The sequence below is a fragment of the Amia ocellicauda genome, chromosome 10 (genome assembly GCF_036373705.1).
Source record: "Amia ocellicauda isolate fAmiCal2 chromosome 10, fAmiCal2.hap1, whole genome shotgun sequence".
Classification (NCBI taxonomy): domain Eukaryota; kingdom Metazoa; phylum Chordata; class Actinopteri; order Amiiformes; family Amiidae; genus Amia; species Amia ocellicauda.
The window spans coordinates 10,258,579-10,384,468 of NC_089859.1; the positions used below are offsets into that span (position 1 = coordinate 10,258,579).

Below are 125,890 nucleotides of genomic sequence, written 5' to 3' on the forward strand. Positions count from 1 at the left end.
ATTTTCATGATGACCAATCAGTTAATCAGACAGTTTCATAGAGACAACACTCCAGCTAATTAAAGGCAGGTTATCTACTTATTCTTCCAAAATGTGAATAAATAAGATGAAAAGAAGGAGAAGAAGAAACATGTCTGTTTGAAGAAAATGTAAGCTCATTTAACTTCCATCAGCAGGGATGATACATTTCTCTATATGCCTATTATTTTCATATATCATGTATAGCCCGCATTGAATACAGTCTAATACCAATTGTTGAAAGCTTGCCATGTTGGTTTTAGAAAACTACGTAATACAGAATGACCACATCCCTGTAAGATTCAAACTCTAAAGGTGACAAGTAATAGTTTTGTTATGAAGAATATTGATTTCTGGCTTCATTCAACCGTCATTATTGCTGCTATGACCATTCATGTCTGTTCATAAATACAGGAAAGGGCAGCACTTACACGCCTACGACTGTCTTATTGTTAACAGTTTAGCTGCACTGTAACCTTAGGTAAAGTTGCCAAGTTTAGTTTGCAGCCTACATTATTTTTGTTCTTAATTAGGGTTTTATCCTAACGAAAAAGTTTCAGAGGTAGCCTACATTTTCTACAGGCTATATCTCACAGGCATTTCAAGGTTCCTTCCATGTCATTGTTCATTATGCTGTTGTGGTGATTACGGTGATACACAGAGGAGACCTTGGCTTCTCTTGAAAAACTTTCTTTTCCATTTCCCACATAAATGTGAGCTATTTTCTTCTCTTGACATTGGTTTTCCCACTTTCAGTTGGGAAACATGGCAGTAGACAGACTCTTTCTTGATGCTTCTCAGTTGCGGTTCAGCTTTGTCCCCAGATGATGGTAGAATATGCTTCCGTGGTTAATTACTGTTGGAAAAATTAAATCAATCTCTGTTAACACTTCTTCCATAAATTCATATTTTAAGGCTGTCTAGTAAAAAATATTTCTGCATTCATGACATCTTCCATATATCCCATCCTGTAATGTGTCTGTTTCATAGGAGCCATTTGGGTCCAGACACATGCTGAAGGGCCTAGTCAACAACTCACATCAATTAGGCCTACAGACTCTGCTTGCATTTGTAAAATATATAAAATGTACTCAATTGGTTCTCCATGTTCATCCTAAGTTTAAACAAAACAACAGATTAAATGAATAAATAACAAATTCAGGTCAGACATTAAAAAGAGTGAATTGATCACCAGCTTATATTTCTGTGTCAATGTCACCATAAGTGTTCTGTTACTTTCTGGTGTTCTATCTGATAGTAATAAGCATCATGCCTTTCCTTTTGCTTAAGAGTGAAGCTCATTTTTCTTTAATCCCCATAACATTGCTGACAGCAGTGCAGAGAGATTTACACCTCGCTGACTGTCTCCGTGATTGAAAAGAACAACCAGGCAAGGTGGGTTTCCGCTGAGAAATCCATGTCTTCACTTTTGCTGTTGCCTCCGGTCATAACCACATCAATATTTCTGAACATAACATATGAATTCAGCATAGATTGTGGGTCTTTATGCATAAGTAGGTCTGCTTTGAATAAACATGGTGTAGCTAGGCCTGGCCAGGGAAGCAAGGCACAAAGCCGAGACTTTGACTCGTGAGGGGGCTTACACTGCCTCACTGGTGTATATTTATCAGGGTCTGTAGTCCCATAGGACTTTTATTTGCTGCTGGCTGCATCAAGATTAGAATCTGTGGTTTTACTACAGCTTTCAGTGCTTGACAATGATGTCAGGCCAAACAGAGGAAAGCACGCCATATTAACTTGGGAATAGAGCTTCACATGATTTGGTGTTTTACTTCATACTTTTAAGCAACAATGTGGACCTCACTGTTACCATAGACTTGTTGATAAGAAAGTCTAAAGAGCGTTATCAATGTAAGATGTATAAGATTGATGTTTGGATAATGTAAAACAAATTCTGAATTTCAACCTGGTAAAAGTAACCTGCCACAGGAAGACTAGCCTTTTAAAATCAGCATGGGTTATTGACAGAAAATAAGTGCAACAAGCAAGCACGGAACCACTATGTTCTTTAATTAATAAATACAAATGCCATGCAGTGTAATGCACTTTCCTCTGGGACTGATGATACTGACCAGAAATACATTAATAGTGTTCAATTTTGTAATGTTAACTAGTGTAAACAAATTAAAATTAAAAACAAACAAACAAAAAAAAACACAATTTATCAGCATTTTTAATAAAATAGGGGGATGTTAAATAACATTCTGTGTGAAGTATGAATAGCCTTATATCTAATGCCAGATACTCTTGTCTGTGCTTTGATGACATTAAAGGAGAAACCTTGAATGGGAATATGTGTACAGAACTCTGTTTAGGACCCTGCAAGGATGCTGTGTGTTTAAGGCAGCAGTGCATCTTTTCAGTGGGTGGGGATTTAGTTAAATATGTATATTCTCTTGAACTGGTATTTAAATTAGCCACACCAAAATAATAAAAGCAAAAATAAATGCAGCACTAACTTCATGTAAAATAATCCTACACCACAAGGTTGTTAAACCAGAGGTGTGTGGGGATGTTGTGCCTGAATGAATGCATTTCAAACAATGTTGCACAGCACCAGTATGAATGAAAAATCAGGCATCCTCACTGTTGTTCAATACCATGTTCGCAATAACAAGAAAGAAAACTATTTTTAAACGAATGGGGCTCTGAGTATTTAGGTCCCAAAATATGTATTTGAAATGCGTTTCAATATGTATATAAAATATTTAATCAAACTTAAATTAAGCTACTCAGTTTAAACATTGTACTTGTTAACGGTAAAAATAACTATTTTAAATATAATATTAATATTAGTAACCATTATATTATTTTTCTATGAAGTCTAGTGCTATTTTCAGAAGCACCAAAGATTTATCCATGCAACATTTGTTTCAAAATACATAGACATTATTTCCAAGTTTTTTATTTGCTGACATGCTGAGGTCAGAACTTTTCCAATTCCTAATATGCTAAAATACATAAATTAAATAATGACATATTCCTAGTTAAATATTTAAAACCTGTGTTGCAATGGCCTTACCCAAGAACTGAGGTTGTCTGCAGTAATTGCAAAACTAAAACAGCTGAAGTAAATTGCATTCGAAAACGTATTTTTTCCTCCAAATACGTTGTTTCAGAGGTGTTTGTCCTAATAACGGTAATATAATAATATACCATTAGTATTATTACAAGAAGAGACAGAAAAACAATACTTGGATCTGAGAACAATGCAACATAATTGAAAGAGTGAAATTGTTCAAATGGCAATGGGCTGAAGACATTGCAAGAACAAACCTCAGATAGTCAAAAACAGCTATAGAATGGATCCCAAAAAGTTTAAAGCAATACATGGAAGACTGCATAAAAGATGAAAAGATGAAATAAGATTTGATGGTGTGATCTGAAAAGAGACAAGTGGAAATATTTCCAAAAGACAAAACAAATTATTTTGTACAGATTGTATTGGATTAAAAAAGTTTAACTTGAGGACACATTTGTTTCTGAAAATGACACACTTAACACATTCCTGTGTGTTGTTTGCCTGTTCATACAAATCATTGCATGTGAGTGGGGTGAGTCCAATGATGCAAATATTGGCATGCACTGTAATCAAAGTGATTGCAGATTTTTTCCTCACTTCGAATGTGGGATTGTTTACTTGTACAAACAATCCCCACTGTGCATTAATCTCTTCCGTTGTTGGAAAGGAGAAAAGAATAACTCCGACTTCACTGTTTTTACATCCATGGACACAACAACACGTTGTCTAAAGAAACTATTATTACTGTTACTATCAAGCAGTAGCAGTTCTGAAACGCTAACACTTGACATAAATAGAAGTGAATTGGTGAATGAAAAATCTTTCTATTGTAAGAAAAACAACTCTATCTCTGCAACATTTGGTCTGTTTTCTCCTTGACTGAGGCCTTGTTTAAGACGAGTGTTTACTCATAATGACCTAGACAGTCAGTTATTGTTTCCTTGCTGTAAGCCCATTTGCTATTATCACCTGCTGTGACTTATCTCACATTCAAAATGTACATTCTGTCACCTCTTCCCTGAGCAAAACTAGCTAGAACATCCCGTTTCAGTTCTCTACGTCGTACAAGGTTGTCCTTTCATTGCGGGGGTAGAAGGTGCTTTAACATGGCTCTGGGGCGAATGAAAATGAAAAGGCGCAATTTCAAATGGTTTTCATATTGCTCTGAGTGGCGAGAGGAAAACAGGCATTTTTCTACTCTAGGTCATTTCAGTACACAATGCAGTCCACTGGACAATATTCAGGTGGTCTTTTGTTCTTCCACTTTCAATTATTTTCTCATTTAAGCCTGGATTAAATCAGAATTTCAACCCATCTGCTAATTGCAAATTGTAAACCTGGTACCGAAGGGCACCTTCATTTTTACCACAGACTTCTTGCTCTATCTAATTGAAACCTGCCACCCAGTACCGTGAATGTAATTTGCAATTGACTGATTGGTCATATTGTTTTTTTTTATTATTCTTTTAGTCTTTTTGTAAAACACAATTAAAAAATAGCAACACTTTAACTGTAATGTGGGAAAAGATGTGTGCTTATACATATTTAGAGCATCTGTATCTCACCTTAGCATCTGCTACAGATCATCTATGGGGTAGACAATATCTTGAAGAATGTGATGCATTTGTTAACATTAGTAAAACAGAATCTGTCTCCTTGATTTCAATTTATGCACACAATGTGACCCTCACTCTTCACAGGTCAACCTAGCTTGCCAGATCTGCTTACCCTCAAGATGATTCCTAATATGCCCAGAAAATGTCTTCAGGCTTCATTTTGCAAGCATGGCTGTGCTCCAAAAGGGTGATATGTAGAGGAATCGGGGGAGGGGAGGTAGACACTGAATGAGAGAGAGGGCTGTGACACATTCAGACATATATTGCTATCAAAAAAACACCCAGAGTGAGGATTTCAGTTGGAAATTCACTTAATCTGCCACCTATATAGACACAGAAGCATGGCAAAATAGGAGATGACAATGAGGCACAGATCAGGCACAAATTGTTAATGGTAGGGTTGTGCGACTCCGTGTTGGATAAATCTGTGTCTTTACATACCAATATAGTGAGATGACAGGGGAGAAAACAAAAGGGCAGGTTCATAACTAACCTTGTCAGAATTAGGACAGGACTGGATCACATTCAGTGTCATTTGCTGACAAGCTTATTTGCAGGTTAGATGCACCTCTACAAGACACAAGCAAAGCAATCACTTAGGTTTCATATCCTACCTTTAGCTTTTTTTGTGCTAGACTGAAGCCTTAGTTTTCTGTGGGACCAGTTCAGAGACTCAAGACAGCTACTGGGTTTGTAAGCATTACATTTGGTGGCATTTAGAAGTCCAAGTGGCTTTCTCCCTGGATTGCCATGTTTTCCCTTTCATTAGCCAAGGCTTGAGGCACATACGATTTCTGGAACCTATTGTAGGTTTTGTTCCAAGTCTAGAATAATTTTGCAGCCATTTCAAATAATGAATTTAAAGAAGAAAAACATAAAATCAAAGAGTTCTATGCCCATATTTATTACATCAGATTGGTTTGCCTTGTATTAATGCAATAAAGTCTACCACAGTTACTAAACATCTCTTTAGAAAAGAGAGTCCATATAGCCCAGCTTTGACAGTACAAGTAGCATTGTGGAGGCTATGCTATTGTGTGTATATATACACTCACCTAAAGGATTATTAGGAACACCATACTAATACTGTGTTTGACCCCCTTTCGCCTTCAGAACTGCCTTAATTCTACGTGGCATTGATTCAACAAGGTGCTGAAAGCATTCTTTAGAAATGTTGGCCCATATTGATAGGATACCATCTTGCAGTTGATGGAGATTTGTGGGATGCACATCCAGGGCACGAAGCTCCCATTCCACCACATCCCAAAGATGCTCTATTGGGTTGAGATCTGGTGACTGTGGGGGCCAGTTTAGTACAGTGAACTCATTGTCATGTTCAAGAAACCAATTTGAAATGATTCGACCTTTGTGACATGGTGCATTATCCTGCTGGAAGTAGCCATCAGAGGATGGGTACATGGTGGTCATAAAGGGATGGACATGGTCAGCAACAATGCTCAGGTAGGCCGTGGCATTTAAACGATGCCCAATTGGCACTAAGGGGCCTAAAGTGTGCCAAGAAAACATCCCCCACACCATTACACCACCACCACCAGCCTGCACAGTGGTAACAAGGCATGATGGATCCATGTTCTCATTCTGTTTACGCCAAATTCTGACTCTACCATCTGAATGTCTCAAGAGAAATGGAGACTCATCAGACCAGGCAACATTTTTCCAGTCTTCAACTGTCCAATTTTGGTGAGCTTGTGCAAATTGTAGCCTCTTTTTCCTATTTGTAGTGGAGATGAGTGGTACCCGGTGGGGTCTTCTGCTGTTGTAGCCCATCCGCCTCAAGGTTGTACGTGTTGTGGCTTCACAAATGCTTTGCTGCATACCTCGGTTGTAACGAGTGGTTATTTCAGTCAAAGTTGCTCTTCTATCAGCTTGAATCAGTCGGCCCATTCTCCTCTGACCTCTAGCATCAACAAGGCATTTTCGCCCACAGGACTGCCGCATACTGGATGTTTTTCCCTTTTCACACCATTCTTTGTAAACCCTAGAAATGGTTGTGCGTGAAAATCCCAGTAACTGAGCAGATTGTGAAATACTCAGACCGGCCCGTCTGGCACCAACAACCATGCCACGCTCAAAATTGCTTAAATCACCTTTCTTTCCCATTCAGACATTCAGTTTGGAGTTCAGGAGATTGTCTTGACCAGGACCACACCCCTAAATGCATTGAAGCAACTGCCATGTGATTGGTTGGTTAGATAATTGCATTAATGAGAAATTGAACAGGTGTTCCTAATAATCCTTTAGGTGAGTGTATATATATATATATATATATATATATATATATATATATATATATATATATATATATATAGTGACCTGCAAGATGAGAAAACCAGCAGAAAAACGAACCTAAAAATATATTTTTGAATTACCATGATTGTGATACCTTTACGAATCAAACATGTTCCTTTAAATCAAATGAAACTGTGCGTTTGTGTTATTTGTGCTACAGAAATACTGCAAATTGATTTCTCACAGCATGTTCAATATTATAGTAGATAAATGGCCTCTGTAAAAAATACGCATTGTGTAGCATTGTTCATCTTCAAAAAAGACATAGTAATAAGGACTAGTACCAGGCTTTTAACTAACATCATTTGGTTACATATAACTCAAGCATTGCTCCCCCACCTATCCGGGCTTTTTGTAAGTGCTCAAATTGAATCTAGTGGTACTCTTATTTGCCAAATATGTGGCAATTGAAATAAGTTTCAGAATAATTGTTAAACATTTACAATTAGCTAAATCACTACATCTTCAACTTGTGATTTGAAAGTTAAAGCCTACTTTTGGAGGAAAATATGTACGGATCCTCTCTGACACCATATATCATTAGGGATACTGTAATACATTAATATGACCATATTTATTGTCATTGTATTAAAACACTTTCTTCAGTCACTTACTAGGAAAAAAAAATCTACAAAAACATAACAGGCCTCCAGGTATCATAATGTATTTGATAAATGTTTATTTTCATCATCACTGATCTGATATTTTTCTTTGCCATTCATATAGTTCTTGTGTATAGTTCTTTTAAATTCAAGCAGAATTCCCATTTAAATATACATTCCTAGATCAATTTGGATACAATAGCAGTGGATAAGGATGCAAATATTTTGAAAGCATTAACTTTATCTAAGAGTTGTGTTTTTCATGACTGAAATGTAGTTGAAAAAATAATTAATTTTAAATCAAGAGGTGAAATAATTATGAGTTGAGACACTGATAAAAGTATCAGTAGAGGATTGATGGACTGCAGTTTTCCTTGTGTACATTTTTCAACAGTAGCGATTACATGACAGTCCTAGTATGACCATGTGATTAGCTCTAGATTCATAGCCACATCCATCCACAAGTCAATGAAAACTAGCTGTAGTCACTAACAGTGCATGCTGGTTCATCCAGGGTGTGCAGCATTAAGCTCTTTAAAAGCTTCAATTGTGATGAAATCATTTAAAGCCATGCTCCACTGTGGTAATCCAACTATGATGTGTCAAAATGGCTCCATTTGTGACCAGAGAAATATGATGTTTCACTGCTCTACTGAGGAAAATCGAATTCTCTACATCCCAATGCTGCCAATGCCATCTTTTGTACTTTTCATCTGGTCAAATACTTTGCGTTTCTATTTCTGATCTCCCATCTCAGCAAATGTGGCAAGGTTAGAAGCCTGCTGCGGTGGAAAACAGCACTGAGGCCCTAATTAATACTCAGTCTATTCTTGAACCGACTGCAGCAGCTTTTGCTTCACTGCCTTCCAAATGTCAACATATTACAGGTGACTTCATTTTAAATGTAGAGTTTATATAACTATTTTAAAAATGCTTATTACTTCCATTAGAGACTCATTTAGCTTGTAATTCATGAATTTCCTGTAAGTGCCTAAACTTATCTATGGTTTTGTAAGGCAATTTATTGTGGAAACCTGTTGACTAAGTTGTTGACTTTTACAGGTGTAACAAATTAAATAAAAACAAATCCCAAATTAAATCACAATTCCACTAGGACAGTCAAAATAAAAAACACAAAAACAAAACCCCTCAGAAATCCTACCACTCTTTGATAAAACACAAATAAAAAGAAAACAACTCAGGAAGAATGTAAATGAAGTAAAAAGTGGGCTTCCTGACCGTAGATAAAAAAAATTCTTACACAAAACTGACTAAGAAAAACACATTCAAAGGTGTCCAACACACTACTGTTCAGTGGGCCCATGTGCAAGTTCATGGTGGTGTCATTTAGGTGTTTTTTAATTTAGTTATTCTGGGTAATTGTTGTTTGGGGTAGTAATTAGCTGGATAGCTCTATCAGTCACCTTTTTGAAACAGTTTGCACTTTGCAGTTAACTATGAAACAGCATTACATACAATTAAAAACTTTTTTTAATCAAATAAAATGAGATCTGGGATCTCCCTAATGGTTTTCCAGGTAAAAGCTTTTACCCAAACTGCTAGATTAATCCTGTAGCCAATAGACCGTGAATGTACCAGAGTCACTCAGTGGTTGTGCTGAACTTACCCGAGAGCCTTGGTCTTGGGTGGGGCGAGGTTAGGGGCTTCTCTGATGATTCTCTGATGATTAGCACTACAGGATCAGGCAGTGCTTGTGAAAATTGCATTGCTTTCAGATCCAGTCTTGATTCATTTAATTTTAGTTTGTAATGTGAAAAAAGACGTGCTTGACCTGGTACAATTTCTGTTCTCCTAAATTAGTACAGGACAGGAATGGTGACACATTTTGATATTCTAAATGGGAACATAAATGGGGAAACACAATTAAATACAATATTAAATACATTGAAGTCCACTGCCAGGATTTTTTTGTATTTCAATACATTTAACAAAAAACAAAAACAAAAGATTGTGCACAGTTCTGAAGGCAGCGTTCAAAAGCTCATTTTTATTTTTATATTTATTCCATAAACATTATTACAAAACTCAGCAAGTTACCAATATTACAGTATCACCATACAGGCTTGATCACAAATATTTAAAACCTTTGCAACAATTACAACAAAAACAAAATAATACTAGAATAATTTACATGAAAATCTATAAAACAGCAAAGAGTTCACAAATGTTTTTTTTTTTTCCTTTTTTCTTTTTTTTTTTCTTGTACACGGTAGCACTACACTCTCACAACAAGATCGGTCTTATTACAAAACTTCCAACAAAAAGTTTTAAGTTTTTTTTCTTTTTTTTTGTCATTTGTATTTTGGTTTTTAAAACCAGAAACTTGTCATTATACATCCTTTTACTGCACCCCGGGGTGCAAAAAAGGGTACCCACACGCACACACAAATACTTCACAGCACTTTCTAAGAAAAATATACACTTACAAAATATGTTACAAATTGGCACACTGAAAAATATACAAGATTTTGTAAGATGTCAAGAGTTCATTAAGAATCCCTCTGGAAACAACTCTAGACAATATTTATAAAGCTCAATATTTTTTTTTAATTATTTTTTTAACGAAAAAGGCAAAAAGTAATTCCCAATTAATGTCAAAACCATGGTACATCAAACATAACATAACATTATATTTTACATTCTTAAAAAGGGCACAGAGAGTGTTTGTTTAGATATTTTTTTTGTCTCTGGGAAATGTGGTTTTCTTTAGCACCATTAAGAAGCAGCAGCTCAACAGTGGTACCTTTTAAAAAAAGTTCACATCGGAAAAGTACATTCAATTCACAATAGGCAGGAGTCTAAAAGGCAGCCCATGGTCAGCGATGCAGGCAGGTCCCTGCTGCAACGCCTTTTGATTTTCGCCCGGTCTCAGTTAAACAAGCTGGAATAGTACAGAAGAAGATGCAGACAGAGTAGGGGAAATAGAAGAAGGAGAAGAATAATAAGATAAACAAAAATCTAAAATATGCATTTCCGTTGACACAACACACAAGGGCTTTAAGAATTCCTTTCTATGGAATATTTACACATCCTGTAGCAGTTGCATCCAGGAGTTAAAAACACAGTCTGAGGAATAATCTCACCTGCCTCATCTTAAAAGGGGGGGGGGTGGAGTACTATTTTAAAACAGTAAATTACCAAACAAAAGATCAGTAGTTTTGGTTATAATACAGTCATGTTTTAGAAAGGTGTGTTTATGCACTGCTTTGGTTGTCTATTGTGCTGGTTGGTCATGCGTTTCAGAGATTAGAGATGTAGAGTTGTGCTTTACCTGCATGGCTTTGATTTGATACATATCATGATACAAGCCTGGTGATATGTATCAGATGCATTTACCTGCTTATGCAGCAATATAAAACGCATCCATATACAGGTGTAATCATAACTCGACTTAGGTGGACAGCAGCTTGTGAAGAATGGTAAAAGCTGAAGAGTGGCTACTAAACATCGCTGTGCCACATTTGATTACAAATACATTTGTTGGTATTGATTAGTAATGTACCAATATCTCATTCAATAATGGCTGAGATTAATGGAAAGACTGGAAAAATAAGTAACCTGTAAATAAAATGCATTTCATTCAAATTCTCAACCAATCTGCCAATTAGACGAATCTTAAAGAGGAACAAAACATTGGAAAAGAAAAAATCTTCCCAAGTGTTCATCTGACATTTTTGTCACATAAGAACTAACTCAATATTAGTTGGCATAATAAGTCACATCCCGAGTCTCTACGAACAATGAGGTCAAAACTAAATGATAGATTAAATATGTGGTGTCACTTGTTATTTAACTACGTTGCAAATAATCTGTATACTTTAAAAAACACTGAAGGATGATCACATTCAAATGTTCAGCTATCCATTCCTCACATAATTCAATATTAGTTAACACAGAAGAGTCTAATTCGGATTGCCTCACAATGGCCTGCAGACAAGTGAAACCAGACCTGGGAGAAAAATGATTTGCAGCTTGTGCCTTACCACACCCCCTAGCTGAAAATTAAAACTGTCTAATGTACACCCCTCTGTGTCTTCTTGCTTATTTGACATGCACAAAGATTGTAAATAACTGTACCCCCAACCCCTTTTATATAACCAATACAAATTAAAATGCGTCTTGAAAACCCTTTATAATGTCTAGTATATTGTTATTATAACATGGATTTCAAATGGATGAGGGTATTTAAATTAGCAACTGTGTATGGTTTTTGGGACATTTACTTACTAAAATGCGTGAAGGCAAAAGGGTGAACAATAGCTGCATACAGACCAGTGGCACAGTAAATTATATGATAGGGTGGGGATTATAATATTTTAGAATTGATGAAAGACCTGGAAATTAAATCTCCTTCAATGAGAAATAAAAACTAGCCAGAAGAACTATTTTATAATAAGCTTTTTAACATTTGTTTCCAATACAAAGCATGACCACCCTGATGTTTTGTCAGACTTGTGGTGCAAATGGTATCCTATAATATAAGAAGGCTGAACAGAGATGCATTTCTGTGTCTTTCAACGAGTTTAAATGCGTATTTTCATGAAGGAAGTCCCAAGATGTGATCAAGGTCTGTTATATGAAGAGATTGAAGCTCCCCCACCCCCCCAATTCCCATATTAAACAGAATGGAGGTGGCTGCCTGGGTAGTAATGTTTAATGGAAACATCTATCTAGCAATTAACTTTAGAGCCTTGAACACAGCTGCTAAACAAGAGTTCTCTGAAGAACAATGAACCTCTGAAATATCCCCCTCAGAATTTCTCCCTTTGCATCAGTAACGTAGATGGACTGTAGAATGCTGTTTGGAGTTTCCACAAAGTCAGTTCTGTATAATGTAAGAGGGATCTGTAGAGACTGAATACTGCATATAAACACAACCTATTTTCATTATCACTCTAAGACAACTACTTAATGTCTTGAATTCACATCTGCTGCACTAATTATACACTCACAAACAACGTACAGGTAATCCGCAGTGTACCATATATGTAAAATGTTCCTTCCATTGGGGAACACCATATCTTCCTAAATAGAAACCCTCAGTTTCAGCAAGGAACAACCATGGGACAACACATGGTGGAATATTGTGATACGATATTTAATTTGTAATCATGGAATATGCAATGAAACAACAACCCAGTGATAAAACTGTTCTTACTCCAGAAAGGTGCAGTAATTAAAGTAATACATTAACATTTAAAATAAGATTCAGTTTTTTTTCCCCCCAAAGTCATGTGGGAATTGAGTAGACCCACACTTTTCAAAGTTTTTCATATGCAGCATCTACAGAACCAATTAAGGAAACTCATGACAATTAAACATATTTAACTTTTTTGTGCAGCAAATCAAAATGTAATGAAAAGGCTTAACTTAACTGTGACTTAACTAAAATGAGACTCTGTGAAATGTACTCTGATGGTAGAAAATGTATATTCCAGATACTACAAGTCAAGGCAACATGAAGGAATATGAAAAATGGAATAAGTCAATGCATTTTCACAAATGCATGAAATAGATAATAATTGACTGATTTATTTTTAAAATGTTATCATAATTGATAAACGGTGATTAAAGTTAATCTACAAACTGGAGCATGCCTACACAGCTACCATTCACAGCACAGTATTTGAAATCTACTCTATACAATTCTAACAAGCTTGATTCATTCTCTCTTACAGTCAATGAGTAAAGTAAATCCTCTTATTCTAGGTGGTTAAGCAGTGTTCCTTTCAACATCTAGTAATAAAACCAACCAACAACACAGACTTGTGGTCAGGTGCATTTCTATTGGTCTTCAAATGCTTTTCCCATATTCATCCAGGTGAGCCCTTCAAATCAAATTTCTCTTGATTCAATCAAAACCATATCACGATTCTTCTCTTCCCCACCTTGGCAGGTGACAGGCCTGAAGTGGCTGAAAAGATAATTACCAGGTGAATCTGAATGGAGTTTGAGGGAGGGTTATTGGTAGGGGAGTGATAAATAGCGCTTACCTTGATGAATAGGGGTGAATAGAAGTATTTTAACAGCATTGCAAATGCATTTGAGCACAAGTCCCCACAAAATTTATCAAGATCGAACACACAATTAGCCATTGTTAAACAACACAAACCAAAGATCTTATATATGTGATAGGAAAATAAATTCGATTATATTTAAAATATGTCCCACGGGGTCAGATTAGGCTTATGCTATTCCAAAGACTCTGACTGCTTTGAATAAGGTACCTTATTAGGCTATATTGAAAGAACAGAACCATCAAGTCTTAATACTTCAGTAGATTAAACTTGTACTTATTTTTTCTTTTGCTTGTGTGGTTGTTGATTGTTTGATCAAAAATAAAAATGAAAAACAGCTAAATCCAGCAGCCACCTACAAATGTATTTACAACAAGATTTTCAAACAGAGTTCCTTTAATGTCACTGAATCTCACTCATTTTATTCGCTTTTGTATTTTTCACTTTATACAGCTTGCTTCACTGCAGGTGAACTTACGATCTTGACAAAAGCAGGATGAAAAAGTTACTTTACAAGTCCTCTTTCCTGAAGCCAGCACATTACTGAAGTCAATAGGATGGATCCTAAGAAAAGGTTGTCACAAGAGTTTCCAATTAGGTAAATTGCTTTGAAGCGCCCTGAACTTAACAAGATATGACTGATCAGTACGAACATGCCTTCCATACAAATGGATTTATACTAGCAACTAGTTGCTCTGCTGGCAATAATTGCCAGTAGGCAACTTGCTACTGAATTGCACATTGTAACAGTAAGCAAGATTGCTTGCAATATTGCCAAGAGACACATAGGCAGGCAATACTGCCAGCAGTGTTTTTAAATGAAACACTATTTTCCATGTCATTGCAAGGTGGCAGTGACCAAGGATACATGCCAAATGTAAATTAGAAAAATTGCTGCCAATCAACATCTCGCAATTACTGCAGGAAGTATTGCTTGAAATATTTGCCAAGTATAAAAATCACCCTAAGGAAGGTAAGACAGATCTATATTAGCTTGCAGAGGAAAACCTAATTAGCTTGCAGAGGGGGAAAAAAAAGTAGAGATTAAAACTATTAGAAAAGTGAGCACTGAACACATCAAGGGAAGCTAGTTATTATTAAATTCTATCTTACTGTATTATATAAAATGCTAAACATATTATTTAAAAAATATCAGATGATAAAAATATAAATAATGAGCACTCTTTACATTTTCACGTAACCATCAACTCTTTACAGCTAATGTGAATGTGCAATTTAATTTTCAAATTAAGATATATATATATATATATATATATAGATTGTTGAAAATTGAACTTGTCTAACCAATTTATTAATAACAGACTTCATGACTTACAATATGTATGCAATTCCCTGTTAGTTGACTTTCAACCCTGTGCCTAAGAATGTAAGAATGACACGCAGTAATACCATGACAACCACACAGATTAACACCTGTTGCTGCTACGTACGTTAGATCCTCCGACTTGGCTAGATCATTTTGTGTGAGAAAACTAACTATGTGCAGGTCTGCTGTTCTCTGCTGCTTGGACTGTCATTTTCCATACAAAAGAGAATTTAAGGTTTGAGAGGAAATTATGTGGATAAAGTAACATTGTAAAGCCATAATGTTTAACCAGTCCTAATGGCATCATAATGCACTGTTCATCTCCAAATTTCACGAACGTAAATGTGGAGAGCCCTAATCAAAGTCCAGTTTTATGTTTTTCTTTTTGGAAAGGTGTTCATACAAAATAACTTTGACCTACTATAAAAGGTATTACATAAAATAGTTTTTAAAATGTTCAACCTATCTGCTTTTTCTTCATAAACAAGTAAACAAAGAATTGTAAAAAAAAAAAAAAAAAGTAAACACTATCAACTGCTCTCTACACAGCAACCTTAAAAGATTCAAGTAATGTAATAGTGATTCGTAATACTGTATGCAAAATATTTCTCAAACAATTTCTGAGATCACTAGCATTCAGGGTATAGGATTTTTACTTTATGAAAATGTACTATGAGAGGCTCAATGAATACTACACAGCTTTTTTCAAAAATGGAAATACTTGTACAGCTGCATTGTTGGAGAAACAACAAAACAAAGAAAGCATATTGATTGAGAAAATATGCTTTTGAAATATTTTTCTTTCTTTAAATATTTTTTCCAGTGTGAAAAATTGGTGCAAGTCCTTACAAAAGCACTGAGGCATAAAAGGGATGCAAATTACATCAAACACCATAATTATCAAAAACAGTCGAGGAGAATGGTAATGCAGACATGGTGACGTTTCAAATATTTCCTCTCGTGAACAATTGGTTGATTTTGAACTTAATACTGTGAATGTCATACAACACATACATTTTATACAATGATAAATCAGAGATAATCTTTATATCACACATCATACTTGAAAAATCCCTATGTTGCTCTTCACATCTATTTTATCTTATTTATGTATACATTTATTAAGATATATATATATATATATATATATATATATATATATATACACACAGTGGGGGGAAAAAGTATTTGATCCCCTGCTGATTTTGTACGTTTGCCCACTGACAAAGAAATGATCAGTCTATAATTTTAATGGTAGGTGTATTTTAACAGTGAGAGACAGAATAACAACAAAAAAATCCAGAAAAACGCATATCAAAAAATGTATCAATTGATTTGCATGTTAATGAGGGAAATAAGTATTTGACCCCTTCGACTTAGTACTTGGTGGCAAAACCCTTGTTGGCAATCACAGAGGTCAGACGTTTCTTGTAGTTGGCCACCAGGTTTGCACACATCTCAGGAGGGATTTTGTCCCACTCCTCTTTGCAGATCCTCTCCAAGTCATTAAGGTTTCGAGGCTGACGTTTGGCAACTCGAACCTTCAGCTCCCTCCACAGATTTTCTATGGGATTAAGGTCTGGAGACTGGCTAGGCCACTCCAGGACCTTAATGTGCTTCTTCTTGAGCCACTCCTTTGTTGCCTTGGCTGTGTGTTTTGGGTCATTGTCATGCTGGAATACCCATCCACGACCCATTTTCAATGCCCTGGCTGAGGGAAGGAGGTTCTCACCCAAGATTTGACGGTACATGGCCCCGTCCACCGTCCCTTTGATGCGGTGCAGTTGTCCTGTCCCCTTAGCAGAAAAACACCCCAAAGCATAATGTTTCCACCTCCATGTTTGACGGTGGGGATGGTGTTCTTGGGGTCATTCCTCCTCCTCCAAACACGGCGAGTTGAGTTGATGCCAAAGAGCTCGATTTTGGTCTCATCTGACCACAACACTTTCACCCAGTTCTCCTCTGAATCATTCAGATGTTGGCAAACTTCAGACGGGCCTGTACATGTGCTTTCTTGAGCAGGGGGACCTTGCGGGCGCTGCAGGATTTCAGTCCTTCACGGCGTAGTGTGTTACCAATTGTTTTCTTGGTGACTATGGTCCCAGCTGCCTTGAGATCATTAACAAGATCCTCCCGTGTAGTTCTGGGCTGATTCCTCACCGTTCTCATGATCATTGAAACTCCACGGGGTGAGATCTTGCATGGAGCCCCAGACCGAGGGAGACTGACAGTTATTTTGTGTTTCTTCCATTTGCGAATAATCGCACCAACTGTTGTCACCTTCTCACCAAGCTGCTTGGCGATGGTCTTGTAGCCCATTCCAGCCTTGTGTAGGTCTACAATCTTGTCCCTGACATCCTTGGACAGCTCTTTGGTCTTGGCCATGGTGGAGAGTTTGGAATCTGATTGATTGATTGCTTCTGTGGACAGGTGTCTTTTATACAGGTAACGAGCTGAGATTAGGAGCACTCTCTTAAAGGGAGTGCTCCTAATCTCAGCTCGTTACCTGTATAAAAGACACCTGGGAGCCAGAAATCTTGCCGATTGATAGGGGATCAAATACTTATTTCCCTCATTAACATGCAAATCAATTTATAACTTTTTTGAAATGCGTCTTTCTGGATTTTTTTGCTGTTATTCTGTCTCTCACTGTTAAAATACACCTACCATTAAAATTATAGACTGATCATTTCTTTGTCAGTGGGCAAACATACAAAATCAGCAGGGGATCAAATACTTTTTTCCCTCACTGTATATACACTCACCTAAAGGATTATTAGGAACACCATACTAATACTGTGTTTGACCCCCTTTCGCCTTCAGAACTGCCTTAATTCTACGTGGCATTGATTCAACAAGGTGCTGAAAGCATTCTTTAGAAATGTTGGCCCATATTGATAGGATAGCATCTTGCAGTTGATGGAGATTTGTGGCACGAAGCTCCCGTTCCACCACATCCCAAAGATGCTCTATTGGGTTGAGATCTGGTGACTGTGGGGGCCAGTTTAGTACAGTGAACTCATTGTCATGTTCAAGAAACCAATTTGAAATGATTCGACCTTTGTGACATGGTGCATTATCCTGCTGGAAGTAGCCATCAGAGGATGGGTACATGGTGGTCATAAAGGGATGGACATGGTCAGAAACAATGCTCAGGTAGGCCGTGGCATTTAAACGATGCCCAATTGGTACTAAGGGGCCTAAAGTGTGCCAAGAAAACATCCCCCACACCATTACACCACCACCACCAGCCTGCACAGTGGTAACAAGGCATGATGGATCCATGTTCTCATTCTGTTTACGCCAAATTCTGACTCTACCATCTGAATGTCTCAACAGAAATCGAGACTCATCAGACCAGGCAACATTTTTCCAGTCTTCAACTGTCCAATTTTGGTGAGCTTGTGCAAATTGTAGCCTCTTTTTCCTATTTGTAGTGGAGATGAGTGGTACCCGGTGGGGTCTTCTGCTGTTGTAGCCCATCCGCCTCAAGGTTGTACATGTTGTGGCTTCACAAATGCTTTGCTGCATACCTCGGTTGTAACGAGTGGTTATTTCAGTCAAAGTTGCTCTTCTATCAGCTTGAATCAGTCGGCCCATTCTCCTCTGACCTCTAGCATCAACAAGGCATTTTCGCCCACAGGACTGCCGCATACTGGATGTTTTTCCCTTTTCACACCATTCTTTGTAAACCCTAGAAATGGTTGTGCGTGAAAATCCCAGTAACTGAGCAGATTGTGAAATACTCAGACCGGCCCGTCTGGCACCAACAACCATGCCACGCTCTAAATTGCTTAAATCACCTTTCTATCCCATTCAGACATTCAGTTTGGAGTTCAGGAGATTGTCTTGACCAGGACCACACCCCTAAATGCATTGAAGCAACTGCCATGTGATTGGTTGGTTAGATAATTGCATTAATGAGAAATTGAACAGGTGTTCCTAATAATCCTTTAGGTGAGTGTATACACACATACATATACACACACATTTATAAATGTTTATTTCTGTACTTTGCTTTGCATTATGATCTATTCCAAAGTCTATTTTCTATAAAAATGCTTTAATATACCTAAAGTATAACTGAACTGAAAATAAAATATTTAAATGTATGACCTGGTACATTGAACTGTGCATTTTCACACATAATTAGGCCTCGTCCACAGGGGGCTACAATGTGTACTGTACTTCACCAATTACACTTTGAAATCAGTTCTCTCTGGACAAAAGTATTGCAACCAATGCAGGATGTCAATGCTAATTCTAGGCTGAAAGAAACAACTCTTTTCAGTGTTCACACCCTCAGAGAGTTTAGAAAATGAGAAAAAAGGGATTCATTTTCACCATCTTGAGACATAATTAAGGCTTGAATTATGGCTTTAATATCCGTCCGGGTGTGGTTACTTTCAGTCTTACTTGGGAATAAAAAGCTCTTTGTATTGGCTGACTAATAACTGAAATCTCCAGTGCTTCATGTTGCAGGGGTAGGTGTATATACAAGGGGACTATTACAATTGTAAAATCATTAACACATTTTCAATATTATGTGCAGACAACTTTTAAAATTAGTTGACGTCAACATCTTGAGCAATTGGGGGGGGGGGGGGGGGGGTGTCATTATTGAATGCAACAACACATTTTTTAAAAGCTTAGCAATACATGCAACACATGCTTACCCTCTGATGCCGTACAGACGTCCTTGAGAATCCAGCAAAATCTCTTAATGCACATCCCATTGTGTCATTCTGTAATAAGGACTATTTTTAATAGCTTTCAACAGGGTTCTTCTTTTTTTAAGCTTCACAATGCCGGGTGATGCTGAGGTAAGTTGAATTTGGCAACCAAAAAGAAAATTATTCAAAATGAAAAGTCTTTAGAGTTGGTAAAATGTGTTGATCTGTACCACTGTCGGCTGCAGGTGCTTATCAACGGGGTGTGGTCCAAAATATAACATCTCTGGAATGTTCGCTATCCATCAACAGTCCCAAAAGAAAACATGAAATGTTCATATAGATATAAAATTGTCTGTACAGTCACTTGTTCATAGTTTGGCACATTAATTATTATTTTCTTTTTATTATTTTTTAAATTATTTTCTTTTTTGCAAATAGTGCATATGTTTCTGTACAACGGCTTTAACAAAAAAATTCCACTTCTGAAAGAATTTAAAAGCATATTTAAAACATATTCCAGGCTCGTTAAGAAATTAATGTCAGGGGCATCCATTTCCTTAAAGGCTCCCAAAGCTTTTTTTTGACAACGAACAATAACAAATAATGCCATTCCAAAAAACAAAAACAAAAAAACCCCCAAAAAAAAGTTTTTTCATCGAATGTATACTTAATAAAAAAAACGTTCCTTTTTGCTTTAAGAAAACAGAAGTCTGGCTCCCTGCAGAAACACAAGACAATTTTTCCACAATCTTAGGATGACTTTAGGTATATCAACACCGGCGTTATGATTCTCTAAAGGAAGTTGTAGTTCTCCCTCATGACACGAGTCAGGCTGTTAAAGGCAGACTGAGATATGGAAGGCGTCCATATTCTGTATACAAAAGACAGGATGCTTATATTTTCAGTTAAAGCATTTGTATAGAGCTATATATTTATAGACAGAGAAAGAGTGATATTGTTGGAAATGGGCAGCAAGTTTCACGAAAAAATAACATTTCACAAAAAGGCTCAGGATTATTATTTTTTTTTCTCTCAAGGCTTTTAAAAACGGAACGAAAAAAATAATAATAATTAGGAAAAAAAAAAAAAAAACGATAACTGAAGCAGCAACATAGCAGAAAATCGCAGCCATGGTAGTTTAAAAAAAACCCAGTCAAGCTGGAAACAATTACTCAATAGGTAGTTTTGCAAGTACAATAATTTCTCATGCAAGTTATTCATTTTCTCTCCAGAAAAAAAAGGGGGGGCAGGGGTAATGTCTTTGCCATGCAACTCTTGCGTTGAGTCAACAGGGAAAATAAGGGGGACAGAGGGCTGAGCAGGTAGGAGGAAAGTGAGAAGGGATGCACTGCAGCCACGGTTACGAAATATTACCTCAGTTTTTCAAAAGAGGCCATCAATGATAAGTCCTTATTCGGGTCACGCTCGCCTCGTTTTCCCTTACTGTTTTCATCCCTTGGAAATTTCGCACTTGTTTTATGACGGTACATCTTTTTATGTGCAGGCCCATTAGTGCCTGGAGTACTCGGATTAGGACCACTTTTATCAAACACGCATCGAGGTGGGGCTGCGTTACAGTCCAGCGCTATCTGAGGGAACGAGCTGTGGGCCGAACTGAGCTGTGCCTGGTTTTTACTGTTGGCTCCCTTATTGGTTGACTTCCTGCTTTTAGTTGCACCAAGGGCTACAGCGCCGCCTCCTTTCTTTTTGGAGTCAGATGGTGTTCCAGCTAGAATTTTGAGGGTTTTTAATTTCAGGCTGTTGGCTTCGGGAGGCAGGCAGACTCCAGATGCAGGGCCCCACAACGGCTCGATTGAAGCCATCATGAACCGCTGGACCTCAGCCATTCCAGAAGCGATGTTGGACAGGATGTTAGAGGGCTCTTCAAACTCTCGCTGATCATCGTCCAGGAGATTGCTGCCTGGTGCCAGGGTGTTCTCGGACCAACTGTTTGACTCCTTTATAAGAGGCCAGTCACTGTTCACCCCAGATACACCATTGGTTGGGTTTTGTATCACAATGGTATCTTTCAGTGACTGGGCAGAGGGAATCAAGTTATTTCTGAATTTGGTGGCTGATTTGCAGCCTCCTCCCTGCCCTTTGTTATTCTTCCCTTCTGAAGGATTTTTAACTTTTTTGGATGAGCGTGAGTTTTGACGAGGGTTTTTGCTTTTCTCTGCTTTACTGGATTTGGGAGTTTTTGTTTTCTTTGTGCCCTTCTGGTCTGGGCCGGTGTTCTGACCAGCATTCTGCTTGGTCGTTTTCTTTTTCGGCTTTGAGGCTTTCGCTCCGCTACCATTATGATTTGCCTGTTTGCCAAACGTTTCTACGCAGGGGTTTTTCTCAACCACACCCACAGCATCGTCGTCATTAAACGTGTGGAACTGAAACTGATGACTGTTCACTATAAACGGACTGCTGTGATGATCCTGTTGCTGGACAATATTGCAGTTCCATTTCATATCCTGTGGGCTTCCTAGAACAACTTCGTTTGAATCCTGGAAATCCTTTGTTTTCCCTGCTGACTTGATTTCTGGCCCTATCACTTGCGGAGACAAATTTGGCGTGTCTGGTGGAGACATCTCTGACAAGGACGAGTGTCGGAATTTATCAGGAGTAAAGTTAGATATATCCAGCAGGTCTGTTGATTCTTTCAAGGGAATGATTTCATCAACACTCTGCTGGATCACTAGTTTTGGACTGCAGTGGGCTAAGAAGTTATCATTCATGTCATCTTCGCCATCCTTATCACAAGACTTTAAACTTAAAGAGCTATAATTGCTCGAAGTAGCTGACAACGAACCCACTGAATCAAAACTGATGAGTCTGCCATTGTCTGTGTTCAGAGAGCCGCGCTGAAACTGGAAATGTCCCTCTCCGCACGGTACCTGGCATGACTGATAATCAGTGTCGGGCTGCAGGGGCTGCTCATGCAAATAATTCTTCTGATACAGCAGTCTGTTGCTGTCCAAGTTTAGCTGACTGTATCCTGAGACCGACAAGTTGTCTGCCATTGGCACAGGGACTGGGCCAGAAAAGCTGTTAGTCATGATGGGAGATTCTGGAATGTCAGGCGGGAATGGTGGCTGGTTGGTGCTGGCTTGTGCATGCCATATTTGAGTAAAATTTGGCTCGATCTGGTTTGTGCAGGTCTGGGGAGATTGCTGTAGTTCTGATTCAGAGGGAGGAGAGAGAACGCAGCTCTGTGCAAGCTGCAGAGAAGTGAACTGTGTCTCGGCTGGAGAAACACCAGCCGTGTACTGCCCAGAGGGGTGCTGAGAGAAGTAAGAGATTCCAGTGCTATTTGATGAATCTGATGCATCTAGCAATGTCTGCAGATACCCTCCAGGGACCACTGGTACACTTGTAGCCACGTTCGCAGATGGTGCAGGTTTGTCAGAAGAGCAGGTGGCTGATATAAAAGTAGATTTTTCAACAGCATCAGTGGTGTGGTTTTCAGATAAATGGGGGCTGCTTGCAGCAGAGTCAATAGCAGCATCCTTCATGCTGCCTACAGAGTCCTGATTTTCTAAAACAGGGCAAATCCCTGCTACGTTTGTTATGCTTTTGCTATCCTCTTGCATGGCTTTAATTTTTCTGCTCTTCAATCTGGCTTCACTTTTAAATTTTTTTATTCTTACAATTTTATTTCCAATTCTCTTATCTTCCCTTTCTTGTGATCTGCTATTTACTGTTCCAGTATGTGTGATGTCATTTGAGTCTAATCTGTTTGCTCGGTTGGGGGCTGCTATTGTTAATGGCATGCCTGTAAGGGCTGCGTCGTCTTTAGTGCCGCCTTCCTGCCTCTGATCACAAGAAGAGGAGCCCTGCTTGTTTGGTGATTGTTCCACAGTTTGAATTCTTTGAATCCTGAGTCTGTTTGCAATCTTATATTTTCTTTTGGGGGGACTAGAACTAAAGGAACGGTTTGAGCCATTCAAATGAAAATTATGTTTATCACCTGAAGCCAGCTTTCGTGAATCCCTTCTCTTGAGCTGTCTTTTTTGCCAGTAGTCCTTTAAAGGGGCCAATTTTTCATATTTTTGTAGCGCATCAGAATTTAAGTTAACTGTTGTGGGAGTTGGATCTATTTTGCCAAGTTTAACTAACATGTGCTTTTCTCCTTTGAACCTGTTAATGATGATATATTTGATAATTACCGGAGGCTCCTTACGGGATGATTTTCGCCTTTTCTTTGGGCACCAGTCATCGTCATCTTCCTCTTTTGGACCAAAAGGCTGCTTTTCGCGTTTCTCTGCATTCTTTTCACTCTCAATGGAGTCCACATCATACAGATAGTCCTCACTGTATCTCACTTTTCTTTTTGCTCTCAATCCATAATTCAGCTGACTGGAGGAGCTGGAGTTCTCTCTGGACAAAAAGCGGTTACATTCTTTAGCCTCCCGGAAGGTGTCATAAGATGAGCCGGTACAGGAGCTATCATCGCTATATTCACCTGAATCTTCAGTTGAGTTGTTGGAGTCAAAAAAATAGTTCCTTTTCGGGGTCAGGTACTGCGTTCCATCCGCAGGGCTACCATTTTTATTTAGGTCCGGTTTCTCTTCATTCCCCCAAAGACTGATCTCATCTGCCTTGAACTGCAGAGTGTCCATGTTCTTCTTAATGGTTCCGTTCTCCTTTTTGGTACAATTCACAAGGACGCTTGGGAAAAAGTTGAACTGGGTCTCCTCCTGGAGGGCGTTGGTCTTTTCCCTCACGTTATCCTGGAAGGACTCATAGCGAATTTTTAAAGAACACACATCGCTGCTGAGGGTGGAGTCATCGTCGTCAAACATGTAGTTGTCCACATCCTCCTCAGAGAACAGGTTGACTGAAAGTTCGTTTTTAGAGCACAGGTCGAGCAGCTCCATTTTGCTCTCACTGATGAAAGACTCGAAATAGCCCCAGTCCTGATTTGGATTGGATAGCAGGGCCTCTTCTCCATTGCATTTGTCCAGGAGCAGCCCTTCATAATAATTTTTGGGGGTAGGGTCTTCTGAATCGCTGTCGGATTTCTCCACATCTCTTTTGTCCGCTGTCCTTGATTTATGCAGGGGGAAACTTAAGAGCTGATCGGAAAGCAGTTGATCTCCATAACGGGCGCTCTCTCCGGTGCTCATACACTGAATCCCTATATCCGAGATAGAGCAGGAATCGTAATCCCGGTTTATATCCCCCATTTTCAGACTGATGCCAGGCTCTGGGTCGACACTGTCCTTTGATTCAATGAAGCAGCCCAGGCAGGTTCGGCTCTGCTGCATCAGACAGTCTCCAGTCAGTGTTGATATGCCACCTGGCTCCATGATTGTGAAGGGGGTCCGGTCACAGTCCTCAGGGAGGGACCAGGGACTCACCCCCTTGGTTACACAGGATGTCAGGGAGATGGCGTGTGTGGAGGAATCATCTGACGCGTGTTCAGGAGCATCGGTGAGCCTCAGAGGAGATGGAGGACTCAGGACACACGGCTCCTTCAAAGTCAAAGACGGCAGCGCTCTGTGGGAGTCTGGACTTCCTTTCTGTGCATTCGCTGCTGTAGCCAAGGATGGAAACGGAACTGCAGCATCTGCAGCGACATACGGCTTCAGATTATTCCCCTGGTCATGTGATCCTAGGAAAAAGGAAAGATCATAAACAAAATAAGGAGCAACCAGTGACTGTCTTTACTAGTATGAAACATATCTGCCGTTAACATGGGTAGGCCCCTTATTAACACATTGGAGGAAGAAATTTGTTCCTCAGGCAATTTAAAAAAAATATATATATATTTTCTTTCCACTCACTAAGGGTTATTCATAATAATGAGGATAATAACACAGATCCATCCTGTGATTGCATCACTTTCTTTTGTCAGCTATAGGAAATGTATAATTAAACAACAACAACGGAAGCTGCTGTACAAGTAGTATTAGATTTGTTTGGCTTGGATAATTAGTCAACTGCAGCTAATGCAGGTATATGCACAAGGGAAAGACATCTTTACGCACTGGGGGCAATGTAACTAATAACTACTATCCCTGCTTATACCTTTCCCCCGAAGCACTGCATTTAAAAATAGACTGAAATAACAGTGCACAAACATAGCTTGGCGTGTCTGAATATTAACCATAGGAGATTCTGTCATTGTCAAAGGATACAGCATCAACAGGATTTAAAATTGCATAAGACCACGTCACCTCGCCAAAGGAGATACTCAAGATGGATTCGGACGCGCAAGAGCTTGCCTCTCAGCTGTGTTTCGGATCGCTTGCTGAATGAGTTTTTTCATTCAGCAAAAAATGCAATTAATAAATGTAATGCAGGCCACAGGATAATGTTAGACTTCCAGAATGCATTTAAGAAAGTTGGACATGAAAGGATGATTTCTCACAGTGACACCACTGTAATGTGGAATAGGAATCCAAAATAAAAGGTTAGTGAAAGTAAAGAAACATCAATGTGGGGCAAAGACACTAATGCGGTATCACTGCTAATACAGCACTGAAGGGAATTCAAACCAATCTACAATAACATCAGTAAGAAGCAGGCAGGTGCAACAAAATAAATTCAGTGTAAACAAGCAGGAGGTAATACATGCAGGTAGAAATACTTATATCAAATGCATTGCACTTGAAAAGGACTCATGCTGACTTATCAATGTAATATTCTAACCAAGACAATGGAGGGAAGAGAAAAAAGAAAGACAACAGAATGCTTCTATATGAGGTGAATTTAGAGATGGAAACACTCAAGGGAGCTAATGCTAAACTTACACAATGCATATTTAAAACCTTATTTACAATATGTTCCTCAGATTGACTCACTGTGCTACAAAAAAAAACCTACACCGTTGGGCAAGCCAGGGTTCATTTGAAATTAAACTATATTTTTGTAACCCAACCCTGCTCCCCTGACCAAAATTAAACAAAAAATATCAAAAACCTGCAGAAGCGACTCATGTCCCTCTGGATGTGAAGAATACAGACATAGAAACTGGCTGCATGGAAGTCCAGTGAACGCCTACTAGTCACACACCATACTGCTAGTGGTTAATGAAATCAGTCCCTAGTGAAAGTGTGGTTAATTTTTCTATAAATAAAATATAAAAATTCTCACTGTCACAGCAGTTTTTTCTGTAGCCACCTACAGAAATCTGAAAAAAATATAATTGCCAAGCATTCATTAACAACTATAGAATTTACTGAAGCGTCTGTGATCATTGAAAATTAATCTGCTGCTGTGCCAGACCCCCCTTGTTAGGAAATATATGAGGAAATAACGTATGCATTTTGATTAATATATATATATATATATATATATATATATATATATATACATTTAATTTACATTTGTCGGTTACAATTCTGTAATATAATTTGTATAATTAATGACAGATGACAAATCATTGAGAATATCGTGTACAAAGTGTTTTTCCAGAAAAGGAAAAAAGTTTACAATATACACTCACAATATAGCAATAGTTCACCTTCGTTAGCTTTCCAACACCAGATATGCACAAGTATTGTAAAGGTACAAAGGCAAAAATGTGGGAAGAGGTTATATCCATATGATTTAAATTTTTCCTTACTGGCAATTATGTTTCTTCAGTTACGGTTTTGGGAAAATTAACTGACGTTTACAAATTGCGTACTTGAACAGCTCATGTTTGTGTGTGTATAAAACCATCTGCACCTATAATGCTCCACAAAAAGTGCAAAACAATGTCTTTTGATGAAAACAAAGCAATGTGAACTCCCCAAATACAGTACAGTTTGTATAGCCAGCTTCTGTGAGACACAAATTAAAAATACAGCCAAAATAAACGTAACCCTTGTTTATGAAATTAATTCAAGCTGATTTGTGCAACGATTTTAGCAGCTTCATTTAACCCTCAGTTGTTACAGGTTATGTAGCTATTTCAACTATGTTAAGATTATAAATAAAGTCCAGGAGTTGAAGATGGTATTTATTGGGTTTCAAGTATGTAATGAGGAGTTACAATTTTAGTTTTGTAATGCTGTACTCTGCTATTCCTCTCAACAATACCAAGAACAAGAAAACACAAAAAGATTATATATTTATTTTCAATGGCCCTTGTTCTGCTACAAGAGCTTGTTAATGTTCAGTCCTAGCATTAATTAATCTGCAAGTTAATGTGAACCACATTTGCTGTCATAAAGTAACTTAGTTCAATGTAATGTTTTCCACAGCACATGTTCTCGTTGTAAGGTGGGGATCTTAGGCTTATGCTTGTTTATAAACATGAACATCGGCCCTGGCAGTAACCCTGTGCCAAACTGCACTGGCCTTCTTTTATCGATCACAGCCCACCATTGAGAGCGGATAAGAGCTACATGTTTTTTTTTTTTTTCTTTTTCAAAGGACCTAGAGAAAATAAGAAATAAGAAAATAAGGTTAATGCAACATCATTATAGACCTTTTTTTTAATTGTATTTATATATATATATATATATATATATGGAATAAAGACAGATCACACCTGTTTTTAGTTTATTGTTTATTTTTTTGTGTTTTTTTTCCCAGGAATTCCAACATTAGTACCATTGGGAAAGCTAGGTGTGCGTCTCTGCTAATTAGGTTTTTTCTTTTTCTTTCTTTTTTTTTGGGGGGGGGGGTCTTTCTGCCAGCTCCATCTGCCTTTAAAACTAATTACCACAGTTAAATGCTCTCTGCTCCTTATTTAAATGACAGATAAATGATAAAGACAAAAGGAGCTCAAATATGTTTCTAGCTACACACAGTTAACTGTTTTATTACTTAATGAACTTAATGAAGGATGGAGTTTCTGTATATATCTGCTTCATACAGCAAAGATATTCAGTCTCGATACACAAAACAACATGCACAATTAATAAAGCATTAATTGAGATTATTAAATGTGTTTAAACTGTGATCGGGGATGTAGAGGTATCAACTAAGTCGGTCACTAGTAATTCAGGTATTCTCTTTAGCCACCCAATCCCTTGTATTTAAAGAGCAAAGAATGCATTTAAAATGACTGGAAGACAATACAAGCAAGTCAACACAGGTTATTTATTTGCTCTTCCTAAATTATCCTTACAACTTGTAAACAAGAGGTAACATGTTTGCTTGTTTGTTTTAACAAGAGAAAGGGCATTAAAGTAATAATCAAATTTGCTTCATATTTATGGCTCCTTTCCCCTTTTAAATGAGGCAACTTTGATTTAGAATAGCTCTAGGGGTCACTACAATTCCAGGGGGCTTGAGCACATCCACGAAACAGCATTCTCTGCCTGACATTTTATATTTTTAAATTATATTTTAAAGATGCCGTGCATATCTCAAATGTATTTTAAAGTGCAAGAGAAAGATGTAAGAGAACGAGAACACAAAGTACAAGGTAGAGGAGAAGAATGAAGATGACAGACTACTGTAAATCACTAAAAAGGTAAAGTTGCAGGTGTATAACAAAGTGTTAACCTTAGATTTTCATTAAATTACTAACATTTTCATGTAAAAATCCTAATAAATTCATCAACTGGAATAGGTGTCATTGGAGAAGGAGGGTTGCTGGTTTATAAGATTAAAAAATAAAATAAATGAAATATAACTAACTTCCACACAAAGTAATAAAGAAATACTACCCAGCTGTATAAAACTATTTCTTTCAAGGACTATCTTTTTTATCTCAATGCTTTTTTTTTTCTCAGGCCTTACTTTGCTGTCCATGTAACATATCATATTGAATGCATTCAACCATTTATCAGCCATTGTAGTACTAACCCTGAGTTATTATTGATCTTTGAAAAAATAAAATAATCACTTTTAGTACCTTATCTGAAAGACTTGAGGACTAAATGGACATCTACAAAAATAATTATATTTCTTATCAGATGCCCTCATCCGGGGTGAATTACAATTGTTACAATATAATCACATTCATTTTTACATAGAATTACCCATTTATACAGCTGTGTTTTTTCTGGAGCAATCTAGGTGGACTACCTTGCTCAAGGGCACAACAGCAGTGTCCCCCACCTGGGATTGGACTCATGACCCTGCGCTTCAGAGTCCAGAGCTCTGACCGCTACTCCGGACTGCCAGGATCTTGTATTAGAGATTATTTTCTTTGCAATGTCAACCTAATATTTTAATATATGGTATATTATGTCACACATGCAGGTTTTCATAGTCTCCAGTATCTTCAATTCTGTGCAATATAGAGCAGATTACTACAAAACCATTATCCATCCTTTACTATATAACCACTAACAAGTACTTGTTTATAGGCAGTAAATAATTCCTTAAGTATACACACAGCAATGATGTAAACACATATTTTTCCCACAACTTGCAAAACAAACTTATTTATATGTATAATTATGCTGCTGTGGTACTGGTGCCCTAGAAGAAGAGGGATTATAGCTGTAAGCATTTCTGTTTTTTTTTTTTTTTTTTGGTATTAATTAACAAATATTTATTTAATATAACCATATAGACCTCAATACTTTTTTGGTTTAATACCAAGAGAATGTGACCACTCCCATGACATTGCTGTGAGAAGCTCAGTTTGCATCGCCAATCTTTTAAAACCACAAAAGTTTAGCAGTGTGAGAATGATCCGAGTTAATACTGCAAATGCTTCGGTGTATGATTTGCGTATGATCCAGAAATCAATGGACTGGCAATCAATTAAATTTGTTCAATCAACTGGAATCTTTCGTTTTTTTTTTCCTAGACTCAATCAGTGTTCAACACTCTTTAAAAAGTTATATTTGACAAGTAAGTATAGTTTAAGGGACAATATTTATTAAACTAAAGGATGTGACTTCTTTCAACTACAACTGTGTTATCAGGTGACAATTAGGACTGAATAAGCAAACATTGACAGTGAAACACTAATACATTTGTATGCAGCTGTGATGGATAATGAGGAGATATGTTGCCAGTAAAACATCCTCTGCTGCATTTTCTATTTGAGAATGATAATAAATTCCGATGTAAACCTATTTAAACCAACAGTTTATGCTGATTCTTCCTTTATGAGAATTATTTACAGGTGTACCCATAGCTTGACCAACAATATATGTCAAATAGAAGTATAGAAGAATGCTGGGTCAGGTTTCAGGGTACTCTGGTATACAATGGAGGTGTTCTGTTAAACTAATTTCAGAACATCCCGACAGCGGTTGGAAAACTACATTTTACATAGCATTACCATGTTTATGAGAGAAAGATAGTCTCTTGGTCACACTGAATGTGTAACCCACCAAACAAATATCAAGATTATTTTCTGTAGATCAGAAAACTACAAATGCTCTAGTCATATGAAAGTCAGAAGGATGTTTTAAAGCTAAAAAAAAAACTGCCAGAAGCTAAGAGAGGAAAATCTGTTTATTCCTTCTGGTTCAGTGTAGCTGATATATTTTCCTGTAACCACATTTTTGGTAATTATGGTAGAGAATTAAAAGAAAAGAAATGACCAGACATAATAGCACAAGTAAACATTCAAACTCAATGGCATTGATTTTATATCAGTCAGCCGAGGTTCCTGATTGTGGTTGGTGCTTAAATGTCACTATAACTAAAGTAGGTTTAGGGAGGATCTAGAACAAACTGTCGTAAAATATAATTATAAAATCAATACATTATTTTCACAGTTAAGCAAGTAAGGCAACTACATGAGCAGATGAGGGACTTACAAGATGTGTGAGTAGTGAATAAATCTGTGATAAATCCTTTTAAGAGTGATCAATAAGAGGTAATGAGTGAGATGTACACGGTTCACTCCAAAGCTAAGGGAAGAAGCCCTTAAAAAAGCTTGGTGGGTTAGAATCAAGATTACAGTCAACGAATGATTAGCAGCAATTTGATAATCAGATCAGCCTATAAATACAAATACAGCGATTACTATGGGGGTAACCTAAATCTGTGTCAATTTACATTGATGGCTTACAGAACTAAAACAGGAATTTATGGGGTATCTTTTTTTAATGGAGGATTTATATGTGAGGATCAGGGTTCAGATGCCTACAGTTTGTATCGCAGAGTACCAAATCACTGCAAAACAGTTCATTTCTATGTTAATCAAATGCAAGAAAACTGGATCTTCTGAGGTTTCCGACTGCCACATACAAGGCTAAAGCTTTCTGTAATCTGAACCAGCTGTCGGCGAGGAACTGTGGACAGTCGTCATACAAATGGTCACTGCTGCCATGCCTGCTGCTGCCTCAGCATGCCAAGATGTGTAAAGAAGTGTGTGTATGTGCTGCTGTTAATGCTAACTTATGAATGGTGACGTTCCAGCTTGCTTTGGGGGGGGTGGGGATGTGGGGAAACATAACCGGAGGGGTTAATTATACTGCAAGTCCTACTCTGACCAAGCTATTGGCACATTGAGGTTGAGCATCTCCAGAGCCGGTCCCTGGCCTTCATGCAGTGCACTGTACCAAAACCACAGGCTGCAAAGGTGTCCATAGTAGGAAATCTGCAATCCATTTTTTTATTGCTACTATTATTTTTATGTTGTAACTACTACACCTTAATAATAATAATAATAATAATAATAATAATAATAATAATAATAATAATAAAGGTGCTGCATTGTTGGATACAAATTATTTTTCACAAGGGTCTAAATACAATCTGGAATTCATTTTTTTCCAATAATAATAATATGCTTTAAACTGCTGACCTGTTGTTAGATGCATCATATTAGAAATTACTTAAGCACTCTCTGACCAAATAACGTTTAATTGAACCATCTTTCGGCCGGATTAAATCAAAACTTTGACCCACCCGCTAATAGAAAACTACACAACTGTACTCAGTTGCATCTTCATTTTTAGTAAGATGCCACTTTCTTCTAATCATAAATGTAATCGCTATGATGTACAGGTTTGTACTTTGCTATAAGCAGGTGGGTCAAAGTTTTGGCCCTTTGTCTGGATTGAACAACAGATGACTTGATGGCTTATTCTAATTTTCTTTCTACAAGTGCGAAAAGTCAGGGTAGATCCCAGATGTGGTAAAGAATTTGTGAGGGTGGTGGTGCAGGAGTTAAAAAAAAAAACAACAACAAAAATCTGTTAATGTAACAAAAAATAACTGGCACAATAATGACAGATAGAGTAGCAAGTGATTTTTAAATTGGATTTGTCAGTGAAATAAAATCTGACCCACAAATGTGTTGCAGAGTGAATTTCACAGTAAATAAAAAATATTTTAAAATGTCATAGCCCACAAACATACTTCTAATCTTAACAACCACATAAGGGTCATTTACTCATGAAAACACATGCTAGAGTATTTATGGAAATGACTACTATATCAGGAGCCTGCTTAAAGCAGTGAAAATGAGGGAAAAGTAAAGTGTAACAGTGAAAAAACTACCCATTACAAAATATATGAATGTGAATAAAATAATTCTGATAACAGCATCTCTTACAGCTCTATGACAATTATTCAGGCATGACCAATTTAGTATGTTTTTATATTTTGTTATCATTAATTAAAAAAAAAAAAAAACTCTACTTATTTATATTTAGTATATATTCAGGCAACTTATTACTGCAGTTCAAACCTATTATCATGTAATTACTATTTTTTTGTAATTAACTAATCTGTTCTAATTTCTATTTTTACTGTTCACTGATTTTTCCATAACTACAGTAATGTCATTAATATATACTGTTCACTTTTTATATTTGAAATTCATGCACGAACCATTTTTTTCATGCATTATTACAATCATATTATTAAAAATATTAAAAATCAAACAAAAAGGATTATTTATTTTAGACAAATAATACTTGCGATATGCTTTAATTAAAGATAAATGTGCAGACTCAAACTCCCAATCTTGAAATTAGCTCCCCCAGCTGTAAAACACACACACATATATGCACATACACACAGTGTCCATAGGAAGTATTTGGACTTTCATATTTGAAACTGGACATTTTGATTTAAATTTGCCAACATATACATGATATAGATATAAATGTATACACACAGTGGTTATAGGAAGTATTCAGCAGTCTTGGACTGTAATTTTGATGCATTGCAGTGGGATTTTCCCCCTTTGATTTACACATCCTACTCCTGTGATAAAAAATGTGATAAAACAAATCAATTCAAAATACAAACCTACAAGTCTAAAATAGATATGTAATTGAGTAGGTTGTATAAATCAAAGGGGGAAATCCCATTGAAATGCATCACAATTACAGTCCAAGAGGGGTGAATACTTCCTATAGCCACTGTGTGTGTATATATATTTATATCTACATCATGCATATGTTGGCAAATAAATTTTATATAATCATTTATGTAAATATATCGAAAATCCATGTGTGATTTCCTTTTTAAGTATGGTTTTTATAATTTATTTAAAAAGTAAAATGTAAAACACTTTCATTTTATTTATTTATTTACAGACAGTCGCTTGGTAACCATAATTTCAAAAATAAACTTTGTAGTGCCATACTAATTGAATTTGTTAATTATATATTATATTTTTCCATGTGTAAATTAAGCTCAACGAAACAGTAACAAGAAGCATTTCTAATTAAGAGATGGTTTTGTAAATCAACATTTTCAGAAGTCACATTAGCACGCCTGACAATGAGAAACCCAGTAGGACATTTTAAAACATGCAAAGCAGAGTGCTATAACAGTGTGTTCATTAACACTGCTATCATAAAGAAATGTTTTGACCATATTCATATTTATACAAAAATCACCCCCACATGTATGGGGTATGGTGAGAATTGCCTATGTTCAAGGGTTCAATAAGAAAAATACTTAAATCATTCATAATTACACAAAACCACATGATATATTATGTATATCAGATGTGTGTGTGTGTGTGTGTGCGTGCGTGTGTATATATAAGTGACAACTTTGGTGATATGCAGAAAGCTAAAGATATAAGGTCTGGAATTAGTTTAGTACTTTTGTTGGTCTGATATTGTAAATGCTTATTTTATTGTATTTTGCCATAATAGAAGAAATCATATTTAAATAATACATTCATTGTACATAAGGAATAAGGAATAGCTAGATAAAGGATAGATACAACTCAAGTTTACCATATCAGCTTTATTGTAAAAGTAAAGTGCAGCTGGGTCTAAAAGTAGTGGCCTCTAATCAATTAAGAAAAACTAAAGAGTGTTTCATCAGAACCTAGAAAATCATCTGGATCTCATGGTACACAACAAATAGTACTTGGAGAGAAAATGAGATATTGTTTTAACACATAAAGAAGGGATATGCCAACGACTGGAAAATTGCAGATATAATACCTTAACACATGAAGGCAATTATAACAGCACTGTGGGGATCAGCATTAGGAGTGCTATCTTCCTAATATTTTTCCACAACCTCAAATGTAATCTCATTTGCAAACTTAACCAATTTCTGGATGAAACAAAATTAGTGGTTTAGTGTTCACCATGGCAGCAATGGGGATTAAAAATTATTCAAATCCCCTATAAAACATTACAAATTACATTTAAAGTACGTAAATCAAAGTATTGTATGTAGGTAATTCAATGTACATTACACGTTATATGGAGGAACTGAACTATAAAAGACAACAATAAATAAATAAACCAGTATATTTAAAAGCTGATTTACAGAGATGTTCTGGAATCAATAAGCTGCTGCAAATGAAAAACTGAATTGATACCCTTGCTATGTTCTGACATATTGGATATATCACAGCTTTTGGAATTTAATGACAGTGTGCCAAAAGTGTTACAAAAGAGGATACCCTCATCACTAATCTTTAATCTAAACACAAAAAACATAAAAGCAATTGATTCACTTATAACTTAACCATCACGTGATGAATGCATGAATCAAATAGTCAGAGCAAACATGGTTATCTTCCACCCAACTGAATTTGCCTACTGCAATTTTTGGGAGCTTCACTTCTCATTCATCCCTGTGAAGACTTGCATTAAATAATGTCAAATAGCACTAAAGTGACTGTAACAAGACTGCTGACAATAGCATTGCAGGAACCTACACCTATACGTTGTTATCTTTTAAGTCGGAAGCACTGCGCACTTCCATAGGAATCCGTCACTGGCCATTGGTCCCTGCGCTCGTCACTCAGAAGAGGTCCCTTCCCACTTCCTGTTCTATAAAATGTGATGTATGTGCAGGTTCATCCTTTTTTGCCATTTCGCTGGACCCGAGAACGTGAGCTTTGTGTCTGTGTGTTGCATTAGACCTTAAGACCTGTGTCCGTCCGCACACCGGAGCTCCGGCTGCACTTTCATTTTCAATTTCGGTTCACAAATAGAGAACTTAAAAATAATAATCATGTTAATATAGAGTCATATATTATCCGATTGCTTGCGGTGTTGTTTTTTTTGTCCACAGGGCTTTTTCCTCCACAGCAGGAGTGCTAGCAGCAGCAGTAAAATCTGAGGCCCAGCCGCCTGGCTTAAGCCTTGGGCTTTCATAAGAGATCTCGCACGACAGAGGTGGTGCTCCTCCGCCGTCTTGCACCCGCACTACAGCCCGCGATCACATCTGTGCCCTCCTGTCTGCGCAGGCTGCACAAACTGCAGCCCAGTCCCTGACCCCCCCACATCTCAAGTCTCCACCGCTGGCCCATGTGCTACTGGACTCTGAGGGGAGCCTCTCTGCCCTGTTCATGGACAAGGGCAGCAGACAGGTAATCTGGGAGGAGGACCGCCTACTGCTCAGCCTGCACATGGGCTTGACGTCGTAGACGCAGCTCATGGATGGGGAACCGGCCTCGCCCCCATCCACTCGACTGAGCAACATCACTCCCCCTGCTCCTGTAAGTCAGGACTGGGAGTTTTGGGCAGTGATAGTGATCCAGAGGGTCGTGGACTGCTTGCAGATCCCCTGGCCCTCTGACCCACGCTCCAGATCCGAGACTGAGCACTGGCCGCAGCAGCCCACAAGGGCTCTCCCGCTGCTGCTGGACCTCCTGAACGACCCGAGATCCACCTGGGACTGTCCGGCAACGGCCCCCACCCAAACACAGGCAGGGGAGGCCTATGCCAGAACCCAGGGTGCGGCTGAAGCGGGCCTGGTGTCCACGGAGTCACGTGACTTGGCCTGTCCTGACAAAGAGACCTGCTGGTCTAGTGGAGCAAGTGGGCAATGCTCCCATGTTATGTGAAGAGTGCCTGAACGGTTTTCCTGCACACCACAATGTTTATGGTTTGATTGTCATGGTAGAGCATGCTGTTGTCCTGCATTAGCTGCGCTAATAGGTGACAACTGCTCCCGTGTTACATGGTAGTGCATGATCTGCTTCCCGCACCCCGTGATGTGTATAGTTGTTATGACAGCACAGTGGAGCTGGCCGCTCTGTACCATTCAGTGAACGTGATTTCTTCTGTGCTGCGCGGAGGCAGCATGAATGTTCCTGCTGCCACGTTGTATATACTGTTATGTCCAGCTGTGGCTATTCAGTTGACTAGCCAGCAGTGTGTTATTCTGTGGGTCTGTGGCCCCACTCCTGCAGGAACAGGGGTTCACTGCCATGTTAATGCACGAAGGGCGCACAACTTGCTTGTTTATATACAATATATTGTGCAATTAGATATACAGCAATTAGATATAATTGTAGATGCAATTGTACAGCAGCCGGCCTTGCTATTGTAAGCAGAGGGCGTAAGAGTTTACCTCTGTAGCCCCGCTTTGTATATGCTGATTGCAGACAGTTTGCGGTAGAGTGTGACTATGGTCCTCGCTCAGGTGTGGGCCCCAAGGGTCCTCTGTGGCGCCTGTCTGGGGTTGTGTTGCTGAGGCCCCTAGCAGTCGCCTTGGGTCAGGCTCCCTTATCAGCTTGCTGCCTCGTCCTTTGTGATGGTTTTGTTATACAGTAACCCTCCCCCTTGGGCAGGGCTTCCGACTTGAAAGATAATGATAGGTTGCAAATGCAACCCCGGTTATCTGAAAAAGGAAGCACTGCCCAATGGTTGCAAGGTCGAGCGGGAGTCCTGCTACCGGCAAAAGAAGATGAACCTGCGCAGACGTCACGTCACAGGAAGTGGGATGGGGCCTGTTTTCAATATGGTTCCCTCCGGAAGTGCTCAGAAACCCCTCCCCCTTGGGCAGTGCATCCTTTTTCAGATAATCATTTTATCATATGAGCAGAAAGTGATCCTGAACTCTTCAGTCCGTAGCACTCGTTAAATGTGGAAAGGGATCAATTGTGTTTCACTAGATGTTTGTGTTGAAATGTGTGTGACTAATGTTATGACTCACTTCTATTAACTATTCAACAAGTCCTTTTTCCCAACCAGCGGTATATATGATTATTTTTATAACAGAAGCAAACATCTCTCAATGATTAAAAAAAAAAATTGCAATAGTTCTAGAGTTATTTTAAATAATATTCCAATAAATCTGCAACACTAGCAGTACTAACCCCTGACACATGCTACAATAGTATGGCTGACCTACAAGACCAATATTACAATGGGAGAAGAAATACACATACCATAAATTACAGTTGTTTCAATCTCATTCTCAAAAGCTGCAGTACTGTAGGTTTTAAAGACCTCAGATCATCCCTAGCCAAGAACCCGATAAAAAATACTGTATCCAAGTACAATTGGAGAAGCAATTCTACAAACTAAAAAGAGATATCTGTGTACTAAATGTATATTTATTCACGCAGTGAATCGCAGCAGCTCAAGTCATGAAGTGTGTGGCTGCAAAATGCATTATTTTGAACACTTCATTGTCATTTTGATATAGCTTAGTAATCAATGTACTTCATCACAATAGCAGTAATGTAAGAAACACATTTAACTAACCTAACAAAGAAACCCTGTTTACAGTTGAGGGGTGGAGCTGCAGAGCAGTTCACACTGCAAGCACATTTTCTGCAAACTGTGGGAGATGTGAGAGAAAAATAAACAGCCAGATAGATTTGATTATCATAGGCACAAGGTATCTTGACTAATTATTATTATAAGCTATGCATTTATGTGTTTGTTTATTGAATTAATTAATCTTCTTTCAACAAATGAAGACTTCATATAGCCTGTTTTTCTTTGTGCAGACAATGCCTGAAAGGCTGTTAGGCTTTAGCTGTCATCTCATTGTCATATTTGTCCATTTGGTTCTGTTGTGATTAAATATTATCAGTTGCAGATGTTTACAGGAGTTTCATATAGATTGGCAATTGTGTTCTAGCTAAGGAACAGCTTTAATTTGCCTTACATATTCAATGATTTACGACTCTGCATAGTTGAGCAACAATAGATTTGTATATATTCACAGATTCACAAGAAATTCAAATGCTGAGGAGTTTCATCAGTCCACTACTGTTTAAAGTAAAGAATAACAGTACAGCACACAACTTAATTGATTTTGATTCAGCAAGCTTCCACAATATAAAATATTTATTAAAATGTAAAGGTGTTTGTAACATATGTGGATCATATATAAATATGATCAGATCAGCAGGAACAAAGGTTTGTAAATGTACGTGTGACTGGGCCAACGAGGAGTAGGATTACATTACTAACAGTATGGATCAGTAGTTTCTAATCTGTTGGAAAGACACAGATATAGTAAGGCAACTTGCTAAATTAGATGCTGAAAATATCTGTGACTAGAAGTTCTAGAACAGCAGTAATTTTGTTCTTAAAGGGTCTAGAGGGCATCTGAAAATGGGCAGACTAAATTTAATGTTAATGAGTGCAAGGTTCTCTACCAATGCAACACACACAGGTTTGAAGATCTCAATTATCTAGCCTGAAACAGAGAATTGTGTACATAAGAGTCAGATATTAACAATCCTGAAAGGGAGGAAGAGTTACCTAAACACCTACTTTAGCCTCATTAAGGAAACTGGGACCAGAGGCACACAAATAGAAGCAAAGTGCGTTAAGGACAGAAGAGACTTTTTTTTCTCTCATAAATGTGGGTGTATGGCACACCCCCCCCAAAGCAAGCTGTGGAAGGTGACTATATATATATATATATATATAAAATAGATGAACTGAGGTAACATTAACAGATGCCTGTCTATAATCATCATATGCTTGCTCATAGATTACTGAACCTTTTATATATTTTTTTTAGAATTCACAGTGTTTAATAACAACACAAAATCAGAGTGATAAAGAGAATGATGTTTTAATTCAAAACATTATCCATAATTCACACAGTTCTGCCCCATTATGCTCAAAGCTAGAAAAATCAGGCTGTAATTTTATGTGCCGGGCAAACTACATTTTGATGATTTCGATGACGTAGATGGAAAATCTGTAACTAAACTCTTGCACTTGTCAAATAAATGCTAGTTTCAAAATGCGCCAAAGACCTTAACTTCGTTACGGATGGTAAAAGTTATGTGAACAGTTGGGGGAAAATGTCTGCGCAGTGCATGGGGTCAGACTACACCTGGAGGAAGTGACACAGAGTAAGGAGCCATGAGAGAGGGCTTCTGTCTCTATCCACCTGCGCTCCAAATGAAAAGGATGCTTACTAAATTACAAAGTCAAGTCACAGCTTTCCAAAATGACAAGTCTGATCTCACCACCACGAAATACAAAATGGAAAATGTCATCGCAGTCACTTACCATATCTGCATGCAGTGGTGGGGTTTGTAAGTGAAATTTAGTAAGAGAAAATCTTCCTTGTAGTTATTAACTATTTTGATTTTTTTTTATTTTTTTTTAAGATATTATAGTATGGTCTTCCTGTTAAAGAAGGAAAACTGTTTGGGCAACATGAAAATGTATTTTACATTAAAAATACTGTGCTTGTTTTGCACTAGCACTTGTAGCCACATATCTGTATTACCTTGGGTTCCAAGGACAACCCAGTCCCAGTCCTGTTTGCTTTTCAAATGCTGTACAAATCTGTCCAACACAATACACTCACCTAAAGGATTATTAGGAACACCATACTAATACTGTGTTTGACCCCCTTTCGCCTTCAGAACTGCCTTAATTCTACGTGGCATTGATTCAACAAGGTGCTGAAAGCATTCTTTAGAAATGTTGGCCCATATTGATAGGATAGCATCTTGCGGTTGATGGAGATTTGTGGGATGCACATCCAGGGCACGAAGCTCCCGTTCCACCACATCCCAAAGATGCTCTATTGGGTTGAGATCTGGTGACTGTGGGGGCCAGTTTAGTACAGTGAACTCATTGTCATGTTCAAGAAACCAATTTGAAATGATTCGACCTTTGTGACATGGTGCTTTATCCTGCTGGAAGTAGCCATCAGAGGATGGGTACATGGTGGTCATAAAGGGATGGACATGGTCAGAAACAATGCTCAGGTAGGCCGTGGCATTTAAACGATGCCCAACTGGCACTAAGGGGCCTAAAGTGTGCCAAGAAAACATCCCCCACACCATTACACCACCACCACCAGCCTGCACAGTGGTAACAAGGCATGATGGATCCATGTTCTCATTCTGTTTACGCCAAATTCTGACTCTACCATCTGAATGTCTCAACAGAAATCGAGACTCATCAGACCAGGCAACATTTTTCCAGTCTTCAACTGTCCAAATTTGGTGAGCTTGTGCAAATTGTAGCCTCTTTTTCCTATTTGTAGTGGAGATGAGTGGTACCCGGTGGGGTCTTCTGCTATTGTAGCCCATCCGCCTCAAGGTTGTACGTGTTGTGGCTTCACAAATGCTTTGCTGCATACCTCGGTTGTAACGAGTGGTTATTTCAGTCAAAGTTGCTCTTCTATCAGCTTGAATCAGTCGGCCCATTCTCCTCTGACCTCTAGCATCAACAAGGCATTTTCGCCCACAGGACTGCCGCATACTGGATGTTTTTCCCTTTTCACACCATTCTTTGTAAACCCTAGAAATGGTTGTGCGTGAAAATCCCAGTAACTGAGCAGATTGTGAAATACTCAGACCGGCCCGTCTGGCACCAACAACCATGCCACGCTCAAAATTGCTTAAATCACCTTTCTTTCCCATTCAGACATTCAGTTTGGAGTTCAGGAGATTGTCTTGACCAGGACCACACCCCTAAATGCATTGAAGCAACTGCCATGTGATTGGTTGGTTAGATAATTGCATTAATGAGAAATTGAACAGGTGTTCCTAATAATCCTTTAGGTGAGTGTATATGACTGATGGATGTCTTTTGACTTGGCCACAGTTCATTGGACTAAGCCCCTGGCTAAGAGAGTGTTACTAACAACTTCAGTGCTACAGGTATATTTTTAAAGATCATACTAAAGGGAACAGGAGCAGCTGGTCGACTGTTGAATTCAAGCTGGTGTATACAGTGAGACAGAGCTCATAGATGTGTGAGTGATAATTTTGCCAATCTACTGCAGTCTTTAAAAATGTTTTAATGAAAATTTCTGTGAAGGCTGACAGTTGTTTGGCTTTGTTTGGTCAATTTACTTTCATTTACTAGATATTAGTATCAATAATTTAGTCCCCATTGTTTCGGGACATTTAGAGAAAGGTGACGTCCAGCATCTCCTATATTTATTGATGTGTGTAAAACCAAACAATTATGCTTTTTTCACCCCTTCCCAAATACTTTCAGTTTAATCTTCTCTTCATTAGCAAATGCCAACAGACTTGATTTCAGATTCCCTACATATTGACAAACTAAGCTAGATGATGAAAACACAGTGTTAGGTTAATCAACACTTTTCTGACCACCTTTGAATATAAAAGCTATACAAATCAGTTTAGACAAATCAGACCCTCTATACTAATAAATTGCCAGAAGAAAATCCCAAGATTAAGTCCACATTATGATGTTTTTAATGGTAAAGAACGTCTTACCATTTTCATTCACCCCATTAGTCTGTGTCGGGTTTTGGGCCTGCGCAGTGAGGTTGTTATCTTGTAGAACATCCATCAATTTTGCCTGGTTCTGTTCCTTCCGTGCATCATTACCTCTATCCAACCTGCAAACACACACAGAGAGACGGGAAGTTACATATCAGTCATGTATTTGTGATTTAAACACTACACTTTATTAGAAAGTTGTCTAAGAAAGGCACTTCTCCTTCAGAGGTTTCGTAGCTTAAATTCCCTCCTTCCGATGGGCAAAACAGTTATAATGACCTTTATTATTTTCTTTCCTGATTTATACCTGTTAATGATGTCCTTGATATTTAACCAGAGACAATGGTGTGGAACATAATATAGCTTTGGTTTTCTCTGCCATCCTGACAGTCGTGTCTCCACAGTGGAGGTTTGACGCAGCAGTCTATTGAAGAATTAAGTATTAAATAGAAGACTGAAGATCTGGACTCTGCGGCCTTGGCCAGAGCCTCCGAGAGATTTGGATTCCTTAGGGAGCTCAGTACAGTGTCAGATCCCAACTGCTTTCATGTCAGAATTCTCCGTGGAGGCTTTCAAGAAGGAACTACTCTGCTTTTGGATCAAGAGCTCTGCTTGCTTGCACCCAAATTCAAACCAAGCATCAGAACTACCCTCAAAGTTCATTAACATCAGACTACAGAGCTGGAAAAGCAGGCAGCTCCAGAAACTGAGCCCATTGACTATAAAGTGAAGAAAGTTCATATAGGCCCTTACTTCAGCTTGAAGAGAATCAAAGCAGCATGTTGCTTTTAAACAAAAAGGTCGACATGGGACTGAAGTAAAACACAGCCTGCTGCACCTGTTTACCTTTTGATTATATATGTTTGTGCATGACAGACGTTTGCCTGACCTCAGGAGAGCAAGTGGTTCCACAAGAGCATAGATGTCCCGATGCAAGGCCAATTTGGTTGCTTGTGAAGTCAATTGAGGAAACCTACCCACTGAAACCAATATCATATTCACAACTTTATTTCTCTTTTTATTTGTGCTATAATTCAGAAAAAAATACTATTCTAACAAATCATAACTATTGCACTGAGTTTAAAGATTTCAGTAAAGGTAGCGTAACAAGAGTTTCTTTTGTCATTGTATCATGTATCTTTCCTCCTTCCGTGCCTATTATTTACTTAAAGTAACTTAAGCTTAAAGTGATGTTAAGAGGGTTTCTCATGAAGTGCGCAAATCCTCTGTTCTGCACCAGTATATTATGCATAAATGTGAAGGTGAACATCAGACCTATGAAGCAAGCATTAAGTAAAAATAAAGAAACCGCACCACAGTTACAATTGCCATGGCAACAAAATGCAAGCCTATGCTATTTTGAAGATCCATTTATCATTTTATTACTGATATTAACCCTTTGGGACCAGAAGTCAGATGTAGAGTTCCACTGAAGTATAAAGGTGCCAGCAGAGGTGCATTTTTTAATGAGCTTTTAATATTTCTGCCACAAGTACAGGCATCACTCTGTTCTTTTTTATTTTGAGTGGGGGTAAGGGTGTTTATTCTCAATTTAGTGTGATGGCTTCGGCGATCAGCCAGCTGCAGAATGCCCTTTTACATTAAAGTGTAATGTGGATATTTTCAGAACAGTCCCTCGGGTGTTCACAGCTGGTTATGGCACTTTTAACAATTTTTTTAATCAAATGGTATTGGCTGTATTGATAATGAATGAGAGAGGGGGCACTGAGGAGCACTGACAGGACTTTAAACATGGTTACAATTCACAACGGCCTTAATACAATATCTGTGTTAAAGGCCTTGTCTTCTCCGTAATTGGTACCGTATGTACCGTAAAAGTATGGCCGCTAACAACTCTTTTCAAATCTTTCATTGTAAATACCACAATGTTTTGTGATTATGATCCAGTAATCCATGTATGAGTTGTCCTATTCTCATGCTAATTTTACAACGGATTCATGTGCTTTTTTCCTTGTTTGTTTGCTTCTGCACTGTAATGCTCTTAAGTTATATTCCTCGAAAATTGAAAATATACATGTTAGTGGCAAAGCCATATATCGACTTTACAGATCAGGGCTAGAAACCTGAAAAAGTTTACAAAAGTTGATTTATTTAGTTAAATAATAAAAGCATAATCGTGTAATGGAAGTAACCGAAGAAAGAGAACCTCAGGAATATGGAGCCATGCAGGAGACTCTAAAAGTGCACATTGCACCCAAAATGACAAGATTATATGGGAATCTGTACAGACAGGCAGACTCCGCTTCAGGCTGGAAGTGACATTTTCCACTTCGCCTCCTGAGTCATCCCAGAGATATACATATACTGTATAAAGACACCTTATCAGTGTATCCCTGATTATGGGAAGAAAAATGTACACACACATATACATATGTATATAAATATGTAGAGCGGCAGCCAAAATGATGGAGTAACATTGACAACCTGACAAAGTACTTTCCTATATTTCTTCCCTTATTTCTTTTTCATACAATTTATCCATGATTTAATATTAATACTGATCTACCAGTTAACATGGAAGCATAGTCAAGTGTTATATTGCCTCCTTTTCCGTGTGAAATAAATGCTGCCTTAAAAGATTACCATGGATAATTTGGCATGAATACGGCAGCTTGTCCATTATGGATCACCTTGATACCAGAGAGTGTACAGAAAATTGCAAATAAAATGCATTTCTGCTGTGTGCGCCATGTTATTAACAAGGACACAAATCGTCTAGGCCTCAAACAATCTCAGGCAGAGCGCATAACACATGGACAGAATTACAAATGTGAATGGTTACGACTCATGAATGCTTACTGATCACATTTCAAACATTAGAAATCCAAAACTGATTATCACGCATTGATGGCAAAGGCCATTTTCTGGGAAACATGCAACATTCCTCATCAGAACAATTACAAATGAAATGATCACGTTATTAAATATTTATAAGAGCTTTTTACCTCACAACTCTGAAGGGCATGACATTTCTCTATTTATTTATCAATAAGGTTAATGTACTTCATTTGTGAAATGTTCTCCAGCATAATGTGATACACATACATACACATTCACACATACACAGATACATTTATTTCTGAATGAACATGGTATACACACACCACACGTACACCCATTTTGAGAGGGAAAAATGTATTGATGTTCTTTACTACATAAAATTAAAAATGAATTAGCTGAATATAGCCAACATACAGGTAATTATGTTCCCTGTATGCTCTACAGGGAGCATACTGCTCTAGAGGCAGTTCAGAGGAGAGCAATCAGACTTATTCCAGGTCTGAAGGGAAAGTCCTACTGAGAGACTGAGGGACCTGAACCTTTTCACCCTGGAACAGAGGAGACTACGTGGGGACTTGATTCAAGTCTTCAAAATCATGAAGGACATCGACCACATCAAACCAGAGGAGCTTTTCCAGATCAGCAGGGACACACGCACCCGGGGACACAAATGGAAATTGGGCTTCAAGGTATTCAAGACAGAAAACAGGAGACACTTCTTCACACAGAGAGTTGTCACAATCTGAACAAACTCCCCAGTGATGTGGCTGAAGCTGAACATTTGGGAACATTTAAAGTCAGACTGGATAGGATCCTTGGATCACTCAGTTATTAATGGACACCAAACGAGCACGATGGGTCAAATGGCCTCCTCTCGATTGTAAACGTTCTTATGTTCTAATTAAACGTTTTAATGCATTTTCAACCTTTCCCCTGAACCTGATACATTTAATGGAATTTTTCTGGCAACATATAATCTCTGCCTTTCTGTAATATGTATTATTTATTCAATTCTCTCTCTGACTCTCTTTTGCAGTTCTTTTTAATATTTAACATTTTATATCTCAAATATATGTTAATATAGGCAGGATAAAAATACATATTAAAAAAAAAAAAAAAAAAAAAAAAAAAAAAAAAAAAACAGCAATATAACCAGAGCTGCTTAAATGTAACATATAAATCTTCATTCCCCTGAGCCACCTAAATCAGGTTTGAGCGAAAACCTTATCCACATTAGTTATGAAATCCTGCAGGTTTTGAAAAAGGAGACAATTACACAGTGAGGGCCCTTGATCTGCAGACACTACTGAGCAACTGATTTCAGAGGGGAAATCTGCAGTTCAGTAGGTTTCTACTTGGCTGCACTTTGCGACATCTCAGTAAGGGTCACCACATTGGTATGAGGAGAATAAAGTCCAGATAATTTTCTTTCCCTGGACCACAGGAGCACTAACTATGGCTCTCTATAAACCAAAGGTCCGAAACCAACAAGACCAAAACATCTCCATCATGAAAAACAAACTGTTAACCTTCTCTCTGGGTCCAGAGGGATAAAGGTATACAGGCAAAAAAGACAAACAAAAACACAAACTTTTCATGCATCTCAGCTTCCTTTATGGTTAACAGTTTAATTATATGGAAAAATAAAATGATGTTCCTATTTTGCTCATGCACTTTACCTGCTAATGGAGAACATTAAACAGAACACTGACTGTACACATATGTGAATGTATCAGTTGCCACACATGGGACACATCTAAACAACTACACAACCTTGAGCAACATTCGTGCCTGCCATTGTTCAACAAAACTATGAGGTGACGACATTTATATGAACCCAAGGCTGTTTATACCTATGAAAATTCTGTGGGATGTCTAGAGAGGGGATTTTTACATTGATCATTCACAATTGTTTCTTATACCATTAGGCAAAATGTATTCAGTGTGGAACAATTAAGAAAACCGAGAGGCAAGTAAAGTCTTGTTTTTCTTAAGATGGCCTGTGGCCGAATTATATGAATTAAACTGTTCTATAAAAATAAATAAATAGGTGCAGACTCATGTGTTTTTCAGGATTAAACTAATGTCCTTGCAGAGTTTCCATTTCCTTTCTTTCCGACAAACTCCACTTATTCTCACTAGTTTCCTGCCACCCGCTTTCTTTTTCTTTTTCCTCTTTTTTCACGTATCCCCTCGCAGCATGATTAGACACCTGTTAATACCAATTTCCTTGGCTGCAGCAGAGACGTGGGTCTCCTCCTTTGAGAATTAGTACTTCCCTAAGGTCCCTGATTGCTGTCAGCAGAATTCAGTCACTTTCTGAGGCGAAGCCAGCCAGAAGGAAAAGCTAACGGATCTGATCCTGTTGTCATGTACACTTTCATTGTATTCGGTGATTAATGTGCTCCGCTTTGCAAAACTAGAGACTCCTTTGCTAATGGGAAACGATACTAAGCTACTACCATTAGTCAGCTGGGGAGAGAATGTGGCTTGTTCGAAAGGCTCACAACCTGAATTTAAATACCTTGAAGAGCTAAAGTAAATACCTAAATTATACAAAATACAAAGGGAAGGGTATTTTTGGACTTCAATGTACAGTAACAAAACTATCCAAAAAACTGTTTAAGCCTATACATGTATAGATTCTTACAGGAAGGATACCTTTAAACTAAATAATTATATATAAACTAATTAAATCATACAAATGGGATAAGAGTCTTGATTAATTACTTCACATAATATAAAGGACACAAGTACAGATTAATGGATATAAATTAAAACGATGTATAGTGGGACGATAGTGATAATGTTCAATCTTAGGGTCAGTAATATTTTGGCACCACTGCACATTGAAACGGTCTTTTCTTTAGAATGATACCAAAACAAATAAAATCTCTGTCCCACAGACATCATAGCATCCCAACACATAGGCCTATGTGTTTTTGTGAGCTGTAGAACTGGGAAGGACATGGGCATTTTTGGATTAAATCACCTGCAAGCTAAATATGCCGGTTACTCTGAACAGATAGAGGTTTCCTTTTGAGGAGTGGCGTACAGGATTCCTTTGGCAATCTATCAGAAAACTACAGAGGCATCTCACACATGAATGTATTACTATCATTATTAACCCTGAGAAGAGAGTGCCAGAGAGGGCCAGAAGAGTCCAGTAACGGGAGTGACCACAGCCCACAGCTGGCATCTAGTGATGTATTATGTCAGCTAGTCTATGCAATTAGTGACCAAAATAAAATACTGCTTTGTGTGGCACTGGGGCCTTTTAAAATATACGTGATAAATATGTGATGCGAGGTGTGAAATAACGTATACACAGACCGGGATTTCCACATGTTCCAGCATTTATTTATGACCAGATTCAGGTTGATTTCACAATTAGAGCACTCATTTAAATTCAAAATTAAGTGCCAGAGTGATGTGAGTACCCTAGATATGTACATCTAGTTATCTAGTAACTTAATGAGTCTTCGTGAATACTTCCAGCAATGTCTGAGAGTCCACAACATGACTTGGCACTTTGTTCCTTTCAACATTTTCGGCATTTCAAGATCATTAAAACATGTAATACATGAAAAATTGCTCCATGGCAAGAGAGATATACCAGGGTGGACCTCATGAGTTCCTTGAAGACATGGGGTAAAATCCAAAATTAAATAGATGGGGGCTAGAAAAGCAGTTGAAATTCTTTCAGTGATCACAATTTCAGTTTAGTGTGTTAATAGGCTGATTCGGGCTCATGTGTGCCAAAAATAAACAGCTGCAGTATGTGCTTGGTAGATATCTGTGCAATCAATGGTATCAATGCCATTTTATGTATGTTTGACAGAAAGACAAAGCAGGAATGATTGTGGTTTTTATACAGATACATTAATTCTCTAATTGCAAAAAATAAAGACAATATATTCAAAGAATACAAATATATTTTTTTTTGGTCTTTAGATTATCCCCAATTCCTGTTTTGACCTTCTCTACAAAATTAATCACTTTCTTAATCCAAGGCCATGCTAGGTTTTAGTGAACAAATGCCTGCAGTAGGCCTCCAGATCTGTTTTTGTTGCTGTTGTTTTTCCTTCTTTAATCTGCTACCTACCAAGATTAAGGTTTCACCACGTATCTGTTCTTTATCTATAATGCGGAATACGCATTTGCTGTAAAATGGCAGAAAAAGGAGCTGCTTTCCGAGTGAGTCACAAAAACAAAAAAACAGCAAGAATCTTCATCCAGCTGTTTTTTTTTTTCATCCCCCCCCCCCCCCACCCCCACCCCCACCCCCAAAGAAGGTAAATAATCGGCACTGCTATTAAACTAAATAGCAGGGCATAGCTAATGTAACACCAGCTGTCTTCTTGACCGCTTATGCCATATTCACAAGGGTTGCAGAACAAAGCGCTATTCCACTCCATCCTGGATAGATTCACGTTACTAACTGTGAAGTGCATTAGTTGCAACCCTGCAAGCAAAAGAAGCCAGGCAGGGAACACAGCGCTGTTCTCAGCTGGCATTCTCCCCACACTGTGTAGCACAGTAATGACGCGTCGTGCACTGCATAGCCAGCGTGATACAGCGGTCTTATCAGCTGGACGCAGACACCAGCTCTCTTTTTCCAGGGTTGACTGTTCGAAATGTCTGAGGAGGAGCTATGGGAGGAGGACTTAAAAACATGGCCTCACATCCATGGACTTAGGCAAGGCAAACTCCGCTTTGAAGGTCTCTGGCACATTTGTCTAGAAGGGCAACACTCTGCTGACATGTAGCAGATTAGATTTCATTTTTCATAAGACAGTGTTATGATTTATGATTCTCAGCTGCTTCCTGGTACAATAGCCAGTGAGGATCAGAAAGGGAAGTGATTATAATAATGAAGACGGACATGCTGTAATAGGGTTGCATACATTTGCACTATCCAACAAGCGTGTCCAATTTTACACAATATTAAGCCTACTTGTCTGCTTACTGCATCCATTGAAAGTTTTGTGCACTCAGAAATCAGACCTTATTATATGTCAATTGCGGTGAAAGCCTCAGGTTGACTAAATTAAAATGGCTTTGTGAACCATGACCACTTCCTCAAGACAATGGCTCTAAAATGAAAAACATAAATGTAGGGGGGTTACAAAATGGTACAGTATACATCAGTTTATAAAAAATATTTGTAAAATAAAATTATCTAAAATCTTCTAAATGTTGTGCTTTTGGAGATATCTAATTACTTCTCAATTTATAACTGATACAAAAAACTGTAATGGATTGCAATATGTTTTGGGTGTGGGGTAGCTTTAAGCTTACATGCAATGTAATCCTACCAATCTTTACGTCACTACCTGAGCTTGACCAATTTCTCACTTTTGCTTTCATAACAAAAGTGAACACATCCCTTAGAGGGGTTTTTGTAGTAGAACTTGTTATTTTATTTCTCACTGATCCTGTTGTGTGTGCGCTGCATGATTTAGACTTGCTGTTACAGGAAAGGTTGTTTATCATGCTAACTTTGGAGGGTGGTTGGAGAACTTGTGATCCTAATACAGAATGAAACTCCAGAGACCGGTGTTGTTGCGGCGGCTGCGTACAGGCCATGTTGAGAATACTAAAACTGTCGACAGCTTAGTTATGCTTGTTGATTTTTTACATTCAGAAATGGACGCCCTGAGTTAACATTGCTTTTCTGTATGCTAGACTTAGGCCCTTTCCAGCCACTCTCATAACATACTATTTCACAAAAAGTAAAGCTTCTGTGCAAATCAGGTCACAACTGGGCACAATAGAAATAGAACACTATGCTGATGCTGCTTTTAATGATTTACTAAATTGTTCCAGATCATACATAAATGAGAACACAGTGGGAGAAGAAAACAATGTTTCATAGGGGGGGTTAAAACACCAGCTAAACGAGATATAACCTCCCTTTACACATAGTTGTGTCTGATTTGTGACTTATTAAGTGGACAAAACAATGCTTTATATTTTTGATTAAGACATTCCCAAATATAGCCCCGCATGTTCATTAGAGAGCTTGGTAATTTCAGCATCAGCAACAGCTTCGATATGAAATGATTTCTGTTTTCCACTACACAGAGATTGAAAGCCTTTCTCATAAGAGATGTGTTATGAAATCACATGAAGGTTAGATTTTTATTATAGGTGTAATGCTTAATTTAAAAAAAAAATGAAATAAAATAAAATCACTGCTCAATTTCAAGGAAGTGGACAACAAGCAGTATTCCCAGAAGCTCTTGGTTCATTATATCCAAAGGAAAATAATGTTTTCATTGACTGAACGGACACACTCTTTAAGAGCTCTGGACTGCTGGGAATCAAAGCATTTTATTCTCCTGAGGTTTTTTACAGTAATATTTAATGTGGTAATTTTTAATAATCTTATTTAAGAATACTGAAAATTACAAACAGTTTACCTAAACTGGACAATCTATTTATTAAAGTTTAATCTAGATTCCATTAGTGCTTTTCACCAAATTTTACAAAGAAAGAAAAATCCTTGTTCCATGATAAAAAAAAAAAAACTATTTTGAACATCAACGTCACAGTTTAGAACAGAACACTAAAACCAAAAGGATAAAACAAAACAATAATTAATGTTGGTTAATGGGACATTTAACAGAAGAACAAGCTGGGTCTCCATTAAACATGCTACATCCTGGGTTTTTCCTATTAAGAGCTGGCATCTCATTATGAAATAATATAACATATGTATCTTGTGTGATCAAAAAACATAATACAGTTTTGAACACAGCAAAAAGTTTCATGACATTGCATTTTTCCTACATCTAGGAAAGCTAGAAATACTGTATTAGTACAACCCTTTAACAATTTATAAAGTTTCTCTGAGGATTCTGCCTGAAAACAGTGCCTCAGATCTCTGCTTTCTCCAGGGGGTGGGGGGGCTCAGTAAAGTGGGCGTATAACAATGCAGGAAGAAGCTGGCAGAGGATGACCGAAATAAGTCACCTGGGGATTTAAAAAAAAAAAAACTTACACTTACGGCCAACATGATCCAAGTAACAGTATTTCAATCTAACATGTTGAAATATGCTATAATAATATTCACTGTTCTGGGGGGATTTAATTAGGTACTCCTTCTACGGTACATACTGTTCACAGAAAGGCCAGGTCGGCACACTCTCAAGATTAACAAAAAGGTACCATGATATCCATTTTTAGTGATATAGCCTACAAAACAGATGCGCTCAGGATAAAAAGATAGAACTTGGCTGTAAACAGACAGATGGCCAAATAAGTAATTCAGGTTTCTAATATTTATTTTCCCTGTACCAAAATATCCTTTAAATTCATGTAAAATAGTCGGAAGCGTTCACATGAAGGGGGAAAAGGTTCCCTTTATACATCATATGAATAGTGAAGCGTTTGTTACCTCAGTAAGATCCTTTTAGTTTTCCAGCGACTTGATGATTGAGTGTTTGAAGTTATGGAAGAATTTAATAGCTACCCTGCATAAGAAGCTTCTGTTGCCGCCGCAGTGTTTCCCGGGAGAGCAGGAACAAGTCCCTGCCTCATCTTTCGCGGATCACTTCTCCTTTTCTGAACCATCCACAAAGAAATGACTGCTGTTGTGCTTCTGCAATGACTGCAGTGTAATGGGGAATGAGGAAAGGAAACGGCAATTAGGATTTTTGTTTTTTCTCAACCCCATGCTAAATTCTTAATAGATCAATGCTGATGGTATAAAAAAAAAAAACCTTTTCATAGCACTGCTATTCTGACTCGTTGACAATCTGTTAGGCCTAGCCAATCAACACTTTTTATTGTAATCCTTCTTATCAAATCCTTATTGTAAAAACAAATATTACTGAGAAAAAACCCCCACAAAAAACAAAACACCATCACCATCATCATCATCATCATCATCATCATCATCATCAAAAAACACTGCACAGATGTATGTGTTTCTAAGAGAGAATTCTGATTCCTAAAGTACCACTTGCTAGGTCAGACTACACAGGGCAATCACATTTATAGACTAATCAGCACCCCTCTATGAATGCTTCTGTACAGCACCCTGTCTGTGGCTTCACGGTTGGAAGTAAATAAATTAAAATGACATTACTGTGTTGTACACCCACAGTGGATTCTCTTCATTCATCATCCTTTTCTTTCTGCTATGCTGGGTATAATCTTACATTTTGGCAGATGTGACACTGCTGCTGCCACAGGCATTGTAGATTCTCTCTAATTAAACAATTATACCAGTCAGTAGGTAATGTGCCTGGAAAAGCATCTCTATGCAAACAGATAAGTCACTTGCCATTGGCAAAATGGTCAAAGAGTGTTTTCCTTGAATGTGTTCAGGACTGTTTGTTTTTAAAGTCTCAGTACACCTTTCCTCCTGTTCAATAAATCGTCTCTGCCCGATATATTTATGTAACATTGTTTGTTAGAGATGAGTCTCTTTGCGGTCGACATTTACAGGAACAATCACAGAAAAAAGGTTAAACCATAATGGTAACTTTCTTCTGGGGGGAAATGTCCTGTTCACATTGAGCTTCCTTCAATGGAGGGTTAATCACAGACGAAGTGATGATGTGGATACACATTTGGGGGAAAAGCTCAAGTGTCTGTTCTTCCACCTCTCCATGGAAACACTATTAAGTCTAGTGTAAATATGTATTTGTTCCAGCTTATAAGATCCAAGCACAAAGTTTTTACCACTGCATATATGCAATCCCCACAACAGTAACATTACAAAAATACCACAGCCTCCTTCACTGACAACACATTAAATTGGACACATTCAACAGCAGGTATAAAGAGGCTATGTGATTTATATTTTTGATAGCTGAAGTTAACTGCCTCTGTATGCCATGCTTTTCCTTGAATGAACAGATGACAGCCATTTCAGACTCAAACTATTATTTTTCTGCCTACTGGGAAAGGAATTTAAAATGTATTGCAATTATTAGATTTCTTACCAAATCCAGTTTTTTTGCAGGAGACACACTTAATGGTATTAAACTTATGATATTATCTTCACTATACTGAATACCTTTTTTAAATGTATATGTTTGTTTTGTTTCCCCAGTCTATGTTTTCATTTCAGAACATGAAATACTAAAATTGTTACACTGCACTGTATGAGACGAGCTAATCAAATTGTAAATTGCAGTTAAAAATTAAAACCCTAAGATTTCAGCATCAGCAATGCCAGATAGTTTAATGAGATCTACAGCTTTAAAGTGTCACTTTGGGATGTTTTAGAATGGATACATAATACCACCCGCATATTCAATATACATGCTATAAGCAGCCCTCCATGCAATCTTAGAATGAAACATTCAACTGAAAAAACCCAAATCAGAATGGAAAACAACAGACAACCTGCAATCTTAAACCTCTAAGGATCAGTGTCCCAAATAAACTGGGTCTGTGCTACAAAATCCTAATTGCATTACTACACTAAAATTGTGCATCTGTATATCTTGCATAAATTAAAATGTTATCTCATCCTCTGGGTATTTCAAAGCTGTGAAGATGAATGATGTAACACTTGGGGAAAGTGTTTAAAACACAGCCTATAGCCTGGGTTAATCTGAGAGACCTGAAGCTCACATTTGTTACAAACTGAATTTAAAAAACCTGGTTACTGGGTTCATTAAATCTGTCGGTATTAAGATTTAGCCCTCTTGGAAAATTCCTTGGGAAGCTTCTAAATCCCATAAAAAATTGAACAATTATTTTTCTTCTTGATTTCCCCCCCACACTGTTGTTCTGAAAATGTTAAATAGTGCAAACAATTTAAAACATATAATAGCACATTCAGAGGTGAAAATAAATAAATATATTGGACCAAGAATGTCAGTAGAAGAACATCCTGAACCGAGATGTAGGTGATTATAATGCATAGAGAGCTTTTCACCATGTCAGGCTCCACTGAAAGCAGAACACAATGATGTTTAAACCATTTAAGCATGGAGATGAAAAAAGATTTTGAATTACAGCTCTCAAATGGACCAAAGTATTTTGTTTGTGTGCATTAGATTCATGGCAACAGGAGCCAATTAGTGATGGAAAAAGCTTTTCCTTTTATATCTTGAGCCCTGTCATCGGCAGTGTGTTGTTCATGTGGAGATGACTTTATGCACTGGCATTACCCACCCGCACATCTGGTGTTCTCTCTGCCTTGATTTGCACGTGCTACTCCATCTACTACGGCTTGCATACAATTCAAGACTTTGACGCTTACCTACCATTGTCTTGGCCAGACTGCACCCTTTAGACTCATCTCTTTTTCGCACTCCCTTCAGACCTCTCTGTTCCTCCTGTGCCACAAGACTAACTATTCCCCTCTCTCCACCACAGGCACCTTTTCCACCCTCGGGCCGTGACCACCATCTGGCGATGTTGCCCAGAGTGTACCTGTAAAACAGCAGCCTATCCTCCAGTATCATCATGTAACTATGCTTCTATGCTGATTATACTACTGCACTACTGTAATGCTTAAATTGTGTTTTGTATTGACTGTATTACTGCATTTTTGTAATTCTTATCGTGTAAACTAAGTTGCACTGGATAAGAGCATCTGCTAAAAAATAAATAAAAATTATAATTGTTTAGTATGGATACCTTTCAGTGTAAGTACTGGAGCTGAACCTTTAGAGACAAGTATCCCAGTATGTTTAGTTGTATGTCACCTGTAATATTCTCACAGGGAATGGATTCATACCTGGCAGGTGGGAGATGCAAAATAATTGAAGATGCAACACGAGATAATTTGGCCAATTATCTTCTGCTTCCAGACACAGATTATCTGTTAATTCAAAACTGCAGCAAATTATTATAGCTGCCTTAAGCGTCATTATGTATTTTCATGTTCAAAGCAAAATGAAGAGCCTGGGGAGAAGAACAATCTTGTTGAGCAAAGGTGCTAGTTAGATAGCAAGATAACATTTTATTTGCTTGTGTAATTTACTGCTTGGACTAATTGAGATGCTTAAGATGTCTGCCATGGCCTTATCATCGAATATCAGTCTTGCCACTTCCGCACAAGCCACCCAGCAGCATCCTGCTTCAGTCTGGCCCCAGAGCAGTTTACAGACACTTCAGTCAAAGGCATAGCAGGCCAATACCTAATAAAATTATGCAAAACCAGCCCTTTTTCATGGTTAGAGAAAGAGCCTAATTTCATTAAGAGTGCTTTTTTCCCCAGTTGTAACATCATTAGCAGCTCAATACAACTTAGTAGAATCTGAGCATTCAAGCCATATAAAATTGCCTTTTTGACACACTAAAATATGAGAGTAAGACAGGCGTGGCAAGCAATGTAGAGCTAAATTATAACATTTTGGGCATAAAAGGGAAGTCCAAGTGAATATATTTCAATTTTATTAAACTACTAGATTATACTTAGATATAAAGCTTTAATCCGTACTTATGTGGGACATGATGTATATTGAAAGTTTGACAACTTGAAGGATAATTTTACATTTTTAAAACATGACAACTGTGGCAACTGAGGGTAATCTATTCTCATTTAAGCCATGCAATCCTTTTTCCTTAGCTATCATAGCATTCTGCAGCCATCTCAAACAGTGAGATACCTTTCCAAAGACCATTTAGACATATTGCTGATCATGTGAAGCTATTCCGATTACACATTGCACCCTTTAAACCTCTAGTGTTAATAGCCTTAAGGACGAAGAAAAAGATATGGAGATTCAACTGACAAAGATGTGATCTCATTAGAATCTAATTATTTAACCTCCCACGGTAGGCATCAAGATCACACGAAAGGAACGATCAATTAAATACCATACTGTAGAACTGTAAGTATGAAAATAAAATCTGCATGCTGATGGACCCAACTATTCTCTTAATTTGGTATTAAGAAGAGATTTTATCTAACTAACAACCAAAAACACATAATATCTCATAATTCTCTGGCTCTTTACATCTGAAGAAGGAATACTGAACTTCACTGTTCTGTTTATGATAGATTTTTTATTAAAACCTTTCCTGCTTTCTTTCCATTGTCTGATGGTATTATGTGCATTTGAAGTCTCAAAAATATACAAAGATCACCTTCTTACCTTATTAAAACAAGTCATTGGACTTAGGATAACAATCGACACAATGCGCTCTTCATTTTATCCTTGTTGACCTGTAGATACCCAATAAACTGTCCAAACCTACCCAGTCTTGTAACCATAAATGTGTTTATAATTACAGGTTATAAGTGAAGCCGCAATTTAGATCAAATCTACCAAGATATGCAAAGTCTAATTGAGTCTATCTATACAAGTATGTATTTTACCAGGTTATAAGCAATCACAATATCAATGTTGGAATTTATGGCTTTCATTCCACTTTAAAAAGTACCCAGAGATTTTTATTTCCAGACCGCCAGTTTTATAAGTGTTTGTTTGAATTTGCTGACCTGAAAAAATAAATAACAATTACTTGGGATTTTCTGATGTTTACCTTAGGATGGCAGTCTGTAAAAGCTCTGTGCAGGTTTTACTGCCCATTTCCTTTAGGCATTGACTTTGATTGGCTGAATATCACGTTTGCTTAGCAACCATGGCAACTTGTAGTCACCAAGGAAATGTGGTTTCAGGCAACTGATATGAAAATCAGATTGATTTTCCCATTAAATACTGTACAAACATTAAATAATTCTGCTCAATTTAATAAGATAAACCTTCATCGTCAACTCTGCTAAATACAACAGTTCATGACCCATTGCAGCTAGGAAGTTCTGACATGTTTTCATTTTAAGGGCTCTGAATTAACTTACAATTACATTTTCAGTTTCCAAAAAGTGGAGTAGTTAAAAATGTAACCAAGAACCCTTGAATATAAATAAAAGATTTTCCTAAAATCAATGTCCTGCCCATTTGAAATACTCTTTACAGTATTCTTATCAGGTTTGCTTTATTAACGATCACTGTCAAAGCATTTTATTTTTTTAAAGGCGCACCATGGGAAGAATTTTTCAAACCAGCCAACAGGTAATAAACACATACTTGTATAGATGAGCTGTCTAAGTGAAAATGACAGGCATTTTACTGAAGGTATTCATATATTATAATTTTTTTAACTTTTCAAATGGAGAGAAACAAACAAGCACCAAATAAATTGAATGCCTTCCAAAGCATGAATGACGGCTAACGATTAAAGGTATATGACATCATACACGATCTATGGGATTGTGGGTACGGTGCAATGTTTCCTGCCACTTGCCACAGTGTCTTGTCAATTTCTTTAAATTGTTGATTTCCCTCTTTTGTTTTCTTTGATTTCTCTCTAGCATGTGAGTCTTATTTTTGGTATTTTCAAATGTATTCTTCTAATTTGTAATTATTTTCTTCACTGCTACTGATTTTAAAAGCACTCTTCAACTGCATCTAAACACAATAAACTTGGGAACTTTTCTATTGATCTAGGGGGATTGTCACATTAAACCACGGTCTTAAATCCTCTGGGGTGACACATATATGTACGTGACATGGGAGGAAGTCTCTTAACACACATGAAGTACACTACATATATATGGGGCTGGAATGTGTTGCAGCTGCTTCCTAATATGAAGCTGCAAAAATGGTCCTGAGCTACTTGTTTGAAGGCCCCATACATTTCCACCTGGTTAAGCATAATTGACGATAATTACCGTATTAGGCGTCAGATAGAAATTATCAGGTGTTATGAATAAAACGAGTGAAGATTAGTTGCCCAGGTACAAGGGAATATGAAATAACAGAACTCCTAATATTTTTTTTCAAAAGGCAAACTTGTTTTTCCAGATGATTCTGGTTCCCTTTCAAATCGAAAGACAGCCATTACCAAATGGGAAGAACCTACTGACCTGCCAATTAGTGAAAACATGTACCAAAGCTGCCCAATAGGGGCCCTGCTGGCAGGAGGAAGACCCGCCCCCGGCGTTTGTGAAAAGTCTCCTCCTGGCTGCAGCTGCCTGCCATTTCTTCTTTCACCTTGCCAGTGATACCGATTTTAGTCTTGCTCGCTTGCATGCGTACTAAAAGTTGGAGAAGTGTGCTCTCTTGCTCTATGTAGTCAGATTATTTGGATAACTATCCACTTGCGCTCTTCAGAGTTTTATCGCTACTATTGGAGCTTTGCTTATCTTCAGAGGTCTACAGTGGGAGTGTCGCTCGGAGCCGACTTCGGTCCCTCTATTGAGATCTGCTGTGCGATCATTACTTCCTGTACCATTTTTTCCTGCAGATTCGAGTGAAGGAGAAGGAGCGAGAAAGCGACGCTACTCCGGCTGGAGAAGTCTCCAGCAGTTACGGTCAGCTGACCTTCCTGCCTGCTTCTCTTCCCATCTCCCGGTCAGGGAAATCCCCACGTTGACTTGATCTCTGCTGGCGGGAGTCTAAACCATTCGGCACATCAAGAGCAACACGACTGACCTCCAACATCAACATCTGTCGACCTCTCAACCATACCATCAACATCTCGACCAAACTCGTTGACCTCGACCACCACTGTCAACTTCTCGACCAAACTCGTTGACCTCGACCACCACTGTCAACTTCTCGACCAAACGCGTCGACCTCGACCACCACAGTCGACATCTTGACCATCCCCGTCGACATCGACCACCGCTGTCGACCTCGTCCTACTCCATCGACCTCTCGACATCGACATTTCAACCTTCGATGTGGACAATTTCAAGGTAAACTTTTTCCAGACATCAGGACAGACCTCTTACTGTCCAGGATGAAGCCTAAAGGGGTGTGTTTCATTGGTGCTCCAGGTACCAGAGCAAGCTGCTCTCTGACGATGGACACAACCTCTGTGTCCGAAGCCTGGGCGCTGAACACGTCCAACAAGCACTGACAGGCAACGGAGGCTGTGAGTATCGTACAGCCTTCATGGAGGCTACGCAACGCAAGAGGGCCAGGAACACCCCACTGTCTTCAAGAGCCTCAACGAGCCGTCGCAGTGGAAGCTCTACCTGCTGCTCTTCTGCAGGTTCAGCCCCATGCAGCCCCCCCCCATCCCCCGCAAGTATCTCTGCGACGACAATACAGATAGCGATCGTCTTCATCCAGGGCCCCCGGCGAGGGTGCAGTCTGGTTCCCTCTCTCCGTCTCATCGCAGGCATTCTCCAAAGAGGAGACCATGCTCCCCCAGAAGGAGATCCCTGAGGGATAGACGGTCCCGATCCCGCACATCTCTGTGCTCTACTCCACAGCGAGTTTCACCACACCGGTCCCCTCCCCCTAGAAGGCAAGGGGCACCTCCTTCCTGGAGAGAGGAAGAGGAGGAGTTTAATAGCACAATGCTCCGCCAATTTGGGGAAGTGACAGAGACCTTGGCCAGTCAGCAGTGCATGCTGAACAACATGTGGGCACGGCTGTTGTCAGGAGAGGAGGCCCCACTCCTCCACCAGCTACCGCCGCCGCCTGAGGAGACATTTTCCCACGTGGCTTCTCTCTCTGACATCTTGGATCCCCCATCCTACACTAGGGAGACCGAGGAGGCAATTCACGGGCCTGAGCGCAGAGTTGAAGGAGCTCATGAGGCATGCAGCAGAGGCAGTGGAGATTCCCTGGTCAGGAGGAGGTTCCTAGAAATAGGCTTATGAGGGAAAAAGCCTCTAGACCCTCGGAAGCCTTGCCCCTCTTCGAGGATTATGTGGACATTGTCCAGTCCACCTGCAACTGGCATCACCGCCCCCACCACGCCCCAACAGATCGACCGGACTCGACCAATGGCAAGCCTGCACCCAGGACTCCTGGGTGCAAATGACGATGACCCACAGATACACCCTTCAATTCCACTCTGCAACCCCCCCAATCCGACCAGCTGCTACGGTTCCACCACCAGAGGGAGGGCGGTTTCAAAACAACGACCGGTGCACTGGGTGGCGGACGTGATCCGGCTCACCTATGAGACTGCTAACATTCCCATGCCTGAATACATCTCAGCGCACTCAACAAGGGGACAGGCCACGTCGTGGGCTCTCTTTCACGGCGCCACACTTGAAGACTTGTGTAATTCTGCAACCTAGTCCAGTCAACAGACCTTCACGAGGTTCTACCACCTTAACGTGGCGGACCGGCTGCACCCAGGTACTTCAAACAGCTGACCCTCAGGTACCGTGAGGCTCTGCTATGCTTGCCATGATGGGATTGGGGCTTAAATCAGGTGTCAGGACTCACAACAGCTCTGGTATAGTCTTCCCATTCGGTAATGGCTGTTATTCGATTTGAAAGGGAACGATAGGTTATTATCATAACCCTGGTTCGCTGAAAAAGAAAAACAGCCATTACCCTTCAGGGGTTGCTCGGCCAGACGACCTTCCTGATGAAGAAATGGCAAGCAGCTGCAGTCAGAAGGAGACTTTTCACAGACACCGGGGGCGGGTCTTCCTCCTGCCAGCAGGGCCCCAATTGGACAGCTTTGGTACATGTTTTCAGTGATTGGCAGGTCAGAAGGCTCTTCCCATTTGGTAATGGCTGTCTTTCTTTTTCAGGGAACCGGGGTTATGATAATAATCGTTAGTTATCATCACATACAAAAGCTCAGATAAATAGTCATACTGTTTATAATGAAACCACAATAAAAGAAGACCCAAAGAATAGGACAGGAAACCATTAAACTATAAACATACAATGATAAATCTAACAAAGCCTTGATTCTTCTAAATAGGATATAAAATGATTCAACTTGTTATTGCAGAAAAAAATATATACAGTATATACATCAAGGTGAGAGAGATTCACGGCAACTCTTGAAGTGACACGGTGTCATATTTGCATAAATAACTTAAAACCTGCATATTCAATTTCAAGAGTTCTCAGATGCAAAACAAGAAAACGGGTTCAAAGTCCAAAGTCATGTGCAACAGCCTTATTAAATCAAAGAAAATTAAAGTAGATCAAGAGAATCTTGAAGAAGTCAAATACCTTGGATAATAAGTCAGAGCAGATGGAGATATTATGGAAGAAATCAAAAGAAGAGTGAAAATGGTCTTTGGAAGAAACCTCACACTGCTGAAAGGATATCTACCCATTGCCCAAAGAGAAAATCATTTGATCAATGTATACTACCAGTGCTCACTTAGGGCTGTGAAACCTGGTCAGTTAATGCAAAAATGTTACAGAAACTGTGGACGACACAAAGAAGCATGGAAAGATGTATACCTGGAAAAAAGACTAAACTAAAACTATGTGTCATGATTGAAAGAGTGAAAATATTAAAATGGCAATGGACCAGACACATTGCAAAAAGAACATTACAGAGATGGACAAAATAAGCTATGGAATGGATCCCAAGAGAGTACAATGACTTAGAAGAAGTCCACATCAAAGATGGGAAGATGAAATAAGAAGCTTTGCTGGTGTGACCTTGAAAGGGGGATGCTGTACATAGAAACAAATGGAAACATCTTGAGGAGGCATTCATCCAGCAGGGGATCGATAAAGGCTGCTGATGATTATGATTATTATGATATGATATGATGCATCAGAGAGAGAGAGACTTTGACTTGACTTTGAATCCCCATGATTATTAAAAACAACACAAAAATGTTTTTACATAGTTCATGATCCAAACAATCCAAATTAAAAAATGATAAAAGACACACTAAATAAAACATAAATAACCATGTCCAATATAACAAACTAAACCCTGTTAAAACCCCCAGATGATCATATTAAAATACATAAATCTCCCTCCTCATCTACTCTACACAAGGCCTTCCCCACACACCACTGGCTAGCGAAAGTGCACCTGTCTTTAACTAGCCTATAACACACATATTTGGCTCTCAGGTGCACAAAGAGGTACTGCTTCAGTAAAAGCTGTGGGTCTGCCACCTCTTGCCCTACCATTCTTTCTGGTTACCCAGACTTCCAGCTTTGCCTGTCCAAAAAGAAAATTAATCAGACACACTTTTGACCTATTTGGCAGAGTATACCTTGGCCCAAAAATAACAACGCCAGAGTGAACACTATTCCCAAACACCCACGCAGCTCCCCCAGAAGAGTAAACAGCCAAGCCAGTCGGCCACACAGTGTGCCACTGACTGCCTGTGTGCAGAAAGAACAGGCCCCGCCCTCTGCAGGATCCAGGTGTGCCAGGTGGCTATAATACCATGTCTAATTCTCCATTGGAGATCTCCGGTCCTCTTAGATACTGGCAGCTTATACAGCATCCTCCAGTTTCCCAGTTTATTGCACTTGAGTGACCATTTATTAAAGCTTCCCTCCATTTTGAGTCTCTGATCTCCCTCAAAAAGTGAAAATGGCGAACATTAAAACAGCGTAGAGCACCTTCTTCTGTACAGCGCCAAATAAATATTATTAAATACACTGGTTTATTAATCATATCCTTCCAGTGTTTTTGTTTGAACACTGGTTCAGCCTAAAAGAAACCTGTAAAGATGCCAGCTGATAGAAATGAGTAAAGACAGGGAGGATGTGGAACCTTTGCACTGTCACTCCATTGATTAAAAAAATAAAACAGGTGGGGGGCTGCACTCTTCACTGGATGAGGGGTAAAAATGGTGTCAATCAAACACATGAGAGTGTGCTTTAACTGTATTCTGGCACGCTGGGTGTGCACCTCAAATTACAGTGCTCTGTAGCACTAAATACAAAGAGCTGTAAGCTGTATGATTATTTTGATTTTTAAATTTCAGATTGCAATGAATTGGCTCTCTTTTTACAAACAAAGTTGAATGGAATTACTTAATATTCATTAAAAAGTATGTTCTCTGTGTAACTCATTATTTGGGATAACTTGCCCCTTGATGTTTCATATCAAAGTAGCAATGCCCATTAAGATAATGGGGAAGAAAGATAACAAGAGTTAAGGATTCACTTCTTACAGCCAAACTTTGAGAATTGTCTGATTGCACTGACATCAAAACACGGGAGCACGTTTCAAATGTTCCTGCCAGCTGGTGAGCTGCAGCCTGTATAACAGTATTTTCTTTATCATGTGGCTGGGGTCTAATGTTACATTAAAACCTAGATGCAATTTATAATATGATATATGCAGATCACAGGCACTAATATCAGATGCATTACAATAATCAAGATTCTGGTTGATAACATTACATGATTTATAACCTGATAAAAGCATTTTTGTGATAACACATTTCCTTTAAGGGAAAACGAGATTGGGGTTGAAAGTATTCATCCAATTTACATGTCTGATATCTGACAACTGTTAGTGCTCTTTCTGAATGAATACAAAAGCGCTGCATGTTGTGCAGGACTGATATTTCACTGCAACACGATTAGTCGTATTCTCTCCATATTTACTGGCACCACGTCTGGTATACAACAGTCAACGAAGTATCACAATATAACTATGGGGTCTCAAACTTCAATACTTAAGGATAACAGGGCCTTCTGGTTTCCCTGGTATGCTGAACCCTAACAGCATTAAACTAATTATTTGGAAAACTGGACGAATAAAACACTTTTCCAAAGGGTTAAATTTTTGAGGTTTTAAACACTGTGATACTGTCTGTAAAAAGTCTGGTGCTAGGCTTTCAGGTTAATAATTGAATACTACAAAGCTTGACAACAAAAAGGAAACTGTAATTTAAGAGGGGCAACTTAGTTTACAGTACAGTTTACAATTAATCATTTAATTTATATGTATCTGTAGTTTAATGTAATATTGCAGTTCACAATGATATGGAACCATAGAGTTTACTGTATAGGTCGCTCCATATCAAGTGTTGATATGGATTATTAAAACACTTAATATATGTGAAAATTTAGACACATGAGCCATCTGAAACAGGTTTTATAGGGGCCCATGAGTGAGTACTAAAACAGATTATGTCATATGATAAAACCTCCCAGATCACAGCCTACCAGAAACGGCAACCTAGTAGGAGCCTTGAAACGATGCGAAATCAATGTAGAGGCGAGGTGTGGAGTCACACTGAGGTGACATTACAATTACACGGTGGTACTTTTAACAGTAGGTAGAAGATCATATTTAAAATTAGAAAAAGACTCAGTCACACTCTAAGGAATCACAGAGTATTTTAATGATGTATGTTAAATTTATTAAATGTATCAAAAATGACAACTGTACTATGCTGGTGAAACATGGTGAAATGGCTAAAGAAAAAAAGATAATAATAATAATAATAATAATAATAATAATAATAATAATAAGTGCAATGTTTATTGTGAAAACATCAGGGAATCTAAAGCAGACACAGTGACATACCACTCCAACACATCATACTAGTGCATTGTAAAGTTGGGTAATCTGTACTATGCTTTTAAACATGTGACACACAGATCATACTGTTATTCAGAAGACAGAAGAACTGTTGATTTTTTAAGTCATTTAAGTTTACAATGGCCTGTCCTTCAGGCAAAGTTTGTGAATGACAAATAAAAAAGATGATGAAACATTAAAACCTTCAGCTCAAAGTTGGGAGGAGTGATGCTTCAAGCAGGGCCACTGCTTCTGCATAACCTGGTTTATTACAGCAAAATTGCAATGTCTGCTATGAAATCTGTTATGCATAAATATATTTTTACATAAAGTATTATCTGCAACACTGCACACTGTGTACGGCACTGCTAATATATGACAAAATATAATATAAAGTATTGGTCTATAAGAATCACCAACTAACAACCATATATAATTACTTTATTATTATTTGTATTATTCTGTCACATATTTGGTACTTAGAGAGTTACAACTATTAACGGACTACTCTTACCTGGCCAAGCTGTAGCAATATTCTTTGTACCATAGAGTACATGCAATTAATGCCAGGATGAACACAACCTTTAGCTTCCTGGCATACAAAAAGTGAAAACTCAGTATTCTGACAGGTCATTAATGGAAACGGAGAACATTACTTCTATATAATTCCTGCCTGTCTGAGTCTTTTTCTTGCTCTGGAAAAGAGATTAGTCTCTTTAAACCCAAACTCAAGAAAAAACAAATGTTCTTTTCTTCAACACTTTGCAGATACTGTGCTGAATGAAGCCACTGCTTAGATTTAATGTACAGGGTGGGTAGTACTGAAAGTCTCTGGGTTTCTGGTTAAGAGAGTACCTAAAAATAAAACCATAAATAAACAAAAAACAAATGAAAACTCTGGCCTAACGAGAAAGCAGTGAACGACACCACTAAAAGACAAATTATAATTTGTACTGCATCTTTTCATGGGGGCGGGGGGGGGGGCTTCAGGTGAAAAAGTTGAATCTTAATAGAGTTTGAACACATAGTTAGTACTGCACAAACCATGTATTGGACTTGAGCAAGCAGGTGCTGCACCTGGAGAGATGTGTTATGATGTTGATTGTGGTAATTTGTTGCTTTCACTTCATTCAAACAGCTGCTGATTGAATACCTACCTCGGATACACAAACTAAAGTCAAGATTTACGATTAAGGTCAGCTTAGGTTCAGGATTGTTTTCAATAGTACTGCAGTTTCTTGCATCACTTTGAAAGGCAAGCTCAAGGTTACTGTATGCTTTTAATAATTAAACATATATGTAGCCTGCACACATTTAAACTATAGTGCAGCCGGGGGAAACTGAAATATTACAAATATTAGAATCGTCATGGTAGGTGGCTTAACACTTAAGAGCACAATTGAATTTGATCTCTGTATCCAGCTTAATGTTCTCATTCAAAAAACTTTCTTCCTACAGCTTTTGATCTTCAGCTATGTTTGGTGCTACAAAATATCAAGGAATAGATTTTTAATTATATAACTATAACGTGTTAATTTGAGAAAAAGACAAAATTATTCATTAGCTTTTCTATGATTTTTCTTGCATTTCAGAGACATGAATAAACAGAATGATGTAGTGTGTGGAAAAAAAAAAATCAGTCAATCAATTCAGCCTTTTCTTCACAAGGGGCAAACCATGAAAATTCACAGACCTGTTCTTTAGTTTCAGATCCAGTGAAAAGGAAACTAGCTCAACAACTGGAATCAGGGGCTGCCAACTAAAATAATCACAATGAACACAATCTTTCTGTAGATCATTTGTTCTCAATCAGTCCACATCCTTAACAGTGGTTTCAGGAAAAACAATTACATTTCCAGTATATCCATCTTCTTAGAAAGATCATATCAGAAGCACACACTTATGTTCGTAACCACACAGGCCTTGAAACGTGGCAAAGAAAATAAATAAATAAATAAATAAATAAATAAACTCTGCAAGAGAATACTAAACACACAATTCCCATCCGGGAGCAGCGGTTACTAAAGAAAAAAACAACAACATTTTTTATTGATAGGAGAACTACAGATATAAATATTTAATGGGACTAGAGGATATTCTGTTCCCTGCACAGGCTGACAGGTAGACACTGCTCCGCCTCATTCACTCAGCTGCTGTCACACACAAAGACAATAATGACCCAGAGCATTAGCACAGCTCCCCCGAGGTGCCTGCAACACCTACTCCCTGTTATCATTCTGCAGGAGGCTCCCTCGCCAGTTTAATGAATCGAAGTACCTAACCACTCAATTCCTATCCCCCGGGTATTACCCTACTGTAAAATAAATAAATAAATGCACAAATAAATAAATAAATAAATAAAAATGGCTTCTGCCAGCCCTGGCACAGTTCCCCTTAGAAAAGGAGTGTGGTGACATAAGCAAACAGGTCAGAGAAATTCATTTGCTTCTTGGCTCATAGGCCGTTTGGCAACGCAAATGTTCAATAGGTACAGAAGTAGCTAGCAAATTGTGTCCCACAGAAATATGCCAACTCCCAAGGATAGGGATCAGCCAATATCTCATCTTAAGCGCAACACAAACTAAGAGAGAACGAGAAAGAAACTCTGCAATCAAATTCTAGTGTCTCAGCTCAGTCTCAAAGCAGGGAGGGCAAACCCCCACCCCCAAAAAACACAGATTGAAGCAAGTACCCTCTTTTGCTTAACAAAATCATCAGTTTCCAAAATCCATGCAGGTTTGCTGTTATATTGAATAACAGTTACTAAAATGTTTATTGCAAAATATTGCAGCATTGAGAAGAAAACAAAAAAGAAAAACAGACACCCACATCCTTGGATATTTATTAATGGGATGGATTGATAACCTATGCTAAAATGTAGACTTGAATATCTTACAACTTAACATCCCCCTACATTTCAAAACAATATTAAAAAAAAATGTTTGGAGTTAAATTTCACAAATCAGCCTTCTTCCAACTGTAATTGTCATGCTGTTCACATCACTTATTAATTGATAGGCATGTGTAGGTGCCAAATACCTTTTCATTGCGCCTTTCCACAACACAGCAGAGATGGCTTGCCAATCTCTTGAATGCTTTTCTACTACAAGATTTTGATTGTTTATCTCGAAAGTTACGCAAATCAGTGAAGCTGCAGGCAAAGACAAACTGATAAACAGTAGAGCAACAAAAAAAAAAAAAGATTTTACAATTTAATTTGCTTTATCTGCACAGAAAAGGGGGTTATGAGACCTCATCCTGGTGTTTGAGTTTCATTTTGTTGGGCACATAACCAATACCTTTTTGATTGACCTCAGTTTGTCACAAGATGGTTTAAAGAGCATAACCCCAAAACAGTTTCATATACAGATAAAGATAGTGCACAGCATGTCTGAAAGCTTATCACCTGCAATGTAAACTGCCAATCTTTTCATTTGGTGTATTTATCAGGTCTTTTCTGTCCCATATATTGGATCTTTTGCCCAGCAACAAATCTGAAACACTCCCGTCTAACTGACAGCCAAAACCAGTACCAATGAGATTGCTGCTATTTAGAAGGCACTGGTCGATTTTCTGACCAATGTTTTGGTGGGGGGGGCTGATAGGGGGCTGTCGAACTTCAATGCTATCTGAAACTCCTGGAGCTCTCCAAGGAAAATGAGGATGCAAAGAATAAATCAAATTGTTAAAATACTCATCCTAATCAATCACAATCAGTGGTGCAAATTAGATTAGATCTAAATCTGACAAATGTACAGAAATCTAGGTATTCCAGTGGTCTGGACACTGATGAATTATTGGTCCCCTTGCTTTCCCCATTTGCAGTGCATTCCTTGAGAAATTCAGCGAGGTGTTAAAAGTTGATTAGGCAGTTAAAGGTCAAGCAGACGAGCTACATTGGAGATCCCAGAAGACGTCAGCCTCTGAGTTAATGAGACGAAGAGAGACACGTTCAATAAAGGAAATCATGTATGTATTTCCTTGTCTGAGAGACTCAGAAGGACAGCTACATGGTGCATTTCAATAATTTAACCCCGATCAAGCATGTTTTTTAAATAATCGTCGCCAGTTGTGGTTGATTTTTTTCAACATTAATTTAGTATCCAAACGTAAAACTAGTACACACAGCTATCGGGTAGTTACTGATAACAGTACACACAAAGTAAATTGTCAAGAAAATGTAATCTCATTTATATATGAGATCTAGCATTTGTGGTTTGTTTTCACATGTAGTTAAAGTGTTCAATAGCATTTCCAAAGTGACACCTCCCGGCGCAGTTCTAATGCACAGCTCGCTTGAACAACTGCCCACACAGTAGGGGAAAAAACGGTCCAGAAGGTGGCACTGTGTTCTGAGTGGAGCATCTTCTTTCAAGCTATTGAAAGAAAGAAAAAAATCCAAAGAATCTGGAATCCCAAGTAGCTGGCAGACCGGTATCTGTTAGTTGTAAGTGTTATTTAAGTATGGTAAATATTCATGACACAACCTCTTGCAAGAAATTTATGCAAAAGTTACCATGCCATGTGGTCTGAAGTGCTAACCTAAATAATTGAAGACAGTTCTCCCAAGAATGGAAAATGAAACCGAGAGAAATGACTAAAAGCTACTATTCCAAACAAAGAAAAAAATACAAAATCTATTTCTGGGAATATAAAATTCACAAATGGCAAGCTGAATGGAAGGCAGACAGATTAATTGAGCTTTAGATATCCTCAATTGAAACAATATACTGTGAACACAAGTAGGACAACAGTTACTAATGGGTCTTTATTTCAGGTCTCGATTTTTATGGTGCTTTATATTCAAGCAGATTCAACATGTTTGGGGTTTGCTACTTAATTCAATTTGGAAGAGTGTGCGTTCGTGGTGGGGGCAGGGAATCACAAAATATTGTCCATAAACGCATGCATTGTGTCCCAAACACTGTATGCCAAGAATGTTGTAGCAATCATTTTCTTTATGCCTGGGACAGACTAAAATCAGTCCATTGCTTTCAGGCATGTTGCATCACATCAAGAAACCGGCCGATGGATTTGACAGTATCATATGTATACAGAAACAAGGAAGCAAGCTTTGTATTTCAGCAAGTTACATTTACTGTAAACTGTCTCTGAGTGACAAAGCACATAACGCACCAAACTGCTTGAAGATATGTGGAGAATATAGTCTAACGGTAAACCTTCCCAGATATTTCTGTTCTGCATGTTACGCAAGATTATTTATACCCCACTACCTGCAATCTTCAAAACATCACATAACACCCTCCTTTTTTTTTTTTTTTTTTGAAAAACAGAGAAGTATGGTTAAAATATTTTTTTTTCTCTTTTTATAGACAACATATGACTAGAGCGATTCAGCTTTTTGATACATTGACAACAGCATACTGACAGCTTAAGCTTCAAGGCTGTGAACAATCCATTGTTTTCAAGTGGACATTTTTTTTTCTGTTCTCTGCAACTTAAATGAATATTAAAAATAAATCCACACATTTACTGTATTGGTAAGAGCACCACAGTAGCATTTACTAAGCAAATATGATTAATAATAATTAACAATATTAATGAAAAAAACATCAAAACCGTTGTAATAGGAATATAGTTTATGTGACATTGAGAAATATATAATAAATAAAAAGCATTTCACCTCATTAAATCTTCATATCAACTGTCGCAGTTTGGGATTCTACAAAGGGTTCAGGTAGACAGGAAAGCAAAGACGGCGGGACATAGTTATGCAACGGTCACTACAATTGTAGCAGAAATATAATGGTGAAGTGATAGTCCATTTGATTTGTAGCAACACCACAGCTAAAGGTGGACACGGCAAATAGCACTCAGTTTTGTACAGAGAAAGAAAAGGGCCTATTAAAATCATTATTTCAATTATCCCATCCCCCCTCTCTTTAGACCTTTTTCCATTGACTGCCCTGCTGTGCTGTGCCTCTGGTAATCATATCTACATGTAATGGCACAGCCAATCTAAGGGGCAGCTCAAATTAGTTTATAAACACCTTCTGTGATCTACTGCTGAGGTATGGGTTATGGGGAGGAAGCCAGAAATACAATCTACTGCCAGTCTCGAAAGGGTGAGTTTACATTGTAGCCAGCTGATCCATCACACACCATTCCTCTTCTGCAAACCATCATGACAATTAACTCGGGCCCCGGGGGGGGGGGGGTTAAGGTTTTGTGCGTGAATAGCGATTTGTTGTTTGAGGTAATCTTGCGGAGACCAACTCAATGACAGATCAATGTAATTATTTCTATTCTATGCCCCCATCTTGAAAACTACAAGCCTTCTTTCTGTTATAGCTTTCCTCACTTTATTCGTATCTTACAGTGCATGTCGGTTTCCGCTCTCTGTTTGCTGCTCCTGCTTAGATTCTTATTTGCCTTTGTAGCTATGCATTAAAGGGGGGGGGTGCTTCTGAAAAGATTCCTCAAGGCTGAATGTGAAGGAGAGAGGTGGAGAAATAGATCAGTGCTATGCAGACCGCAGAGAACAGTCTATAACCAAAGGGCTTCCTTCAGTTTACGTAAGGTAAAATTATATAAATTATATATCTTGCAGATAACACTGATAAAAAACATCTTATTAATAGTCTTTAGTTAAATGTAAACTCAAATACTAATTTAAAGCATCAAGCCTTCTTCTAGTGGAAGAAACTAGCACAGACTGTCTAACAAGAAAACTTTGCTGTAACGCAATACAAATTGGGTTCTCTATGCTGGAAAAAAGCATACAGCTTGCTCTACAATAAAACCTACAAATGCTAATCAGGATGTTGACTTCTTGACATTTATAAGTGTTCATTACAAAAATTGGTGCGGAAAACATTGCCCTGCTTTGGCTTGGACAATATCATGGCACTATTGGGTTGTACAGTTTGAACTTGTATCATGACATCATCATCTGTTATTTGTAATATTGGCTTTCCTTGAGCACATTTCATCATTTCAATACATGGTGTTACTGTTATTACAAAGTTAAAATACATGAATACATTGGAAAATTCTACATTTCTTTCTCCTTTACTTAGAGCTAATCGATGCCAACAGCTAATTGTAGCAGTTCTGTTAAACAGGGTACTATCCTCATTCCATACCTATTGAATTTAAAGAAATGACAAATGTATGCATATAGGAGTGCTGATGGCTACAGTTATCAACCCTGTAACATTTATTTCATATGTATATTATCATAATTTGTGGCTTCTATGCATATCAAATAGATTGCATGAGCTGGAAGGGATTATGTCAAATCTAAACACAGTAATTATTTAAATCTACAATTGTGACTGCTTAAAGCATGCTTGTCTTTACTAGCCCTTTAAAGAAGGCTATTTGGGTCATTTTAAGAAAATAAGGAACACATAATATTTTGGGGAAATCTCTGTACAGAATAGTATTAATTTGATTGCCTGCAGATTGAAATTATTTCACCTACTCTTCTCAAACAATTGTTCAGTTGCTACAGCAAAATGAACAGGAGGAGGGGAATGCAGTCAGAAGTGAAATGTTTGTTTGGTTGGTTTGTAACTGCCAAGATAGCAAAATTAAACTCAGAAGCAGAATGATACACATAGTGTGAGCATGTGAGTCTTTTTTGAAAATGTTGTGCTTTATTATTTTCTAATCATGAAATGCAAAGCACTGCAATTTCACAGAGAATTAAAAAAAACTATGTTGTTCGTACATGGTGAGCTCGGAAAAGGCATTCTACATCAAACAAGTCTAATAATAATCAAAATAGTTTCTTGCAGAAAACGCACAAAAACATTATGGGAGAACGCCTTCCTACAATCACCTAAATGAGCAAAACAAATGCTAGCTGGCCACAGTCTTAAATTGCTCTGTTTCTGAATGCTGATTTTATGGGTTTATTACCATTCTGTGTACTGCTTTCGCCTTTTCTCCAATGTATTGTTAGAAAGGTGCCATTTCTTCAAACCTTCCTCACAAAATGATGAGAAAGATGTTTTTGCCGATATAATTATTCGCTAGGGGAGACAAAAAAGCTTTGGATTATTAAAGTGAGTAATTGTTGTTCAGCATGTTCTGAATGGGAAACGGGGTCCTGCTCTGAACCTTTGTTGCAGAGGTTCACGCCTCAGTGATCAGCAGGAGCTTGGCACTCCTATAATCACATTAATCAATGGATCACAGGCAACTTTGGCTTATTTAATGCAAAAATGAGGAATAATAGTTACCAATTAACCAAACCCTCTACCTGAACAGCCAAGTGCATACCACACAACGGCTTTAGGAGGCTCAGCATTTCCCAGATTTGCAATTTTCCTGTAATTGCCTCAACCCTATCACTGCTTCAAGCATGTGAAGAAGGAATGCTTTTGGAATGATGATAATGCTAAACAGTAGCAGGTCTTGGTTTTAAGTTGTGTGTTAGTGACGATTTAGCTTTGCATTTTAATTTTAAAGCAGCACATTTCCAAGAAATATCAAAAGCCGTTAAGACTGTTACATTTCAAGCCAGATACTGCCTGGAATTTAAAATCACATTAACAATTTTATTTAAGATTTGCTCACTCTGCTTAGAGCTTCGAAATTAAATGAAGCAACTGAAGCATTCACTTATTTTGTAACTGGCAGAAAAGAAAAGGAACATCTATTTGTCATCTACACGCACATATATTCACACATATCTAGCCACTGATAACCAAAAGAAGTGGGAGAAATGTCTTATGGCAGTAGTTTCATTACAGAGGTCATCTGCTAAGCAGGGGTTGGTCTAAGTAAATAGTAACCATACTTTTGAATACCCATACTGCCAGCACTGAAATTTTAGGTAGGGGGTATAACATCTACAACGGACTACCCTGAATATAACATTTCAAAATAACTATTTATTAATTACTAATTTATTTGCTCCCAGTAGTCATAACTAGTTGAAGAATATATGAAATTCTGATTCCAGTGTTTCACCTAATGTTTTCCAGTGCAGCTTTTTTGATATGTAAAATGGATATGCAAAATGTATGAGCATTTCTTGGCATCATAACACAAAAATAGTGCATGAAAGAGTGCGTGCACTGCAAAGTATATTACTCTTGACAATTCATAGCACCTTCATGAATGGGCTTAGAAAACCAAATTATAAAATACTGGAATACAACACCCCAAAACCTGTTTATGGCCAGCTTTATTGGACCCACTAAAATTGTCTAATTTGCAAACAAGCATATAATATGTCTTATAATAATGTGCAATTGTACACTGAAATATGAACAGCATTCTTCATATAATGACTAGATTTACAGAACATAATGTACAGAGATATAAAAGGATTTTATTCAGAATGTATCTGACGACACTTAAGCAAATCACAACCCAAATAACTTCTTCATATTTTCATGATCATTTAGAATTGTTATTTTCACGATTCCTACGCCCCCTCCCCCGCCTACCGGGCCACACAGAAATTCCCAATATTGGTGGAGCATCTTTCCATAGAGGGAGAACGGTGCCGTGAGCAGAGAGAGGATTACTTTTGAGTGACATGCATTCCTGTATCTGCACTCCAGGGAAATAACCTGTTAATCCACGGCACACTATTACATTGACTATAATCGTAGCCACTTCTAGGGTGATATGAAAGGCTTCCCAAGTGATTCAAATATCAGTGAAAAAAGGGCTCTGTTCAAAGATATCATCTCTCCTTTTCTTTCAGTTTGCAAAGAAGGTTGACACACAAGCTAAGGCAGGCTAGCAAAGGTTTTTGGAAACTTGCATCCATGCCCTTAAGAGAGAGCAAGAGAGAGAGAGAGAGATCTTTTCGTCCTAAGCTATGGGTTGAATTGATTTTAAAAAGACGTGGCATTCCCCTGATTGAGGTCTTTGGAAGATTTTTCTGCTTGTTTTATCGAACTGATTTACCTTGCGTTGGTGACATATCATTTACTATTAAAATATACTTTTTAAATGGGCAGTCTCTTTCTCGAGCATGGTAAACATGACATTAAGTCACCCTCTTAAAATTGATTTTTGAAATAATGGCCGTCAATTAAGACAATATATTAAACATCACAGTGGTATTGGATATGTCCTTTATTGGAGGGGTGAAAAAAATAACAAATCACACCCTCCCTAGGCCTTCTGTCTTCATGGATAAATGGCATGTGTTCTTAATAGCACTTTCATGGTACCACAGTAGAAAATCTAAATGTATACATTTGTAATAGAGCTTGTTAGTCAGGATAATTGACATTAAATGGACATTGTCCACTATTAGCTAGTGGAAGTACATAATCTACTGTGGATCTCAATGTAGAGACAGCTTGGTCAATAATATTTGCACTTTCAGAAAAAAATCATTGTGTGTTCTGTGGGGAAGCCCTCAATTACAATTACACATGTACACGTACTTCATCGGATTCAACGCCCAAGGGGGCAAATATGTGGGATTAAGCCTGAAATAAGGGGCTGGGCATTGACTCATGCAGGGACAAAATTACAGACATTATCAGGGACAGATTTAGACTGCTTCACAGGGTTCATGTAATTTGGTCAGAAAAACTCTAAGCAATTGACAGTCAAAAAGCTATAATATAGTGGTTTAAATTAAGTATGGTGGCTCAGAGGTTAGTGCTGCTGCTTCATAGCTTCTGGGACCCGGTTTGATTCCAGCATTGGGTGTCTGCCTGTGTCTAGTTTGTATGTTTTCCCCGTGGTTGTGTGGGTTTTCACAGTTTCCGGTTTCCTCACACATCCCAAAGATATGCAGTTTATGTTGACTAGCTATTCTAAATTGCTCTGTAGTTCTACATGTTTCATGCGTCACTTTTTCAGTAACTTGAAGAATTGAGAGAACCGGTCAAGCTATGAGGATGGATCCACCCCTGATAATGGTATTAGGAAAATTGATTTAATTCACAGTTGGCTCCAATGTGGTCCTTAATTACAAGTTACAGCCATATGGTTTAATTCCCCCCACCCCAATGATGACTATACTAACCAATGCACAAAAGAACACTGTGCACTGCAGATGTTCTTTTTGAAACATCTGATACAATGTTATTCAGCGATTTATACTTATTTGATGATATCTAGTCAGTTTATTAAGTCCCATTTCAGCCTGGAGAGAAGGACACATTCCAGTGTACTAAACTAATTTAAGACAAGAGCGGTGCATACTCTGTACTACCACTCCATTGGGTTGAGTTCTTGATATAATTTATATTTTAATGAACACTATTTTTTTCAAACAAATGAATTGCATGAAGGGTGTGAATAATTCCACCTACAACTGTACGGCACGTGTATTATGCCCCTTGTGTATAATAAGGCTGCTGCAGGAACAACAATTCCAAAGTACTCCAAACAGTCCTTTGCCATTAGCTTTCATATTTAACATTTAGTATCATCAAACAATATAAAGCTGCAGGACAGACCAAGGTTGTGACATGTCTAACCTTTGTAAATCTACATTTGGTTTTGTTATCCTTTTGTGCCATGAACTAAACCATAGCCCTTTGTAACTCTCATCAACCTTGAGATGATCTGAAAGCCGCACCTGATGCTGGCTTGAAGCATACAGATTAATCTATTCACATATGAACGTTCAATATTTTGCCGGTTCAATATTCAATCGCTTCATTCAACCTGATTTAATCACAGTTCTCTGTAACTTAATGGAACGGCATGCCCATATAATTACTAAAATCCAATGTAAAACAATAAAAATAAAAATCAGATCAAGTTTGCATTCCAGTGTTATGTCATGAGCATGAGGTGTACAAAAACAACAACAACCACAACAGACTGTTCAGAAGTTGTCTGTACTGATAGAAGATTGCTCTATTCTGGTCTTACAGTCCCAAAAACTGTAGCCTAATTAATTTTAATAAGAAAACAGTTGATTAAAGAAGGTCAACTTTCTAGGGGCTTGCATAATTTATCAAAATATTTCTCATTGCCACCAAAATGTGTATAATTCTTAATTTTCTTGCATGTTTTTAGAGACCCACACAATAAAAAAATATGTTTTTTTTTTACCTCTTTCTCCTGCCTTGTCCTGAAGAATCAGGCATGATTACCTATAGCCAAGGCTGGGTTAATGGGACAGTTTGCATCACTGTTTAATTGTGCATCTAATAACAGCCTGGGTAGCATGTTGCAGTTTATCACCATTATGTGAAACAAGACTCTGGGTGTTGCAGGGATGGAAGAAAGGAGAGCAATTTCCCACCAATCAAATTTGAAGAATAGTAGGTGAATCTAAGTGTCTGAAAGACTGTACTTGAAGGAATGAACAGATAAATAAATGAACCATAAATACCTTAATCAATTTCTATTTTTTCCCCCTACATGATGACCAGAGAATTGCATGTGGAAAATAATATATTATCATCATCGTGATCAGCCTATATCAGTCCACTGCTAGATGAAGGCCACCTCAGGATGTTTCGATCTGTAGTTTCTCTTTTCTATGTCAGCCCTGTAAAAGTATTTTATGTGGTCTTTAAAATATATATAAAGTAATTCGATAATAAGCCATTTATTAGTCATTCTTGTTCATATATCATAATGCTGAAGTGAAGTTCATTATTACACACAACTGAAAAGGTCAAACTGGTTATGACACTTATATCCATGTTACTGTGGTTGAAGAGACAGATAAGCAATACAACTGTGATACTTAATGTGCAATACAACTAAATGATATTGTTAAATACAAATCTCATGCCCAGTGCTTACAGTCTAGTGTTGTCTGAACCAATCTGCCAGTGTGTCCCAGAAAGCTTTAAGAATTCAGAATGGGTAAACACACCAGCCTTACTGATCTTTTCTGATATTACTTTGGCGCTGTAGGATATTTCAGTCAGTTTAAATACCTATTTAACAGTCAGTTACAATGCATGAATCTAGTTTTGTTATTATACCTAAAAACATTAAGAATTCCTGAACTGTAATAAAACAAAACAGTAAAATGCTTAACAAAAAGATTAGAAAGAAAAAAAAGCCATTTTCAGAATCTGTGCTTTTGCAGATTTGGAACATCTACAATTTCACCCTTCATAGAAGACGAGTGTTTCTGCATCTCAGTATTGATTTTATTGTTCTGAAATATTGAAACCTTTAAGGGTCTGCATTGTAATAAGACAACATGCTGCGCTTTATTTATTTATTTAAAAAGATCAATTAATGCAATGAAACAGCTGTCACAGGTCACTGGGTCAGATTTATCAAGGGCCATTCCCAAATTTAATTTGCCTCATCTGGTGCCAATTTCCGAGTCACTATATTATAAATCTTTTTTGTTTCTTAATAGACAGCGGACATTAATTAATTATGAAAAATAATCAGGCGGTAAAAAAGCTCTGCCTACTGTTGATACAGTCTGATAGCTCACTGGGGGGATGAGGTATGACACCTCATAATACAGAGTTTAAGACTAAGAGATAAAAGGAAAAAATTGAAACAAAGATGGTAGTGCAGTGAATAAAAGTAATTTTCAGTAGTAAGCAAATCACATAAAAGACACATTTAGTCTGAATTGGTATTCACAGCAGACCTATTATTTTGGTTGTTCCTTCATAAAAAAAGCCAACAGCCTTATTTTTCAATCTTTTATGTCAAAATTATCGGAAGTAGTTGTTTATGTTATTACGAGCTGTACTTCCACTTAGAACAGGTTTAATTTTAAACTTATTTCACCTTCTCCTTAGAAGCAGAAGACGCAGGAGGCGGAATTTTGTGTGTGTGTGTGTGTGTGTGAGATGTTCAATACTCAATAAAGAACTAATCAATCTTCTAGTGGCCATATAAGATTAGCATGAGCACTGACACCACAAAACTGATGTTGCCTCACACTCTAAAACGATGATGGGTTTTAGGTCTTTTGTTTAATGAGTAATGAAGTGAGAGATGAGAGATCATAGCCTTTTGTAGTTCACACTGTTGACAGGATCAAGCATAGGACCCGCAGTAAAACTCCTAAAATGAACCTTACCTAAAAGGACTTTACATACATTAGGCCTAATCCTTTAATTTGCAGTAATCATTACAAAAATTATATAAGCATAGTGAAGCTCAGGAGGTTCTAGCACTCAAACTAGGATAATAACAACAGATAATATCGATAGATCATATCAGGCTAGTAGATTCTCTCATTTACAATGATAAGAAAAAACACAATCTGATTATAGACACATTACATGGTTTGTATTTTTCAACAAGCAAAACATGCTAGAGTGCATGCAGTACATTTTTCAAGAAATGATATGCACACACCCACCCATATAAAGTTTTTTTGGCATTAAAAAAAAAAAAAATATATATATAACATTCCAATAGCTCACTAACTGAATCAGCCAATTATTACATTTACTGTGAGCCTGAACTAATTAACAGCTCACAGAGCAGGATACAAGGCAAAACATTAGGAAGTGGTCTTACCAGCTGCTTCATCATCTGTAAATTAAAGAAACCTCTTTTAATCTTGTCAATGGTTGGAATCTCTGGTACAGTATTATACTGCAGTAACATCAGAACCGGGCCACTTTCTACAAAAACATGGAAGAGAAAAAGCCTACAGCAGTAGGTTTACAGGTCGTATGGCCTAGCCTAGTCCTGCACAGTTTGATCAAATATTAGCATTATGAAGATTTTCAGACTGCCAGGAAGAAAAAAAATAAAAAAGGGAAAAATCAATGCTGTGCTGAGACTTTTGATAAAGTATGTATTTTCACATTAGATATTGTTTATAAGGTTGGCAAATAAAAATGTGCCACAAATAGCAGCAGGATCAATTCAAGGCATTTGTGTTGGCCGCAACATGTTTTTCAGTGTGCAGTTTACCATTTGAAATTCTCACTGATGCTTGAGTGATATCTTCAGCATTTATCAGTTAATTACAGAAGGGTATTTCAGCCTGTTCAACATTGACCCTGTGTCCTAACAAATACAGACTGCATTCAACAACTACTCAAGAGCTACTAGGCAGTATTACTTTAAAGGTTTCAAAATTATATCTTCAACTGGAAAATTATCAATGTGATCAGAAGTGAACCAGTCAGCTGTACAAAATTCAACCTTTCCAAAATAAACAAACACAATCACATTAAAAGCCTTGTAAAATGAATACAATAATGTTAATCAATGTTAATCATTAGTTTTACATTGGGTTGAAAACAACCAAGTGATTTATTATATCAATCATTTAAAACGCAACCATTTTCATCTCAAAATCTCACCATTATAGTCTTATAATGAAATCTGCTGCACACTTGGAAACTGATTTTGCTGTTGTCAGTTACAAATATATCTCACTTACTGCTGCTTTCGCCAACAAGCAGTAGAAAAACATGTTGTAAAATTATACTACAACACAGTTATGACATTCCCCTGCCATGTTTTGCATAACATTTCAATAAATATATGGATTATTTTTAAGATCCCTGCTATTTATTCATTGAATGTAGTATTTAGGCTACATCTCAGGGTTACCAAAGATTGTAATATTCCTATTAATTTCATGAATGACCAGCACATTTAGATTCAAATGCTGATAAATAGGCTACACAATGTCTATCAGAATTTGTTCAGCCCCCTGTTTTTTGTCAGAAGAGTGAAGTTGGCTTCTCTACCGGCTCCCCTTACTCCATGGCCTGTCATCACTATCCCTGCATATGAAGCCAGTTTGCCTACTTGGCAGAAAAAAAGATGCAAAAATTGGCAGGTTTTTACCCACTCACTGACGGCGTGTGATGCCCAGGCTTCACTAGAAAATGTAGAACTTGCCTAGTTTGGTTTGCAGCTTGGAAGAACAAAGAGCTTTACAACCAAATCAGATTTTAAATTTTCTCCTTTACATTCTCAAAACGTGCTCGTGGTTTCTGTCCTTTCAAACAGCCTTTATCTACTTAAACCTTTCTCAATATTTCTGCTTAAGACTACTTGCTGCCTTTGCATCTCACAGATCTCTAAGAAAGTTTTAACATTCTCATTAGCAATTTTATTTATTCATATAAGTTTGGATGATTAAATGTGTAGAAGCAGGTAAAGGTTTGCAGTGCTAAGAACACAACAGCTTTGCAAATGTTCTCAACGGGCACCTATAAGAATAGTTTCCAGGATGTGGAGTTACTGCTGGTACAGTGGTTGGTCACCCTTATTGGTTCTGGCTTTCCATCTGCTGTATAGCCTTGCTTTATTGTCTCAGCCAGCCATCTGGGGAACTAAGTCTTGGACATAGTCCTCCCTTTGGCCTCTGAGCTATAACAAATGAAAAAAAGAAGCATCCCGTCTGTCTGTCTCTCATCCTATCACAATAAAAGGCAAATACTCTAACTGGACAGACTATGAAAAGCAGGGCACCCACCTATGACCTGTGTGGGGGAAAGTCTCTAGCCTGTAGCTCAGTATGTCAGTTTGAATGGAAGGAATAGACACTTCTGCACTAACACAGTACTTGGTACATCTACCCAGACAACTGCATCTCAGCATCCCATACACAATGCATCTACTGTCATGGTGGAAAAAAGGAAACAGGAAAACTTGGGAAGGAGAAGAATAGGAGTAGGAATTGGTGGCATGGGTTGAACCTGTACATTGCCTTTTCCCTGGATTATGAGGGATCCTTTTCCTTGGAAAAAGCATGGCCAGGGCTTGTAGCCATTGCACTGGGGCAAGCAGTTTCTACACACTATTATCTCCTTTAAAACAGGAGGCACCATTTTCAATGTAAAGTTATAACAGGAATAGGGACTGAGGCCCTGAATTGTAATTAAGGCACAGGGGGGGCAAGGCCAAGACACATAAGGGTGACTGAAACCTGGCACTGGGGGGGGGGTGGCTGGCTCTGCAGGGCTCACGTCATCGGCATATAGATGAACTAGCCTAGCATTTGCTAACCTTAATGAGCCCCTGCCAAAGCGGAAAGTACCAATTAGTAATGGCTCTTGCTTTTGAAGCTAGTTGTAAAGATCAAAGAACATGTTTTAAAATGAAATGCAGTTTAAATAGTGATGCAAATATCTATGTTCTTATGATTAACATGCAGTCTTGTTAGAAAATAAAACGTACACAAATACCTTATATTTTCTTCAGCAAATAAATCTGCTTCACTAAAATACCAAGGAACGAACGACCAGTCAAGAATGAAAGGATCTGCTTGTACTGCTTTCAGTTCAGTTATTTCAGCCAACAAATGCTGATGAAGGTGAAGACTGTAGTTTATTGATCTTGGTCCAAGAATAATTCTCATCTCCAACAATAGTAATTAAAGCCCCATTGTCTGACAAAGAAAGAATCACGACCGTTGGGGTCATTTATTATAGAACAAAACCAATCACAACTGCACAATGATATGTCCTGCTGGCAGGCTAAGCTACATTTACCCAGAATCTGTGCAGTTTCACCACAGAAATGAAGGAAGCGGAAGAAAAAAAAATGCCAGAAATTCAATGAAGTGCAACAGTTTTGAAGTGCAAGGCAGCCTGGGTGAAATGAAATTACACTAATTTTGAAATCAATTACAGAATCCCCTGGACTGAAAAGCACAACTAAACCAAGTCTACAGAGCATATAAAACACCTTGCTAGCAAACAGATTTCCTGGGCGCAACAAAGGAAGGACTTCTGTTTGGCTGTAGTCTAGTTTCCTGTGTAATTCTGTGAAGATATTGATATTGATATATTTATGACACACACATACATACACATAAATATATATGCAATTATTTTCCATCATCCCTACCTCATATCTGTCTATATAATGGAGACTTTGGATCAAATGTATAGAATCATTTCTTATAAGGACTGATAAGTAGACACTAGAAATTAAAACACATAACCTGAAAAAACTGTCATTTAGCATGTGTGTCACTTTATAGGAACCTGAATCTGTGAATCTGCCACATTTTTTTTTTTTATAAGAAACCAGAGAGAAATAGAATAACCTACTGGAAGGTAGTATTTTAAATCAATGAGGTTTAGTATTTTTGTGATGACAGAGATGGACATTATTCATATTTTATGTCCAAAAATGTTTCAACATCAAATAATTGATAAATGCAATCTTTGTGTGATCTCCAAAACACACAAAGAACAGACTGCCATATAGATAAAAAGCAGACACTGTAACTGTAGAAAGATGTTTTCAAAACCACGGTATGCATTTCACATCTACATTATTTTTAGATCAGTATCTAAGAGGGTTTAGTCTGTGGGCCCGAGGCCACAATACTCTATGCTGATTTCGGGTGTGTTAATTTACACACTTGTTATAATTGATGCAACATGTTTAATTCACTGACAAACCGTGCAGCACATGCAGAGAATGATTTTCCCCCCCTTAATTGCATTAGGCAAGTGCTGTACAACTCTCAGTGTCTGAGGAGTTTGTCTGTAATAGTTGCTGGATTTCAGTGACTGCCATTGAGAACCTGGATACACGTCATCACAAACTTCTGCAGTCTAGGCAACAGCATGTGAGAAATCATCTTTAACTGCATAAGGAATTAAAAAGTTCCAAAAAAAATACAGTTTCATACAACAGCACACTGCTGCAGATGTTTAAGAAACATGCCTATAATATTTACTTTCAATCGACACATCCTCACAGAACATTAAATTTGTACATTATGAGTTCAGTGCATTTCCAACATGACTGCTTGCATCTGCGCAGCGGGTGTGTCCTGGAGGCAGTCTGAACCTGCTGGAGAAACAGCAGCTACAAATAATTCAATCACGCCACGGTTTGGAGAGCAGATAGATTTTCTCGCTCTGCTTCAAGTGACGTGGGTCAGCGAGTGACCTCGAGGGCACATCCACCGTACGAATGCGAGAGGACATCCTCGGAGTGACGGCTCTGGGCAGATCGTTTGCAACATCACATATTACAGGAAGTGAACAAAAGAAAAATGACTGGCGTGCTACGTAAACCGTTTAAGCAACACATGCGGATTTAAAATAATTTTCCCTTAACCCCACAATTTACCCTTTGAGCGGAAAATAGAAGCTGTAGACCTGAGTAGCCCACCCTTCAGAGTATTAGCTAGCCAACTGACTGTCTAGCGTGTGGAAGAAAAGAATGTGCATTTTCTAGTTCTTTGCTCGGCCCAAACACAGCAGATTTCTGCTTGGCTCCCACTGAAACTGCACCAGCTGTTGTGCTTAGGTCCAAAAGTAAGCAAATCTGCACGTTCGTCTTTGCATCAGTATAATAAAACACATTAAAATCATGAACAGCCAAAGCTTGGCACATCAGATCAAAACACTCTTGTATCACAAAGGCCTCTTGGCCGGCACTTCCATTTTCATCCCTGGGAAAATCTGACTGTTTCTTTGAGGTTCAAACAGTGGCAGTTCTCATTGAGCCATGCTGTCCATACACCAAGCCTGGAAAATCACCAGAAAGAGATGGACTCCAGTATGCGCAAGACCACGGCTTCATTTCACACCATCCCGTCTGCCAATACTGGATAATCAGCAGAGATCACAGTATATTCCATGTACTGCCACTGAGCTATGCCTATACTAAATTAAATTGTAAATCTCAATACATTACTTTTCCTTCTGTTTTTCAGTGTTAAATGAAGTAAACAATTCTATTTATTCAGCCTCTCGTGTTTACATTTAACAATACAGTAACTATGCTAGGTTAATTTTTTTATATTCATGTTTTTGCAACTACAGATTCTCGATTTTATTTTCCTCGTCTATATTATAAATCGCATAACAGTTTAACTATGTAATTTGTAGTCATAAATAAAGCTTTCAAACGTGACTTGTAGGCCTACTCAGAAGAAAGTTTTAAAACAAATTAACACAATTGCATTTAAAATGGTTCTTTTAAGGACACAAGCAATTCCCCAGAGTCGGTCTTCCAACATAAACATTCACAGGAGAACCTGATCTGCATTGCTCAATTAAAAAATATAAAACATTACATACATTAACATGAACATAATTATGCGTTATTAACATGCTAATGTGCAGAACAATACATCCTCTTACCTGCAACACCCATTCTGAGTAGGCTATAGCATAGAGCTTTTAATTCCTGTTGGGTTTTATTAACAATGGACAATATTGAAATATTATCCTAATGGAAAAAACGTGATACATGTAGTTATACATTCTACAGAACTGTCCAAAAGCTTTATGACTATCCCAAGCAGGGTGTGTCTTGAGCATTTTGTAAGCATAACTCAAGACTAGCAACCAATTCATCTGCCATTCAATTCTGTCTTTATAGCTGTCTCACACAGAGGAGATTTATAGCAACCCTGATGCTGAGAAGATTGAAAGACAGGCTGAAAATAGTGCTGAATTACAGAACATTTTTTTTCTCATTTAAGAGCTATTAAATTAAGGTTGATGCTACAAAACAAAAAGCACACTTATTCTATGATTTATTACAATCAAATTTACACTGGCTACAGCACATAATTCAGGCTCCAGGTCTCTGACTGCTATAGTATTTATACATTTCAGCGCCACTTATTAAATCACATAACCTCATCACAAAACCTTGTTCATCAGCAGACAGTCTTTGTTCACGGTCTGCATTCGGCTTCATGTTGCCGGAGCCAGTTTTGCCAAGACCAAACCAACGTGCACCAGCACTCAGTGGGGCAAGTGTTCAAAAATGATGTCTAAGTCAATTTGCTGAATTAAGGCACAGAAACTAAAGTGTTTTTTCCCCCACTAATACCACCACGTTTTATTCACATTTGGTGCAGAAATAAGTATAAAAAGACAACAATTAGGGTCCAATGCATCAGTGCCGAATCAATAAATCAGACTGAAAGAGCAACCCTTTCTTTTTCCTCTTCCACAGTCACTTAGCTGGTTGTTTATGGCACAACCCAATGAGAAATCAAACGGCAATCGGGAGACGGTTGCGACTTCCATCCGGGCAACAGAGAGTTAAAAAAAAATAAAAGACCCATTGTCACAAAGAGACCTCAGCTCTCAAAAGGAAGTAGGCTTAGACATACACATTATTATCGGAGACTAAATGGAGCTCTTGGTATGTTAATAAAGGTCTAAATTAAGAACTAGGAGAAATGGAGGCAGAAAGATGCTAAAATGTAATAAGGGCATCTGCAAAGTCGTTGTTGCTGACCCCTGGATTTCATTATTCATCGCTTTGCTTTTGTCCACCAAAGCCCTTTAGAAGTGTCTCCTCCTTATTGCAGCTCCAATACCTTGATTGACGAGTAAAAACAGCTTTGTGTGGTCCTGACATCATTGCAGCTATATAATTCATCCATTTGCAAGTGCTTTTACACAAAATGACTGCACAACCTAAAAAGCAAAGTAGAAAAAAAAAAAAAAACACATGCCAAGCTGCAGTACACACAGATATTCATCCTGTACCTGGCATCCAATTATATTGTAGATTTTTTGTCTTTTAAAGGGGAAATGTTAAGCATAAAACCCTTTGATCTCCACCTTTTATAAAACTATAGAATTCCCCCCGCTTGTGCATATTGTAGCTGTTGAGTTCCTGTATCATTATATAGACATTACATTTGTTGTTGTTTTGTTTCTTAAAAAGAGCGTTCAATTATAAAAGCCCGCATTAAAAATTAATAACAAAGAGAATGCAGTAAGCCTCTACGTTCAGTAATAAGTGTAAACAAAGAACGTGCATCAGATTATTGTAAATCCTTAATCGGAGACGGGCATCGTACACCTGGCTGGAATAGTAAATGACAGGGGCATTGCTAGATCGGGGCTGGGATCTGTTTACAATAACCATTAATGTACTGCTTATTTGTTAAATGCCTCCTCCTGTAGGAGTGGTTCTACTGCAATATTTAGGGACTAAACTATAGCCAATTGTGATTCAGCTTCTCCCTTCTCCTCTCTACACCCGAGCAGCTGCCTCCACTTACGCTGGGCACATTTCAAATGACAGGAGGAGTGAAGGAGAGGGGGGTGCAGTGTGTGTGTGTGCGTGCGCGTGTGTCTGTGTGTGTGTGGTGGGGGGGTTGGGGTGGAAGGAAACAAAAAGGTTGCACTGATCTTGCACTATACTTTTCAGTAGCAGGACCACATACAACGTCGAGATTAATGGAACAGATGCTTAGGCTTCTTATAAGGCATTTTGAATGTAATGAGAAATCAATGCAGATCCGGAGGATGCCTTTTGTATGGCTTTGGCCACAGCTGAGCAAGCTCAAACACCAACGGGTTAAATGTGGAAAGGTTCTTCTAGAAGAGGGAAAAAAATAAAAATAAAAATAAATTGTAATTACCATCCACCACAATGTGCTCTATGACTGTAATTAATAGCATTATCTAGATACTGAATGTCATGACACTGTCGTATTCCCTAAGCCAATTATTTTGTAAAATGTAATTCTGCACAATGCACTAAACACAACCACAGACTAAATGAACTCCATCCTGTTTGAAACATCTGACTTCAGCGGGGTGCCAGGTGCCAAGGAATTTTCTCTGGTCACACACTTGTTTGAGGCCAGAGCAGACTGCTGTGCATGATCAATGAAATGGCAGGCTCATGGTTTTTTTTTTTTTCTTCTTCTCAGAATGCCCTGCTTTTATCCTCTCTGAAGCCCCAAATTAAGAAAGCTTAACAATCAAGATTTTATGCTACAGGGCTTATAGTTACATACTACTACAGATTTTGTTTTCTTTTAAAGATTGTGGAAGAATGTTTGGAAGAATATATAAGCCTCCTTCAGCTATGACAAACAGATAGTGCTCTGCATTCATCTTCATCACGCAATGAATTCCAAAAAAGTATAGAAGATTTAAAAAAAAAACAACAACAACGGTGCAGCACAGGCGGAAAGATCCAAATCCATGCTGGCTAACTGAATCAATTGTAACACTGATGAATATTTGTAAAAGTATGACTTTCAAAACAGTTTTAGTTTTGTATATTGTACTATTTTATTTTATTTTATTTTATTTATGTTCTCTTCTGTTGCTCAAATCCAGGATATACACACATTACAGATACAGAATGAGTCATGATTTCAATTTGGATGAAAAATAATAATAATAATAATAACAAAAGAAAATACTCCAACATCAACCTACAGTGTGAACCTGTTATTCTTTTTATAAATTAATGGATTTTTAGATTGAAGTATAACATTTCATTACATTCAGGAAGCCCTTAAAAATCACAATAATTCCACTAAGATGAAGCAGCAATCACACACTTGGAGAGTACCCTGAACCTCACACAAGAGGTGACCATAGGAACAACAGAAGAGTACGTACGGGGAACTGGAAGGGAACAAACATAACACACAAAATCTTTTCAAAATATTCCACAGAATCTTTAATAATACATCTTAAGGATCGCAGTATTGATCCACAAACTCATCCACCCTGTTTTAAATATTTTTGTATCGATCAACATCTGGGACTTGGCTAAAGAGTTTGTGTTCACCTTTGCTATATGGCTACGTAGGCTATGCTATCATTCCCAATCCGCAGACAGAGAAACTAGTGTGTATTTCTTCCTCAGACTGGAAGCCGTTTGTTGAATGTGCTAATTTCACTATAGTAACACAGAACAGACCGAGTGAAAAGCATTTTTACATGCCTCTGTTTCAATGCACGGCTTTGTGTCATATTCTCTTGGAGGACAGCTATAGCTGAGTGACCTCTACCAGTATGCATCTGAAAATATCGTATGCTTCCTGTGCAACAACAGATGGTTTCAATGCTCATGGACCCATTCAGAAGGTTTCAAATGCTCTTCATCTTGTTCCCCGTTGTCAGTGGAAACAAAGCATCCAAACGCCTCTTCCTTAAGCAATGACCCTCTGACCAAAATGAAGAATAGTAACAGGCCATAGAATTGTATTGAAAACATACAAGCATATACTACCAATGGAAGGGACCACGCAGTAAATACTGGTAATTAAATGTGGAATGTATGGATTCAGAAATATTTTGATTTTGTAGCACCATTATTTTTCAGGTTCATCCATGCATGTACAAGCTGCTTATTTGTCATGAAATTGCACATTTTTATTTTCTGGAATATGTATTGCTGTATATAGTAAATAATAAATAATAAATTAGCATTATTTTAGGGATGAGTTCATTTTTCATCTCATGGATTCAGAACACTTCTATTACAAAGTGTTGAAATACACAGACAAATTTCCCTTAACACTGCTGAGATGCTCACTGTGTATGCACACCTTCATTTTGCCATTTCTGTGTTACAACCTGGAGGACTATTTAAAGCTCAGCTGTCACCTACTGCAGCAAATATGCACATGACATGACACCGACCTTCAATGGTCCCCCTGCCATACCTTATCTTATCTTATCTTTCTCTGTAGTTACCGGTGTCTGTGAGTACTTATTTAAGCAGAATGGCACTCCATGTGGGACAACATTAATCCAAAAATTGACAATATTGCAATTAGGAAGACAGTCAGATACTTTCCTTACTGCACAGGCTAAAACTGGGAGTACAAACAGCTGAAGAAACTGCTGCCCTACAGGGCCAGAATTATAGACACCTGTCTTAAGTCACATCCATACCGGACTGATAAATTGTGCAAAGTACCACTTCTTCTACATTACATATCAATGTGTGTCTGAATACCAATACACATACACACCCACACATGCAGGCACACGTGCACACATGCCCAAATGTGTCCTGAATATTTTCTCAAGGCCAATGTAGGTACCATTAGGGGAGAGGGGAGGATTTGACATAGATATATTTATTTATTTTAAACATATAATGAATGTTACTTGTGTTTTCAAATGTATTACTAACAATCCATTGTCTGTTTAGCTTACAAAGGGAACGGACATCCAGTAGCAACCATCAAGGTGGTATTCAATCCACAAATTAACTTCAATGACATTGATTAGCATTATCTGCTTAATGAGCTTTGAATCTTATTATTATTATTTAATGTTTTAGAGCAAGAGATGAGCAAAGGTAAAGGACAGGGGTTTAAAAAGCAACAACTAATACACAGTCAAAATCAGAGTGTGTTCCAGGTCTGCATAAGTTTTGTTTTCATTACTTATAGAGAACCAAGTGCTGAATCTGGGTGAGCAAACATAGCAAGTATCATCTCCAAGGAATACTTTTAAGGTTTCACAACTCTGCTACATTAAAGGTGTTATAGATAAAATTAAAGGTATGTTAAAAATAAACTACCTGAAAATTGAAAGTGCAGAATCTGTTCTCTAGTCTGGAGAATGCAGGTTCTGAGTCAGGATTTACTAGTGATCAGGGTATCAAACTGACAGCACAGAAAAGGCCAAGTGCTGCTGAGACTGGGAGGGGGTCGCCGGCTGGTGAATCCCCAGCCTGATGCACAGGAGCGATCCCGGTCACTAGCCTGGCATCTGTGGGAATGGTTTGTATCCATAGGGGGCTGTGTCTGTTTCAGCTTTGGAATCACAAAGCTACCAGAAGCAAAGCAGTTGTGTGTGTGTGCGCGCACGTGTGCGTGCACCCATGAGTTCAGGGTTTGTAGAAGGGAGTCTGGAGAAGAATATATGAACATTTTGTGCAGAACTTTGATGCAGGAAGAACAATCAAATTGATATTATTATGTTTAATTAATTCTCTATTTAAATCAACATGGAGAAGACAGTACAGGATACATTTTCCACCAGAACCCGGCTGATGATCAGCTAAACACTAATTTCTTCAATTACAAGGCAACCTTCATCTTAAATCTGAAGGAGTCTTGACAATAATTTGCATACACTCTTGAAGTTAACAGACAGAGATACCTGTATCAAAATGTAAAGCAGTTTCTCATAGACTCACACTTAATAACAGGTCTTCACCATTGTAATCAGTCCTTCCTGCTGAGGACTGCATTGGACATTGCCCATCTATATGTGCTGTCTTTTCAAACAATTTTTCATATGCCAGTCCTATTTTCGGATTGCGGTGGTTTCTATTCACCACAGGTGACAAAGGTAAACATGAATAATGGTAGAATGCTAAACGAAGAAAAACCTTGGGCTGCTGTATACTCATAAAACTGCATAATAATATTTCAGAGATTTATAACTGAGAACAGATTTCCTGTGCATACTAAATGTGTGGATGAAAATGTGAGTGATCCCCTTTCTCACTCAGCAGGTGATGTTGCCTTAAATGTCAGGTCAGTTTTGGAACAGATCATACAGAGGCTCAAACTGCAAAGGCTTCTAATTAGATAGAGTCCTCCGTATCTAGTGTGATCAGGAGTGTGGGATTTGTTCAAATTCTAATTACTAACACTCAGCAATCCTTATTTAACAGTCCGTAAACTCAATGCCTCAGATTCTGCATAGCTGAAAAACTCATGCACCTAAAATTAAATCGAATAAAGACTTGGATCTTGAGCCTCATATTGCTCTCAGAACACCATGCTCATTGAGGGGGGGAAACAAACAAAATGTTGATTTTAAGATATGAAAAATTATCTAAATATAATAACACTACACACACACACACACTTTCTGAATTCCTTCAAAGGAAAACTACAGATACGATGGAGACCTCAAGTGAATTCTGCAGTTTGAAAAATTGATTTCCTTCAAAACACAGTACCAGCTTTAATTTCCTCTGCGTGCTGCGGCACACGCTGTTCTGTCAATTAATCAATCAAAGGCATTGCATCTCTGGCAGAGAACAAGCAATTTACAGTCCCCCCCACCCCCCACCCTTACCTCCCCTGCAATCCTAGTTACATTTTTATTTCCACGGCACTACTGATGGTAAACTAAGAGCAAGAAGCCCATGGATCACGGTTTAAGATGGAGACAAATCAATGATTATTCAAGGTAATATAATGCAGTAGCCTCCATTTGTCATGATTTTATACTCGACTCTGTAATGTGCGCTTCCTTAGAGAAGGGAAAATACAAACGCATAGGGCCTCTCTACAGCTCGTTCACAGTTTTAGATTTTACTCAAGACTTCGTAAGCCCTTAAACATGGTTTCTTTAATACAAAGTGAATGGATAAGTAGAGACTTGAGAACAGGCGTCATCTTCCGATAAAGGATAATTTATTGAACGATATAAAAAAACATTGTCCCCAACACCAGACGCTGCTGGAGTTTTCATGAGATTTTCGGTGCTCTTTATATTGACAAGTTTAAGTGCGTTGAGAGTCTCGAAACGATCACCAGAGAAAGCGATTCTGATGTAGAACATTCTGCATCTCCGAATATTGCATTTCAGAGGTCACATCATTGTTTTATTAGATCTGGCCTGTTTATTTTTTAATGTTACAACTTACAAACATAATGTCTTGTTTTCCCTCTTATCATTGGAAAGCTCCACAGTGTCTCACAAAATTAATCATAGTGAATCCTTGTATTTGGGAACAGGACATGACTTCGGATCTTGCAAAACGACCAGAATATGAGAACTGCGTCTTCTTCCCATGACTTCCTGCTTAGTTCAAAACAAACTCTCTAAAAACACCAGTGAAGCCGTTGCAGTCAGCGTATGATCTAGGCTACTCATTAATGAGAGCAGAATTGTATTATGTTTTCAGGAAGAAGGGAATATAAACACGCAAAATGGTAGAAAATTGCCAAAAAACTTTCACAACTCTTTGCCAATGACCTTGCTTCTAAAGATCTGTTACATGACACACAGAGAGGGCACTGAAGTCATTTGGCAATCTACACACCAGATGCAAGCAGAGTTGCAGCATTGCCAACTACTGCATCTCCATTCTTAATCCACCCTCTATCACAACCATATGTTTTAGGCAGAAAAAAATTCTACATTACATACCTGTATATTAGATGTCAACATACAGTTTGCTTCCAGTCAATGTCAAATAATTCTATACCATAGGTTAATTTGCCTACATCAACTGGGAAGTATGACAAGACCATTAAATTCAATTCACTAACTTTTAAATGTTGCAAATGTTTTTTAATTCAAATCAAAGCCTACAAAGGAGGAGTTATTAAATGGAAGGAAGTCAACCTTGCAACCTCAACGACAGAAACAATGTTTATAGTGCTCCACTTGGAATTACATCCAATTACAAAATCTATAACTCAGCCAGCAGTGACAGCACTGAAAACGTACAGTAGATTACCGTGATATATTCAGAAGTCTCATAGCATTATAACTTTGCTTATGCAAGGTTAATGAAATCAGAAAAAGGTGTTCTCAAATAATTGACAGCTCTGTTAATTAGTTGTTTGCATTGCAAGTTATAGTACTTTTTTGATAAATGTGAATCAAGGCCATTTAAAAATAGCCTAAACATACTTAATGAAATACATATGGTTTTGAAGGCAAAGCCTTCATTAAGCAAAAACAGAATGTTCATGTAAACACAGGTTAATATAATCAGAAAAATTAGTTTAATTTAAAATAAAGCCTGAAGCAATAAATGTCACATTCTGAATTTACTCCACATGGCTGCTACATAGTTTAAATTTGAAGTACTGTTTTTGTGTGCTTTACCCTAAGCTCACCGAGTTCACCTTCACAACATACTATATGTGTATGTATGTATGCATGTACTTACAATGTCTATAGAAAGTCTACACCCCGTTTCAATGTTTTCACCTTTTGTTGCCTGGAATTAAAATTGTTTTTATTTATTATTTTTTAATCAACATATCCTACCACACAACTTTCAAATGAAAATAAACATTCTAGAAATGTGTAGAAAATGTATTAAAAATAAAATCTGAAACAGCATGGTTGGATAAGTGTCCATCCCCCTGGTAATAACAATCCTAAATCAGTTCAGGTGTAAGCAATCACCTTCAAAATTACACAATGAAGTGGCCTCCACCTGTTTTAAATTGCAGTGATTCACACGATTCCAGGATATATTCAGCAGTGTCTGTAGGTTCCCTCTGCTGGGTCATGCATTTCAAAGCAAAGACTGAACCATAAGCACCAAGAAGCCTTCACAAAACATCAGGAACATAGTTTTTGAAAGGCACAGATAAGGGGATGGGTATAAAAACATATCAAAGGCCTTGAATATCCCTTGGATCATGGTCAAGACGATTATTCAGAAGTGGAAGGTGTATGGCACCACCAAGATACTGCCTAGATCAGGCCATCCCTCCAAATTGGATGATCAAGGAACGAGACTATTCAGAGGTCACTGTGAACTTTTATGGCCAAGACTGATTAGTGTGCTTGCGAGAACAAAATTCTAAGCATTCAAATCTTTCCTATATGGTACTCAATAAACCCAACCCTGAATCCCATTTGAAGTATGTATATATATATATATATATATATATATATATATATATATATATATATATACACTCACCTAAAGGATTATTAGGAAAACCATACTAATACTGTGTTTGACCCCCTTTCGCCTTCAGAACTGCCTTAATTCTACGTGGCATTGATTCAACAAGGTGCTGAAAGCATTCTTTAGAAATGTTGGCCCATATTGATAGGATAGCATCTTGCAGTTGATGGAGATTTGTGGGATGCACATCCAGGGCACGAAGCTCCCGTTCCACCACATCCCAAAGATGCTCTATTGGGTTGAGATCTGGTGACTGTGGGGGCCAGTTTAGTACAGTGAACTCATTGTCATGTTCAAGAAACCAATTTGAAATGATTCGATCTTTGTGACATGGTGCATTATCCTGCTGGAAGTAGCCATCAGAGGATGGGTACATGGTGGTCATAAAGGGATGGACATGGTCAGAAACAATGCTCAGGTAGGCCGTGGCATTTAAACGATGCCCAATTGGCACTAAGGGGCCTAAAGTGTGCCAAGAAAACATCCCCCACACCATTACACCACCACCACCAGCCTGCACAGTGGTAACAAGGCATGATGGATCCATGTTCTCATTCTGTTTACGCCAAATTCTGACTCTACCATCTGAATGTCTCAACAGAAATCGAGACTCATCAGACCAGGCAACATTTTTCCAGTCTTCAACTGTCCAATTTTGGTGAGCTTGTGCAAATTGTAGCCTCTTTTTCCTATTTGTAGTGGAGATGAGTGGTACCCGGTGGGATCTTCTGCTGTTGTAGCCCATCCGCCTCAAGGTTGTACGTGTTGTGGCTTCACAAATGCTTTGCTGCATACCTCGGTTGTAACGAGTGCTTATTTCAGTCAAAGTTGCTCTTCTATCAGCTTGAATCAGTCGGCCCACTCTCCTCTGACCTCTAGCATCAACAAGGCATTTTCGCCCACAGGACTGCCGCATACTGGATGTTTTTCCCTTTTCACACCATTCTTTGTAAACCCTAGAAATGGTTGTGCGTGAAAATCCCAGTAACTGAGCAGATTGTGAAATACTCAGACCGGCCCGTCTGGCACCAACAACCATGCCACGCTCAAAATTGCTTAAATCACCTTTCTTTCCCATTCAGACATTCAGTTTGGAGTTCAGGAGATTGTCTTGACCAGGACCACACCCCTAAATGCATTGAAGCAACTGCCATGTGATTGGTTGGTTAGATAATTGCATTAATGAGAAATTGAACAGGTGTTCCTAATAATCCTTTAGGTGAGTGTATATATATATATTAAAATTAAAAATAAAAAAGAGGATTCTGTAGCCATGTGTCAAAATGTTTTGTGGTCTGAAGAAACTAAAATTGAACTTTTTGGCAGAAATGCAAAGCATTATGTTTGGCAGAAACCGATCACAGTGCATCAACCAAAGAACACGATCCAGAATGTAAAGCATGGTGTTGGCAGCATCATCTAATGTTATGATGTTTCTCATCTGTAGGGACTGGGGCAATTGTCAGGATAGAAAGGAAAATGAATGGAGCAAAATACCTTGAGGAAAATGTGCTGCCCTCTGAAAGAAAGCTGAAACTTAGATGGAAGTTGACCTTTCAGCTTGACAATGACCTGAAGCACACAGCCAAAACTACACCAGAGTGGCTGTCAGTCAGAGCTCTGACCTAAATTAAATCAGAAATCTGTGGCATGACTTGAAGATTGCGGTCCATTAATACTCCCCAAGGAACATGACAGAGCTTGAACAGTTTTGTAAAGATGAATTGTTAAATATTGCCAAATCTAGCAAAGTTGGTAGAGACCTATGCCAATAGAGGCACAGCTGTAATTGCTGCCAAAGGTGCTTCCACTAAGTATTAACTATGGTGAAGACTTATCCAATTATGATATTTCAGTTTTGGATTTTTAATATTTTTCTTCACAAGAAAAACTTTTTCCCTTAACAGTGTGGAGGTGTGTAGATAAGTGGTGGAAAAAATAATTAAATGGGGGTGTAGACATTTTACAGGCATATATGTATGCATGCATGGATATAAATAATAAATAATCTACATATAAAAGAAAAATACCTTTGTCCAATATCCTCATTATTACCATATCATTATTTTCATTTGATTTGTAATGACATATGGAGACAAGAAGCCCTTGAAATGTTTCTCTGTCCTTGATAATACAAAGAAGTCCTCACATCAGTAAGTTCTAAAAGGAAAAACAAGTATCAAAGGCTTTGCACTGCAGCTCCTGCATATTAATAAAGTTATTTAACTTTTGCTCTTGAAAGGACATAGAGTATGGCATCTATGGGTCTGTGAAGTTCAATGTTTTTCCATTCCACGTCCTCCAGGTCGTCACACAAATATATATATATATATATATATATATATATATACACACATACAAATTCTGAGGCCTTCGTTAATTCAATGTAGTGTAAATTGAAGATTTTAGTAGGTGATTCTCATTGTACAAAATAAATAAATCAATTACATTTTTTTTTTTTTTCCAATACAGTACATGCACACTGCACCACTGACATTGTTGTGCTGGAAATTGAAATGTACCTTTGTAAAGGGAAGGCAGGAGTAATAGTAGTCACTATACTGGTAGTAGAAGAAGAGAGAAAGAGAAAATGAGAAGCCCTTATTCTGAAGTGCTTGACACACCACTGCCTGAAAGCCATGTCCATTTAATCAAATCTTCTAGTACTAGAAAGCATTTACAGAAACAGAAGACCCAACTGGAATTACTGAACGTGAACATGAAAATTATTTTCAACCAAATAAGTTTTTTAAATTTCTTATTATTAGCTTACATTCATAGCAGATTAAAAACATTTTCAGAGATTTGTTTGATGATTGGTTTTAACTTAGTACCTTATTTTATCATAGTAGGAAAACAAAATTATACTAACGGAAAATTAATACGTGCTTTGCGTTATTAGTCCAGTTCCATTCACGAGTTTTACTAGCAAAGGCCAAGAGGAATTCCTGTCATTGGATGCAGCTCTTTGTATTGCATTGTATTGACAGACTTTGTATTGTATGTCTATCTTTTAAAAAGGAATCAGTCTTAAATAAGGCAGATGTGTGAAATTTACCGATTAGAAGATTGAAACAATTTGGTATGTTCTACTTTTACTAATACCCAAGTAAATCTTCAGCACAGAGACCTGGGAGTATAATGTGAAATTAAGTGGAAGGTCATTAGAAAAATATTATAGATTTTAGGGGTGACCATAGAGCAAATGGTTTCCTGTTTTTCCAATACAATTCAGTTATTTTCAGGCATCATGCATTATAATTCTTCTTACAAGTGGAATATCCTTTTATTTCACAAACATTAAATGGAGCACCTTAAGTGGTGTCTTATCAAGCCAATACACTGTGTTTACATGTTCTGTTTAATAGGAATTCAATACTATGTATCCAAGCACACTATTGGCCTTTTTCATAAAAGGCATTGATGTGTCCATTTAATCATTTCTTTTCATAGGCTCTCTGGAGACCCACCCCCCCGGACACCTGACTTCAAATAATATTGTGCAAATTGATAGGTTACTCCCACAAGCACATCTGTCATTGCACATAGATGCACATCTGCCATTACACAATTTGTCCACACCTTATTTCAAAACCGGATTAAGTCTCACACCAAAGCATCCTTCTCAATACTCACTATTGTCTTTATATACTGAATATTATAGATTTAAAAATAGTTACTGAGCTTCAAATCCAAATACTTTTCACTTCTAAATGTACCTTAGCATCCATAGAAGTTGTGTGGCTGTATGATGTTATACACCATTTAAGCTGCCCGATCTGTTAAATCTCGGACAACCTCCCTGAAAACTCATAGATGTGAGAATAGACACTGTCATGCCCTTGGACTGCAATTCTTCTCTATCTCTATCAATAAGGGTTTTCCCTTGTTCTGGGAGGAAGGGAAACCCAGAGATTTGTTTTTCAGACCTCATCCAACCACCAATGCCGTGCGTCTGGTCCTCATAAAACAATCCCCAATAGCTTCATGTCATCGACACATTTCAGGTTTTCCCAAGTCTCATGCCTTCTCCCAGTATTAGATAAAGCTGCGCATGTTTGTGACTTGGTGCAGATCACAACGCAATGTGTGCATTTCTAAACATCACACAAGCTTTATTGTAAGGGAAGGCCCGTACAGCCATTTAAGTTTATTCCTGAGCAATCTTAGCCTTCCATTATAAAGAAAATTGGTTCATAGTAAGGGGCCCTCCCTTATCCTGTTGTTTCAATAAAGATACTTGCTGGTGCATCCCCCCCAAATCTCAACCAGCTACATTAGCATCTAAATATGGTCTCCGGTTGCCTTACTAAAGCCTCCTTCAAACCAGTGGGCATACCTTCTCTGCTAGTCATCACACTGGCATTGATTTCCAATTGTTGGCCAAGGTTTTTGCCAGCTAGAGGGAAGAAATACACAACATAAAATGGTACTTTAGCTTGTCGGTCTGCCAAGCCACAGAATCCCATAGTGAATACTGGCAACAAACCTCCAGTCAGAGGCTTAGGGGACAAGGCAGCCTGAATCCCCTGCTCCCACCAGTTGTGGTAAATGAGCTAATAAAAGGAGAGGGCATAGCAGGCTTACACAGCAGCTAATTAAACAGAGAACAAAAATCCGAAGCTTTATTAAGTGGATAAGGTTAATTAGTTATTTATATGGTCGATGCACTCTCGTAGTTTAAAAGGTTAGATGCTTCTACTTTGATGCACTTTGGAATTCTAGAGAAATCTCTCCACTTACGCCCTCCCCTACCAGGCCCAGCAACTATAATGAGGGTCTGCTGCTCTGACATCCCATGACCTCCGAGTGTACTTATAGCAGGTCAGACACAAACACGCACGCAGGAAAGGAACACTATGTACGTGCAATGATCCCCCCCCCCTCCACACCTCCCCTCAAGCAAGTAATCCTCATCTGTATTACAGTGCGGTTTCAACAAGCAGAAAATGTGGGAAAACAAAAGAAAGCAAGCAGTGTTGGGGAAAAGGCATCTTAAAAAGCTTCCAAAATCGAGGGACTACATAGATCCCCGCCGTTACAACACAATAGGGTTCTTTATTTCGAGTTGCGAGCTGCGTGGATATTACTGAAGCTTTCGAAACCTAAAACATCAGCAATTTTAAAAGGCTGTTCCGTCTCTTCTGAAATACAGCAACAAGACAGTCCCCTTTCTTGACCTGTGCATTATCCTTTCTGCCTCGCACTCCGAATATCAGCGTCGCCACTTTGATTACTCCATTTCATATTCATAACAATGCCTACTGCCTACCCTTGTCCTGTACGAGCGAGCGCTCTCACTATAACCAGTGCGATCAGTGGGGGGAACTGGGAGCATCAGCGAAAGGGGGAGGGGGCTGGTGTCGGCAGCAGTACCTACATCACTGCAGCTCACTGTAGTGCTCACGCCTGTGTTTTCACAGTGCGATACAGTGATTAAAATAAGGGCCTGCGCAGCTTCTGCAAAATCTAATAAAATAAGGCCAAACTCACATTCCTCGTTATTTGTATTTGAAGCTCATTTATATACCAGTATAATGTACATCACAGTTGACATTGTTTGGTACAGACAATTCTCCTTTTCCAATTTCTAGTAGATTCTATCTTTCAAGTGTTTGTTTATTAAAGAATGCACTATCTGGAAAAAGTGTTCAATAAAAGGTAGGCTATTAAATTAAGCACACTTTCCCAATACAATTCTAAAATGAAAATGTTTCAAATAAACTGACCTATCTAGTTCTTTGCTTCCCAGTTTGTTTGTTTGCTTTCAAACTTGTAATTTTACTACTGGATGTTTTCTTTTTCGCCCTTGCCAATACGTGACTGGAATAGCACATTCAGTGCCAATTGACTGCAAAGGCATCAGGAGTCAGATCCAACAAGACAGAATGTCAACTTGAGCAGCTAAATCTGTTTTCATAAGAAACAATACACAGAATTAACTAGAACTTTGGTTTAGTTTATTGAATACTGAAGTGAATTCTAAATGGACACTATCCGCTTGTTTTAAAAGCATTTTATCAACCTCACAGCATGGGGGGGAAGGGAGCTCCCAGCATGCCACAGTTCCAAGTGCACACCATTATATTACTACTTTTTTCTCCTTTTATAACCATCACACTTCTGCTTCAGGATTTATCACCCAACTTCTGCCCATACTACATAATAATTATGTTATTAACCCATGCGACTTTCATTACCCCTATGGTCTATACGCATAACTGTGCATTTCAAGACAGCTTTGCCATAGGGTATTCTTTCGTATGGAATATTATCAAATCATTATTTTTCAAACCGTTTCTTCCTCAGTGAAGCCTGCTGCGGTTTTCCTCTCTGATATCCACTTGCATGAAGCGACAGCTAAAGATTTCTTTACAGCAACAAATGTTTAAGAATCACCATCTCTTTGGAAAAATGAAAAAAGATAAAAGGTTAAGAGCAAAACACTTACAGGAGATACAACAATGAAAACATGCCATTGTTTGTAAAGAAAGCAGCCTTATGAATGCATTGTTGCCTTTTCAATCCATTACGGATGTCTTTCAAAAGGGCGGGCGAACTGTGTATTCGAGGAATTCTGCAGGGAGTAAGGACAAGGGTGGGCCTTCACTCTATGTAACACTTTGGTCAATCATTTTGATATTAAATAAACATGCAGAAAGATACAGCATGAAAGACTATTACAAAGCACATAGATGCTTTATTCAGGCTTTGAGAGATGAGAAACCATGCATCGCTATGCAGTGCTGAACTGACAGACAGGCGGTGCAAAGATATTGGGACAGGAGCCGAATGGAGTACAAGAAAGAAAAAAGCATCACAATATTGTTAAGATTAATCGGTTCAGTTGCATATTGATTAACAAAAAAAGGGGGGGCTTAGTAAAAGCTTTAAGAATGAATACTTGTAATGGTGTAGCAGCAAGTGCAACTTTTATTTCAGCCGTTTTGACGTCCAGAATTGTAGCGAGTGATCCTCATGACCAAATATTGGACAAATACAAACAAATGAGGCAGCAGCAGTGTCTCAGTGCTCTAATGAACCAGTGTATTGACTCACTGAATTCCCTCCCTGTCTGCAATGTGTGGATGCAAGCTGCCACTCTGAATACCAATTACAGTAGGCTTGGAGGAGGGGGGGCAGAGAGAGAGAGAGAGAGAGAAAGATAGAGATGGAGGCAGTGAAGCACAGGGGATATTTGCTCTCGTCAGAGAGAAGAGGATGGTGGGTAAAGCACTGGGAAAAAGGAAGTGAATGTAAACAACAAAACACCCAAAAAAAACATTTTTTTTTTTTTTTTGCTATATTACATATTACTCATGAAAAAATATAATAAAGCTCTCTTGCATATAACCTGCAAGTAAGAGCTTTACTGTGGAAAAACTGTTTCTCTGCTTTTCTTTCTTGGTTGTAAATTAAATCTAGCAACCAACCTAGCACAATTCCACCAGTAGAAACGTGTACACTAGCCTACTTCCTCTACTACACAGAAAATTATGTAATACTGTACAGAAAAAAAGATCACCGAAATATGCATCTCTTTATTGAAAGGATATTACATAATTTTGTTTAGGTAAAAGTGATGGGAAAATACAGCAAACAACAGAAAATGCCCTATGCTTTCAACCCGAAAAAGTGGATGTTATTTTAAAGCCCATCTGAGATTCACAACCATAATTGATTTAAAAAGGAGAGGTAAAGCTAGGTCTCTTTGGGATCAGTCTACCTCATTTCTGCTTGAAAGGAAAAGGCTGCTCCCTTCACACACATCCTTTATGAAAAATGTAATTAATATCTCTAAGTATTAAACCTTGCTTAAGACTAAAGGAAAACTCATGAGACCATCTCATAATACAGAATCATGGCAAAAGTAACAGACATTATGATTCTTCCTATCTTGAGAAATGTGTGTATTGATCATATGGTCAAGATTCACTTGGGTTTATAAGACTGAAGTAAAATATGATTGCAGATTCCCTTCAGTAGTTCCTTTTTTCAAACATGATTACTATAAATCCCACATAACACCCAACATTTTTGATACTTTGGTTTGGTGATCAGAGACCCAACACTTGTACAGGGAACCATTCTAAATATTCTATATTGAACAAATCTTTGCAGCTATGAACAACTTCATACTTCAATAAGAAACAGAAAACATTTAAACTGATAGAGCAATTTACATGAAAACCAAGACTTGAACCTATTATGAGGATGGAAGGTCACAACTGTCAAGAAAACCTGAGGAAATGTAAAATTCTAAGTTAATTTAATGATTAAGAATTTGATTTTTTTTTGTGAAAGTAATTATAAAAGTTTAAGGGTGCAAATCCATGAAGAGACCAAAAATAAAAAGTTTAATTTGTGTTTTTTGTTTTTTAATTTCCTGTGTTGAATAAATGATTTATGGATGATGGTTTTCTATTTTGATCTGCATAATATTGGAATGGGGGGAAAAAAAAAAAACTTTTCTATTTTAAGGTTTATTAACATACTATTTGAGAACAAGGTATGAACATGAATCAAATCAGTTAAAACTGCCAATTAATATTTCATATGCACAACTTACAAAACCTTACAGTGCATTTTAGAGGCACTGCATTTTAGTATTAAATAATATATAAAGATTTCAAACTCTGAGGAACCAGAACTTTGAAAAATGGTGGAGAGGGAAGTGTTTTAACCTGGATAATCTCTGGAAAACTTAAAAAAATATATATATTTTCCACAAATGTAGCATTTACTGAATTAATCGTCTGAAGAAGATGAAACCTAGCTATTTTATATTTGCGATCACATTCCATTATTGAATCTCTGATGCTACTTAAATGTAAACTATGCATTCTCTATTAATTCAGCAATGATGTCATTATCTTGATGTCATTATGAGTTGAAATGCTATAGAAAATTGACTCTACACACTACACCCCAATTATCCTGCTTAATAAAATAGATTGACAACAGAATTTCATCAAACATTGCTGGATGAAGGCAAACTGAATTGTATAAGTGATGCAATTAAAGCCTTCCAGACATTTCTTTGGAATGAATGAATGATTTCCTCAATATGGTCAACACATTCGTTTGACACTGTAGCTCTACTCACTACTCCAGTACACCTTGCCCTGCATTTCACAGGGTTAGGATACATGCCACCCCAAGTCTCATGTATCCGTTTGAATTGATTCATGCATCACTTCAACCCAGTCAAGTAAGGCTGAAAAAAATCCATCAGTTCAGACAGCACAGACTGTGCCTGCACCCCCCACCCTCCCCCTACCAGGCACTGGCATGGAATGCTGATTTCACCATCCTTGAAAGGTTTCAGTGAAATTCAAGGCCCAAGACTGGACTACCCAGAGCGATTGAAATGTTTTGAAGACAGAACATTAATGCTCGTCACAATTGAGATATTTAAAATTCCCTTTTTGTGTATAAACTGATAGCCACATTAACATTAAAATGGCAAATAATATACACCCTACACAGAGCATTCAATACCATTAATATGCATTAAGGGAACAGACTACAGCTCTACCCACTGTTCATTTTAATGTACATAAGACAGAGATTATATATATATAATACATATAGGGGTCTAGGTAGGTCAGTTGGCTTGAGCACAATGCTAACCCCACCCACTCCCATATATTAACTGCCTCAGCCACTTCAACCAAGAATGAAAAGACCTTCAACCACAAGGGGATCAATAACTGTCAGAAATTAATGGATGGATACAAATATGTTGTTAAGAAAGACACGCTTCTTTTAGGCAAGAACAAATTTGAATTCTTTCTACTCATCATCAAAAAAACATTAACATTTAAGGGAAAAATCTTCCTTCTTTTACCAGTTTGAGGTCTATTTTTATCCTCCCAATCCCATGTTGGTACCCTATGCCAATGAATTCTCTCTTTAGTAAAAGGAAAGAAAAAAGTGTTAAAATGCTGCGGAAACAAATAAAGCATAGAACACTAAAGGGTTCTAAAGGTTAATGAGGAATTGATAAGCTGAACCTGTGCGTTTCACAAGCTCGTTTAAAGAGGACCAGGTACTTATAGCCCCCCCTCGTAAAAATGGCACAAATCAATAGAGTAGCATTTCTCTTAGACACATGCTATCTTAAACACACAGATGTTCGGCTAAGCCTTCTGGATTTCCCCATCTCACTGCACACCAGCACAGCTGACTAGCCTTACTCGTTTTAATCAATGCATGCTATTGACTGTTGCAATACCTTGTTGTCCTGACAAATACAAACACTGCATCAGTTCTTTTGTTATAACCCACCGCTAATTGTCTCAACTGCAACTATTTCACAAGCAATTTAATAAGATACATAAAAACATAGTTCTATATTCTGAAGCTCTAAACCATTCAAAAACCGTGGCATAAAACAGCAGCACTTGGATTGCACCTCATTAGTTTTGGCAGTTATACGAGCTCAGGTGGCCATACAAGCAGTTATGAAAACCGAATGGCACAATCATTTTAAAAACAAATTAAGCCCAATGTTTAAGACCTTGATCTAAATATGAAGCCTCCACTTGCTTTCTTCTTCCATTTCCAAGGCAAGAAAAAGTCTCCATTGTTTTTATAGATTTATATTTATCACATTCAAACATTTTGCCTAGGGAAATCCAAACTGAACACTGATCTCCATTTCATTATTTTATGTAACAGCAAGCGAGCAAAATTCTGCCGTTTACCTACTTGAGTCAGTCCAATACGTACGAGTATATCATCGTCTGAGCCCATGTCCAGCGAAAACAGCTCTCGAGGTCATTCACTCTCAGTGTACTACTCAAAGCCTTCCAGAAACTTCATTGACAGACCCTGAAATGTTGCCCCTACAAGACCACCAAATTTCAATGCCTAGGTCAAGCAGGGCTTTGTTGTGGAAGGAATGAAGAAAGAAAAACTTGACTTGTAAACACTGTATATTACTAACTGTAAGAGATGCATGTTATATATACAACAAACAAGCAAGAACAAAAAAACATCTATTTCTGCTTTCAGCATTTGGAAATCAATGTTAGAACAAAAACAATGTAATGCAAATGTCAGTAGTTATAATCATAAAAGTTAAAAATGTAAAGTGTGTAACATAAGCAAATTGGATACAGTATAAAATTTCCAATGCACAATTAAGCATACATTTTAAAGATAATAAATCTTGTCTTTTGTTCATAGTATGATTTTACAACTCTTCTACAAAATGTCAGCAGCAGGAACCTGTGGATTTTTGTTCCCCTAAATCTTTGAGTGACAGATAAAGGGATAAATAACATCATCTTTAGATTAGTTTCCGGTTCTGAAGCTCTTGTCAGGTCTTCCCCCCAGCTATCATTTAAAATTCGTGAAATGAATTTCAAGAGGTTAAAGTTAAACTAACTAGACGTTTTCTGTCAAAATAAAGATTCTGCATTCATTTTACTGTGCCATTTATTTGCATAGGACGAATGCTTTCAAATTTGCAATGGAGGATTTGATCCATAGTGGGAAATATTGGCAGGTCAGTTTTACCCAAGTTCAGTATTTAGCCCCAAGTACTCAAGTAGCCTTAAGGTATTTTATAAACATGGTTACACTTAATGCATGTTATTTCTATGCTGCACATGAAAATTGGATCTTATGGTCAGCAGCTAGTATTGTTCACTTCCTTATTTCTTTGTAGGACTTATAGCCTGGTTTATTAAATAAGAAAGGCATTTCACGGGCAGATAGTAGTATTGCTTCTATGCTACTGTAGGTACATTCTAAATTATAAGTCTTCTTTTCAAAATTATTATTGTAGGAAATATTTATCTTTTGCACATTTGATTTAATAGTTTGTAAGTCGTTTTTAGTCCTGAATGGCAACATCTCAACAGCATTTTCTCCTGTGGCCATTACAGTATTAATTAATATAATGTGAATGGGCTTTGATGTTTTTTCCAGTTTCAAAAGCTATACAATGGAGAGGCTGTGGCAATCATGTAGCTTGCGACAAAAATAAATGTACCGAAATACTCTGTCACTGTTCCATTATTTAATAAATGAAAACGCACGCAAAAGGGTTGTGAAAGTGTACAACATTCAAGGTTTTGAGCCATGCTTCCAGATGTAATGAAATGCCAGTCTGGGCTGAGAAACATAGGTCTAGGCTTGGTCACAGACAGCAGTTCAGAGAACTAATGAGGACTGACTTCCCCAGCTATAGCAAAAGATAACTCTCCTGAGCAAGGTGTGGTAAAGTCCAACAAATATAATCTCACACCTAATTGCTGGGTTCAGTGGGCTCAGTAAAATGTCAGTTAAATAATAAAACATGTCTGGTTTATTGCCTGAAGAGATTAATGCATACAAATGTGCATCATCCATCTAATGAATTTAAACAAACACATAAAGAAACATTCATGCACTGTTTGTTGGAGCTGAAACTGAAGCTTAAGCAGTTTTACAAACAACCACAGAAGTCAATCATAAATTGCTGCACCTGCCTTTGTTGGGTGCGTACGATGACACATCTCTCTACTCGCGTTTCTAGGTTTTCTTAGTTTACAAAAAAAGATGAAAAACGAAGACAGTGATAAAAAAAAAATAGCCCATTCTATCTTGGCTAGTGGATTTTTTAGTGGATCAGAGCATGCATTTAAATAATAACAGATAAAAACTATTAGGGTAAAATGGAATAAGGTGTTTGTGCATTGTTATCAGCTGTAAATACAAGCAGTCCTCTTTGTCACCACAGGGAGTTATTTGGTGTGCCAGGGGTTTGTCAGCTGTAAGAAAGCACAGCCTTGGAGGGATTATGTACGGAAAGCAGAGAGGGATAAAAGACTGATATCCCTGTGAAGAGCATAGCTGTGCCATATGGGAGGGAAGAGTGCCTTAGATAGCAATTTTCTTTCCTAAAGAACATGCAGGGCACTTTTAATGAAATGTGGCCATTCCTGAAAAGAACTGCTTACAACAGTAAATACATGTGTAATCATATGACAAAGGAATAATCTTCAATCATTTTAGGAGGTCATTCTAGGAGCCAAAAGAATGTCCCTAAAGCTCAATGAAACTGTATAAAGGCCAGGATTTTACCACAATATAATAGCCAAGACAGGATTAAATGAGAATGGAAATACTGTAAATGATAAATATAGTATTTGAGTTAATAAAGAGAGTTAATTTTTAAGACCTTTGTGTAGTAGGAAATGTTTCAGGGATGCAACGCAGGCTTAACTTGAAGTTAGATGATTTCCAGGCCTTAAGAACCACATACACTTGTAATATGAACCTGTAGTTTATAACACTTTAAATGGCTGAAACTGCTGATCAGTAGGAGGCTTAGTCCCTTGACCAAAGATCCACTACAAATGACCACTAGAGAAGAGTGGTGTATGTCCAGTGCTTAAAATATGTTTCTAATATGGCAATTTTATCCAAGCATCTAAAAGAGTCACATTTTCTTCCTCTTGAGTGGTTTCTAGATAGCTCCTGAAAGCAAGGCAAACAGATTAAATATGTGAAAACATAGTCTGTGGAATACCATCAATCTGAATGGTGTAGTATACAAAGTAAATCTTAATTAACCTATTTTTAGCCTTAATACATATTTTATTAACTTGCAATGTATATGTTCTGACATTTTGGTGAACATATAGTTTCACAGAGCATATCAAATTAGTTAATATTTTTAAATCTGGAAGTATCCCTATATAAAGCTTTAGGTGATGGGGATTAAAAGTTGGAAAATCCATCCTTATATAAAGCCCACCCTCTCCTCCCATCTGCTCCCCTAAAACTATCTTAACCTAGACTGCCCAAGAGCTGCACTATACAAAGGGAGACTGTTGTTCCTCAGCACTGCTTTCACAAGGGAATTGGCTCCTTCAAATAGCTCTTGGAAGCAGCGCTCACAGGATATCTTTTCACATTGCTACATTAACATTAACTTAACTACCACAGACAAATTTAGATGATAAAATCAATAGTCATCAACATTTATTTTATAGTCTTTATGGAAGCCAAACCATTTTATTTTTATTTATTTTTATTTTAAAGACGGTCTAAAACAAAAGCGGTGATTAAAAGTACTGGTCTACATTTGTGAAGTATACTAGGAACAGCAGCCAACATCCGTCACTTTCCTAATGAACAATATTTAAATTAAGACTCCTAAAAGCCGAATGTTCCTGGAAACATATTTCTCGAAGTAGAAAGCAGGGTCTTGTTTGTGCAACTCCTTGGTACAGCATGCATCCCACACACTTTCTACAGTGTGCAGCAACCAGGCAAGGGAATGAACAAGCTGTTGGACAACAGTAGTAGATATATTATAACTGGTGTTGCACACTGCGCCCTACCATGCCACTACCACTGGAAGCATCACTGATCGAAAGGAGACAACATCTGAGTTTGCCTGGAAGTCATCAGAGGAGAGCGCAACAGGTCCACCAAACCACTCTGACAGAAAGCCCTATAGCAAGGTGCAAGAAGTCAAAATCAAAGAACTGACTGCATATTAGAAATCCAACAATCATTAGGGCACTCTGCAGCACAGCTCAGAAAGTAATGTATATTCTAAATGCATTGTGCAAATCAAAGAACATATGCATTATTTATTTCTTATTGGTCTAAGCAGTGAAATTATAATCATTATTCATTGATGCAGTATCTTTGCAACTGTCAATAACATACTTTAAATAAGCATCACTCTTTTGTAAAAGATAGACAGATACATATATAGGTGTGTAGATAGACAGACAGTCAGAAAGCTATTAAAGAAAAAACATTTAAAAGTTGCAGGAACGAATGGAGAGGTGCCTTAGCTTAGCAGTTTAAGTAAGTTTAGCGTATGCCAATAATTTTGATGCCTAAGTTGAATAAGACAAATTGCACAGATCGCAGGCTCGTAGTATAGGCAGTTAAGCTCAGTGCTCAAACTGTCCCTGTGGAGGAGTCTTATTTCCTTCCCCAGAGTAATGAAAAGCAATCAAAGAGCTGAATAGTCTCCCTAGAATTTTTCCTTTCAGTTTAATTACTCTATGCAGCTTCTCAAATTAAAAAAAAAAAAATGAAAACTGCAAAATCAAGGTAAGAAATGGCATTGGAAGAGTCCAGAGCAAAATGTTTTAATGTTTACATTTGTCCTCTTGTAATTTTAACATTTTTGGGAGTGCAACATAGTAAGAAGACACACTCCTTCAGTCTGTTTTTGAAGACAAGGGAAAGTTAACCAGGACTTTCTTCTCAGTTTGCCTGGTACCCATAAGTAGCTGCAGTATCCACCAATCCCAGTACAGGAAGGTTAGGCTATGTCACAGAGTATAAGGAGGAACACTAATATAAATGTATAAACATGTTTATACATATGTTACAAACATGCTGTTGGTGTGTAAAGAGATGTTTTGTTTATTAAAATACTGGCATGGGAGCTTTTTGTTTAAATACATCTTGACTAAGACAACACTCAACATACACAGGGACATTTACCTTAGGTACAGGGTTATTTATAAAACCTCATTTATGTGGATGACCTTTTATATAATTGTTGAATAGGTCCTGAAACTGTGATCACTTCATTCAACATGCACCACAAACGCTCAATAATAGGAATTTGGAGTGATGCTGCTCTTTTCGAGACTTATGCCATGAAACAAAGGGTTTAATTCGATTGTTCGTAGTGAAATTGGAAAGAAACGCTCATGAAGACAACGGCAGGTGCAATTAGGTTAGTAATGAGAGGACTACTCAATAAAAAGACAGCAGATACCCTTTTATAATAATAAACAAGTCATTAACGTATTATATATATATATATAACATACACACACACATTTAATTGTATGCTTACTGTGCACCACGGGCATGATTATACTTTTATCCCAGCAAAACACACAACAAGCCACAAAGGATAGTGTTAGTCAGCAGGTACAGTACAGTACAGGCCTCAATACAGTACAAAAATATAAACACAGTGCAAAGATGCTCTCCATAAATAATGATATGCTCCCCCTTGCAATACGACTCTGGAACTTACTGCTAACATTTGCACAATATAATTTAGCACAGGATGGTACTCAAAATGGCAATATAAGTGTCAATGACCTGTAGCATTCGGAGAACACTCAGCCTCACACCAATAAGTGCAACTGGTTTAGATCCGGACAATGGATATCAGCAGGGATGCACTCCCCAATGGTGGGCTTCGGTGGATACCTTTTTTGTGGAAATCTAAATTAAAGCACCTGTTTGTTTGCTTGCCAGCTACCCTGCATAACTTGCTGTATTCAGGCCCAGGCAAAATAGGCCCTACCAACCAAACTGTTTATAAACTGTCTAATTTATAACAGAAGACCAGCTACAACAAAAGGTTTATCATTTACTTTTTCTTGGATATACAATGTTTTCTTTAAAATCACTGAAAACTATTTAACATCAGGCTTCATGTACTGTGTCAGTATATGTTTCTCAAAATTTCCCTGTATTGACAACAAGGCCTTCCTGGCATATATTTCAAATTTACTATTACAAAAATCACTATAAATGACATTGTTTCATACAGACAGCATCCAATTAATTTCCCTACATGTGATATTGTGAGAAAGTTGAGGAGGGTATTTGCTGCATGTTACACTATCACCCTTCAGCCAACAATAAACCATAAATAAAATACATAAAAAGGCTGCCAACTGAGATGTATTACAGTTACCTTCTTTAGCTTCAAACTGGTATTCAATATTAAATTTCTCTCCGCCTACTAAAAAAAGGCAAGGAGCACCTGTGAATGAAAAATCTATCACATATCCAACCCTGAGCATTCACTTCAGTTCAGACACAGTTTAGTTTGAAGTGGTGCACATATGATGTACATCAATCACAATGTGTTCAGCCACTGTGTGAGACAAACAGAAAATAAATCCTTTTTAAAACCATGCTTGCTCTACGTAACTAGGACTTAAAGAGGAAAACTCTAAATGTTGTTCAATATTAAGATCAAAGATTTGGAGGAAAGGGTTCAGAGAATAAAACTAAACTTTTATAAGACCTTTTGTCTTCTTAACCGTTGCAAAATAAATGTTTGTGAACTTTGTTATTAGTTTACAATTCTAGAAATAAACGTTAAAGATTCCAGTCTACACTTGTAGGGTTATATACTCTACTGCACTTAATCCTTATCATAAGTTTATTTCTCATGGTTCACGTTTTGCAGCATCCCATCAAAGGAGAGGGAGAGGGTGCTAATCTGATAAAGATTGGAAACTATCCTCCAAATAAACATGCAAAAGCAATAAAATGTCTCGGCAACATATTATTATTATTATTATTATTATTATTATTATTATTATTATTATTATTATAACAATAACAATAGTAGCAGTAGTATTCACATTCTCTCACGTGGTGTTAAAATAATAGCTAGCACTAGCAATAGCATAGCAAACATACAAATACAAAAGCTGCACTGTACACCTTGCAGTTTGGCAATTCCTGCAACGTGGGGAGCAAATATGAACTGGAAGACCATGCAATAAATAACAACTGTGCATTTAAACCACACTTGAAGGAAACTTCCACGTTTCTGACCCACACACAGATAACCAGTGAAACAAATATCAGAAATAAGAGAATCCATACATTCTGCCACAGAAACCGTCCAATCGACTCCAGCTCACTTAAAAAGTAAATGAAGTTAGCTGCAATAGACTACAAAACCTGCTTTTTATAATCCAGGGTTTGAGTGTGCCCAGCATGAAATGAAGCATCCTGTAGTTCTCCTATTTGGCAATGATTATGGCGATGCATAGTTGGAAAGTAATGCAATCATCATAGTAATGATCATAACAGCCACCACAATAATAATCATCATAACAATAACGTAAATGCAAATGCAAATGCAAAAGCCAGCGAGGACTGCCTTAACTGTCTGTGCAAATGGATGGAGATGCTGACAACTAAAACATAAAAAGGCCTTTTGTGGTACATGCATGCAGCTGTGGTGTGCAAGTGCTGGGTATGCGAGCTCTCGCAGGAGAAGGCATTTACTCTCAATGGCACCGCATTATCCGACTTACCTCTCAATGCACCCAAACTGCGCTCCTTCTCCCCGTCGCCCGGATCCCCCCCCTCACCCCTCCTCCTCTTTTAACAAAATGGGAAATTTGTCTTTTTCCTTAATGCAGCCACTTCTCCATGTTTTTTCCTCTCCCCAGCCTGGACTCCCAGTGTCAGCAGGTGGACGCGCCTCTCAGTGATGGAGCCAGAGCTTCTCTCTCATCACCGCTACAACAACTCCATTTTTATTTCACAGCAGTCTTCATGGTCCGCGAACCCAGCGAGGACTTTAACCATTTCATTTTCCCCCCGCGATGTCCACGTTTCGAGGTGGTGTCATGTCTTATGTGCTCAGATCCCTAATTTATGGCGCCCCTTCGGCTGTTTTCCACCATCTACAACAAGGTGCTTGATGCTGCCATTGTTACGCCGTATCTTTTTTTTTTTTTTTTTTTTTTTTTTTTTTTGCAGCTGGCCCCCCCTCCTCCTCCTCCTCCTCCTCCCCCTCCCGACGAGCTCTCTCTCTCTCTCTCTCTCTCTCTCTCTCTCTCTCTCTCTCTCCGACCTGTCGTGCAGAGCGCGCCCACCCCGTGCACGCGGATCGGGGGCGCGCGCGGGACGCACAGACTGGATGCTCGCGGCTGCGGTCCTGTGACACGAGCGCATGCAGGCCACTGACACGGCCCCAGGACATAGACACACAGGCCTGAGTCGCACTACCCACACACTGCCATCTCGGCAGCGCCGGCTATTCACAGGACTTGGATAATATTCAGTTGTGGGCCGACACCTGGCAGATGAAATTCAACGTGGACAAGTGCAAGGTAATACAACCAGGTAACAAATGTCCACTATAATTACACTATGGGAGGAATAGAACTAGATGAAGTAACGCATGAAAGACCTAGGAGTCTATGTGGACTCCTCACTTTCTCCATCCAAACAGTGTGGGGAAGCAATAAAAAAGGCAAACAATGTTAGGGTATATTGTCAAAAGTGTAGAATTGAGAACAAGGGCAGTGATGTTCAGACTGTACAATGCACTAGTTAGAGCTCATCTGGATACTGTGGACAGTTCTGGGCTCCACACTTCAAGAAAGATATCGCTGCTCTAGAGGCAGTTCAGAGGAGAGCAACCAGACTTCTTCCAGGTCTGAAGGGAAAGTCCTACTGAGAGACTGAGGACCTGAACCTTCTCACCCTGGAACAGAGGAGACTATGTGGGCACTTGATCCAAGTCTTCAAAATCATGAAGGGCGTCGGCCACATCAAACCAGAGGAGCTTTTCCAGATCAGCAGGGACACACGCACCCGGGGACACAAATGGAAATTGGGCTTCAAGGCATTCAAGATGGAAAACAGGAGACACTTCTTCACACAGAGAGTCGTCACAATCTGAACAAACTCCCCAGTGATGTGGTTGAAGCTGACAATTTAGGAACATTTAAAAATAGACTGGATATGATCCTTGGATCACTCAGTTACTAATGGACACCAAACGAGCACGATGGGTCGAATGGCCTCCTCTCGTTTGTAAACTTTCTTATGTTCTGATGTTCTTATGTTGAAGCACAGTGCCAGTATCCCCCATTTGTTCAATGGAGTTAAGGTTCGGTGGGGCATCCCAGTGACTTCAAATTTCCGTAGCTTTCTATTTGAACCAAATACATTTTCTTACAAGTATCTACTGGGCCATTTCCTTATAGGAAGGGGACTTTCTGCTCCATCAACTTCTTTCTGTATCGAGTAACATGATAGACTTAAGTGCAATTCCACCCAAAGTTTAAAGATATCCAATACCATCTGCAGATTCTTGCCCTAAACCAATCACAGACCCTCCTCTATGTTTTCAACCAGTACATTGGAAAAAATGTATAGTTGTACACAAAATGTGACGTATATGTAAAACTGTTGTAAAAAAACAATATATGAAATATGTTGACCAATATGATGCCAATATACACCGATCAGCTATAACATTATGACCACCTGGCTAATATTGTGTAGGTCCCCCTTTTGCCGCCAAAACAGCCCTGACCCGTCGAGGCATGGACTCCACTAGACCTCTGAAGGTGTGCTGTGGTATCTGGCACCAAGATGTTAGCAGCAGATCCTTTAAGTCCTGTAAGTTGCGAGGTGGGGCCTCCATGGATCGGACTTGTTTGTCCAGCACATCCCACAGATGCTCGATTGGATTGAGATCTGGGGAATTTGGAGGCCAAGTCAACAACTTGAACTCATGATTCATCAGACCAGGCCACCTTCTTCCATTGCTCCGTGGTCCAGTTCTGATGCTCACGTGCCCATTGTAGGCGCTTTCGGCAGTGGACAGGGGTCAGCATGGGCACCCTGACTGGTCTGCGGCTACGCAGCCCCATACGCAACAAACTGCGATGCACTGTGTGTTCTGACACCTTTCTATCAGAACCAGCATTAACTTTTTCAGCAATTTGAGCTACAGTAGCTCGTCTGTTGGATCGGACCACACGGGCCAGCCTTCACTCCCCATGTGCATCAATGAGACTTGGCCGCCCATGACCCTGTCGCCGGTTCACCGCTTTTCCTTCCTTGGACCACTCTTGATAGGTACTGACCACTGCAGACCGGGAACACCCCACAAGAGCTGCAGTTTTGGAGATGCTCTGACCCAGTCGTCTAGCCATCACAATTTGGCCCTTGTCAAAGTCGCTCAGATCCTTACGCTTGCCCATTTTTCCTGCTTCTAACACATCAACTTTGAGGACAAAATGTCCACTTGCTGCATAATATATCCCACCCACTGACAAGTGCCATGATAACGAGATTATCAGTGTAATTCACTTCACCTGTCAGTGGTCATAATGTTATGGGTGATTGGTGTATGTAGAAAGTCCCATACATTTCTTCTGTCATTTTAATAGTTGTTCAAATATTGTCATTGAGCATATCACAAAGGTCACAGTATTAAAAAATTAAATAAAAAATACTGCTTAACTTAAAAACATTTAAATGTATAACTGTATGTGCATGTCAGATTATAGTAAGACAATAACTCAACTGCAAGTCATAACAGATCCATACACATTTAAAAGGGGGTTGGCTCATTTATATGGGTAGTTATAAGACACTGAATATAATATCACTAATATCTCTTTATATATATATATATATATATATATATATATCTATATACTGAAATATGTATGTATGATTTGTACCTAACGTATTGTAGCAGCTGCCCTCTCAGTATGCTAGTATGTGGAAGGTGGAAGATCACCTGCTTGGAATTAGTTGGACTTTTTTGGTGGGAATGTGAGGGTAATTATGTGAATGAATTGCAAGTTAGTGTACCTGTAGCTGGTTGACCCACCTCTTTCTTATAAGAAATGCTGTGAAGGGGAACAGGGAGTGTAAGCTTTCAACCCAGTCCGTGTGCACTTTTTCTACTCAGTGCAGCATTTGCTAGTGCCGTCTTGTTGAGAGTAAACACCTTAGGAACATTTAAAGTACATTTTAGGTCGAGGTCACTTGTACCCATGGTCGGCTGTCGTGAGCTCCACAATATATTTTAAATGCAATTGTACAACAATGTCTATATGATTCATATATTTCATTCATATGTATGAGACATTAATAATTGATGTTTTATAAGCAGCATAAAAAAATGTATATAATGTATACGTTGTGCATACAAGTTTTCTTAAATTAATCGTATCTGTAAACAAATCAACCGAATACGAATGTGACTTTAACCAGTATGTCAAACATAATGATTGATACTTTGAGTACACGTATAATAATTTATATACATATATTTCTATATGGTTCTCAGTAAGTCTTCAGAAACATATGAATGGAGATGGGAATCATACATTTCAGATGATAATGTGGAAGTTCAAATAACCTTTTCAAAGACTGTGATACATATTCTTTTGATAAAGGAAGTCTTTGCTATATTCTCTTTGAGTAGAAGACTTTCTAGCCACATTTACGTACCACTATTGTGGCTGTGCTTCTGGAAAGTTTATCTGTGTGTGACTTTGTAATTTATCAGCCTTTTTTAAAAATAGTTTTCCTGCAGTGTTTCAGGAAACCGATTTTAAGATCTCTAATATCTTTCTGTAAGTTTTTTTTTCTTTTGTGTACCCTACCTTGCCTTGTACTGGATTTTCTTGTATCTGTACAGAGTGTACTTCACAGTGCTTGGTGGCCCTTGAGGTCTATTCGACTCTTCTCAAACTTCAACTAGCATCTAGTAAAGAACCAAATTATGTTCATTCTCTTTTTGGGAAGGTTTTAATTGAACCACTCAATCTCAGTAATATACCACACAAAAATATGAATTCTCTTAATGATTTGAGAAATGTGTTTCCATCACACAGACATATGACCCTGTTTGTGTTTGTAAACACACAGGTAGTGAATGTAAGCAAAGGGGGAGAGAGATTGAAGGAGAGAGTGGGGATGCTCAACCAGTCAGTATCTCCGGGAATGTTTCATGACTATAACAGAAGTAGCCAGGACATCAGTGCAATGTCTTATCCAAAATATCACACCCCAAATAGTGACCCCAGACACAATGCTTCAGAACTGGTTTGGACTTTAAAGTCCAGGAGAATGAGTGCCACCTACTGGTCCCCCAGCACAACTCAAGGAAGAGGGACAGTGAGAATGCTGGAGGTGTGCATAAGCGATGTCATCTCTGAAAAAACACTGTCGTTCAGAAATGTACAATTACATCTATAACTGATGATAAATATTCTAAATAGGTTGATGATCACATTTAAAGTTTCTCAGAAAACTGTCATTATGAGATTTATGTTTCTATGGGTGTTCTTTGTATGTCATAATAGTTAAGTCACTTTAATTAAATAAATAACATATTGATATGAGGCAGCACTGATTATATACATGTAAATAGTGCCTGCTCCAATATAAACCAACGGGCTGGGGAGGATATACACTTCAACTGGAAATATGGAGCCTCCAACACAATTTGGACAACACAAATTGTATATCAACGTAACAACATTGTTTGAGAACAATGGTACTCTGTAGCAAAAGACAACAGAACAAGATTTGATAGCTGGAAAAATGCTACAGATTTTTAAAACAAATCCCATGTTCTTAGAAAAACACTTTCCATAGTAGTTCAATTGTCCATTCAGTATATTGAACAGCAAAACAAATGTAAAAGGTTTTTTTCATGAAACTCATCATCTGGACTGAAGCTTTTTGCTGACAAGTGTTTACTAATGAAGCCAGTATGAAAAAGCCAACTGACATTTTGAACAGATATTCAAGTAAAGGGCTGAAGATGCATCCAGAATCAAACATTGGACAGCACCGTGCAGCTACATTTCCACAGGAGTAGCAGATTCATTAAGCGAAGGGAAGGGAAGAGCATTTAAATTTCAAAGGCATAATTGCAAATGAAACCAGATATCCGAGTGGGAAGGAACGGGTTACTGGTAGTCTATGGTGGGCAGAATCTTTCCATAATTCGAATGGGATACAATTGACCTGGAAGGAAGAGACGGTCTCCGGCATGAGCTGTTAATGTTCTTAAAGATGTGCTTCTGCATGGCAACACTATGTGCTCAGATTGTGTGGGGCAGGCTTATGGTGGTGGAGCAAATATGAGTGGGCTACTGAATGGTGGTGCAACAAAAATGAAGGCTGCTAACAAAATGTCTTCTACAGGCACTACTACTTGGCACATTGTCTTAATCCATGCCTGCAGGACTGTCACCCAGAGCTTGATACTGGAGATTTAGTCATGGAACTTGCAAGCTCCATAATGCGGTCTCCAATCCATGAGGCATATTTTCTGTGGCTAAAAGAACAGGGATATTCAGACACTCTAGATATTAAACCATTGTAGCAAACCAAATGGACAGTGAGTGCTTTTACGAGTTTATGAAGAGGTCCTTCTTTAATGTAGATCATTTCACCCTCAGAGAACATTGTGAAATATTTTTGAGGTACATATTCCATTTTCTTTTTACTTTGATTTATAACTTCTCGTGGCCGATTCCCTTATCTTAGCTGGAAGCAGACTGCCACACCCTCAGCCCTCGCTGGGTTAGAGACATTGTGCAATATCTCAATCTGGAGAAAATCAGAGATACCATTATCAGGTCTAATGATACGTTTCAAATTGATTGGAAATGCTTTGTGTTTTTGTTTTAAGAGCTTAACTATCCCAGCTCTATTCTAAATCCCTCTTTTCCTTGTTTTTCACAGCTGAAATTGTCATTTTTTTTCATTTCGGTCTTCTTTTAGTGGCAATCCTTTTCCTCGAGAAAGAAAAAATGTAAACAAATTGAATCAAGAATAACTGAAGTCATTCTTTTCTCTTATACAATGCATATAGAAACACTTAAAGGTTGCCTTGTTTGCTCTACCCAGAAGGCCCTGAGCAGTGAACAGTGCCTGGCCCAAGGGTTCAATCCCTTTTTGAAGCCACTAATGGAAATGGTTTGTAGAATGTCCTTATTTCTGTAAACTTGATGTGGTGGGGGGGACATATACTGGTGTAATGGACATGTTCTGTATGACAAGTTATAGGATGGTGCAATTCCCAGTGTGGAGCTTTCAATTTGACCAGTCATGTGTTAAGTAGGCTAGCAAGTTTAGTACAGAATAGAGTGCCTGACTCAAAGGTCAGGGATGGGGCTATTGCTCCTCTTAATATACACTCACCTAAAGGATTATTAGGAACACCTGTTCAATTTCTCATTAATGCAATTATCTAACCTACCAATCACATGGCAGTTGCTTCAATGCATTTAGGGGTGTGGTCCTGGTCAAGACAATCTCCTGAACTCCAAACTGAATGTCTGAATGGGAAAGAAAGGTGATTTAAGCAATTTTGAGCGTGGCATGGTTGTTGGTGCCAGATGGGCCGGTCTGAGCATTTCACAATCTGCTCAGTTACTGGGATTTTCACGCACAACCATTTCTAGGGTTTACAAAGAATGGTGTGAAAAGGGAAAAACATCCAGTATGCGGCAGTCCTGTGGGCGAAAATGCCTTGTTGATGCTAGAGGTCAGAGGAGAATGGGCCGACTGATTCAAGCTGATAGAAGAGCAACTTTGACTGAAATAACCACTCGTTACAACCGAGGTATGCAGCAAAGCATTTGTGAAGCCACAACACGTACAACCTTGAGGCGGATGGGCTACAACAGCAGAAGACCCCACCGGGTACCACTCATCTCCACTACAAATAGGAAAAAGAGGCTACAATTTGCACAAGCTCACCAAAATTGGACAGTTGAAGACTGGAAAAATGTTGCCTGGTCTGATGAGTCTCGATTTCTGTTGAGACATTCAGATGGTAGAGTCAGAATTTGGCGTAAACAGAATGAGAACATGGATCCATCATGCCTTGTTACCACTGTGCAGGCTGGTGGTGGTGGTGTAATGGTGTGGGGGATGTTTTCTTGGCACACTTTAGGCCCCTTAGTGCCAATTGGGCATCGTTTAAATGCCACGGACTACCTGAGCATTGTTTCTGACCATGTCCATCCCTTTATGACCACCATGTACCCATCCTCTGATGGCTACTTCCAGCAGGATAATGCACCATGTCACAAAGGTCGAATCATTTCAAATTGTTTTCTTGAACATGACAATGAGTTCACTGTACTAAACTGGCCCCCACAGTCACCAGATCTCAACCCAATAGAGCATCTTTGGGATGTGGTGGAACGGGAGCTCCGTGCCCTGGATGCGCATCCCACAAATCTCCATCAACTGCAAGATGCTATCCTATCAATATGGGCCAACATTTCTAAAGAATGCTTTCAGCACCTTGTTGAATCAATGCCACGTAGAATTAAGGCAGTTCTGAAGGCGAAAGGGGGTCAAACACAGTATTAGTATGGTGTTCCTAATAATCCTTTAGGTGAGTGTATATTAATGAACTAGAAATGTCCTGCACCCATAAAGTCACATAATCACATCAATGTTAATTTGTTAAATTATATAGGTAATCTCTCTCTATATATATACACCGATTAGCCATAACATTATGACCACCTGCCTAATATTGTGTAGGTCCCAAAACAGCCCTGACCCGTCGAGGCATGGACTCCACTAGACCTCTGAAGGTGTGCTGTGGTATCTGGCACCAAGACGTTAGCAGCAGATCCTTTAAGTCCTGTAAATTGCGAGGTGGGGCCTCCATGGATCGGACTTGTTTGTCCAGCACATCCCACAGATGCTCGATTGGATTGAGATCTGGGGAATTTGGAGGCCAAGTCAACACCTTGAACTCGTGATTCATCAGACCAGGCCACCTTCTTCCATTGCTCCGTGGTCCAGTTCTGATGCTCATGTGCCCATTGTAGGCGCTTTCGGCAGTGGACAGGGGTCAGCATGGGCACCCTGACTGGTCTGCGGCTACGCAGCCCCATACGCAACAAACTGCGATGCACTGTGTGTTCTGACACCTTTCTATCAGAACCAGCATTCACTTTTAACCAGCATGACCCTGTCGCCGGTTCACCGCTTTTCCTTCCTTGGACCACTTTTGTTAGGTACTGACCACTGCAGACCTCACAAGGGCTGCAGTTTTGGAGATGCTCTGACCCAGTTGTCTAGCCATCACAATTTGGCCCTTGTAAATGTCATTCAGATCCTTACGCTGCCCATTTTTCCTGCTGCTAACGCATCAACTTTGAGGACAAAATGTTCACTTGCTGCCTAATATATCCCAACCACTGACAGGTGCCATGATAACGAGATTATCAGTGTTATTCACTTCACCTGTCAGTGGTCATAATGTTATGGCTGATCGGTGTATATACAGTGAGGGAAAAAAGTATTTGTTCCCCTGTTGATTTTGTATGTTTGCCCACTGACAAAGAAATGATCAGTCTATAATTTTAATGGTAGGTGTATTTTAACAGTGAGAGACAGAATAACAAAAAAATCCAGAAAAACGCATTTAAAAAAGTTATACATTGTTTGCATGTTAATGAGGGAAATAAGTATTTGACCCCTTCGATTTAGTAATTGGTGGCAAAACCCTTGTTGGCAATCACAGAGGTCAGACGTTTCTTGTAGTTGGCCACCAGGTTTGCACACATCTCAGGAGGGATTTTGTCCCACTCCTCTTTGCAGATCCTCTCCAAGTCATTAAGGTTTCGAGGCTGACGTTTGGCAACTCGAACCTTCAGCTCCCTCCACAGATTTTCTATGGGATTAAGGTCTGGAGACTGGCTAGGCCACTCCAGGACCTTAATGTGCTTCTTCTTGAGCCTCTCCTTTGTTGCCTTGGCTGTGTGTTTTGGGTCATTGTCATGCTGGAATACCCATCCATGACCCATTTTCAATGCCCTGGCTGAGGGAAGGAGGTTCTCACCCAAGATTTGACGGTACATGGCCCTGTCCATCATCCCTTTGATGCGGTGCAGTTGTCCTGTCCCCTTAGCAGAAAAACACCCCAAAGCATAATGTTTCCACCTCCATGTTTGACGGTGGGGATGGTGTTCTTGGGGTCATTCCTCCTCCTCCAAACACGGCGAGTTGAGTTGATGCCAAAGAGCTTGATTTTGGTCTCATCTGACCACAACACTTTCACCCAGTTCTCCTCTGAATCATTCAGATGTTGGCAAACTTCAGACGGGCCTGTACATGTGCTTTCTTGAGCAGGGGGACCTTGCGGGCGCTGCAGGATTTCAGTCCTTCACGGCGTAGTGTGTTACCAATTGTTTTCTTGGTGACTATGGTCCCAGCTGCCTTGAGATCATTAACAAGATCCTCCCGTGTAGTTCTGGGCTGATTCCTCACCGTTCTCATGATCATTGAAACTCCACGAGGTGAGATCTTGCATGGAGCCCCAGACCGTGGGAGACTGACAGTTATTTTGTGTTTCTTCCATTTGCGAATAATCGCACCAACTGTTGTCACCTTCTCACCAAGCTGCTTGGCGATGGTCGTGTAGCTCATTCCAGCCTTGTGTAGGTCTACAATCTTGTCCCTGACATCCTTGGACAGCTCTTTGGTCTTGGCCATGGTGGAGAGTTTGGAATCTGATTGATTGATCAGACTCCCTTTAAGAGAGTGCTCCTAATCTCAGCTCGTTACCTGTATAAAAGACACCTGGGAGCCAGAAATCTTGCTGATTGATAGGGGATCAAATACTTATTTCCCTCATTAACATGCAAATCAATGTATACATTTTTTGATATGCGTTTTTCTGGATTTTTTTGTTGTTATTCTGTCTGTCACTGTTAAAATACACCTACCATTAAAATTATAGACTGATATATATAAACTGTATATATTTAAATGTATGAAATTGGTTTATGATAAAATACTAGTTTCAAGGTACACTACTTTAAAAAGCCACCATGATTGGCTGACCAGGAGATATTTAGCATCACACTCCAGACTCTGGTGTTAATATAAATATAAATGTCACTATAAATCAAACTAAATCTAAAATCAAACTAGTTACCCAGACCCATATATGTTTATAAGTATCTCAAATTTTTTCCATAAATCAACAGCTTTATATAGTGGTTGCCTTTTCTTACTCATAACAATGTGCATTTGTTTAGTCTGCAATGCAATATTTATATACATATTTACATATTCAATTGCATGGAAGTGCAGGGGTTAATGACAGCAGTACAGCAAACAGTTTCATTAAAATAATGCCTTGGTACAAGTCTGCTTTTCTGAGATATGAAAGTTGTTTAAACAGCTTGTCCCATAACCTTAACCAGATGGATTTGTGTCTGTACAGCTTTTGGATCAAATTCAGAAGTGACTGCCAAAATGAAATGCATTCACACATTATATGTTATTGTCCTACAAGAATGGGTGTGCTCAACCCGACAGGAAATACAAAGTAATTTGATTAACTGTAGTACTATTAATATTATGTTGTATGCAATATTAGCTGTAGTAGTAGAGCAATATACCATCATTTTCAGAACTTCTTGAACAAAGCGTTTTTAACTTTTAATGGTATGATATTCTCTAATCTAAATGGTTTAAATTTGTTTTAGAAAAATCAGCTACTGCACATGTGGTTCATCTCATAAAAGCCAGTGTGCAGGAAGTTACCATTCTCAATTTTGTTTCACAGATATAACAAATAGTAATCTCAAAATAGCAGTGTCTTACTACAATTAAAAACTGCACTGAAAGCCAGTAATGGGTGCCAATTAGTTCTGGCACCACTTTTGTTGTACAAATATAAAAATCTGGCAGAAGGTAATTGGGTCTACCATATAACCCTTCATGCTGTGGCTTGTATTGCATTCTATATAATGATGCACACACTTCTTCCTTATATATACACGTCTTATTGCATTCATACAATGCAGCTCATGTATCAGAGCAAAAACATAATTCACCACATCAGCAAGATCAGACACCAAGCATGGATTGACATTAAACAACCCTAGGAGAAAAACTGTGTTTCGTCTTGTGAAATGGTGCATGACCTGTCATTGTCTGTGGATATTTTTGGTATTTTCTCTTCTCTTCCCCAAGAATCAACACACCTTTCTTCATAGCACAGCCATTTGTTGTTTCTCATTTAAAAGTGTAGGTTTTTATGTTTTTTGTGTTGCAGCTTCCATTTGAGAGAGGAGAGAACAACTGTGGAAGGGAAAATAAAATATTAAAAAACGATTGTTTGTACGTCAGAATATTGACAACCTTCAAATCTGCAGATGTTAAGATTTACTTTAATGGTGCACTCATATTAGCAAATTATTTATATATATATATATATATATATATATATATATATATATATATATATATATATATATATATATATATATATATATATAAAAAAGGTAGGATCTGCATTTTTATTAAACTGTAACACTGATCACATTTTTTGTTTATGTAATGATGCACACCTAGCTAAAATCAACATTAAAAAAGCCTACCTATCTTTCTACAGAATTATTTGACTGTGAAGGCTCTGAGCTCCAAAGAGTTATCAGAAGCTCTTCATCTACCCTGATGGACTAATTGAATTAATTTCCAATTACGCAGCATTCAAGCCCACAAAGTTCAATGAATCCCCACTGTTTGGCACAGATGTCCCTATTCCACAAACCTGCAGCAGAGATGCACAAAGCTGATCAAACAACATGTTCTCCTTCTGCAAAAACTCATCCAAGAGACTGATGAAAGACTGTGGTAGTGGATTGCATTTCGGTTTGCTACCTTTTAAAGTTCATTCATACCGTCCTCAACAATTCTTGTACTTCTGGAATGATAACGTAATTTTAAGAGACAAATTTTTGACTTTCATGAAAGCTGTGAACAAGGACTAAATTATCTCTTTACAGTAACACAAAAGACAACAAAAGCAATTTTAAAATGACATTTTCTACAAGATAAATAATTTCAGGTGAGCAATGAAGCAAAGGTAAAAATTGTCTTGACATTGCATCTTAAATGTCTCATTACAAAAAGTGTAATATGTAAAGTGTAATGTATTTTGTTTTTTAAAGCAGCACTTAATCTTCATAAGCATTGAGGCCCTTCTAACAGTTAGTTAGTCTATAATTGAATCATTTGATTTGCACATAAAGTCCATGCCATGTCAGAGTATGTTAAAATGTATCTTTTTCAAATATTTAGATATAGATATAATATTTAGGTATATATATATTTTTCAATGTTTTAAGCAGATGTTAATGTAAAGATACCACCAATATATGCAGGACTCTAGCTCTATTAAGCCTTTAATGGCATAAAGTATAGCAGTAAATCAATCAGGCAAAGGAATTTCTACTTCAGAACTAGGAATCAATGTGACTTATTTACATCATGGTGAAAGTCAGCTTACAGAAAGATCAAGTTTATATAGTAACCCCAGGGGCAGATCAATCCCTCTGAAAAATCTGGCCGGTATTTATTAATTGGTTGGTTTCCATTCACTCACCGGGAAACAGGACTTAAATAACAAGAGCATGTGCCAGTGGGAGTGAGCGGCCACACACGTACGTCACTTGTCCAAGGTTTTGTTGTAGGCAAGCAAAGTCATCACTCTCCCACACATAGTATTACACACTGAAACGGCTGCCATATCGAAAGGCTACAATTCCAGAGGTTTACGATTCTCACGAGAGCAAATCATAAATGCTTCTGGTATACAGTTTATTTAAGGAGAACATAATACTGTGTGGAGTCAAAGAAGGTGAATTGCACTTTTAAAATGATATGAAAAAGCTTTAACTTGAGGCCCAGTCCAAACA

At 38.2% G+C, this 125,890-nt stretch overlaps 1 protein-coding gene across 2 annotated transcripts; it reads right to left on the reverse strand.

Annotated features, from left to right (window-relative positions):
• Positions 1-9,577: 9,577 nt before the first annotated feature.
• On the reverse strand, positions 9,578-113,110 carry nexmifb (neurite extension and migration factor b). 2 transcript variants are annotated; one of them, XM_066714953.1, is made up of 5 exons: positions 112,688-113,110; positions 52,660-52,797; positions 42,375-42,499; positions 19,631-25,235; positions 9,578-10,491 (listed from the first exon to the last, which is right to left on the reverse strand). In XM_066714953.1, the coding sequence occupies exons 2-4, from the start codon at positions 52,758-52,760 to the stop codon at positions 20,998-21,000; spliced, it is 4,464 nt and encodes a 1,487-aa protein (XP_066571050.1). In that variant the 5' UTR covers positions 52,761-52,797; positions 112,688-113,110; the 3' UTR covers positions 9,578-10,491; positions 19,631-20,997. The 2 variants fall into 2 exon arrangements, with proteins under 2 accessions (XP_066571050.1, XP_066571051.1); XM_066714954.1 differs by lacking the exon at positions 52,660-52,797.
• Positions 113,111-125,890: the final 12,780 nt, after the last annotated feature.

What these genes read in the sequence shown, in the direction of transcription:
- nexmifb (XM_066714953.1), bottom strand. Translation starts at nt 52,760, where the DNA reads ATGGTTCAGAAAAGGAGAAGTGATCCGCGAAAGATGAGGCAGGGACTT. An exon ending in ACAGAAGCTTCTTATGCAGG is followed by an intron (nt 42,500 to 52,659) that starts GTAGCTATTAAA and finishes GTGTGTTTGCAG; the next exon opens with GTTGGATAGAGGTAATGATG. An exon ending in TAATGGGGTGAATGAAAATG is followed by an intron (nt 25,236 to 42,374) that starts GTAAGACGTTCT and finishes CCTTTTTCCTAG; the next exon opens with GATCACATGACCAGGGGAAT.